Raw genomic sequence first — 144,179 nt, 5'->3', positions numbered from 1 at the left:
CACCAACATAGGTTGGGTTTTTATAACTCAAGATTGCCTAATTACTCTTTCCAAGCCAAGAATGCTCAAAATCTACTCTAACATCCAACCAAGCATTTTATCAAACACTTGGAAGGCATAAAAGGAAAGCATAATAAATTGCAAAGGAGAATAAAATCTAATAACTACCAATTGCAAGAAAAGTAAATTCACAACTCAAATCATCAATAAAGGAAACATCAAACATCAAATCTCAATAAATGTAAACTAAATCCAACATGAGCATTCATGAACATAAAAGAGACATAAAAATAAAATTAACAAGAGAACTAAGAAGAATGAAGTAGTAGAAACAAGAAATCATAAAGGAAACAAGATGAAAACATGAAATTGGACCTAGATCTAAGAGAAATTAACCTAACCCTAACCTAATTCTAGAGAAGAGGGAACTTCTCTCTCTAGAAAACTAACTAAAGGCTCATCATGACTAACTAAGTGCTCCCCCTTTGCTCAATCTTCAATTCTGCATTAAATAACCTCAGAAATGAGCTGGATTTGGGCCTGGGCAGCTCAGAAATTGCCCCCAGCGATTTCAGTTTAAGTTGGTCATGTGCTGAGCGTCACGCGTACGCGTGCTTGACGTGTGCGCATCGATGGCAAAATCCCTACTCACGCGTACGCGTGCTTGACGCGTGCGCGTGGCTTCAAAAATCTCCAATGCACGCGTACGCGTGCACGTGGCCCTCAGTTCTCCAGATTGCTCATTTCTTCATGAATTCTTCACTTTGCATGCTTTTCTCTTCACTTCTTCCATCCGATACTTGCCTTATAAACCTGGAATCACTCAACAAACACATCAAGGTAACGAATGGAATTAAAGTAAATTAAAATCACCAATTTAAGGGCCCAAAAAGCACGTTTTTACACTTAAGCACAAATTAAGAGAGAATTACAAAACCATGCTATTTCATTGCATAAATGTGGGAAAAAGGTGATAAAATCCCCCAAAATAAGCATAAGATAAACCACAAAATTGGGGTTTATCAAACCTCTCCACACTTAAACTAAGCATGTCCTCATGCTAAAATCAAGAAAGAAGCAAATGGTATCAACATTTATTCAATGTAAACTAACTATATGCAACCTATCTATATGCAATCTATCTACATGAATGCATCTACTTGGTCAAAATAAATCAATTTCCAAGAATACATATACAAGTACAAGGGCTAAAGCAATAGCAACCAAAGCAAACCCACAATTGAATTGAATCATTGAAAGATTTTACAAACTTGCAAGAAAAGATAATCATGGGTGGAAACATGTAATTTAGCACTCGAACCCTCACCGGATGTGTATCCGCTCTAGGCACTCAAGTGTATGGGGTTGATTCACTCAATTCTCCCCTAATCATGCTTTCCAAGATTTGTTTTTCATCTAACAATCAACAATTATTTCATGCATGCATACAAATATCACGAGGTCTTTCCCATAGGTTGTAATGGGGTTAGGGTCAAGGTAAGGATGCATATGGTCAAGTGGACTAGAATTTGAATCTTTGATTAACCTAAGTTTCCCACCTAACCTATATAACACCTATACAATTCAAAGCTAACCAAACTACCCATTCTTCACTTTTTCACAAACTCATGCATTCTATTTTTGGTTGCCACATATATGCATTGATTTTTATTGAACTTTGAATTTTGGGGCATTTTGTCCCCTCTTTATTGCTTTTCTTTTTGTTTCTTTTTCTATATTTTTTTCTTTATATATATATATATTTTTTTTTCTTTTTGTTTTTCTCATTTTTTTCTTTTTCCAAACTAAAATATATACAAGAACATTAATGCATATGGTTTACACATGATTAATACATGAGTATGTACCCAATTCCCAAGCTTTTCAACAATAACACAAAAACACCCCTTTATCTCTACCCAATGTTCCCAACTCTCCCAAAATCAAATGATAAACACTGTCACTAGCCTAAGCTAATCAAAGATCCAAACAAGAGACATTTATTATTTTTCGCTTTAGGCTTGTAATGTGCTAAAATTAAGAACACATGGGTTAAGCATAGGCTCAAAATTGGCTAACAATGGAAGATAAAAGGTAGGTATTTGGGTAAGTAAGCTATTTGAATTGATGGCCTCAATCATATAAGTGAATTCATACACAAAATAATGCACATAAAGAATCAAACAAATCAAAGATTACAATCATAGGGAGAGAATAATGCACACAAGAATAAAAATAAGTGGTTATAAGATGTAACCACACAATTAGGCTCAAGTCTCACATGCTTGTGTTCTTAGCTCAAAACATGATCCACAATATGTAGCTCAAGAAAGTTCTAAAATTTTTTTATTTTTTATTTATTTTTTCAATCAATTGGGGTGCCCTATAGATAAAATCCTTGAAAATTTTCATTATTTGACTAAGCTTATTGTGTATATGTATGCAAAACAAGAGAATGCAACTGAAAATCCTAAAAGACCTAAAAATGAAATGCAAAAGTGTTGGGATTAGAAACTTGTCACTCAATTGAGAGCTTAGGTTAATTAAAGATTCAATTTATAAAGCTCACTTAGCCATATATATACCTTTACCCTTACCTTAGCCCCATTACAACCTTGAAAAAGACCTCATGATGTTTGCATTGGTATATTAAAAATTGTTGATTGGTTAGATGAAGAACAAGGTTTAGAAAGCATGACTAGAGAAGAGTAGAGTGAATAACCCTATACACTTGAGAGATTAGAGTGATATACACTACCAGTGAGGGTTCAATGCTTGATTCTATGTTCCCTGCTTTCATGAGCTGTCTTCTTACAAGTTTACTTGCTTTTTATTGTACGATTTGAATTAGTGAAAATTGGTTTGTATTTGTCTTGGAGAACTTGTTTACTTTTAAACCAAGTAGGTAGAAACATTTTGCATGTAGTTGCATTCATATAGATAGGATTGCATTTCATACAACCTACCATTCCTCTTCATTTTTATAGCTTCTCTTGAGCTTAGCATGAGGACATGCTATTGTTTAAGTGTGGGGAGGTTGATAAACCACTATTTTATGGTTTATCTTGTACTCAATTGAGTGGTTTTTATCAACTCTTTACCCACTTATTCATACTATTTGCATGTTTTACATTTTCCTTCCTGGTTTTGTGCTACGATTGAAAACATGCTTCTTTGATCTTATATTTGCTTATTATTAATCCTCTCTTATTACCATTAGATGCCTTGATATGTGTGTTAAGTGTTTTCAGAGATTACAGGGCAGGAATGGCTCAGAGGATGGAAAGGAAGCATGCAAAAGTGGAAGGAATACAAGAAGTTGGAGAACCTGCTAAGCTGTCCAGCCTGACCTCTTTGCACTCAAACGGCTATAACTTTAGCTATAGAGGTCCAAATGACGCGGTTCCAATTGTGTTGGAAAGCTAATGTCCGGGGCTTCGATTTGATATATAATATGCCATAGTTGCCTTGACGCTAGGCGACGCGAATACGTGATCCACGCGGACGCGTCGCATCTGCGAACTTCAATCCGCGCGGCCGCGTGGACGACGCCTCCGCGTCACTTGTCCGCGACCTAAACGTACCAGAATACGCAGGGGGCAATTTCTGAGCTGTTTCTGACCCAGTTTTTGGCCCAGAAAGCACAGATTGGAGGCTATAAAGTGGGGGAATGCATCCATTCAGAGAGAGCTCGCCAATTTTCACTTTCCATGACATAGATTTAGTTTGAGAGAGGTTCTCTCCTCTCTCTCTTAGGATTAGGATTAGGATTTAGGACTTCTCTTAGTTTGTAAGAGTGACTCTCGATCCAGGTTTAATATTTACTTTAATGCTTTTATTCGTACTTATAAATGTTGCCAACTTGACTTATGAATCCTTCCCATGTTATGATTTGAATTAATGATTATTTGAGGTATTTCAGTTATTGATTGATTTCTCTTTAATTTGTGTTTCCATTGTTTCCAATCTGAAGATATTCTATTCCAGCAATTTACTTTTTCTCTTTTTGGTCTTGGTTAAGAAATCAGTAACTCAACAGTTATCAAACTCAACATAATTGATAATCGTTATCTTACTAATTGAACTGAACTTCAATAATCCCAACTTTTTCTTAGGAAATAAATAGGATTCGAAGGTCAACTAATTAGTCCCTTGACTTTCCTTTACTTTAGTAAAGGTTAACTAAGTGGAATTTAGATTCAACTTTCATTATTGTTGGGAGAGATAACTAAGTTGGACTTCCAATTCCTTTTACCTTGCCAGAAGTTTGCTTTACGGTATTTATTTATCTTAATTGCCATTTACTCTACTTGTCATTCAAATCACTTGCTCTCACCTTCTAAACCCCGATTACAACCTTTATAGCCAATAATAAGAACATACTTCCTTGCAGTTCCTTGAGAAGACGACCCGAGGTTTGAATACTCGGTTAACAATTTTTAAAGGGGTTTGTTACTTGTGACACCCAAAACGTTTGTATGAAAGGACTTTTGAAGGTTTAGAAACTATACTTGCAACGAGGATTTATCCGCAAATTTCTAGACCACGCAAAAGTTCTCTCATCAAAATGGCGCCGTTGCCGGGGAACTGCTAACGTGTGCCTTATTATTGGTTATTGTAAATATTTTTCTTTTGCTTGTTTCTTTATTTTTGTTTTTCCTTTTTATCTTTATTTGCTACCATGAACTCTCACCCCTCTCGCTTTGAGTTTGGTTCTAACTTTGTTGAAGGAAATAGAAGTTACAGCAGGAATATGCATCAAGGTCAGACCAATCAAGGATGGATGGAGTCAAGAGGATCTAATCAACCCTTTAGGCAGCAACACCCTTCGAGATATCCTGGACAAAGACCATTCTACCGTGCATACCCAGCTGAAAGATATGGTGGACAACCTTGTAACTACCAACAAGCCCCACCCCGTGCATATAAACCATCCTTTCAACATAACCTCGAACCACCACACTCACAAGCTTCTCTTCACCATTCGCCACCATATGATCCTTCCTTACCCCAGTACCAATCCAATCACTCCCAACCACCACCACTTCTCTATGTATCATGCCCAAGTCCGGCAACCTGAGAAGCAGAGGTTTGCCTAAAGGAAACAGTAAATAAATTTCAAACAACCATTCGACAACTGGAGCAAGTAGTAATTCAATGGGTTTCTAGGTGCTCAAATACACAAGGATTAGCCACAGCCCCATGTGAACAGTCTAACGAAGAGCGTAACATAAAGGAGATACCAGAAACTCCAGTGGACAAGACAGAGAATGAATTCGTACTAGAACAAATAGAAGAAGCTGTCATTGTTCAAGAAGAAGAGTTGGTTGAAGATCTAGGAGATGCTGAACCTCCATGGGAATCCAGAACTGAGGAGAACTCCGTCAAGGACGCTACAGTTGATGCTAAGGAGGATATTGTACAATCCCCAAGGCAAGTTGTTCATGAAGAATCAGACGGAATGATCCAGGACACAAATTCCCTTGATGATGATAGTCACAAGTCAAATTCTCTTAGTAATGAACTTGCATCCACAAGTGATTTCTTTGAGATCGAAGAATCTTCCCCAAGTGAATATGAAGACGATGCGGAGGTAGATTTTTCTCAACCTCCAATCTATGACTCAAGTGATGAGGAAGACATAGAAGACTTTGACCAGGACATAGATACAATTGTAGAACCCTTCAAGGAAGTGGAAGAATTTACAGAAGAGCACAAGGGAATGGAACTTACAGAACCACCGGAAACACCTACCCCAAGGCCATTGCCACCTAATACAAGCTTCAAGTGGGTACAATCCTTAACCTTTAACTTTGCTTATTCACTTGAATATGGTTTGCTTGAAACAGATGGCCAGCTTAGAGCTCTTTGCGGCTTTAAGAGTAAGAGGGAAATGGCTCGTACTCAAAGTTGGTGCACAAGGTTCAATAAGGTTCCACACTTCACCTCGAAGTACACGGATTGGTATCATGCTTCATTGCATGGATCACGGAGAACGTTTGGTCACCATGGTGAGATTCTACTTTTTAAACCGCCCGGATGGAAACATATAGATCAAGACGGAGTCAGATTTAAAAACAAGGCTTGGGATCCTGGAATCTATTCTGACATTCGTCATCCCGGGAGCCTAAAAATCTGTTTGAAGCTGCTCAGAAGCTTTACATGCCTAGTTTGGGACCCCAGAGGCTATTGGCATTCCAAGCACTGGTGGAGATTTCTGGATGAATTTAAACACAAGCCACCATAACAGGAAGCCCTTCCAATGTCCAACTTAAGGACTTTAACTAAAAGTGCTAGGTGGGAGACAACCCACCATGGTATGGTCGTTCCTTTTGCAATTTTAATTTTATTTAGTTTTGTTTGTTTTTGAATTTTATTTCATTTTATTGAACCTGGAATCATGCATAGCATTCATATTAAGCATTGCATTCTGCATACTGCATTCTACATTCATTAAAAAAAAACGCCACGCGACGCGACCGCATCAGCGACGCGTCCGCGTCGCAAGGAGAGGGAAGAAAAGAATATGAACAGAGAATTACGCAGGAGCAGGGCTGGAGGCGTGCTAATGGCACAAATCGTCCCACGCGACCGCGTCGCCGACGTGACCGCGTCGTATGGGAATAATGACCTCCCACGCGACCGCGTGCCCCACGCGGCCGCGTGACCAAGATTTCGACGTAATAATGATGCACAGCCGAAAGTTGTGCTAGGGTGGTGCTGGACTGGCGCTGGATGCGCAATCCATCTCACGCGACCGCGTGCCCCACGCGGCCGTGTCATATCCTTCTGAAAGCCCACGCACGCGATCGCATGCCCCATGCGATCGCGTCACTCAATATTTGGCAATTAATGATTTTTGAACAGAGAGTTGTGCGAGAGCGAGGCTGCCCTTGCGCCAGTAGCATAAAACGGGTCACGCGACTGCATGACCGACGCGACCGCGTCAATCAGTTTAAGCGTGCTTGCGACCGCATGCCTCACGCTACCGCGTCGCTTGCGCCGCACAGCTTATCCTAATTTGCCAAATATCTTATCTTTTCTCCCCCAATCCTAATTTTTCCTCCCTCTTTCTTACTTACCTCTTCTTCCCTTCTTTCCCTTCCCATTCTTCTTATCTTTTATTTTATTTTACTTATTTTATTTGCATATTTCATTCATTGCATTTTAATTTTGTGCATATTTTTTCTATTCTACATTTATTATTTTTCCTTTGGTGTTGATTTTCTTATTTAACTGTTGCAACTTTTCTGGTATTATTTGGTGCTTAGTGACTTGTTTACACTGTTGGGTAATATTATTTAAATCAATGCTATTCTTTTATGATATTTGTATTCTTTTTTGCATTGACATGAGCTTATACTGTCTTTCATTTCCCACACTCTCCTCCCCTATGTTTCAAATCTTGCACCATTGGTATGCCATGGCTTCTATTGTTTTCTCACGTACATGTTGAAGCTTCCATGTAAATGAGACCCTTATCATTTGGCATTAACCCACCCATACTTCTTTTATTTTCTTATCTCTATTTCTGGGTTACTCTTCTTCCCTTTTTCTTTCAGGATGGCCACCCGGAAGGGAAGCGAAAGACGTTTTACATGGGGAGACAGACAAGTCCATCTGCACAATCCTTAGAGAAAAGCAACAGTTGAAACAACCCGTCCACCTATAAATCTCAGCATGCACCGAGGACGGTGCAATCTTTAAGTATGGGGAGGTCGATACCGATCTCCATGGGTTAGTTATTCTCTTCTCAACACCAATGTCTTATTTTCTTCATTAGTTCATTGTTGCATTACATAATAGATTGCATGTGTAGTTAATTGTTTGCATTTGAATACTACTTGGTTGAAAAATAATAAATTTCTTCTAAAGACCCTATTTTTGAAAAATTTCACTAATTTAAATTAAAATTTTTTATGTTAAAACTTGTTTGAAGTTGTAATTGGAACATGGTTTTTGAGCCAAAGAACACACAACCTGTGAGATTTTGAGCTTATTTACATGGTTACATTATTTAACCATAAATATTTTATTCTTGTGTGTTTACTTCTCTATAATTGTGATCTTTGCTTTGTTTCAGTCTATATGTCCAATATTTAGTGTATTTACATGCTTGCATATGATTGAGGCCATTATTTGATTTTAGCTCACTTATCCCAAATAAGCCTACCCTTTAAATCACCCTTGTCAGCCACTTTGAGCCTTAAAATCCTCATTTGTTCTATATCTTACCACATCACTAGCCTTAAGCAGAAAACAAATCAATTATCCCAATTAAATCTTTGGTTAGCTTAAGATAGTGTGTTAATTAAGTGTGGGAAAACTGTGGAAACATGGGTTAATAAAGGAAAAGTATAATGTTTCTAATTTATTTGAATATCAAGAATTTGGGAACCTACTCATGAAAAACCAAAATAGAAAAATAATAGAAAATCCATGTGCATTGATAAGTTATGTTTGTTTCTCTACAAAAAAAAAGAAAAAAAAAGAGAAAAAAAGAGAAAAATCCAAAAATAATCAATAAATAAGTAAATAAGGGGACAAAATTACCCCAATATTAAGTTTAATAAAAGATCAATGCACATGTGATAAAAAAAATTAAAGAAAAAAATTTGGTACATGAGTATGGGAATTATACAAAAGTGAGAATTATGGGTAGCTAGGCATGAATTTAAAAGTATATAGAGAAGACCTCATGATGTTTGCATTGGTATATTAAACATTGTTGATTGGTTAGATGAAGAACAAGGTTTAGAAAGCATGACTAGAGAAGAATAGAGTGAATAACCCTATACACTTGAGAGATTAGAGTGATATACACTACCAGTGAGGGTTCAATGCTTGATTCTATGTTCCCTGCTTTCATGAGCTGTCTTCTTACAAGTTTACTTGCTTTTTATTGTACGATTTGAATTAGTAAAAATTGGTTTGTATTTGTCTTGGAGAACTTGTTTACTTTTAAACCAAGTAGGTAGAAACATTTTGCATGTAGTTGCATTCATATAGATAGGATTGCATTTCATACATCCTACCATTCCTCTTCATTTTTATAGCTTCTCTTGAGCTTAGCATGAGGACATGCTATTGTTTAAGTGTGGGGAGGTTGATAAACCACTATTTTATGGTTTATCTTGTACTCAATTGAGTGGTTTTTATCAACTCTTTACCCACTTATTCATGCTATTTGCATGTTTTACATTTTCCTTCCTGATTTTGTGCTATGATTGAAAACATGCTTCTTTGATCTTATATTTGCTTATTATTAATCCTCTCTTATTACCATTAGATGCCTTGATATGTGTGTTAAGTGTTTTCAGAGATTACAGGGCAGGAATGGCTCAGAGGATGGAAAGGAAGCATGCAAAAGTGGAAGGAATACAAGAAGTTGGAGAAACTGCTAAGCTATCCAGCCTGACCTCTTCGCACTCAAACGGCTATAACTTTAGCTACAAAGGTCCAAATGACGCGGTTTCAGTTGCGTTGGAAAGCTAACGTCCGGGGCTTCGATTTGATATATAATATGCTATAGTTGCCCTGACGCTAGGTGACGCGAATGCGTGATCCACGCGGACGCGTCGCATCTGCGAACTTCAATCCGCGCGGCCGCATGGACAACGCCTCCGCGTCACTTGTCCGCGACCTGAACGTACTAGAATATGCAGGGGGCGATTTCTGGGCTGTTTCTGACCCAGTTTTCGGCCCAGAAAGCACATATTGGAGGCTATAAAGTGGGGGAATGCATCCATTCAGAGAGAGCTCGCCAATTTTCACTTTCCATGACTTAGATTTAGTTTGAGAGAGGTTCTCTCCTCTCTCTCTTAGGATTAGGATTAGGATTTAGGACTTCTCTTAGTTTGTAAGAGTGACTCTCGATCCAGGTTTAATATTTACTTTAATGCTTTTATTCATACTTATAAATGTTGCCAACTTGAGTTATGAATACTTCCCATGTTATGATTTGAATTAATGATTATTTGAGGTATTTCAGTTATTGATTGATTTCTCTTTAATTTGTGTTTCCATTGTTTCCAATCTGAAGATATTCTATTCCAACAATTTACTTTTTCTCTTTTTGGTCTTGGTTAAGAAATCAGTAACTCAACAGTTATCAAACTCAACATAATTGATAATCGTTATCTTGCTAATTGAACTGAACTTCAATAATCCCAACTTTTTCTTAGGAAATAAATAGGATTCGAAGGTCAACTAATTAGTCCCTTGACTTTCCTTTACTTTAGTAAAGGTTAACTAAGTGGAATTTAGATTCAACTTTCATTATTGTTGGGAGAGATAACTAAGTTGGACTTCCAATTCCTTTTACCTTGCCAGAAGTTTGCTTGACAGTATTTATTTATCTTAATTGCCATTTACTCTACTTGTCATGCAAATCACTTGCTCTCACCTTCTAAACCCCGATTACAACCTTTATAGCCAATAATAAGAACATACTTACTTGCAGTTCCTTGAGAAGACGACCCGAGGTTTGAATACTCGGTTAACAATTTTTAAAGGGGTTTGTTACTTGTGACACCCAAAACGTTTGTATGAAAGGACTTTTGAAGGTTTAGAAACTATACTTGCAACGAGGATTTATCCGCAAATTTCTAGACCATGCAAAGTTCTCTCATCACACCCCCCTTTCCACGTGAAGTGCTTGGGATCCCGCCTACACCAGCCCGGTGGCCTACGACCAGACGAGACCCCCCACTAATCAGGATACCTACCCGAACCGTCCGGTACCCGACATACCGAACATTGGCGCCGTCTGTGGGGACTCGTCCATGGACTTCGTACTGGTCCAAGGTGGAACAGGCTGCGAGGCCGAGCCCGGAGAGGAGCACGCCGCGACTGCTTCGCGACAGCGCACAAGATCCCTTCCAAGACACACAACACAATCTCACGAGAGACGCCCCTTCGGGGGAACTGGCGACAAGCACGCCAGAATAATACAAGAACTACGCCATAGGATGCAAGACATGGAACGCTGGCTAGCAGACAGGGAGCACGACCAGTCCCCAGGCTGAATTTGAGAGCGCGGGAGAGAGAGGACACGCGAGAAGACGCCACGACCCCATCATCTATGCCAGGCATGAGAGGCAGCGTACTGTAGATCGCGAACACGAAGACGCTCGTCAGGACGACGATGAAGGAAGAACGACGAGAACGCGGGGACCCGTGATAATGGGAGCGACCCCATTTCATCGTTCCATACTCGAGGTCCGGCTGCCAAAACATTTTGACAAGCCAACGGACATGAGGTACGACGGGACGCAAGACCCGCTGGAACACCTCACGGCCTTTGAGGCCAGGATGAACATGGAGGGAGTGGGAGACGAGGTAAGGTGCCGCGCTTTCCCGGTTACCCTGGCGGGACCTGCAATACGGTGGTACAATAACCTCCCGCAGGGCTCAGTGACTGGTTTTGCGGACATCAGCCATGCCTTCTTAGCCCAATTCACAACCAGGATCGCAAAAGCGAAGCACCCAATCAACCTGTTTGGGGTGACTCAGCGACCCGACGAGCCGACCAGAAAATACTTAGACAGATTCAACGACGAGTGCCTGGAAATTGGCGGGCTAACAGACTCAGTTGCAAGCTTGTGCCTGACAAACGGACTCTTGAACGAGGACTTCAGAAAGTACCTCACCACGAAGCCGGTGTGGACCATGCAGGAGATCCAATGTGTAGCCAAGGAGTACATCAACGACGAATAAGTGAGCCAAGTCGTGGCCGCCAACAAACGGTAGCCCTCCTACAACCAAGACCAGCACCGCGAGAGCAGAGAAGGTCAAAAGGAACACGCCAGGGACGGCGGTCCGAGCAAGGCACCCAGACCGTTTCCTCGGGTCGGGAAGTTCACCAATTACACTCCCCTCACCGCACCAATCATAGAAGTTTATTAACAAATCGCCGAAAAGGGGATCTTGTCAAAATCCCGACCACTGAAGGAATGAACAGGGGGAAATCGAAGCCTTTACTGTGACTACCACAAAGGCTACGGGCACAAAACACAGGATTGCTTCGACCTGAAGGACGCATTGGAACAAGCGATCAGGGATGGGAAGCTAGCTGAATTCTCCCACCTCATTAGAGAGCCGAGACAACGGAACCGCGACCAGGACGGCGAGGATAGGACTCGGGCAGCCAAGCGATGCCAAGAACCAGCGGAAGACGACCAGGGCCTCACCATAGTGAATGTGGTAACAGCTAGGAACGCGGCACCTAGGTCAAGGTGGGCACAAAGGAAAGACGCCAAAGTCCTGGCAGTCTCCTCGTCCTTTGCGCGAGGCACGAGAAAGCTCCCACCCATTTCGTTCGGCCCGGAAGATTAGTGGTTTCACAAAGTCGGAGAAAGCCCTCCCATGGTCATAACGGCTAGAGTAGGAACCAGTCTCGTCAAACGAATCCTTGTAGATACAGGGGCAGACTCGAACATCATGTTCTGTAATGTGTTCGTTGCCTTAGGCCTAAGGGACGCCGACCTACAGACTCACCAGCACTGCGTTGTGGGGCTCGGCGACCATTTTATCAAGTCAGATGGCATAATCACCCTACCAACCTCATTGGGACAAGGCCAAGGGAGAAGAACGATAATGGCCGAGTTCGTGATCTTACGAGACTCCACCGCTTACAACATCATCCTGGGGAGAAAGACAATCAACGACCTAGGAGGAGTCATCAGCACAAGGATGTTGGTAATGAAGTTCATAACTGAAGAAGGGTCAGTAGGGTCTGTGAGGGGAGACCTGGAAACGGCAGTCGCTTGCGACAACGCCAGTCTCTCATTAAGAAAGAAGTCTAAAGAGGCATCGGGAGTATTCCTCGCCGACCTGGATGCCAGAGTCGACGACAAACCCAGACCCAAACCCGAAGGGGACCTGGAAAAGTTTAGGGTCGGAAACTCGGAGGAAAAATTCATGTTCGTGAATAGGAACCTCCCCCACGAGTTGAAAGAACCTCTGATGGAAATGATCAGAGCCAACGGTAATTTGTTTGCCTGGACACCTACCGACATGCCGGGTATAGACTCCGGTCTCATGTCACACCACCTAGCCATCAGACCAGAAGCCAAACCAGTGGCTCAAAGGAGGAGAAAAATGTCTCAGGAAAGGGCAGAGGAAGTGGCCAGACAGACGGCCAGCCTCCTCGAAGCGGGGTTCATCCTGGAGCTGGACTATTCGACCTGGCTATCAAACATGGAAGCTGGTAAAAAAGCACAATGGGAAATGGAGGATGTGTGTGGACTACTCCGATCTCAATAAAGCATGCCCTAAGGACTGCTACCCCCTCCCCAACATCGACGCTACAATCAGATACCGATGCACCGGCCAGACGAGGATAAAATGGCGTTCATAACGCCGGGGGGGACCTACTACTACAGGGTGATGCCCTTTGGCCTGAAGAATGCGGGGGCAACGTACCATAGGCTAATGAACAAAATATTCAGCGACCTCATCGGCAAGACGGTGGAAGTCTACGTGGATGATATCCTCGCAAAGACCACCCGGCCTGACGATCTCATAAGCGACCTAGAGGACGTGTTCGCATCCCTCCGACAACACGGCATGAGGCTCAACCCGCTTAAGTGCGCCTTCGCCATGGAGGCCGGAAAGTTCCTGGGATTCATGATAACCCAGAGGAGAGTGGAGGCCGACCCTGAAAAGTGCCGAGCAATACTCCAGATGAGGAGCCCGGGCTGCATCAAAGACGTTCAGCGGCTGACGGAAAGGCTCACCGCATTGTCCCATTTCCTCGGTGCATCGGCAGCGAGGGCCCTGCCCTTTTTCGGTCTGATGAAGAAGGGAATAGAATTTGAGTGGACCCCTGCGTGCGAAGAAGCTTTCAACCACTTCAAAGAGATTCTAGCAGCACCCCTGGTGCTCGAGAAGCCGAAAGCCGGAGAACCACTCTATCTGTACCTAGCCATAACAGAGGGGGCGCTTGCAGCGGTGTTGGTACGGGAAGAAGGGAAGGCCCAGCAACCAATCTACTTTTTGAGTAGAGCACTGTAAGGGGCAGAAATTAGATACAGCAAGCTGGAGAAGCTGGCACTGGCACTCCTGGTCTCCTCCCGCCGACTGCGACAGTACTTCTAGAGTCACCAGGTGGTCGTGAGAATGGATCAGGGGATTCGTCAGGTGCTCTAAAAACCTGATCTGGCGGGAAGGATGATGACCTGGGCCATCGAATTGTCCCAATATGACCTAAGCTACGAACCCTGACATGCGATCAAGGCGCAAGCAATGGCAGACTTCCTGGTGGAAGTAATCGGGAACCCAACCGAAGTCGCAGACACACGGTGGAAGCTCCATGTAGACGGAGCCTCCTACCAGACGTATGGGGGCGCCGGGATCATCTTAGAAAGCCCGGCCAGAGTCATCTACGAAAAATCAGTTAAGTTTGAGTTCCCCGTATTGAACAACCAAGCAGAATACGAAGCCCTCCTGGGAGGCCTGGTTCTAGCTCGGGAAGTCGGGGCAACGAGACTGGAAGTGTGCAGCGACTCGCAGGTCGTCACCGCGCAGGTAAATGGAAGCTACCAAGCCAGAGACTCGCTGCTGCAGAAATACTTAGAAAGGGTCAAGGAACTGAGCAAACAATTTGTGGAGGTCACGGTCCAACACGTCCCAAGGGAAAGGAACACACGGGCAGACCTCCTATCCAAGCTGGCAAGCACAAAACCTGGAACCGGCAACCGCTCCCTCATTCAAGGCATCACGAAAGAGCCGGCAGTTGCCCTCCACCTGACCAAAATAAGCCCTTCTTGGATGGACCCCATCACTAACTTCTTGGAAAACGGAAAACTCCCTGAGGACGAGAAGGAAGCCAAAGCAGTAAGAAGGGAGGCCGCCAAATACACGGTCATATAGGACCAGCTATTCAAAAAGGGACTCAGCCAACCCTTGCTGAAGTGCCTACACCCCGATCAGACGGACTACGTACTCAGAGAAGTCCACGAGGGGTGCTGCGGCCATCATATCAGGGGCAAAGCCCTAGCAAGGAAGCTCATCCAAGCTGGATACTACTGGCCGACAATGATGAATGACTCCAAGGGATTCGTAAAAAAATGCGCGAAGTGTCAACAAAACGCCAACTTCCACAGAGCGCCAGCTTCCGAGTTGAGCGTACTGACGTCTACTCGACCTTTTGCACAATGGGGAGTCGACCTTTTTGGGACCCTTCCCAGTTGGCCCGGGGCAGGTCAAGTACCTCATAGTTGCCATCGACTACTACACCAAATGGATAGAGGCTGAGCCGCTGGCCAGCATCTCCTCATCCAATTGTAGGAAGTTCATGTGGAGGCAGGTGATAACCCGTTTCGGCATCCCAGAGATCGTCATCTCGGATAATGGGACGTAATTCAGAGACAAGAAGTTTGCGGAGTTTCTCACCGGCTTGGGGATAAAACAAAAGTTCTCCTCGATTGAGCATCCCCAGACAAACAGACAAGTGGAGTCCGCAAATAAGATCGTCTTACTAGGTCTCAAGAAGTGTTTAGAAAGCAAAAAAGGCGCATGGGCCGACGAGCTCACCTCGATTCTCTGGTCCTACCGAACAACCGAGCAAAGCTCCACAGGGGAAACCCCCTTTCGCCTAACGTACGGGGTCGAGGCGGTGATACCCGTGGAGATCGGCGAGCTGAGCCCGCAGCTACTTCTCGTGGGGTAGAAGAAGCGGTGGACAAAGACCTGGTAGACGAGGTCAGAGAGATGGCCCATTTGGCAGAGGTAGCACTAAAACAAAGAATAGCCCTACGATACAATACCAAGGTCCTCAAAAGGGAATTTGAGGAGAGAGACCTCGTCCTGCGATGCAACGTTGTTGGGCTACCGACCCCAGAAGAAGGAAAGCTAGCAGCAAACTGGAAAGGCCCCTACAGAATCAAAGAAGTGCTTGGCAAAGGCGCCTACAAGCTGGAAAGACTCGATGACAAAGAAATCCTGAGAACATGGAATGCAGGTAACCTGAGGAGGTTCTATTCATAGCTTGGGCACACCGTCCAAGCGACCTGACGAGCTAGATAAATGTTTACTTTCATCAAATGTTAATTTCCAGTGATTTACTTTTGTCAAATGCTTACCGTGTTCATGAACTTGTTTAACTGACGATTAATGTTTACTTATCTGAATTCTCCCATCTACTATTCCCCAATGTGTACCCCCACACAATCGCGTTCTTCAAACGGAAATCCGAGACTGATCACCCCGGGAGCCAATCGAGTCATAGCCATAACAAACGGCCGCGACAATAAGACCAAAATGGTCTCGACCATGTTACCAACATAAACGGCAAAACGGACACAAGCAATAAGTCCACACCAGAAAAACGGTAACAAAACAAAATGCGACTAAACGAAGCAAGATAAAGGTGATAAATGCCAGTCGACCAAGCAACCCTTAAGATATAAAAAGTTTTAACAAGTGTTCACAACAAAATCACAAAATCCAGGCAAAAAACAAAAGGCGCAAGAACTCATTTCTTCGGCAAGTCGATGATCTTGCCATCCTTGATCGTCTTGAAAACCCCAATCGCTGATGTGTCGAAGTCGGGAGCCACAGTCTTCACCTGAGCCTTGAGAGCCTCCTCAGTTATGAAGATCGTGTTCTTCCCTTGCTCCTTGGTCGCCTTGTGCTTCCTCTTGAGATCTTCGAATTCGGCTTGGACAGCTTTGGTCGACAAAACGGCCTGGTCGTGCTCCTTCTCCATAGCGACCACCCGACCTTGCGCGGCGCTAAGCTGGCTCTCCAGAGTCATCTCCCGCTCGGTCAAACGGGATACGGTGGCGTCGGAGACCTTCATTTTTCCTCAAAGAACGCGGCTTTCTCCTCGGCATCCTTGCGCCCCTTCTCCACCGCGGACAGCTGTTCCTGAAGCTTCTCGACTTGGGCCTTGAAATTGTTGTTGGCCTGGGCAGCAGTATCGAGCTTTCTTCGCAACGCCTGCATGCCCGACAACTCGAACTCGGCCTTCCGAGCTATCACCGTCCCGCGGAGATGTGTGCGGTACCTCCACCTCGCCTGTCCCGTGAGCTCGGTACCAAGAAAGTGATCCTCCGTACCGGGAATCAACTGACTATCAATAAAGGCCCCAGCGTCGAAGTTCCTCTCCATCACGGTGAGAGTTCCTTCCGGACTGGAGGATGCCCTCTGCCTCTTGGGAATAGGGACAAGCTTCAGATCATCCTGCTCCCGATGGGTAGAAGACGACTGTCCGATGCCAGCCGTCTCCTCGAGAATAGGAGAAGCCTGCATCCCGGTGGAATTCTTGTCGGACATCTCGGTGTCCCGAGGCGAAGGCACAGCTTGATCCTCCTTCTCCTCGGTAGCCTTCTCCTCGTCAGCCTTCTCCTCGTCGCTATCCTCCAAGAAGGTCTTGACTAAACCTTCGAGCCGGGTTACTGAAGCAGGCATCTCCACTACAACAGAAAAACAAATACGTCAGTCGTGAAGATGGCAAGAGTAAATTAAATGATAAACAATACACAAGTACAACACAAAACAGCTCACAAATATAACTCCTGGCGGCCTCCTGTTCACCCATAAGGAGGTGGGGGTTCACATGGTTCTTTCCAAAAACCGCAAACAACACGTCGGCAATTCTCTTATTTACAGGGGACATCCCCTTGTAGGTCACCTTAATGAAGGTGTTAGACCCCGCCCCGAAGCTCCAATACGTCGGGATGAGGCGTTCCCCCTCTAGCGACAACCAAAAGGGATGGCGACCTTTGACGGGACGAACCTTGAAATATTTGTCCTTGAACCCATGATAGGAGTCCTCAAACAGGCCAAATATCCTCCGACCTTGGGCAGATCGGAAGGACAGGAACCCTTTCTTCGCTTTCCCCTGCTTGGAAGGGTTAGTAAGGTTGAAGAAGAAGAGAAAGACATCCACCGACACCGTCAGCTTGAGATATTCACAAACCATCTCGAAACAGCGGATAGAAGCCCAGCTGTTCAGATGAAGCTGCGATGACGACACGGATATCCGATTAAGAAGCGACATCTGGAAGTCGGAAAATGGTATGCGAACGCCCACCTGGGTGAACATGGCTTTGTAAAATCAAATCCAGTCGGCAACCCGGGGGGAGTGAAAATTAATCTCATACAACCGCTCATGGGGGGTAGGAACGAAGACGTCATAATTGGCCTCCTCGTCTGTCCCTCCGCACAGATACTCGGCTTGCCGAAATTCCGTCAACTCCTCCAGGTCTATCTGATTCGGCGAGTCCTTCACATCGGAGGTCACCCAAGCGTAGGGGTCGTAGTTCGCGGCGGAAGGAGAAGCCCGGGAAATGACGCGAGGCATACCTACAGTGGAGGTACCACTCCATTAGTCTATGAGGTCGGGAGTCCAGGAAAAACCCAAAAATTATGTCCATCCTATTCAACCGTTAAGATCAAGCGTGGCTAAAGCTATCTATCATGCAAGCTAACTAAAAGTTTACCCTGGAATGGTATCCCTCTCCTAACGCATCTACTTGGCACTAGAAAGCCATCTAGCAACAAAGATCAAACAAAAATAGCAAGAACATGGGGCAAATGCAAGCAGCAAACGTACGACAATGAAGTAAAAAAGAGAAAGGATCAAAGATTACCTGAATCGGTTGCGAAAACTGAGAAGGAAGAAGGAAAGATGCACGAGGATGCTAGAACGAAGCTCTGAGATTTTCTGGGTGAAGAAGATGGAGATAATAGGGAGATAGTAGGAGCAAGAGTGTAAAGGGAAAGATCAAAGCAAAAACTGTTTAAAACATGCCACCCAGGAAGCGCGAAAGACTTGGGGGCAAAATAGTCTTTGCACACAGGATTTTCCAGCCTATTATGAGCATTTAATGCTCCGTGCGAAGAACAAGGCAACAAGTGGTCGTTCCTGCAACGAACGGACACGCGCGTAAGAGGCACGTCTCCCCACGGACGGCGACCTGGTGACAACGCACGAAAGAAGAGATGACACGCCACCAACGATCCCCACGATCGTTGCTGGCACGTCGGGGGCACTGTTACGGCCTGGCCCAAACTGACTGTGGGCCGGTGAACTCGGGATTTTTGCCAGTAAAGAAGTTCATAAAAACAGTCGCGTTGTAGATATAGTTTCTAAACCGACAGAAATCCCTTCGTACAAATGTTTTGGGTGTCACAAGTAACAAACCCCTTTAAAAATTGTTAACCGAGTATTCAAACCTCGGGTCGTCTTCTCAAGGAACTGCAAGGAAGTATGTTCTTATTATTGGCTATAAAGGTTGTAATCGGGGTTTAGAAGGTGAGAGCAAGTGATTTGAATGACAAGTAGAGTAAATGGCAATTAAGATAAATAAATACCGTAAAGCAAACTTCTGGCAAGGTAAAAGGAATTGGAAGTCCAACTTAGTTATCTCTCCCAACAATAATGAAAGTTGAATCTAAATTCCACTTAGTTAACCTTTACTAAAGTAAAGGAAAGTCAAGGGACTAATTAGTTGACCTTCGAATCCTATTTATTTCCTAAGAAAAAGTTGGGATTATTGAAGTTCAGTTCAATTAGTAAGATAACGATTATCAATTATGTTGAGTTTGATAACTGTTGAGTTACTGATTTCTTAACCAAGACCAAAAAGAGAAAAAGTAAATTGCTGGAATAGAATATCTTCAGATTGGAAACAATGGAAACACAAATTAAAGAGAAATCAATCAATAACTGAAATACCTCAAATAATCATTAATTCAAATCATAACATGGGAAGGATTCATAAGTCAAGTTGGCAACATTTATAAGTACGAATAAAAGCATTAAAGTAAAAGTAGCATAGAAACACAAATTAAAGTAAATACTAAACCTGGATCGAGAGTCACTCTTAAAAACTAAGAGAAGTCCTAAATCCTAATCCTAATCCTAAGAGAGAGAGAGGAGAGAACCTCTCTCAAACTAAATCTAAATCATGGAAAGTAGTAAAAAATGCAAGCTCCCCCTGAATGGATGCGTTCTCCCGCTTTATAACCTCTGGTCTATGCCTTCTGGACTTGGATTTGGGCCAAAAAGAGCTTCAGAATTCACTATGAGCGTTTTCTGCAATTTTTGGTGCGTGGCCTCTGTCACGCGTCCGCGTGGGTCACACGGTTGCGTCATTCGGAGCTTTTCTTGCCACGCGGTCGCGTCAGTCATGCGGCCGCGTCGCTGCTGATTCGCGCTTGGCACGCGATCGCTTCGTCCATGCGATCGCGTGGATGCTAGTTTCTTCAGAAGCTCCGTTTGGTGCTTTCCTTCCATTTTTGTATGTTTCCTTTCCATCCTTTAAGTCATTCCTACCTTAGAAGATCTGAAACTACTCAACACACAAATCACGGCATCGAATGGAAATAAAGGTAATTAAAATAATTAATATTAAAGCATAGGAAACATGTTTTTCACATACATCACATAATAAGGAAGGGAAAGTAAAACCATGCAATAATATGAATAAGTGGGTGAAGGATTGAATAAATCACTCAAATTAAGCACAAAATATATCATAAAATATGGGTTTATCAACCTCCCCACACTTAAACAATAGCATGTCCTCATGCTAAATCCAAGGTAAAGAATAAGGTAAGATTAAAGTGGTAGAATGTTATGCAATGCGACCTATTCTAAATGCATCTACCTAAATGAGTCATGCAATTCCAATTTATCCACTCATATATAAAGCTTACATGTAGTCAAATTAATTCACATTCTCAAGGAGTCATATGTATATATATAGCCAACCCTTAAATAATAAAGCATTTTAGCAAATGAGATGGGAAATAAAAATATTGTACAAACTTGCAAAACAATTAGTAAATTAAGCACAGATATATGTTGATGAGCTATTGAACCCTTACTGGATTTTGTGTTTACCCTCTAGTCACTCAGTGTTTATTGGGTTTATTCACTCTACTTTTCTTTTTATTCTTACTTTCTATAACTTTGTTCTTCATCTAACCAATCAACAATTTTAGAGTACAGTCATACCAAAAGTCATGAGGTCTTTAATTAAGGTTGTAATGGGCCAAGGTAGAGGTAAAGATATATGTATAAGGCTAAGTGAGCTAATAAGTGAATCCTTAATTAGACTAAGATCTCACCTAACATACATGTTTAGTAGAACAAGCTTCTTTACCAATTTTCCCATATTATCCCACTTCTTGTTACATGCTCATGTTTTAATTTTATTTTTATCCCATGTGCATTGCTTTTATTTTGCATTGGGGAATTCTTTTGTGTTCCCTTTTATTAAATATTGAAAAATAACTCTTTTTTTTATTGCACATGGTAATTGAGTCACTTTGATTTTTCATGAGCATGCTTCCCAAATTTTTATTTTATTTCTTTTAACTTTTCTACCTTTTGTTTCTATCATCCATGTTCTCAATACGTTTCCCACATTTTAATCTATTCATAATTTTTCTATCTTAAGCTAACCAAGGATTCAACTTGTGATTTTATTTTGTTTTTCTGCTTAAGGCTAGTAGTGTGGCTAAAATAGAATAAAAGGGATTTTAAAGGCTCAAGGGGGCTAAGAAGGGTGATGTGAAAGGTAGGTTATTTTGGGGTAAGTGAGCTAAAATCAAATGATGGCCTCAATCATTCTTTTGGCATGTATCTATATTCTATAATTGGACATATAGATTAAAGCAAAGTAAAGAACATCAGAATAAAAAGAAGCGAAACACACAGAAATGAAATTATGGTTTGAGTGCAACCATACAATTAAGCTCAAGACTCACAGGCTGTGTGTTCTCTAACTCAAGCATCATATATCATTCATACATGTTATGCAGGTTTAGTTAAAAATTCCCATTATTCTCATAAAAAAAATTATTTAGGGTAGCCTTTAAAGTTTTAATGTTCCTCCTTGATGAAATGTTGTCAACTTAACTATATGATGTAATGCTATATATACAAGGTTTATGGATTTAAATCTGTTATGTTCAATTTCCTAGCTTACTTCCTTTTTATATTTTTCAATTTAAACTATGCTATCTTATGCTAAAAAGGGTAAACTATACTAATTAATCTACTAATAAGTCAGAATTACAAACTAAACTAAATAACTAAAAATATGAACTAAAAATGCAAAATGCAAAAATAGAGTAAAAATACATAAAAGCAGCAATGTATAAGTACTCAGAAAATAACAGTAAAAAGAAAAATACAGAAAAATATCCAAAATAAAAGAAAAAAGAGATGTAGTGGTTCACCAAAATAAAACGCCAGAGATGGCGACCTCCCCACACTTAAAATGAAGCATCGTCCCTGATGCTCAGTCAAGCCGGGTGTGAAGGGGTGTCATCATTGGTAGGAATGGTAGCTAGAGGCTCTGTGGTGGTGGTGGGCTGAGGGTCTGGCTGCTGTAGAGGCGGTGCTGACTGGATCGGGATCTCCGAATCTGCAGCCTCGATCTGATGTGTAACCTCCTGATGTGGTGCACCCTGCGCTGTGTCTGCCTGCTGATGGGTCTCCTCCTGGAAATGAGTCTTCTCCTCGTGCTCATCCTCCTCCTCCTCTGATGGCTCTAATGGTGTGTCAGGCTCAGAGGGGATGTCACCACCCTGTCGGATCATCAGCTTCAGATGCGAATAGCGTCGCTGGCTGCGACGCTCCAATCTCTCGTACCGGCGCCGGTTACAGCGCTCCATCTGATCAAGCTGTCAGAATAGGCGGTGCACGAGGCGATATACGGGCTCAGAGGTGGGTGGAGGTGCAGTGGTGGCAGCAGGGGCAGCCGTGGATGAAGAGGGTCCAGCAGACGGTGGGGATGTCTCATCAGTAGCAGTGAAGGGTGGTGGTCTGTAGCCCAAAGCTAGGAAGTTCCTACTGTGAGGAATGATCTTCCTGCAGTCCACCGCTGGTGGTCTCTCATCGGCATCCTCCCATGGCACGTCAGCTCGACGGCCTAGCTGTGTAACCAGGTACGGAAAAGGGAGGGTGCCTCGGACGTGGACCCTGGCCATATAATGCCGGATAAAGCGTGGTAGATAAAGGTCCTTACCCTCTAGCACACACCATAGGAGGGTGATCATAGCAGCTGGGATCTCCGTCTCATGAGTACTCGGCATCACATAATTGTTCAAGATCTGGTGTCATAACTGAGCCTCATCATTTAAGTACGCCCTCTTGATCCCTCTAGGCATGGTGGTGTCCTGTCCCATCTCCCAAGGAACAGTCGGGTTGAGAGCTATCCAGGCCTTTACAGCATCCCAATCAAACTGCATCAGGCGCATGTCCTCCTCAGCCTTTGAATAACCATCAGGCTGATCGGACTTGGCTGGGAGCTGGAGAATGTCCTCTATGGCCTCCTCAGTGACTAGAATTTGTTTTCCTCTCAGATTTACTGCATCGAGGGTGGTGATGTAGCAGTTGCATTAGAATTCCTGGACCTAAGATGCATTGATCTCTGTCAGTGTTCTCTCCAGAAAGAATCAGCCTCTTTGCTTGATTTGCTCAGTGGTGTATTGCTGGAGTGCTTCTGGAATCTTCAGAGTTCTCTCTAGGTATAGATTTCTGGAGTTTGCAAATGCCGGATACTTCAGCTCACAGTACCGGTTAGCAAATTTTATTGAATCATTTGCAGGGAACAGCTGGTCAGCTTTTTCCTGCTGTGTAAAGTTCTTCTCCTGCCATGAGGAATCATGCATGAGGGCAATGATGGACAGGGAGGAATCTCCTCTCTTGCGCTTGCCAGTAGCCTTGCCTTTTCCTTTCCTTTGTGAGGCAGACATCCTGAAAAATGGGAAACCAGGATATGGATAAAAATAGGGAAGCAAATAGGCAATTAAACAAAGAAAACTCAAAGCGGCAAAGGAGAATTAGAATGAGGTAAATGAGTCAAGTAAATGTGCATGAAGGATTGTTTAGTAGTTTAAAATTTGGAAAGGAAGAATTTACAATCCAAAATGTATCAGAATGCAAGTTAAATAGAAAAATTGTCATTATGCTATGGTTAGAAAGTTAGAGGAAAGTGAAAAAAAATCAGAAAAGAGATTTTAAAAAGGTTAGTATAGTTAGAAGTTGAAAGAGGGGTTAGTAAATTAAAATTAGTAAGGCAGTAAAATGTGGGTTAAGGTAAGTGGCATAAAGAAAATATTTCATGTAACAAGGATTCACAGGTAGGAACTATAGTGACTCATAACCAAACAAGGAAAACAGGGTGATGTTAATTCAAACAGATATAAAGAAAGCAAGAATTGGAATCAGAATATCACAGATGCAGTTTATAAACCAGGAAATCAAAGAGGATAAGAAAGTCTGCCATAGCATTCATGAAATGGTTTGGGTAAAGCAGAGGACAACAGAGTTCAGATTGCCAAACCAAAACATGAATGAAAATAATTCGAAAAAATTTGGGCAGCATTCCGGCTAAAGTTGGATTATCCCGAAAAATAAACAGCAAACAAGGCAGTTCATATGAATTAAAAAAACTTGTTGCAGTTACCTATAATTAATAGAAACAGGAAAATTCAGAGTAACAAGCAGCAAATGCAGGAAATCATAGCATATGGACAAGGTCACAGGAACAGCAGAATTACACTTTTGATAAAACAAAAGCATGAACAGTGCAAGTAAACAGACCTAGATCCACTAACTACAGCCTAAGCTACCTAACAACCTAAAAATCCACTACAGCATGCATATCTATCTATCCTAATTATGAACAGAAACAGAAAAAATTGTAAAATAACTGCGAAGGACAGAAAGGCGGCATTCATCGGAACCTGGTAGGCGTGAGGAGTAGAACGGGGTAAGAAAGCGGCTGGGTGGTGGCTGCGGCGGCGTCTGGCGCGGTGGAGGGGTACGGCGGCGTGGTCGCGGCTGAGGGGGGCAGTGGAGAAGGGGGTAATGGGGATAGGGTTTAGGGTAATTGGTGAAATAGGGGAGTGGGTTGGATAGGGGAGAGGGGGTGACGCGGCTGGATGGTCGGTGGTGGTGGGTGGTGGTTCGCGGAGGGGGGGGGGGCAGTAGCGGAGGAGGAGGGAGTAAGAAGAAAGAAGAAGAAAGAAGAGGGGGTTGAGGAGGGGCTGCGCGACTGATAGGGTTCACGTGGCTGGGGGGGTTATATTTTCGAATCCACGCGGCCGCGTGGGGCACGCGGTCGCGTGGTTAGGGTGAAAATGGGAGTGACGCGATCGCGTGGGGCGTGCGATCGCATGAAAGGGGTGGAAGAGGGGATGACGCGATCGCGTGGGTCACGCGATCGCGTCGCTGGAAATTGTGCTAAACGCACGACTCCAGCACCGTTTCAGCACAACTCTCTGTCTCCTTCTAGGGTGATGTGCAATCCATGCGACGCGATCGCGTCGCTCACGCGGTCGCGTGGGATTGGTATTGTGCAAGTGACGCGATCGCATGGGCATGCGATCGCGTGGGCCAAATTGTGCAAAACGCACAAGGGCCGCACGATTCCAGCCTAACTTTCTGGACGTTGGATGTTTACGCCGATCTCCAGGTCACGCGATCGCGTGGATGACGCGGTCGCGTGGGGAGTGTAGTTCGCCATGTGACGCGATCGCATGGGCTTGCGGTCGCGTCGTGCATCCCCTTTTTTTTTTTAACTGAATGCAGGATGCAATGCTTAATGTGAATGCTATGCATGATTCCAGGTTCAATAAAAAATAAAAATAAAATTCAAAAACAAAAAAAATGAAATAAAATCAAAATTGCAAAAGGAACGATCATACCATGGTGGGTTGTCTCCCACCTAGCACTTTTAGTTAAAGTCCATAAGTTGGACATTGTAGGAGCTTCCTGCTATGGCGGCTTATGTTTAAATTCGTCTAAAAATCTCCACCAGTGCTTGGAATGCCAATAGAATTCGGGGTCCCAAACTAGGCATGTAAAGCTTCTGAGCAGCTTCAAACAGATTTTCAGGTTCCCGGGGTGACGAATGTCAGAATAGATTCCAGGATCCCAAGCTTTGCTATTAAATCCACCTCCATCTTGATTTATATGTTTCCATCCGGGCGGTTTAAAAAGTAGAATCTCACCATGCTGACCAAACGTTCTCTGTGATCTATGCAATTGAGCATGATACCAATCCGTGTACTTCGAGGTGAAGCGTGGAACCTTATTGAACCTTGTGCACCAGCTCTGAGTACGAGCCATTTCCCTCTTACTCTTAAAGCCGCAAAGAGCTCTAAGCTGGCCATCTGTTTCAAGCAAACCATATTCAAGTGAATAAGTAAAGTTATAGGTTAAGGATTGTACCCACTTGAAGCTTGTATTAGGTGGTAATGGCCTTGGGATAGGTGTTTCTGGCGGTTTTGTAAGTTCTACTCCCTTGTGCTCCTCTGTGAATTGCTCCACTTCCTTGCAAGAGTCTTTAAATGTGGTATCACCCTGGTCAAAGTCTTCTATGTCTTCCTCATCACTCGAGTCATAGATTGGAGGTTGAGAGAAATCTACCTCTGCATCATCTTCGTATTCATCTGGGGAAGATTCTTCAATCTCAGAGAATTCACTTGCGGATGCAAGTTCATTACTAAGAGAGCTAGACTTGTGACTATCATCATCAAGGGAATTTGTGTCCTGGGTTATTCCGTCTGATTCTTCATAAACAACTTGCCTTGGAGATTGTACAATATCCTCCTTAGCATCAACTGTAGCGTCCTTGACGGAGTTCTCCTCAGTTCTGGATTCCCATGGAGGTTCAGCATCTCCTAGATCTTCAACCAACTCTTCTTCTTGAACGATGACAGCTTCTTCTACTTGTTCTAGTACAAATTCATTCTCTGTCTTGTCCACTGGAGTTTCTGGTATCTCCTTCATGCTACGCTCTTCGTTAGACTGTTCACATGGGGCTGTGGCTGATCCTTGTGTATTTGAGCGCCTAGAAACCCATTGAATTATTGTTTGCTCCAGTTGTCGAATGGTTGTTTAAAGTTTATTTACTGTTTCTTTTAGGCGAACCTCTGCTTCTCGGGTTGCCGGATTTGGACATGATACAAAGGAAAGTGGTGGTGATTGGTAGTGATTGGATCGGTATTGGGGTAAGGAAGGATCATATGATGGCGAATGGTGAAGAGAAGCTTGTGAGTGTGGAGGTTCGAGGTTATGTTGAAAGGATGATTTATATGCACGGGGTGGGGCTTGTTGGTAGTTACAAGGCTGTCCACCACATCTTTCAGCTGGGTATGCACGGTAGAATGGTCTTTGTCCAGGATATCTCGGAGGGTGTTGCTGCCTAAAGGGTTGATTAGATCCTCTTGGCTCTATCCATCCTTGATTGGTCTGACCTTGATGCATATTCCTGCTGTAACTTCTATTTCCTTCAACAAATTTAGAACCAAACTCAAAGCGAGAGGGGTGAGAATTCATGGTAGCAATCGAAAAATAAAAAGGAAAAACAGAATAAATAAACAAGTAAAAGAAAAATATTTATAATAACTAATAATAAGGCACACGTTAGCAGTTCCCCGGCAACGGCGCCATTTTGAAGTCGGGATTTTTGCCAGTAAAGAAGTTCATAAAAACAGTCGCGTTGTAGATATAGTTTCTAAATTAACAGAAATCCCTTCATACAAACGTTTTGGGTGTCACAAGTAACAAACCCCTTTAAAAATTGTTAACCAAGTATTCAAACCTCGGGTCGTCTTCTCAAGGAACTGCAAGGAAGTATGTTCTTATTATTGGCTATAAAGGTTGTAATCGGGGTTTAGAAGGTGAGAAGCAAGTGATTTGAATGACAAGTAGAGTAAATGGCAATTAAAATAAATAAATACTGTAAAGCAACTTTTGGCAAGGTAAGAGAAATTGGAAGTCCAACTTAATTATCTCTCTCAACAACAATGAAAGTTGAATCTAAATTCCACTTAGTTAACCTTCACTAAAGTAAAGGAAAGTCAAGGGACTAATTAGTTTGACCTTCGAATCCTATTTATTTCCTAAGAAAAAGTTGGGATTATTGAAGTTCAATTCAATTAGCAAGATAACGATTATCAATTATGATGAGTTTAATAATGTTGAGTTACTGATTTCTTAACCAAGACCAAAAGGGAGAAAGTAAAACTGTTGGAATAAAATATCCTTAGATGGAAAGCAATGGTAACACAAATTAAGGAGAAAGCAATCAATAACTGAAATACCTCAAATAATCATTAATTCAAATCATAACATGGAAAGGGTTCATAAGTCAAGTTGGCAACATTTATAGATACGAATAAAAGCATTAAAGTAAAAGTAGCATAGAAACACAAATTAAAGTAAATACTAAACTTGGATCGAGAGTCACTCTTAAAAACTAAGAGAAGTCCTAAATCCTAATCCTAATCCTAAGAGAGAGAGGAGAGAACCTCTCTCAAACTAAATCTAAATCATGGAAAGTAGTAAAAAATGCAAGCTCCCCCTGAATGGATGCGTTCCCCCTCTTTATAACCTCTGGTCTATGCCTTCTGGACTTGGATTTGGGCCAAAAAGGGCTTCAGAATTCGCTATGAGCGTTTTCTGCAATTTCTGGTGCGTGGCCTCTGTCACGCGGTCGCGTCGTTCGGAGCTTTTCTTGCCACGCGGTCACGTCAGTCATGCGACCGCGTCATGTGCGTTCTACTTAAGGCGCGCGGTCGCGTCAGTCATGCGGCCGCGTCGCTGCTGATTCGCGCTTGGCACGCGATCGCTTCGTCCATGCGATCGCGTGGATGCCAGTTTCTTCAGAAGCTCCGTTTGGTGCTTTTCTTCCATTTTTGTATGTTTTCTTTCCATCCTTTAAGTCATTCCTTCCTTAGAAGATCTGAAACTACTCAACACACTAATCATGGCATCGAATGGAAATAAAGGTAATTAAAATAATTAATATTAAAGCATAGGAAACATGTTTTTCACATACATCACATAATAAGGAAGGGAAAGTAAAACCATGCAATTAATATGAATAAGTGGGTGAAGGATTGAATAAATCACTCAAATTAAGCACAAAATATATCATAAAATATGGGTTTATCAGCCGGCCCGACCCGGGCACCACCCGACCCGAACGGTTAGGAGCAAGGCGCTCGATCGCCGACCTGGACACGCGTCCCTAATAGCTTCGCTACAACTGTGCAAGAAAGGTCTCGACGAAGGTGGGCCTGTCCTTGCAGGGCCCACCTCTGACACGGTATAAATGGGGAAGGACCTACCCTTCCCCCAAGGTACATCACACATCATTCTACCCCTTTCTTCGCCTGCACACTCACTGACTAGAGCGTCGGAGTGTCTTTGCAGGTGACACCCCCTTTCCACGTGAAGTGCTCGGGATCTCGCCTACACCAGTCCGGTGGCCTACGACCAGACGAGACCCCCCCACTAATCAGGATACCTACCCGAACCGTCTGGTACCTGACATACCGAACAGAAGGCAATGTCACATGTGCTTGGCGTTCACAAAATTAAGAATGAAAAGCTCAAAACCAAGTAATTATTATAACCTCAACAATAGAGTCCAACAATGAAGATTAACAACAATGATGTTAAACTAACATCGCATCAATAATCAGCAGCAAAAGATGGTAAAGAAGATGAACAATCCAATACTAATTATGAAAAATAGAAAATTAAACAAAAATTAAACTAACCAAACAACTAACTAACTAACCGACTAATGGTTGATGGTGTTTGGGAACGTTGGATCAGGAGTAGAAGAAGGGAAGAAGAAAGAAAAAGGAAAGAAATGGAAAGAAGATGAGAAAAGAAGTGTATGAAGTAAGGTAATCCACGCGTACGTGTACAGTCACGCGTGTAAGACCCAGAACATTTGAAAAGTCTCATTACGATCAAGTCTCAAATCATATAGTTATTTATAGTCTTAATTTCAGAAATTATTTTTAAAGATAATTAAGGCAAGTTGTGATTTATTGAATTTGAGATAAGTTATGATTATTATCCAATTTTATAATTATTGGATTATATTCTATATTTAAATTATAAAGTTGGCAGTTATGAAATAATAAGAATTTTATATGATTTGGACTAAGTAATTAATATTTTAAATATTAATACTCCTATTTTGGAAAATAAAGAAATTAAGTATATTATTTCTAATTATTTGGTTGGGATATTTTATTGAAAATAATTTGTAAAATTGATGAGTAAATAGTATTTTCTATATATAAGTAGTGTTGGATTGAATTATGGGTTTTAATTATTATATTATTCCAAAATTTATTTGAAATTACAAAACTACCCCTAACCCTAAAAACCCTAACCCGGTTACCCATTCCCTCTAACCCTACAGCCACCAAAACCCTCCCCCAACAACCAGCAGCAGCAACGGCTGCAAAGATGAAAGAAAGAAATGAACAAAACAAAAAGAAGGAGAGGCAGAATTAGGGAAGAGGGGAGAAGAGGGAGGCGGCGCGGTGGGTGCCACTGCTACCGTCGCCGCCGTCGCCAACAGAGGGAGAGGGAGATTGAGTCGCGGCGGAGGAGTGGAGGGAGCTCGCCATCGCGTCACCACGTCGCTACCAATTTGCCACCACCACGAAGCCGCTGTTCTAGCCTGAGTAAGAGAGAGATTGAGGCGACGCGAGGGAGAAAGGGAGCCATCGTGCTCTGCCGCTGCCAGCTCCATCGTATCCTGCGCCGCCGTCGTCCTTGCCACAGAGCTAGTCGCCGTCCTTTATGGCAGAGAGAGAGAGCGCGACAGGAGAGCCCTATTGAAGCCGGTCTGCTACCTCCATTTCCGCCGTTGTGCCATGGAGAAGAGAGAGCTGCGCCGCACCTCAGTCACTGCTAACCCACCGAAGCTGGCGCGCGATAAGAGGAGGAAGGGACGCTGCTTTGCGTCATCACCGGCGTGCCTGGGCGCTGTTGCTGCGAGCTCGCCGTCGCCGAAGCTGGGTGGTTGCTATCCTTGTCAGTAGCGAGAGAGGATAAGGCGCGATGATGGTGGGTGGTTCCGCCGCCCTTACTGTCGTGCCGTCAGAATCTACCGCCATGGCCGCCGGAGCTCTGGGCTGAGCTTCTGCCACATGAGACCTTGCTGCCGTCACCGGAAAAGTATGTCGGTAAAGGTTTCAAAGTTGGTTTCTATTTCTTGTGAGATTATGCGAGTCTTATTGTCGAGGCATGTTGGTTTCAGTCACCGTCGCCGGAGTCGGGTCACCGCAGCCGCTGGAGGTGGCTGCCGGGGCTACCGCCAAATCGGTTCAGAGGCCGTTACTATTTCATTTTTGTATTACAGTAAGTATTTTACGTTTCAAAAACCTCCGCGTTAATGTCTTGTTATGTATATTAAGGTCTTTGCGGTATTAATGTGTTAGGAGTTAGAATTCGGTTTGCTTATGCCGCTTGTAGCTACTTCTGCTTTTGAGAGAGCAAGCAAAGCCGAGGTTTTGATTGTCGGTGATGTCAGGTTGAGACGAAAAGAACCTTATGAGGCGTTTGGATTATGTTTTTGTATTTTGAAGTAGGGGTGCTTTCCGAAAACTATATTTTTATATATTGGAATTATTACATATGGATACTGATGTGAGAGAATGTGTATTTGGTGATTGTATTGGCCTTATGTATGGTTTGATTTTCCTCGGTTGATTATGAACATTTGTGGTTGAATTGTTGTGTGGTTTTGTGAAACGGAATGCTTTTCAAGTTGATTCTTTTAAAGCTTTGAAATCGAGTTTAATCTGTTGGGAATTGATTTGAATTGAGTTAATTTTCTTGATAATGTGAAAAGTCGAACGCACTTTTGGATTCAGCCTGGTTTACTTCAACTGACTTGGTTTTGATAAATGATTTGTTGCTGAACCGTTTCTTTAAAGCTTTAGAAATGAGTTTAATCGACTGATAAAGACTTGGTTTTGAAACGGTTTCCTTGAGGTATGAAAATGAGATGACTGTTGGATTTAGCTCGATTTTGAATTGATTTTTGGATTTTGGACTGTTGAAAAGGGTTGTGGAACGGTTTTGTTGGGACCCGAACCGGGTGGTAAAGTCCAAGTTTTAGGAGAGGTGTTGCCAAAATTTCGGTAGAATCTGGGACTTTACTGAAACGTTATTCGGAAACTTATGAGTTAACGGCTTCTACTATTTTATCTGAATTATTATGAAAGGGATGACTTATGCTTTTGGAATGAATTGTTAAAATAAAAATTGTGATTTAGTCTTGTTTCTTAAGAAAAGTATTATATTTCCCTTGTGAACAAGTTATTTAGATGAAACTTATGCTTTAAGGCTGTTTTAAACGTGAAAAGGGTTTATGCCTTCTAATTTGGCTTGAGGATTTCAATCAAAGAATTTTCAGTGACTTTGAAAGAACTTGAACGTCTATTGACAAGTTTCATTCTAAAATATTTTGGGAAAAAATCTTAAGTACTCTTGAGTTCTGAGTTTTTGCAAGACTAAAACAATTTTTGAGTCGTTGAAACGCTTTAGAATTTCCCATGGGGTTGAGGCTGGTTTTTGTTTAAGCAAAGGAAACAGCTTTGAAAAGAGTAATTGATTACGTGACTCGGTTTGGCTTAGATCTTATTTTGTTACTCAAATAAGGAAGTCAAGGTTTTAATGATTTTAAGTGAATTTGAGGAAATGAGTTATGTTAATCTCCCCTAAAGACTTGAGACTCTGCCAAGGAACTTTTGTTATAAAATTCCATTGTTAGATGGATGATTTTGAATATTTCAAAATAAATCTTTAACCTGCCATGGTTGTGGAAGTTTTGGAAAGAGGATGCCGAGAGTGGCATTGTTTTCAAAGGAGAATTTACCTTGAGTCAAAGTGGCTTATGAGTCTGAGATGATTTGAGAAATGAGATCTTTAAAGCCAATGCTGAAAAGAGTTAAAACTTGATTTCAAAGTGAAATGAATCTAGAAAAAGTGATTTATGGCTTAAATGCCGATTTTATGAATTTAATGATGTTGAATGGTGGAAGTGCTATTTTGTTATGGGCCAAAATGGGTATGTATGATTATGAATATTGGCTGGTTCTGGATTGAACCGTGAGCCAGATGGCTGAGTTATTGCCGGATGTCGGCGCAGCCATTATTGATTATGGCCGAGTATAAATGCATATATGCTATTGAATGAAATTGTGAATATTGCACTTCTACTATTTGAGATACGAGTTTCCCTGGGTAGTAGCAGTGGCTAGCCACCACGTGCTCCAGGTTAAGACTTGATACTCTGCTGACCCTATGTAGTAAGTGTGGCCGGGCACTGTGAAAGCCTCGGATGAGCTCGCTCCCGTGAATATACACCAGTGAGGGTGTTGGATATGGATCATGATTATGATCACGATTATGTTGAGTATAACTCGAGTTGGGGATGTGTGATAGAGGGACAGTCCAATGGTTAGCTACCAAGACTTGTTAGGCTGGCTTTATAACCGACAGATGATATCATCAGCCACTAGGACAGACATGCATCATATACATCTATATGACATTTGTTTGGGTGTGCATATTGTAATTGGTTTGCCTTCGTGATTACTTGCGATTAACTGCTACTTGTTCTACTTGCTGTAACTGTTTGTTTGTGCTTGAACTTCCTATATGTGTTTGCGACTAGGACTCTGTTGGACTGTGGTGATTGGTTGAATGTTGGATTGTTTGGGCCTAGGGTCGTGGTTGATATGAGATGGACTAATGGTTGGTTTCGGTTTTGTGTTTCTGACTTAGAAAAATATAAAAGGCTATTTTGATTCAGCATAGATAAACCTTTTAGAAAGGCTTTTGAGTTTTTGAGAATTGAACGGTTCCTCTTTCAGAAAAGATTTTTGACTTTACTTCTAATGTAAACCATTGTTTTTGAAAAGAGGCATAAGACGGTTATTAATCACTGGTACGGTTTATCTTCACGTATCCTATTACAGTAATTCCCAAAAACCCTCTACTGAGAACCCTTTCGAGGATGATGTTCTCACCCCCCTACATTTTTCCCCTTTCAAGATATGGGCGCAGAAGTCACGAGAAGTTTATTTAGTTGTTGTCGAGATGCTCTATATTGTTTAGTTATGGTTTATTGTACTCTCACCATTATCTTGATATATTCTGTAAGAGGGATAGGAATTGTATTGGTTAATGCTTGAAATATTATTTATATATATATATGTATAAATATGGATGTACTCTTCATGAATTTTTGTAAGTTGTATTGTATGTATGGATGTACGTTGCATAGCAAAAGTATTTTTGGATTGGTATTGCGGTTTAAAGTTTTAAACAGGCTCATATTTTAGTATTAAATAATATAAGAGTCATCGTAATGTCCGAGCTATCAGAGTCGTGCAGCCGGAAGCGTGAGCTTTGGTAGTTAGGGTGTTACAATGCGTGCGCATGGGTGAGGTGAAATGGACGCGACGCGTATGCATCCTTCACGCTTACGCGTGAGTTGGCTTGCACGTTTCGCACAGGTTTCGTGCGCTGCGTGCGCAACTCTTAGGAAAATGGCTTGATGGTGAAAATTTGCAATCCACGCGTACGCATGGGTGACGCGTGAGTGTGGATGGTCGAAAATGCTTGAGTCACACGTACGCGTGAAGCACGCGCACGCATGGATTGGTTCCCTATTCTTCAAAATTTTTCTATGTTTTTGCACCAATCCAAGCATTCCAAACCTCCAAACAGCCACCAAAACACCATAAAACCTTATTCAACATACTAAACTAGCAACTAAACTCAACAAACCAATAAAAACATGAAACTAAGCTAATTTTACCAATATTTACAAAAGAGAAAAATGAAAGATTTTACCATGGTGGGGTGTCTCCCACCTAGCACTTTTAGTTTAAGTCCTTAAGTTGGACATTTGGTGGGAATCCTTGCTATGGTGGTTTATGCTTGAATTCATCCTTGAATCCCACTAATGTTTGCATCTCCAATGTCCACTGGGATCCCAAATTAGGCGCATAAAGCCCTTGAGTAAGCTTAAGTAAATGGCAAGGCCCCAAGAGTTTTGATTGTTGAAATGAATTCCGGGGTCCCAAACCTTGTTCTTGCACCCATCTTCTCGTTGACTACCATAGTTAAATTTGGGTGACAAGGCTTGTGAATTCTCAATTAAGCATCCAAACATTCTCCTAGACCCCTGCAATTTGGTTCTACACCAACCATTGCTATTCAACTTTGAGCATGCAACCATCATGAACTTAGAGTGATATTTCCAACCACTACACAACTCTCTCTTACTCTTAACTCCATAAAGAGCTCTTAGTTGACCATCATTTTCAATCAAACCATATTCAAGTGAGAAAGTAAAGATTAAGGATATAAATTTTACCCACTTGAATGTTGTATAGGATGGTGACTTAGGAAGGGGTGGTCCCAATGATCTTGCAAGCTCCACTCCCTTGTGCTCTTCCTTGACTATCTCCACCTCTTTACAACTTTCTTCAACTTCAACCTCTTCCTCTTGGTGGCTCTCTTCTAATTCAATCTCTTCTTTATTGCTCACCAAGGGCATGAGAGATTGTGCATCTTCTTCTTTGACCTCAATTTCAAGCCCAATGGGAGAGGATTCAATTGTAGATAGGAACTCCTCAATAATTGAATCCATCTCTTGATCAACCTCTTCAAAGTCTTCAATCATGATATGCTTTGGAGGTTGTACACCCTCCTCAACATCAACATCAAGCATCTTGGAAGAGGGCTCTCTAATTCTACATTCCCATGGACTTCCAACATCTCCTAGATCTTCAACCACTCTTTCCATTTCAATCATCTCTACCTCCTCCTCTTGTTACACTCCTTGCTTCAACTCCTCTTCTTCACCTTTAAGCTCCAAACTCACTCCTTCACCAAGCTCCTTGGTTGCTTCTCCACATTCAAAAATGGGAGTGTTTTGTTCGCATAAGCTTAGGCAGGATGAGTATATGTTACTAATGGTTTCCGCCATGATAGCCATCTTAGCTTCTAGCTCCTTAAACTCCTTTTCCGTCCCCTCTTATTGCCTTTGGATATGAGAGTCAAGGTCTTTTAGTTCTAGCATGAGGGCTTCATCGGGGGGCGGTGGTGGAAGAGAGGGTTCATTGTTTGAGGGAAAGGCGTTGTAGTTGGAAGGTGGTTCATATTGGTAAGGGCATGGAGATGGTGTATATGGAGGTGGTTCTTGAGAATAGTCATTTCGGAATTGTTGTGGTTCTATGTATGGTTCATATGGCTCATAAGGTGGTTGGTATAGTGGATAAGGATTAGGGCCATATGAAAGTGTTTGGTGGTATGGGGCTTGTGAGTAAGGTGGTTCAAAACCATGTTGAGGGGGTGGTTCATAGGCATGTGGTGGTGGTTGTTGACAATCACAATAAGGGTCACCACATCCATTAGATTGATATGTATTAGGATTGGCGTTATACCTATAAGGAACCGGAGGTTGTTGCCAAGAAGGGTGATCAATCCTTTGAGGCTCCCTCCACCTGTGGTTGTTCCATCCTTGATGCATGTTAGCATTGTAGCTTCCATTTCCTACAACATAATTTGAGCCAAACTCATAGACAAAGGGGTGGGAATTCATAATAGCAAAGAGAAACAAAAACTAACAAAAATGAGAAGCAAAGTCCTAAACCTAACAAAAACCAACAAACAAGCAAAAGACAAACATATTCACATATTCACAATAGCCAATAATATAACAGCATTGCAATTCCCCGGCAACGGCGCTATTTTGATAGATGAGATTTGCTCAATCGGTTTAGAATTTCTCTTAATAGAAATAGAACTTTGTTGTAAGCATAGATCCCCAACAAACAATTCTCACATAAAAAATTTTGGTTGTCACACGTACAAACTCCAATAAGAATTAACTGAAGTATTTAAACTCCGGGTCATCTCACAAGGAATTACAATGAAGTGGTCAATTATTGGCTATGAAGGAACAAGAGGTTTGGTTGATAAAGGGAAAGAACATAAATGGACAAGAAAGTAGATAACAAGAAAAGTAAATCAAGTAAGCAATTTAAAGAAATCAATTAATAAAGAGAGACACTCATGGCAAGGATTGAGATCATAGGCTTTCCATCCTAGTCACTAATAACAATAATTAACAAGAATTTATCTTATTTCGTCATCTCTAATGTTGGAAGAAGGTGTAAGTTATCTTCCATGAGAGAAAGTCAAACAAGACTAGCTAATCTCAATCCAAACGTCCTAATCAACTCACTAATTAAATTAGCAAGAGATTAGAGTCAACGGAAATCAAACTAGCTAACAACTCTAGATCACCAACATAGGTTGGGTTTTCATGACTCAAGATTGCCTAATTACTCTTTCCAATCCAAGAATGCTCAAAATCTACTCTAACATGCAACCAAGCATTTTATCAAACACTTGGAAGGCATAAAAGGAAAGCATAATAAATTGCAAGGGAGAATAAAATCTACCAACTACCAATTGCAAGAAAAGTAAATTCACAACTCAAATCACCAATAAAGAAAACATCAAACATCAAATCTCATTAAATGTAAACCAAATCCAACATGAGCATTCATGAACATAAAAGAGATATAAAAGTAAAATTAACAAGAGAACTAAGAAGAATGAAGTAGTAGAAACAAGAAATCATAAAGGAAACAAGATGAAAACATGAAATTGGACCTAGATCTAAGAGAAATTAACCTAACCCTAACCTAATTCTAGAGAGAAGAGGGAGCTTCTCTCTCTAGAAAACTAACTAAAGGCTCATCATGACTAACCAAGTGCTCCCCCTTTGCTCAATCTTCAATTCTGCATCAAATACCCTCAGAAACAAGCTGGATTTGGGCCTGGGCAGCTCAGAAATCGCCCACAGCGATTTCACTTTAAGTGGGTCACGTGCCGAGCGTCACGCGTAATCGTGCTTAATGTGTGCGCGTCGATGGCAAAACCCCTACGCACGCGTACGCGTGCGCGTGGCTTCAAAAATCTCCAATGCACGCGTACGCATGCGTGACGCATGTGCGTGGCCCTCAGTTCTCCAATTGCTCATTTCTTCATGAATTCTCCACTTTGAATGCTTTTCTCTTCACTTCTTCCATCCGATACTTGCCTTATGAACCTGAAATCACTCAACAAACACATCAAGGCATCGAATGAAATTAAAGTCAATTAAAATCACCAATTTAAGGGCCTAAAAAGCATGTTTTTACACTTAAGCACAAATTAAGGGAGAATTACAAAACCATGCTATTTCATTGAATAAATGTGAGAAAATGTGATAAAATCCCCCAAAATAAGCACAAGATAACCACAAAATTGGGGTTTATCAATTCCACACAAATAAATAAATATAAAATGAACATGGGAAGAAAAACAAATAACACAAATAAGCATATGGAAGAGTAGTAACACACGAACATGACTCAAAGAAAAAAAGAAAAAACAAGTCACATGAGAGACTTACATTATCATCTATTAACACCATATGTATCATATTGCCATCTCTTGTTGGAACAGGATATGAAGCATACCATACCCTGTTAATCCTAACTCTTATTCTCCAGTCATCTCTCCATGGTGTTATCTTATCCAAGGAATGAAAACAAGTATTCATGATAGAATGCCTTCACACTAATGTATGGATCTATTTAGCAACTGTTTACAACAGAGTAGAAAGAAAGAGGAAAACAAAACTAATAGCTGAGAACAACATGTTAGTGACCCATTTATATAGAAATAATAATAAGAATGATAATAAATAAATAAAAAACAATAAGAAATATAGAACATATTACACCACACCCTAAAGTCTATTGCCTATTACATCTAATATAATAGATATTATCATAGGCAAGTAGATATAGTTGCAGATACTTTTACTTATACACTATGACAATAAAAAAGACTGACAATCAATTTTCACTTCAGATCATAGAGCCTAATCAATTTTGACTTCAAATCATAGAGCCTATTGCAATTTATCCTACATTGAACCTAACTTCAATGTTCTAAAAGAATTACCTAATAGACCATCTTCAACTACACTCTATATATCATAAATATGGAAGACAAAACTATTATAAACACAACCTATTTTGCCAAAAAATAACCAAAATAAAACTAAATTAACAAATTTCAAAGATCCAAAGATGTTCAATGTCAAACTATAGAACCATCCATAAATTAGGCAGAATTGAGATGTAAGAAGAAGTTGAGAAATCAAATTAGCCAGAGTATATAGAGAAATTCGTACCACCGATGGGGAAAGAAAAAACCACAACAGTTCCCTTGCCCAATGTCGAAGACGACCCATTGCCGGTGAAGGAGGGAACGGTACCATGGTAGTTCTGCTGGAACAAAAATAGGATGCACTGCTATGGATAACTTATACAATTGAGAATCCCACAGATGAACCCACTCCCTAGAGTGATGTATTTTGACACAAACAGCGTGATCGCTAGAGAGTAACAACACCAATGGGGAGGGAGCTTACTCTGGCATCTGAACACCGAAGATGAAGAGAACACGATAGCACTCTTCTAAGAAAAAGAAAGAAGAAACCTAAATGCATGAACCTAATTCCTAATTTGATAATACATCAGATTTTAATTTGTAATAAATGTAATTGTTGACCCATAAAACATTTTAACACATGATTCATTTCTATATTTAAACAACTCTTGATAAGATTTAAATAAAAAATGAAATAGTATAAACCACTATTTGTTAAGCTTAAAAAAAATAAAACATTATACAAATAAATAAAAAACATCATACTAATTAGATATATATTTTTCCACACAATAATTAGGCATAACTGAAATTAATATTTAAAAGACTAACCAAAAGATTTATAGTCTTCTGAATCCTAAACAAAAGAAGGAGCCATTCAAATTTTATCAAAAACCTCTGTGAAAACAGCATTCTCAGTGAAATTTGAAAATTCTGAATTTTCATCAAATAGAAAAATCTTTAGTCCACTTCTGCTCCTCACGCAAGATACAGCAACATAAAGTTGACCGTGGAAAAATACTGGACGCCGTAAAAATAATCCGACAACAGATAACGTTTGCCCTTGACTTTTATTAATCGTCATTGCAATGACAAGCTTATTAAAAACTGTCTACGCTGAAATTTAAAAGGTATCCTAGCATCACTTGGAATGAGATTCATTCGAGCAATATATACTTGATCACCAATGTTACTACCAGAAACAACCTCGGCTGCAATCACGTTTGATCCCAGGTCTTTTACAATGGGTCGAGTTCCATTGCACAAACCATTAGTTGGATCAATATTTCTCAACAAAATAATAGGTACCCCTTTCTTCAATTTGGGAGAATGATTGGGTAAGCCAGAACATCTAATTTGGTTTAAAAATTCAGTGGTTATCCAACTACAATCAATATCACCATAAGCATCACTACCACAAATAACATCGGCACTCAAATATTCCTTTTCTTCACCCGGTAACAAATTAACTATGTAGTTATTAATCTCTTCAACAATTTCAACAGTTGGAGCCAATATTTCCTTATCTTGAAAGAAAATTGGATTTTCAAAATTGACAACAATATTTGGATAAACCACATTTATAATATCTTCAACTAGATTATCAGAAGTATAGATAAGCAAATCAGTCGGTACTTCTACACAAAGTTTATCATTGATAACCGCACCAGATTTTCCCTCTCCTATCTGAAGTATCCACTCTAAAAAGGATCTTAACTCCTCCACAACAACATCTTCCAATGCACTATCCAATCTCATATTCTTTGTTAAGGTTAATACCTCAAAATGCTTCCAAAGCATTGAAGAATTAATAGTGGCCATCACAATCTCAGCTCTGGAAGCTCTTGGGATGACAGGTAATACTTGTCAAAAATCACCACCCAAAACAATTATTTTTCCACCAAACGGCAAATCTTTGTTAACAACAGACACAAACGACATTATATCACGAAGGGTTCAATCCAATGCCTCAAAAGCCAACTTATTAGTTATTGGTGCTTCGTCCCAAATAATCAAATCAGCACATCAAATCAATTCTGCCTTAGCACTATCTTTTGAGATCCTACAAACAGTATCCTCATTTAGCTCAATTAGAATGTTGAACATCAAATGAGCTGTCTTACCCCTTGGTAACAACAATGCTGCAATTCCACTCAATGCAACATTAATGACAATTTTCCTTTCAGATCGCAACCTAGCTGATAATGTCCTGTACAAGAAAGTTTTTCCAGTTTCGCCGAATCCATATATAAAAAACCACCCACCTTCTTTGTTACAAACACAATTGACAATTTTCTCATATATAACTCTTTGTTCTTCATTCAACTTCAATAAATTTGAATCATGTTCCTGGATTAATAAAGCAATATCATATTGCATTTCCCATAACAACATCGAGTTACTGAATTGAGAAACCAATTGCATGTCTGGACATGGCATACCAGCATAATCTCTTAACGACTTTCCATTATTCTGGAGCAACTTCTCAATCTCAATCAGACAGAAAGTCTGTAATTCACTTTCAGTCATTTGTAACCCTACAATTACAAGTTGCTTAGAAACCCAAAATAAAGATTTAGCATCTATATTTAAAACAAATGTGTGTCTATATACACGTGTGTGCACGCACAGACACGCATACATATTAATCTATAAATACACACGAACAATTCTTATTAGACAAGTTTCACAATGTAATAAAAAAAATCATACCTGGAAATCCAAGTTCTCGTCGTCTATAATAAAGGATACCATCAGATAATAACTTCCAAGTCTCCTTCTAAACAAACAATGGCCACATAATAGAACCAGACAACAACAATATCACAAAAAATTTCCTTAACTGCTCTCCCGATGACAACTCGGCAACTTCTTTAATAGCATAAACAAATTCATTATCATCAACCAAAAAACCCATAGCTGAACATGCATCTTGAAATGTATCATATACAATTGAATTAACTGTTCTTATACTTCGAAAACTGGTGCAACCTCTTTGAACATTCAACAATAATCGCATGTAAAACAATTCACCTATAGACGGATGAGCAAAACTTAATCTACCAATTGAAAACCCTTTTCGTCTTGGCATCCATTCCCTAGATTCTGGGTCATATACAAATTTACTTGGGTACTCAACATATGTCAAACATTGCCATTCAGCATATTATCTATTAGCTAACATCCAAGCAGTAAACATCATCATCAAATCTCTATTCCGAATAAATACTGAACTAACAATGTCACTGTCATCAAACACAACATACTGTTGACTTGGCAAATGAAAAGTCAACCACTGCACAGCAGACCATCTATGATGTATATCATACGCAAATATTCTCCACATGGACTCTGAAGGAGAAAGATAACGACAATCATAATACTGCTTAATCTAATCCAGAACCTGCAAATTTTGACAACCAATTGTTGATTGGTCCATTGTAGCAGTCAAAAGATCAGGGCCCTTGTTGACATACTTAAAAAGATATTTGATAACATTTGACTTGTTACAAAACTCTAAGTTTATGTGAGCCTGATATTTCATTAACAATAACGGATTATAAGGCACTACAAATCTGTTATCAATATTTGTACCGCACAACTTGACGGTAATACCCATGTCACGACGTTTATATACTGGATACCCATCATCATCAAATGTAGTCTCATTCACAAACTGCTTAGGGTAAAACTTTGAACATTTACCATCTTTCATATAGGGAGAAGTCGACCGTATCGGACCATGAAACATATATTTTGTGACCATCCTATACAAATTAGGAAATTTTGCAGGATTAGGTAATTCTACACAAATTAATTCATCAACAAGTTTAACATTCTGCAACATGTTTCTTCTATCAAGCCAAAGCAAAAAATGTGCATGGGATAAACCTCTTTTTTGAAACTCGATTGTATACATACCTTCATAAAATAACAACTAATAAATCAATAAATATAAAAATAAATTGTACAATAAAAACAAATTATTATAAGTTAGTCCTAAAAGAATATAAAATCAAAGAAATACAAAAAATATACCAGCATTGAGAGGACCGAAAAAAGTGCCACCTTTAAGGTCAGTTAGAAGACACTTCAGCTTGGCATGAAAAACTCAACAAGAAATATCCGATCTATCAGCAATTGGAATCCCTTCACGACAGGTATATCTTTGAAATTCAGGCCAATTTGGATTACAAGTAATAATGAGGAACAAATCAGGATAACCATAATGCTTGCAAATTGCCATAGCATCCTGGAAATTATTAAACATATAACGTTTACCACCTGTAAAAGAAAATGGTAGTATAACCCTTGTCCTAATTGAGGATGCTTCGACATCACCACGTTGCATAGCTTCCTCTATACCATGCAAAAACTCCCCTCTAATTGTACTTTATTTCTTCCTAATTTCAAAGAGTCTCTGTGATTCTATCGATGCAAAACAATCAACAACAAATTGTTGGAACAACCTCCTAGCTTTGTGAATGATGCTTCCCTCATATTCTCTCACTTGTAATCGAAAACTCACAAACTCACGCAAAGACATCCTCGTCCTTCTTCCACGCACGTAAGTATTTTGAACCCCTCGATACGGGATATTCAATTGATACCCATCCTCACCAAAAGGAAAAAGTAAAGGATACTATAATGACAAGTATAAAGCATGAGTTTCATAAATCTGTTGCAATTGACCACTGGTGGACTGAACAATAACATCACGACCATGGTCGGATGATTCGAAATCTCCAACTATCAAAGCAGCAATCTCATCACACGAAAGCTAATTGTAAATTCTTGGATCATGTACTCGCTGAGAAAACAATCTCAAACAAAATTCCTGCGAAGGATGATACTCATAAAATTGTCGAGCTCTCCGAAACAATTGGGCTATAACATTGTGTTCATCAATCATTTGCATTAGACCAACTATCAATTCCTTATCTATTTCAGTTGTTTGCCTACAGAAAGACATAATACAATAATTCATTTAAAATCTCTCTAGCCCATGGTATAAAACAAAAAACTAAAAATGATACACATATAATGGAAAATAATCATACTAATAATCAACCATAGAAGTTGAAAAGAACGTACCTGAAAATTCCATGGCGATTGACTACTTCGTGCTGCGTGTCATAGATATATAACTGTGCAAATTTTGGATTTTCACCAATAGTTGGTAGCAAACTCCCAATTCGATGATAAACTTGCCCATTTATGATAAATTGAGGTGGTCCACTACCATCGTTAATTAAGTCATGCACCTTACATCCAAAAGAAGTGAATGCAAACATACTATTGTACAATCTAATATTTTTTTGAAAATGCAAAGACTTATTATCACGACCATCTATAAGGTTACACAATAATTCTGGAGGCCTTTACAAATAGGGTAATTGAACTTTTCCTTTCGAGCAACAAAGTGTAAATACTGGTTGATTTATTGTTGAATATTTTTCAACACGCTCTAAGAACCAAAAGTTTGCCCCCACAAAATGAACAAGTGTAATCAGCATCACCAATATCAAGACACCATGTATAGATTTCAAACAAAAGGAAAAGATCACTGCAATCACCTTACACCACAAACACACTGAAGAAAATTAGTATGAATAAACTAAATAAATCAACACATACAAATTAAATCAAACGATAAAAAGAAATATTATCATAGAACGAAACAAAAAAAAACAAATACCTTGAAGCTCACTTTGCAAAAAACAAGATGATCAATCAGAGAACCAAATGGATTTTTGGAATTTATGGAAGGATCATATATATCTGATTCATCTATTTTTTGAAAAAAAAGATTATGGAGTAAGCATAATTAATCTTTGATATTTTAAATACATGTTACACACATATCATTTACAATACGAAATAAAAAAGGATTCCCCAAAAAATAAAAATAAAATTAAACATAGAATATGAAATAAAAAAATTTAAAGGAAACTAATTTCAAGATATATTAAATTAAACATTACTACAATCACCACGACTACCACTATTACTGTTATTATTATTATTATTATTATTATTATTATTATTATTATTATTATTATTATTATTATTATTATTATGAAACTAAGTTTTATAAAAACACATGAATACACGAAATATAAGATTATGTTATAAATAATTAAAATAGAACTTAAACATATGATAATACCTGAAGCTAATAAATTTTGTGTTAGACCGCTAGCATCTCGATCAACACCTACATCATCCAATATTTAAAATAAATCAAAAGAAAATTCAAATAAAGAATGAAAAAAGATAATAGTAAAAAAAATATAAAAAACAAGAAAAGTAAAAAAGAAAGCCAATATATAAAAAAATCCATAGTAACAATAACAAATATGATAGGTGAAAAAGAATGAAGATCTACAATATTTAACCATTATGAAAAAAGAAAAGTAACCTATAGTATTTGTGGATGTAGTGCTAGGTAATGAGCCAACAACATTTCCTACAAAATATCACAAACAACAATGAGCATGACACAATACATACCATATGTAACATTTAGTTGAGAAATACGTGAAAATTTTACCCAAACCATGTGAATGTTGAGATCTTTGACTTTGTTTTCTTTTTAAACATTCTTTTCTATATAACCTTGCAGAAGCACATAAGTGAGACATTTAAACTTGATTTCTCCCACAAAAACAATAGAAGATAAATACACCACTATAGAACAATGAATCTTCAAGATGACACTTGAGTAATTTTATTTTTGAAAGGATACCAAGAAATCACTTCAACAAACAAAACTATACACATATATATAAACACACACAAAAATATAGATATCTATAAATTAAAGCTACAATAGGAATGAGAGAAAAAATGTAAAACCTAAATATTTAATATTGATATGAGGCTAATCTAACAAAAATATGTAGAAAAGGTGACTTACCAACCATAGTATCTAAGCTATACCTAATAACACAATATACTTAATACATAGCTAGCTAAAAGAATAACACATAACTCATAATTCCTTGTTTGACACTGGCAGTAATCTTACATGGTTATCTTTTAATATTGACAAAATTATTATTATTATTATTATTATTATCTTCTAGCTGCGACAGTGTAAAAAGGAAAATATCTTGATAGAATACTCGAATAACTACAAAACAACAGTTAAAGAAATTAAAAGTACACAATATATTAATAAATAGAAAAGCTGCTGAATTTCATCAGGTCTTGTACTTTCACAAGAAAGTACATACATATATATAAATAAACATCATAGGTGCAAATTTCAAAATAACCTAGAATCCATAACCTGACCATATAACATCATTTATACAGGACATTGTGTACAATCCCTAGCAAAGCACAAACAAACAAAAGGAAAGTATGAAACCATGCTAGTCTTTGGACACAGCTTAAAAAATGGATGGGATAGAGGCAACATCTTCATATTTGATTAAAACATTGGATTCAGTGTATATAAGTTAACTACTACTTAGATTAGTAAACTATTTCATAGTAACACCAGTAGCTCCATTAAAACATCTCAAAGATCACAGTCCTTGAGAACCTTGGAAGTTGGGCCAAGCTCCTTATCAGCAACATCATCAAAAGCTTTTTTCAGATTTTTCTTAACCTTTCCACCCCTAGGAGGATTGTAAACAATCTCTTTCTTGATCACATGAACAGGGGACCCATCAAGAATAGCAGAAAGCACACCCTACAATGCAAACGAATGGAATAATTGAATAAATGTAAATAGTAGAGAACATGCAACCATATAGATTGACAAATCATCTTAATTTTCCAACCCAATTAAATTGATTATCCTCCATAATTCATGGAACACAATAGATAATTTAACCAAACCAACACATTCATAATTAAAATAACTTCCAATGAACAACTTACCGTAGTTTCCACCGGAGGAGAATTCAAGAGGACCTCAATTTTGAGGCTGCACTCCCTATCAGCAAGTACACTATCATCAACAGTTTTCCCTTTCTCTTTCACAATATCAACTTCACTACTTACACTACTAGAAAAATCACTTTTAGCGGCCATTTATTTTATTTTTAGCGGCAATAAAAATAGCCGCTATTACATTTACCGGCAATTAGACATTAGCCGTCTTATGCTCTGTCGCTAAAAGGGTTTAGCGGCAATTATAACATTTGTCGGTAAAGACCATTTTAATTACCGCAAAAAGTATATAACTTTTAGCGGCTATTTTCTTGGCAATTTATATGGCTACCAAAAGTAATTCTAAAATTAGAATGTTATTCACTTTTAGTGGCCATTACTATTGTCGCCAAAAATCATTTTACCGGCAATTTATATGGCTACTAAAAATAATCCTAGAATTATAATGTTATTCACTTTTAGTTGCCATTACTATTGCCGCTAAAATTTTAAGACCCTTTTAATTATACTCACTCTTTTAGAAATAACAACCTATCTTTTTTTGAAAATTTCAAATTATTTTTACCAAAAATTATTATTATTATACATAATATAAATATACTAAAATTAATTACTACAAAATGAAATATTTCATTAAATTCAAAATATTTATACACAAATTTCTCTTAAAAGATACTAAAGCATATACAAATTTATTAATTTTATGCAATCTCCAAATGATACAGCTTTGGTCCAAGAGATAAGTTAGCTGCAGATATGTCTTTTCCATTGACAAAAGGACCCTATATGAAAGTTGCAAGAATCATTCGTTAAATGAAAATATAGGAAGTTTCCTGCACAAGTTTTAATTTACAGACTTTAAATTATACCAAAGAGTAATTGCTAGTTAAGCATGGTGAATTAGTAGCACACAAGATGTCACATTAATGGCAAAGGGTGCTATATAAATATTATGAATCGAGTTCTCCACAATCACTCTCAGATAACCTAAATGACTTCTCTGGGAGTACAAGCCTACAAAGGGCCCTTAGATTAGTCAAACAACTTGTTTCTCTATGTTTGTCTAAGTAATGTGCTGGAAATGAAATTAGTGTTTACTTTGGAGGATGGGAAAGAATTGAGAGATTCTAGCTTGTGTCTCTACCTCCCAGGATTGATTCAAGCAACAGATTCCAAGTTTAGGAATAAGTTCTAGACTACTTGCTTTCAATTCAACAATCAACTCAATTCAAATCCCAGACGTCTTATGCAAAGGGAGTAAAAATATCAGTGGTACATTTTACAGCGAATATCTACAAGAATAAAGATAAAAATAGATTTTGGCATATCTTGAATGGTATGTGAGCTTTCATAATGACTCCATGATATATACACAAAAACGGCAAAAAGATCAAACATTGGTTCATCAAGGAGAACCATAGAAGATGGTAAATATGTTTATGACTTTATCAACAAATTACTGACCAATAAAGAATGCAAACAATAAAAGAAAGAGAAAAGCAAAAATAAGTCGTACATTTTCATTAAGGTAATCGTTGAAAGAGCTTAGTTCACTTAGCAATGCTTGCTCTATTCCATCATTGGGATCTTTGCTATTGAGAAATCCAATAAATGTAGAAAAGATCTTCAACCCACTACATAAAAAAATTCATGCATGTATTAGTCAATTGGAGGACATCTAATATATTCATCTTAACATTTAAGAATAAAAAGCTGACAGAGGAGAAAGCGAATGTTGCTAGGCTTGTCTAATTTGAAGCAACTATGCTTCATTTTTCTCTCTAAATATTCCAAACCAAGTACATCAAGCACAATAAAAACATAATAATAGCATAAAAATATCTAGTAATGATAAGGAAATCTAGAAGATAGATGCATACACTATAGCTTTTTCGGGTGGAGTTACCAATGGTGGGATAGGATACTTCTCTTCCAGAATTTGTGTGATGATATCCGAATCAGAAACCCACTTCTAATAAAGCTTTCTGATAGGAACTTTACCCTCAGTATTAATTTTAAGGAACCTAAACCAATAACACAAACAATAAGAAAAGGAACAAGAACAAGAACAACAACAACAAACTAATAACTCTTGTACAAAGGAAGAACTTAAAAAAAGAAATGAACCAGAAGATCACCATTCTGGCTTGTTGGTCAAATCTACCAACTTAGGGTCATAAAGAAGATGTTTCTCCTCAAGAATCAGCAACACCCTTTGGCAGAAGGGACCTGAAAGACAATTCAAACAACTGTCACTAATTGATTATAGGAACCTCAAGTTCAAAGGTCAAAACCAAACATAAATATTTTCCTCCCTCAATTGAAGTCAAATGAATAATTACTAATTCCAGACACAGAAACTGAAATGAAACACATGATAACATCATTGCCATTTTCTTCAAAGGCATCAAATTTCCACTCTAGTAAACACAGTTTTAGAACTGAACTCCTTTATTATTTCAGAATTAGGACTCAGATAATTTTATCAAAATTATACAATTCAGAACTAGGAAAAATTCTGTAGGTCTATCTGATCTATAAAGTCCAAATAAAAGAAAATCAATTGAGACCCCTAATAATAATCATTAATACTTTATAGTAAGTCAAACAGATTTCAGTATATGCGTGACAAAAAGTCAAGCTGAACTCTAATAAAGAGACCCAAGATTGAAATAATATACTGTGCTTTTCCATGAAAGCCAATAACTAGAACAAACACAGGGGAAATGTACATTGTTGGATCTTCCTTCTCTTCAAAGTTCAATTCAAAGCTTAATTACTTTTTAAGCCAACAACATTTATAACTGATAAGGCAACGAAGAAAAAGTGATTGAATGTGAATCAGCATCATATAGCAGATCAAGAAAGCAAGAAAGCAAGAAAGCAAGAAAGCAAGAAAGCATTTCAAACAAGTTAAGGGTTTGCTAACCTTGCCGCCAATCTTCTTCTCAAGCTCCCTAACAAGCTTAACATGAATCTTCCTGAAGCATATAATTGAGATCCTTACACTGCGGAATTGATATATAAATCCTTGAAGTCACTCTTAAGATCCTGGTTGGTGTTTCAAGATCAAATAATGCCTGCAACAACAAAGGTTGAATGCACCTGGAGGCTGTAATTAGTACTAATTAGCAATATTTCAATGGCAGTCTCAAAATCAAGATAATGTTGGCTATTATCTTTAACTCTGTAGAAAACATTTCAAACTCTTAAACCAAAATCCAAATATAAACGGAGCAAGCAAGCAAGAACGGTAGATCAAGCAAGTAAGAATGGAGAAGACAGAGAAAATAAAAAATTAGGATCTGAATCACTTAAACACTTCAATTTTAGCTTGATCTGTCAGATTTATTAGGATCAAGCAAGCAAACATAGCAAAAGTAATAACACGGAGAGGAAATCACATGCTTCTGAATATTCAAACCAAAATCGAAAAATAAACGGAGAAGACCTACCGGTGGTGACGATATTGTGCGTCTACGTGCAAGAACGGTGGTGGTGTAAGTGGCGGAGGTATGGTGTTGCGACAAAAGCAGCAACGGTGGCTGAAAGACCTTGGCAACATAGATCAGAGACGAACAAACGATGACAGAGATGTGGATCTAAGGCGGATCAGATGGAAACGAAGTCCAAGGAATAGGATGATGGACGGCGGCTATCGGCAATGGTTACGGTGGTGGTAGTGGTGATGGTGGCCGGCGATGGCAATGGTTACGCGAGTTCACTACAAAAAATTTGGGTAAAAATGGCGGTTTTTTTGGGTAATTACGGCGGTTTGAACCGCCATTATTACCAAGTACGGCGGTTTTGAAAAATGCCATAATTCAGAGCGCCATTTTGGTTATTACGGCGGTTTTTTAAAAACCGCCACAATTTCCTGAGGTTAAAATGGCGGTTTTCTGCTGGGTTAAAACGGCGGTTTTTTACTGGGTTAAAATGGCGGTTCAAACCGCCGTTATTTCCAGGTTAAAACGGCGGTTTAAGGGTTGGTTAAAATGGCAGTTTAAATCGCCATTATTACCCTCACAGAATGGCATTTTAGTCGGTTAAAATGGCATTTTTGAACCGCTATTTTTACCCTAATAGTGGCATTTCAGTTGGTTAAAACGGCATTTTTGAACCGCCGTTTTTACCCTTACAGAGTGGCTTTTGATTGGTTAAAATGTCATTTTTGAACCGCCGTTTTAACCCTAACAGTGACACTTTTTTATCGTTTAAAAATGCAATTTTTACCCTCGTTTTTATCGTGTTAAACAAATAATATTTATTATTAGAAATCATAATCCATAAACAAAATATTATATAACTCAGAAACAAAGTATTAAACATAATATATGATTTTTTAGTATTAGAAATCAAAAGTAATAACTTCTATACAAAGTATCAAACATAACATAATTTTTCAACTATAAATGTCATAACATGTAAATCTTAATACATAAAATCTCCATATTTCATGCTGCTCTATTGCTTGCTCCAGAAGACCTACTTTCTAACTATTTTGGCGATGAAATCTCACTCTCTTGATTCAATTCCTACAACAAAAATATAATTTGAAAACATAATAAACAAAATATTAAAGAGAAATAGTAAAGCCAATGGAAAAAGAAACACATAAACCAAGATAATAATATTATTATTTGTCAGGATTGTGCAGTAAAAAAGCATTACACAGCAGTTGATCTTTCCCTTCCACTTATGCATGCAATTTCAATTTTCATTCGTTTCTTAGCATTTTTAAAGTCAATATTCCATGTTTATAAAATGTAGCTAAACAGAGAAAAAGAAATAACCAAATATTACCAGATACAAGCCTTCTGGCTCCGGGAACAAGAAGACTCCAGTCTATAGCATAGCCTTCATATTTGTGTTTATGTTTATAAAGCGGGGCCTGATTAAAAACCACAGCAGCTCCTTGGACACCCTCTGTTTCTGACTCTGCTAGAGTATTCAGATGAGAGCTTAAGTCCCTAACCTACAAATCAACAAGTATATTATTGTCACAACAAAATGGTCAATGACTTCAGAAAATAACAACAAAATGGAAAGTTTATGAGGACTGGACGTGTCCTTGGAATTGCTATGATAAATGTTTTGTAGTGAAGGGAATATATCAGAAATGTTTCTCATTTTATGAACTGCTATATTCTTTAAAACTTATGGGGATTACTATTGAAGTAATACCTTATCATGTCACATCTCAATACTTCAACACAGATCATGTAAGGCACCTTCTCCCTAGAATTCAAGAGAACAGCTTCATCTTCAGGAATATAAAGCACACGGTACATGCCCTTTCCCAAAGAAAAACAAACTCCTAGGAATAAGGAAAGCAAGATTCATAGATAAATAAGAACCAAGTGAACCCATAAATAAAAGAATGCATACACAAATTACACACAAAAAATGTGAGTTTAAAAGCAAAGAACTAACAACAGACAACAATTCCTTGAGTGCACAAATGAAAAGTTGATTAACAATACCACTAAAAAAATGGCCCCCCAATAAACATCAGAATGGAAGTTTCTAAACACGCAAAGCAAGGCAACTAAAGAAGTATGGAAATTGTTGCCATTGCCACAAGGAGAATTTCTCAGACTAGATTTTGGGAATAAAATGCCATTTGATTCTGTTCGGACAAAACACATGACAAATAGTAAATCCTTTCAGCATCAAAGAACAATATTAACATCATATCATTCACAGTTAAGAAGTACCTCCAGTATTCTGTGCCTCTGTCAAATGTAAATTGATCTCTGCTAGAGACTTAAAAGTTAAAACATAGAAACAGCAACAAATAGATGTCAGAAGCCAATGATGGAACATGTTCAAATAAGTAAATATATACATACATATTATCATTAAAAATATAATAAATAAGTACAATCAAATTAGCAATGAACCTCTTAGGAAGATAATGATCTAGAATCACAATAACCAATAAACCTAGAATCTGCATTAAAAATAAATAAATAAATAAATAACCAAAGTTGAAGAAATGTATATATAGAAGTTAAAGAAAGAGATTAATTATTACCTAATAAGAGAGAAAGAAGAAGAGATTGACATGTGTTGAGGAACTGAAAACATTTTAAGTCTTCTTGTGATGTAATCAATGAAAGAGAGGCATGTTGGTGGATTCATCTTCCACTCAAAAGTTGAAAGTACCAAATTTAAAAATTATTTAGAAGATTCATTCATCTAATTTATAGTATAAACATACTTCAATATCTATTGTACTTAATACAACTTTTTCTGAAACCTGCTAAATTGATATAATTAAACTAACATTATAAACAAAAGATTACATTATAAAATGGAGTGTAAACTCTCATTTGTTATATAATCCACGTTTTATCTTATCTCTTATGATCATTTTATCACGAGTAGCATTAAGAAAAAGTAAAATTAATTAAAATGCATTATATAGATTTCTATATATAACTTCTCCTAATACAATAACTCATTTTTCCTTGGGAATAATAATAAGAACGATGAGTGGCACAAATTAAATCCATATATACGACCATAGCAAGAAGCTAAGAAAGTTTTCATTGGACTAATATAGGGTGGCTAAGAAGATTACATGGTAGAAGTAAATTGGCGAAATTAAAAGAACTCATATTCATATAACCCTAATGCTAATACTTAAACACAAAGTAGACAAGTAATAAGTAGATAATTAATTAAAGATATATATTTTATAATATAATAGTAGGAAAGTGATAGAAGAAACTCTAAACTCAAACACACAACGCCATAGATAGATCTAAATCCCCTCCATCGATCCTATATATAGTAGATGCTTAAAAGTCCTTTCCTTCAACACTTGTCTACCTTGCTAAATCTGCAAAAGAGACAAACACAAAAAAATAAAAAATAAAAAATGAAAAGTGTGAGTAATAAGTAATCAAGGTAAGTGATGAGAAATGGGAATGAAGGAAAATGAGGCGTGATTTGTTACTAATAAGGTGCGTGAGGGAGGGTATGTAGAAGCAGATAATAAGAAGTGCCATGGTGGAGAGAGTGGAGGGTAAGACCCCATTAGTTAGTTAGAAGAGGTTGACCAGTGATGGCGTTAATGAGGACTGCATCCTCCCCAAATGCCAACAACTCTTCAATGCTCTATCTCTCATAATTTTCTTTTTCTTTTTTCTTTCTCTCTCTCTTTCTCTATGAGCATCACACTAGTACAAGGTTGTATTCTTCAAACACATTAACAAAATGAGAACTAAGCAAAAGGATAATGACTGGTCAAAGTTTGATAAGTGTTTAGGTTAATTGTGTGATATGTCCAGTACTCAGAATCAGAACAAAATGTGTTGGTGTCTTGTACTTAAGATATATCTAACATGAAAACAGAGAAAGCATTATCATGTGTAAGAAATACAAAATGTGTTTGGGTCCACAGCATTCAGATCAGAGATACAACAAAGGAAATACCAAATTAAATCTGTATTCATTCATATATAAATATTACACAAATTCACTATGGACTAATACCACTGGCAGAAGAGGTAGTTCCATGTGACATATTACTATATTATATTATAATATTAAATAGAAGCTTAGAAATGAGACCAGGGAGAAAGAAATTAAAAGGGCTGGTTCCGTGAGATATAATAATCTCTTCATGCCCAAGTTTGATCTTCAAATTATTAGCTTCTTTGGATAGAGAGCAATCTTCACCTAAGAAGGTGCACCGTGAAAGTGACCCCCCAAGACTAAATTCTCTCGATTACATATAATTTGGTTATTTCTGTATTTTTCAAGTCCTATATTACAGAACAGTGGGGACAGATAAGGGAAATATACAGATCAATGAATATTACCTACTGTTGCTTCCTGAGCGATTTTTGTTTTCTTTTTCAACAGCTCACCTTTAGCATTATAGTCAGAGAGGCTGAAGTAAGCTTATCATTTAATCTTTTCAAGTCTTTCTCCAATTCTTCTTTATCAGATAGAAGAGCCTGTACCTAAAACACATAACAAGAAAAAAGGTAAAAGTAGAACAAACCAAAGGTACCCGTTATTTCATTTTACATCAGGTAATAAAGCAAACATTAAGTTTCACTTAGTTATGGGCACAAATCATTATTACCAAAACAATTCAGCTCAAGCTATAATTTCCAAACCGGCATTCTTTTCTTTTTCTTTTGGTGGTGAACAAAGTCTAGTAAGATTCAGCATCAGTCAGCACACCAAGGACAAGACATGCCCCTAGGCTCAAAAGAGCACTTACGCGTAATAAGAAAGTCTCTTTTTCCCAATTAAACATTTATATATCAATGAGATTAAAAAAGAAAAAAGGAGTAATAAAACAAGACAAGTATGTCACGAAGAATTTTGCTATAGACATTAGTCCAGAGTTACAAGTTTTGAAGGGCTTATCTTTTTTTTCATGGACTTATAAATTCATCACAGATTTTCCTAGGAACTTATTTGGTACCCGTTTTTTTAACTTTAGGATTTCTAAGTCTATTGTAAAACTCTTCAAACACCTACTTGTTTACTTTAAAGAAAGTAAAAAGGTATATACTATTCGATATAAGATTCCTAGTGTAGAATTCTCAAGAATGTCCTACATTCTACAACTGCACACTGCCTACAGATAAAGCTAATCAAGGGTATATACTATTTCCATGAACAAAAATTAAAACAGAAAAGAACATTTATATTAACTGGACATTACCAACACATTATTATTAATAGTTCATATCTAAACTTTCAATCTTTATAAGGAACGGCCAAAAGACTTTAAAAGTAAAGAAATCTAATGAGACCTTTTTATCTGAGATTTAAGTTCAAAAGCATGTCATTTGAGGAGTTCCAAGTATAGCCTATATGCTACACATTGGAGATTTCTACAAGGAAGAACCCTGCCAAAAAGAATAAAGATATCAACATCACATATGAAAACACTAATAAACTCTGAGTGAATGAGAACAACAGTAGAAATCAGATACAGGGTAAGCAATTTTCTTAATAAAATTAAATTTGATAGCTGAATTAAATTCAAAGCATCTGGAATTTTGAACACAAAAATCAATATTAAAGTGCCAATAAGAAACACGTTTGTGCCAATCCCTGCAACAAAAGGAAGAAAAAAGATTAAACCGCACCATGTAGAATCCACACACTTCCTTATCGTCCCATGTCACTTCTTTGTACCCTTTCCTCTCTTCCTCCGTCAAGTTCCGAGCTTCAAATACTACTTTGATCAAATGCATTTCATTCTAAAAGCACTAAAGTTCTCACCTACCACAGAATGCAGCCCAATGAAGAGCAGTCCATCCATTTACAATGCAGAAGTTCACATTTACACCAGAAATTATTGTGGGTTGTAAGGCCCAATCATAGCCAAGAGCAGCCGCAAGATGAAGTACTCCTTGGCCACCCTCATCCAATACATGGGATTTAAACAAGTACTTTTCATTCAATCCTTTTTACAAGATAATTAACAAAATAAACAACAAGAAGATTCTTTAAACAATTAGGTATTCAATTTACTAGGCAGAGTATATCTTTCTTTAAACAACTTAGCATATAAACAAGTCAACTGCAAACTAAAATGCAGTAAATGTAGTTTGATTTTCCCACCATAAAATGTGAGCATTCAAGTCATGACATTGATGAAAAAAGAAAACAAAGAAGGCATGTCCTTGTTGGATTTAAATTGGGAGCTAAGCTAGTTTTGAATTTAAAAAATGCACAATGATGAACATGCAGTAGTTATAATAATAAGCACCAAAAAATCATCTATCTATATCAGAAAACAAGTTCCACTCTTTTCCATCTCTCTCAGGAAATTCATCAACCACATGGCAAGCATAACAATACTACTAGAAAACAAGTAATTGAGAATGAACAGAAACACACTACAAGCAATGTTGAGTGGATCGAAGAAAAAGAGAATGCGGAAGTGAGAACGTACCGGCGCTACTGGCGGAGGAGACACATTAATGGAAGAGGTGCTTGGCTCAATCTCATAAGCTATGGCGTAGTGACCAGATTTGGAAACGCGTCGATAGAGGAGGCGCCTTCACTCGAGTGCAGAAGGTTGATGGAAGCGAGAGAAATGAGATGAATGCTGGTGACCATGGCGGCGACAAGCTTTAGGGTTTTAGATCAACTCACTCTCATTCCCCTTTCCCTCTCCCTCCGATGTGCGATCTCAGATTATACCTAAAAGGAAAAAGAAAATCAACCAAGAGAATTATACTTAGAGAGCTATAGAGACGAAAGCTTCACAAAACTCAGATTCAACCAAGCAGGACCATCATTGAAGGGGAAAAGAAAATAAAGGCTCTGTAAAAGCTTAACCAAATTAGAATTAAGAAAATTCAGGATCAACTAAGATGCACAACACCAGATAGCAGAAGCTCCATCGAAGACAGCAATGATGGCGTTGCTTGTGGTGACGAGGAGATGAGGGCGGCGCAACAAACCCTCAAATCGAAGCTAGAAAACCTAATCAAAGAAGAGCGCTCCTTCGAAGGCAGCAACAACCGTATTGTATACGGCGGCAAGAGATGAACGCCGGTAATGAGGGAGATCAAAAAATTAGGGTTCGTCACATTCAGATCCCTCTCGCTAACTCTCTCACATTCAATAAGACTGAATAGTGATTATTCTCATATGCAAATACACCACCTCAGCTTTAAATGTGTTTCCTTTTTTTTAATGATAATGGCGTTTTAACCTGCCACAATCAGTGAAAATCGCCGCGAAGAACATGATCATTATGGTAGACGATAAAACCGCCGAAATTAGCAACAATTGTGGCAGTTATATAAACTTGCCATAATATTAGTGCCATTTTAATCAGATTTTTTTGTAGTGGTTAACCCAGGCCAGTAGCGAAATCAATCTTTCATTGATGAAGAAAAGAGGGAGCGAGAAAGTGAAGAGAAACAAAGGATGGAGAGGGAAAGTGAAATTTTCTTTTCTATCTCTTTCTGTATTTTCAATTTGATTTATAGTAGATAAAAAAAAAGAGTGAGAATAAGAGTTTAGTGGCCATAATGGCAATAGCCACTATAAAAATTTAAAAAAAATTAAAATTAAAAGTAAAAAAGGTTAATAATTTTCTGACAATAATAATAATGGCCACTATAACATATAATAATAATGGCAAATATATAATTGTCGCAAAAACATAACTTAAATTAAGAAATTAGTAGCCATTGTGTTATTGCCACTAAAAATTTGTCGCTAAAACATAATTTTTTTGTAGTGTTATATCATCCAATCCAGGAACTTCAGCGCCCTTTTCACCAAGAAAATCAATCGAAGGCTTGCAGTTTGTCTTGATATTGGACCAATTCCCATCAGAAGTGATACCCTCATCCAGCACCTCACACGGATCCTTCTTGCCAACAATATATTCATGGTCACTTGAAGGGATCTTTCCCAAATAACCATCCTAAACACGATTTATTAAAAAACCTAAAAGAAAATCAATCGAAAAAAAACAATAAAGAAGGACAAAATAAAGTAAAACACCATTATGAGACAGGTACATATCAAATACACGAGTTTAAAGATGCAACCTTCAACGGAGTGCGCTCATCATCCACATCATAGTTAGGCAACTCAAACATGGAAATAATAGCAGCATCATCACAAACTCTATCACACGGAAAGTTCCAAAATATTTGTCTGTACCAACACTCTTGGTATCTATTTTAAGAAGCAATTTTTTCCCCAACAATTGTTGGAACATCACAGGATAACTATTTCCACAAACAACCTGAGAAATAATTTAAACACATGGTTCTTAGAAAAATCAAGGACCAAATACACACTCAAACACATTGAACAAACAATTATATATGGCACAAACAGATCTAATCCACTATTAAACTCAACGATAGAAAAAAAAGAGAATAAACCATACACTTGCATCCTTTTGAACTTCTCCAAACAGATCAGCACATGATTTTTTCAGTAAGTAAGCAGCCTCACAATCAAATAAGACAAATACACCATGTCCATTATCATGCTCGACCGCTATTTTGATCCTATATCTGACCATAGAAGAATTACCCAATAAAAAATTTAACACAAAAAAACAAAAAAACAACAAAACAACTATAATTAGAAAAATAGAACAAGGAGAATTAAACAACAACAGAAAAAGAAAGAAAAAAAAGAATATCACACATAAAGAAATAAACACAAGGTACCTAGGAGTCACATTGGTAACATAGTGCTGACAAAAACCACAATAATATGCACCACCTTGAGGCTGAATTGACTTCCCACAAACACAAGCTGAATACCACAAAGGTCCCTCATCCACAGTAGGTCTCACAATACCAAAAACCACAAAAGACCCTTCCTATTATAACATAAAAAATAAACATTGAGATATAAATAGAAAACATAATTTTGTATAAGATTTTCACCAAAGAACAACTAAGTCAAAATTGATTAAAGACATGAAAAATACTCAATAAACCTCATTGTTATCATGGAGTTCCTCAATAGTGCATCTCCTAGTAAGCCGCAGAAAATTATCTTCCAATGAAACACCCTTGCCCTCATTAGCAAATGGTTGTGTTCCATTGATACCTTGGTCAACCATACTAATCATCATAGAATAATTAAAAATAAAAAAGGGAAAGATCAGAAAAAAAACAGAAACAGTATCAACTAAACTTAAAACACAAATAAAGAGAATAAACTGAAATTATATCAACCAAGTTAAAACTATAAATACGAACATCAATGAACTAAACATGTCATTTATTAAGATACTATCCAATAACCTGTTTTTGAAATCAACAACTTCAGCCAAATTTGGATTAAAGAATAGGCGAGTAGCATGCATAACATTTTGGAGACCAACTTGTCCTACAAAACACCCAGCTGAATAGATAAATAAGGAAAATTAGGAAACTAAATATAAAATAGAGAAATTTCAGAAGAAATTGGGAAGCCTAAACATTATAATATTCACTATCCCTAAAGAATTTAACTTTGGCAAGCTGGATCACAACAACTGAATGCTCCATATAACCAGAACCTAAGAAACGATGCACTTCATCCACGTACTCCCCAAACAAAGCACAGCGTATTGTCAACCTGAAGAAAAATATTTTTTTAAAACTTAGATCCATTAACAGTTCAATCTAAAACGCCACTAAAAACTAACAGGCCAATGCTTAACATAAATAATAGGTAACAAATATAAAACACAATCAACATCGAGATAAGGCACATAAAAAAAACTCTTTTGAAGATAACTCAAGAACGATCATCTTCATCACTTTGCCATCTTTCACATACTCTTTCTCTTCACCAACAGAAGTTAGCAAACCAATAACATCTATCCAAAAAAACAAACATCAATAAAATTACAGTTCAAAAGTGCACACTTACATAAAAAATAACCAATAAAAAAGGCAACAAACTGAAACAAAAAAAGAAAATGAAGGGGACAAAGAAGATATAAAATCACCTACCAACTAAGTAAACATAATCTTCAGTCATTTTCAAGAGCTCATCAAATGGACAAAAACTGAAACATGTCTTGGGGATAGCATCATCAGAGATAGGAATAACAGTTGTACGGTTAAGGAAAACCAACTTAAACTCATGTTCTGCTACCCTATGATTGCCTTGGTTTGGAACAACACTAAAATATGACATTCGGTATGTTTGACCCTCAATAATATTCTCTTTAAACCTATTTATGAGCTGCTTCTTAACAGTTGCTTGGATTTTGTTAGACTGCGCAAGAAAATAACAATAAATAAAAAAAATAGTTACAAAGAATACAATTCAAGAGGAAAGAAAGTCATAAATAAAATCAGCCCAAGACCAACAATGAATAGCCACTCACATCTTCGTCAATAAGAACAATTTTCATTGAATTTGCAACATCATGATTTTCAAATGAAGGAACAATCCAAGTTCTTAGTACCCTAACTTTAAGTCTCCATGCCTCCCTTGGAGGGTGGATCTTAGAGATAGAATCAAATGGAGGAGGCATTGGCTCAACCACCAAACACAATAGAGAAAACTAAAAAAAATAGAAACCAGAAACAAAGGATTTCAAAGAAAGAAGGAGGTGCATTGGACCACACAACCAAAGAGTCCCTTTTATAGGCAAGCTAAGAAATCATCAAAAAATTTGAATTTGAATACCTCAAAGAAAAGGTGGAAAAATATGTATCACATAGCATACATCATCTAATATCTATCACATACATATCTATACATTCATACATATGTAGCTACCACAATCAAGAACACCTATGCTATCCTCCTTGGTCACTAATTGAATAAGAAAGGACGGATTCCAACAAATCTCATAGCATTATAATTACTAGCAGCTCAACAGGCACTGCCGTGCCTGTTCAGCCGCTTTTCTATTGAGTTAAAAAAATATTTTTATATTTTTATTTTTAAAATTATAAATTTATTATTAATAATTAAAAAATAAATTATAAAAAAATAAAATATTTTAAGTTATTTAATATATGTAGAAAGTATAAAATAAATAAATTTAATTTAAAAAATAAAAAAATTGTTGTTATTATCTGTAACGAAATCAAGATAAAGATTTAGTAATATTATTTACAAATTAGTTATTTATATATTAAATTTATTTATTTTGTCAATCCTATTTAATTTGAAGTAAAGTTAAAAATTTATATTCAAAACACTCTTTTTTTTATACATAATTCTAATAGATAAAAAATTATTTTTTTAATCTTATATTAAACATCTTTAATTATTTTTAATTTTATTATTATTTTAAAATGATTAATTTTTATTTTGATTATATCATCTCATCATATTAATTTTATTATACATCTTATCATTTCTCTTATAATTATGTTGCCTTGTTTCATTCTCCTTCCTTGTTTTCTTCTTTTATTAACCCCAACCACAATCAATTACCATCGTATCATTATCGCAGCTCTCATTTTTGTTTATCACTTTGATTCATACATATCCATTGTGTTAACTTTTGAGTTGCTAAAGATTTATTAAAAGAATTATTTTCTTATTTGATTTATTAAAGTCATATTTTATCATTTTAAGAAAAAATTTAAGATATCAAGCATTCAAAAATTTTGTATAGAATAATTAAATTTAAATTAATAAAATTAATTTAGGTATCTATATCATCTATAACAATATATAATGCCAAAACATGGAGGTTTGGTGTCCAATTTTTCTTTCCATTTTTATCCTTTTTAGTAACCTACCTCCAGTTACAGCTACTACTTTATTTCCATCCACGTTCACCTCAATATAACTTCTCCACGTTAATTTCTCTCACATCACCCATCAGTTACAGAATTCTACTACTTAATTCCCCACTACTGCATCAGTTACTTCCTCTCACATCAATTACTGCGTCAATTGTATTATTCCCAATTTTTTCTCTTAATGTCTCTCACTTCACTGGTTACTCCATATCTCTCCATAATAGAAAAAATTTCCTTTATTTCTCCTCTGTCTTCTCCTGCATTCTTCTTACTTCGCCTAAATATAATGTAAAATCTACTGTAATTTATTTTTCGTCATTAAATAAAAGTGTATGGCTGTTTTTATATGTTTCTTTGATTAATTATAGTTGAGAACATACCAATGGAAGATTCACGTGGAAGTGGTCGACGAACTTGGCAAGATTATGCCAGACAACGAAGACAAAATATGAGTGAAGAACAGAGGCAGCAACACCTTGCCAGAAGGCGTGCCAGTTACCGAGAAAGTATTAGACGAGGAAAACAAATCGATACATCAAGTGGACCAACTAACATGGCAACACCATTACAAGATATCACAAATATACCTCCTCAACAATACTCTATATCAGGTACTCTAAATTATACTTCTCATTAATAAATTTATATTGTTAGTTTATTATTTAATATGAATTATTTTTTACGATATATCTATGTTACTGGACTCTTAGTACGTACCAATTATGTATAATTTATTTCTTGAGTGTACCGTTAAATTATCAAATTATATTATTTCTTAATACTGAATTTTTTACATATACAGATACTCACAATAACACTGGAGCTGGTTCAAGTAATATACCAAACGATTCAAATATGGGTAGGAATTCTATATTTATATTTATTTAATTAATAATATTTTTTTTTCTTAAATTTTGATTCAATAAATTTTTTATTATTGGCCTAAATAATGTTATTATATTATCTTAAATGTACTTTACATCATCATAATCTCAATTATTAAATAGTTTAATAATTTTTAAATATAATATCATACAAATATAAAATTTTTATAACTGTATTATTATAAGAAAAAAAAAATATATATATATATATATTCACTGTTTAATAATATATATATTTGTTATTAATCTGTAACAAAAAAAACTTAATAGATAATTCTGCTATATTTTTTTAATTTTTTTTCTACAATTTAGTTCGCCATTTAATTTGAATAATTACTACAATATCTCTATGTTACTGTACTCTTCCGAATGTACTCTTAAATTCTCAGCCTACATTATTTTCATGTTAAGAATAAATTTTTTAAATATTTAAATACTCATAATAAAAGCGAAACTGAATCAAATAATAGACCGAATGGTAATAAATTATTTTAATTATAATGAACACATAAATTATTTTAATAATAGACCGAATGGTAATAAATTATTTTTATGATTTTAAAGTTAATTATTTTAATGAATTTTAAAATTTTAAATTCGAATAACATAAAAATAATAATATAGAATAATTAATGATAATATAAAAATGTTCAAATTAAAATAATCATATATTACCTATCTATAAACAATAACAATATGAAAATGATTTAATTATAATGAACACATACATCACCTATCTACAAATCTACAAATAACATAATTCATAAAATAATTATTACAATATATTATTTTAACTTCTTCTATCTAACTCAAAGTCATAAAAATAAATAGAAAAATACGATTGTTTACAAAAAATGAGTCATATTTAAAAGTCACTTTTTTTCTTTGTTTAGGGACCTTTTTTTTAAGTGGTAAGCCAAAGTACGGATCTGTATTTGAAGAATCTTTCTTGTGCCTACAAAAAGTGTAAAGAAGAAAAATAATTATGTCTTTTTTTTTTGTGATTATATATCAAACTATAAGTAAATATATTAAGATAAATCTAAAGTAATTTCTGAATTTGTACCGAGAAAAAATCTTTAGCAATTCCTCATACATCTCCTTATCAATAAATTCTTGAGCCTTGAAGAACTACAAAATTTAGAAATCAATAAAATATACCATATGCCAATACAAATTTCATTATATTTGATCGAAAAGTTAACAATAAAAAATATAAAACCTGCAAAATTGAAATTTCTTGTTTGAGGTTGGATTTCCTACACATGCACAACAAAAGAAGCCATTAAACCCTCTGTAGAGCATTCAAATTTATAAGTATCCGATATTACCTCTATTTTGTGCGGTTTCTTAATCTAATGATAGGTACCTACAATGTTGTTCTTTACTAACATCAGTTGGTTCCGCTCCTATGAGTTTGTTGCTGGAAAAAGAAAAATGTTTAATTTATTATCAGTAGTTTAAAATTATTTTTTGTAACTTTATTCAACATGAAAAACATAATCTCCGTTACAATCTCAGAGTAACCTTTTAGTATTTTAGCCATATACTTTTTTCCTTCATTTTTTATTAGTAAAAGAAGAACATAGAAGGGGATAGATAATAGGCATATCAATAACATTCTGATTACGATGATTGTGTTACCTTGTATGTTGTTGGAGCAGTATTTTCTTTTTTATCATCTTCCAGAATTGGGTCTTGTCTGTTTTAACCGTTCCTCCCCAACCAATAAAATAAATTTGAAGGGAATGAACCTATTAGATAACATATGATTATGATTACTAACATAGAAATAGAAGTATGTATATTGAATGTAATTTTGACCGTGATTAATTTAAAAAATTACTTTATTGTCTATTGATTTGATTGATGCAATTGCTTGCTCATCTTTCCATGCACTCCAGAGATTTTGAAATCCTTCTTCCTGTAATTGGTTCTATTTTATTTATTCTATTACTTCTAATAATTTTTATTTTGTATGTTTTCACCTAGAGTTATCATTTTAATTTTTACTATTTATTTTATTTCTTAAAATATATTTTATTTAATCATTTTATGTTATCATATATGTGTGAATTATAATAAAATAATTCAACAAAATATAAAATTTTTTAAATTAATTTTTTTTCGTTTTCACTTAAGTTTCCATATTTTTCATTATGATTGGCAAATAAATATTTTAAGTATTATATTGATTTTTATAAAATTTTTTGTGTATAGATTTTAATTTTTTTTTGTTAGGCACGGGCACTCTTTTTTTATAATTGGTTCTTGTAATGATTTTAAATAAATAAATTTTTTAATATTTTATTTAATTATTTTATTTTGTCATATTTGTGTGAATTATAACAGAATGATTCAACAAAATATAAATTTTTTCAAATTATCTATTTTATTATTTTTGCTAAAGTTTACATATTTTTTATTTTAATTGGCAAATAAATATTTTAAGTATTTTATTGGTTTTTATAAATTTTTTTTGTGTATAGATTTTAATTTTTTTTTGTTAGGCACTGGCACTCTTTTTTTATAATTGGTTCTTGTAATGATCTTAAATAAATAATTTTTTTAACACCAATTATGTTTACACTTAATATTTACTATGAATACATTAATATGCTAACATATAAGAATAAAATAATATTTTTTTATAACTTTATTTACCTATTAAAATTATGTCACAATACTAAATATATAAAGAGAAAAAAGTACAATACTAACCAGTTACATTTTTTTCACGTCTACTGTTTTGATCAGATCTATTTCCATGAATTTCTGATAGTATGTAAAAAGAACACATCAACAAATTATAAAATTGTTCATTAAATTAAGTCGGTACAGTATCAGTGGTAATTGAGAGGTTACTTTTAAAGAAACAAATCATATAAAATTAAATTGATTGGAAGTAATAGAATACGTAGAATACCCATTAATATCATAATTATCCAAACTCTGAATAACGAAAAAGAATAGATAGTGTCCATAAAATACAAATACATGATAGACAGTTTGAGTTCTGAAAAAGGTTACCATTTGAAAAATAATTCAAGTGTAACCGTATAATAGATTTATTAAGTGAAGAAATTTTCATTTATTTTTTACAATGATATATATATTTATTAAAAATATTTTAATCCTTTTTGTGTATTAAATAAAACGTTTAAAAGAATTGTAGAATATTAAAAAATATATGAAACGTAAAATTCTATTAGATATTAATTGGACTACTATTATTATGAGCATCTGAATAATAGCAATCATATTATTGGAACGACAATAATGTATTTTAAATGATTATATTTTACAGTGTTTAATTTTTCTTTAGAGATAAATAATTCGTGAATATAAAAATTATATTAAACTGGTAGCATAATAATTATGTTAAAAATAGTAAATTTATCAATTTAAATTTATGTAGTGAAGTAATTAATACTTCTGATATATCTATTTTTGATAAAGAAAAGTATAAAAAATATCGAAATACTAATTATTTTTGTTATACAGTGAAAAAATTTAAGTTACAATTATATTATTAAACACATGTATCTAATATAATTTTTTTTATAATGATGCGGCGCGAGAACATTTTATTGATTCTTATAATAATATTATATAGGTCAATAATGGAAGGTTTATTGAATCAAAATTTATGAAAAAAGAAATTACTATTAATTAAATAAATATACAGGAGTTCTATCCATATTTATTACCATTTGGTCTATTACTTGAATCAATTTTGCTTTTATTATGAGTATCTAAAATATTTAAAAAATTTATTATTAACATGAAAAGAATGTATGTTGACAATTTAAGAGTATATTCGGTAGATAAATTACAGATAAATAGTACTAAGAGTACATTAACATAGAGATATTGTAGAAATAATTCAAATTAAATGACAAATTAAATTGTAGAAAAAAATTAAAAAAAATATACCAGAATTATCTACTAAAATTTAAGAATAAATATATTATTAAACATTGAACATATATATTTTTCTTATAATAATACAGTTATAAAAATTGTTTGGCAGTATAATATTATATTAAAAAATTATTAAACTATTTAATAATCGAGATTATTAATTATATAAAGTACATTAAGACAATATAATAATATCTATAATAATATTATTTAGGCCAATAATAAAAGATTTATGGAATCAAAATTTAAGAAAAAAATAAATTATTATTAATTAAATAAATATAATAAATATAAATATAAATATATAGGATTCCTTCCCATATTTGGACTGTTTGGGAACGACAATAATATATTTTAAATGATTATATTTTACAGTATATAATTTTTCTTTAGAAATAAATAATTCGTGAATATAAAAATTATATTAAACTGGTAGTATAATAATAATTATATTGAAATAGTAAATTTATCAATTTAAATTTATGTAGTAAAAAAATAATCACTTCTGATATATTTATTTTTTAGAAGGAAAAGTATAAAAAAAATATCAAAATTATCAACTAATTTTTTTTGTTATAAAGTGAAAAAATTTAAGCTATAATTATATTATTAAACATATATCTAATATAATTTTTTTTATAATGATACGGCGCGAGAACATTTTAGAACAATAATGGAAGATCTATTGAATCAAAATTTATGAAAAAATAAATTACTATTAATTAAATAAATATACAGGAGTCCTACCCATGTTTATTACCATTCGGTCTATTACTTGATTCAGTTTCACTTTTATTATGAGTACCTAAATATTTAAAAAATTTATTCTTAACATGAAAATAATGTAAGCTGAGAATTTAAGAGTACATTCGGTAGAGTACAGTGATATAGAGATATTGTAGAAATTATTCAAATTAAATGGCGAACTAAATTATAGAAAAAAAATTAAAAAAATATACCAGAATTATCTATTAAGTTTTTTTTGTTACAGATTAATAACAAATATATATTATTAAACAGTGAATATATATATATATATATATATATATATATATATTTTTTTTTTTTATAATAATACAGTTATAAAAATTTTATATTTGTATGATATTATATTAAAAAATTATTAAACTATTTAATAATTGAGATTATAATGATATAATGATGTAAAGTACATTTAAGATAATATAATAACATTATTTAGGTCAATAATAAAAAATTTATTGAATCAAAATTTAAGAAAAAATAAATTATTATTAATTAAATATATATAAATATAGGATTTCTACCCATATTTGGATCGTTTGGTATATTACTTAAACCAGCTCCAGTGTTATTGTGAGTATCTGTATATGTAAAAAAAATTTAGTATTAAGATGAAAATAATGTAATTTGATAATTTAACGGTACACTCAAGAAATAAATTATACATAATTGGTATGTACTAAGAGTCCAGTAACATAGATATATAGTAAAAAATAATTCATATTAAATAATAAACTAACAATATAAATTTATTAATGAGAAGTATAATTTAGAGTACCTGATATAGAGTATTGTTGAGGAGGTATATTTGTGATATCTTGTAATGGTGTTGCCATGTTAGTTGGTCCACTTGATGTATCGATTTGTTTTCCTCGTCTAATACTCTATCGGTAACTGGCACGCCTTCTGGCAAGATATTGCTGCCTCTGTTCTTCACTCATATTTTGTCTTCGTTGTCTGGCATAGTCTTGCCAAGTTCGTCGACCACTCCCACGTGAATCTTCTATTGGTATGTTGTCAACTATAATTAATCAAAGAAACATATAAAAACAGCCATATACTTTTATTTAATGACGAAAAATAAATTACAGTAGATTTTACATTATATTTAGGCGAAGTGAGAAGAATGCAGAGAAGACAGAGGAGAAATGAAGGAAATTTTTTCTATTATGGAGAGATATGGAGTAACCAGTGAAGTGAGAGAGATTAAGAGAAAAAATTGGGAATAATACAATTGACGCAGTAATTGATGTGAGAGGAAGTAACTGATGCAGTAGTGGGGAATTAAGTAGTAGAATTCTGTAACTGATGGGTGATGTGAGAGAAATTAACGTGGAGAAGTTATATAGAGGTGAACGTGGATAGAAATGAAGTAGTAGAGGTGAACGTGGATGGAAATGAAGTAGTAGCTGTAACTGGAGGTAGGTTACTAAAAAGGATAAAAATGGAAAGAAAAATTGGACACCAAAAATGGGTTTTCCCATTATATATTGTTATAGATTATTATTATTATTATTATTATTATTATTATTATTATTATTATTATTATTATTATTATTATTATTATTATTATTATTATTATTGTCCAAAATAATTTTTTATCAACTATTCATTTTTCAAATAACTGGGTTCAACTATAAAATAAAATCAGCATGTCCATGTCTAATGATAACAAAAACCAATAAAAAAATTATCTTTATTATACTATTAACAAATACTTCCAACAAAATTCCTGTACCACTGTGCTACTCTGCGTTTGTGTCTGCTCCTGCAACAACAACACTAACAGTTGGATGAGGCCTCGAAGATAGTGAAGGTGGAGTTCTTTTATGATCCTGCTGAACTCCTTGGTGGACTCCTGAAAGGTCCTGCCATTGATGCAAGTGGTGAAGATGCTATTTCAAGCTGTCCTGTACTTAGGAACACTGGCTAAGGAATAGATATAGCACAAGCTGCACAACCCTAACCTTAAGACTTAGATTGTAATAAAGGGTTACAGGCAAATAAAGGTTCTTGTGCTATTGTAGTGCCTATTTATTATGTTTTTCCCTATGATATCTCTCAAATCCAGTAGTTGAATGACTAATTCGGTATGATCAAAACTCCATTTAAGAGTTTATTGTTAGTTAATAAGTTACTGCATACACAAAGCGAAATTCAAACTTTTGAGACTTACTTTAAGTAGACGAGCGAATTAACTACTTGACCAATCCAACAATAATAATAATAATAAGTACCTACATATATGATATATATTTTCAACCTAAGAATAATATATGTGAAATTTTTTCTTTTTCTAATTCTACAATTAACAAATTAGAGAGAAATTAAAGGGCTAATTCTTTTTGGGTTTGCATAGATTTGTTTGAAGATACAAAACACTTTAAAGGCTATACATATTACTTGAGTAAGCCAAAATTATGAATAAGCTTTTGATAATAGAGTTGCAAGATATTCATCTTATACAAAAATGGTAAGATTTTATACAAAAATACTAAACAGCAGACGAAGACTTCTTTTGAACCGACACGGTGGGCAGATGCGATGGCTAGACAGAACATAGAACAGTGGACGAGATGTGGGATGCAGCAATAAAGAGGAGAATGAACACGATGGCAGAGTTGCAAAGAGGAGAACAGACGCACTTCAGAAAGGAGAAAGAACGCCGCAAACAGAGAGAACGGCGTGAGGAGGGTTGACGGTGCGATGAGAAAAGAATGTGACGAGAGGTTGGCTGCAAAGAGGTTGGATGAAGTATGAACGACACTAAGATCTCTAAATTGAAGAAGAGTTATGTAAACTAGCGGCTCAACAGGCACTTACGTGCCTGTTCAGCCGCTTTTCTATTGTTTTTAAGAAATTAATTTTATTTTTCTGTTAATATATTATTTACTTCTCAAATTTATTAGATAAATATTTTTTTATTTTAATATTGACGTGATCTTATTTAAAGAGGTAATATAAAATCGTCATAGTTTAAAGTTTTAGGTAATATATGAGGTGAAATATTCGATAGAGTAAATTTTTATTCTCAACTATTCTAAAATATACAAAAAGTATTTTCAGAATGATAATGCTTCTATTTTATTTCTTTAAAAATTTTGACTGTCGTCTATTAATTTATAATATTTTTAATTTAATTTTTTAAATTTATTATGACAAAATAACGATATGATGAAGTTTTTGTCCGCTAAAATTGCGAAAATATTTTTAAAAATTAGTTTATTCATTGTACTTTATTTTGTTTTTTTTTTGTGTTTATGTTATATTCTCATACATTATTAAATTTTAATTTGATAATTTTTTTATCATCAAGGACTTATTATTTAGTTACTGTAATTTAATTAAGATTTATTTTTCATCACTAAATGATGTTATGTGTATTACAGTTATTGCCATTAAATAATATTAAATAATATTTGTAGTAGCATTTTTTTAGTTTGTACTTAGATTAGGTATTCAATAAAAATTTGTCCGGTAACTCATAAAAATATATACAATGTTATCTATATTTTTAATTTGAGGATTTTTAGTTTAGTTACCTATTGACTTATAATATTTAATATAGTATTTTGATATTTTTTAAAAAATTAGAACACATTGTGCCATGACCAAATTTTACTATCTATTAAATTTTTAATTGGTAAAGATTCTATAATAAAAAGGATCCATATAATTTATACAATACATTAATAAATACATGAGATAAAATAAGACATATTTTTGTACTATTTTACAATAATTGTTATTTTGTGTTTAAGGTAGATCTTTTCTAATTTTACTATTTAATTTTAAAAGATATATGTTGTTACCAAATTTGTTTACAAAGTTATTGTTATTATTAGTCTTATGAATGTATTGCCTATTTAAAATTTATAGTATTTGTTAATTATTTGTTTTATTTTTGTTATTATAGAATTCATCATTTTGTTTAACATTAGGCATTTTATATAGTAGTGCACAATATCAAACCTCTTAATTTATTCAATACAAAAAATATTTTAAATGAATATTATGCGATGAAGATAAAATATTAAAAATATAAGTAGAGTAAATGAGTACTAACTTCATATTTGCATGGCTTTTAGTATTGTTTGTAACTGGTTCATTATAAGAGATTGATTGAGGCATTGAATTAGTAGCAGTGGTGTATGTCTCGACCTACACTAATACAAAAAAAAAATACAAACTTAATATGTTTTAGATTATCTTAAAAGAATTAAAAATTAGTTCTCAGAAACCAAATCAAATCGCGTAAATTAAGTTAATTAATTTTGTTAATCTTCTATATTAAGATTTAATGTGTAGGCAAAATGACTTAAAACGACGTTATTACATGTTTTGAGTATATAGGGTACTAACCAGTTAGGACATCACCACATCTTTTACTTGAACAACTTCATTATAATGTGATTCCAGACCTATATTTTTAAAGAGCAATATAGATAATAAGCATAATTTGAATTCATAAGATTAAAATTAGTTATCATGATTAAAGTTAACTTTTATGTCGCGTATAAAGGTGATTTTAATTATTTTAAATTTGTTTAATTTTATTCCGAAACAGAGAATATTTTAAAAATAATATTCTTCTATTATATTTTTTTCATTGATTTTTTTCAAAGTTTGAATATCGTCCATTAATTTGTGACATTTTTAAATTTATTTTTTTAATTTATTATGATAAATTAACAATATGATGAGTATTTTGTCCGTTAAGATTGCAGAAATATTTTTTAAAAAATAGTTTATTTGTTATACTCTAATTTATCTTTATTTTTTGTGTTTATATTTTAACATTTCACATTAGGAATTTATTACATATTTAATATTATTAAATTAATATATTTTTTAATAATAAATAATATTACGTGTCTCATGATTATTATTACTATTGGCTGATATAGTAGCATTTTTTGATAATTGATATTTAAGATAGTTATTCAATAAAAATTGATTCAGTAACTCATATAAATATGTAAAGCGTTATCTATGTTTTTAATTTTAGAATTTGAAAATTATTTATCCAATCATTGTTTGTAATATTTAATATAGTATTTAGATTTTTTATAAAGTTATGACCCATTTTACTGTGATCAAATTTTGGCATTTGTTAAATTTTTAAATGGAAAATAATTTTATAATAAGAAGGATTAATTTTTATTTATGCCATGTATTTAAATACATGAGATGAAATATCAATATTCTTGTATTCTTCTTCTATCATTATGTTTGTATTAAAGTCAGAATTCTCCTGGTTTTATTTTAAAATTATAAAATATATATATTATTACCAAAATTTTAAAATATGAAAATATATAAATTAAAATAAAAACTAAAAAAATTAAATTAAAGTATATTAAAAATCATTATGTTACATTAATTTAACACAATATATAAATATTATTTTGATAATAAAATTATTATGTTTGACAACTTTTTATAATTATCTTATAACGTAATATTTTTGTGTTTAAAATGACTTCATTTATTTTTTTAATATGAGAATGCAAATGCATATTTTTTTATTTTTAATATTTTATCCCAAGCATCTATATTAATTTGAAACATAAATATATTTTTTTTTGTAATAAATTTATAATAAAAGTTTTAGTTAAAGAGTACTCAATACTTCTTTTAATAATTTAGAGCAATAAATTTATTTTCATTTTATAGTTATTACTTTGTAAAATATATTTAATCACTCAAATTAAAAAATACACATGACAAAAAATAAGCGATATGTTAATATTTTTTCTCTTTATTCTATTTGTTATTATTAGTTTTATGAATACATTGTTTATTTTAATTTTTTAATTATTTATATACTATATGATAAAGATGAAATATTAAAAAATTATTATTTTGTCTACTAAATTTATTTTATGAAATAAATTATGTAAGGATATACGAAGTCTAAAAAAAATTGGACACCAAATTTTAGTAACTTTTTGTATTTTTTATTAAGGAGTGCTCTGTTATATATGTAAATTTTTTTAAGTTAAATAATAAGCATCAGAAATATATAAATAGTGTATATTAATTTAATCAATTTTGTTATAGAATACTAACCAATTATGTTACTATGACGTCTGTTATTTGGACCAACTCCATTATCATGCGTTTTCAATTCTAGATTTTTCAAAGAGTAGAATACAGATATTAAGCAAAAATTGAATTTATAGCCGAAAAAATTAAATTATCATAATACATGCCTGAAACAAAATGATGATGATGATGATGGGTGGCTCTTACCATTTGTCTAATTGTAGTTAATTCTGTACTTGACAATGGATTTGGAATAGGAATTATATTAGTTGATATAATATGATTGCTGATTCGTTGAATTTTTCAATTATATTTGTCAGAACATAAGGTAGCAAGACACAAAGAAAAAGAATGATTGCAAGAGCATGATTGAAAGTGAAACAGATATTTAACTCTCTTGAGTAAAGTACGATTGAAGGCGCATAAGTTTTTGTTATTGAAAGTAAATCGGTATTTAAATTGAGTACGTATTAATAGTTTTTTTTATTGAAAGTGAATCAACTTTAAATTCTGTGGTGGGTTGAAAGTGAATAAGTTTTAGATCTGTCGTGGGTTAAAGCCAGTTTTTAAAAAAATAAAATAAAATAAAAAGAATTGAGTACGTAGTAGCAGTTTTTTTTTATTGAAATCTGTTTTTAAGTCCTGTCATAGGATAAAGCCAATTTTTAATAAAAAGAAAATAGGGATAAAATAAGAAGAAAAGAAAAAATTGGATACCACAATTCCATATCCCATCATATATTGGTATAGATAATATTTTTTTTAGTAATTATTCATTAATAAATGTTGCATTAACGATTCTGTTTATTGTATTTCAATGTGTTTATTTCAATTAGACTCAATAAATTACCAAAATTCAAACTTATTATCTTGAACTTCTTCCTTGATCATATGGTTAGAATCGTTTAACAGAAGATCTTCAGACCATAAAATTTTTAAAGTAAAAGAAAAATACAATAAAACATATTAGAAAACCTAAAAAAATAAAATAATTTAAAAAAAAAAAATATATATATATATATATATATATATAAAAGAAAAATAATAAATTAAAACTTATTTGGCTTATGACATAAAAAAATAAAGAGAACGAAATAAACATGAAAGTTGAAATAACGAAAAATATATAACACAGTTCTTATCTTAACACATTTAAATATTATATGTAAAATAGATTAAAAATAAGAAAGAGATTAACAAAATCAATTAACAAAGTTCTTATCTTAAGTTATCAGATTATTTAAAAAATTAATTAACAAAGTTCGTATCTTACTATATTTATTATATTTATTGTGTTATATGTCAATCTAATAATTAATAAAAAATAATATTTTTTAATATAGAGCATATTAAAAATAAAGAAAAAAATTAACAAAATATACGTAGAGATTTTTCATTTTACCATTGGTAAGTATAAATTTTTTTACATCTTTTATATGCCAATCGTATGACAGATGAATAATATTAAATTAATTAATCTTTTTGCAATAATTTAAAAAATTAGTAAATGTCAATTTTAGTACTTTTTATAAATAAATGTCAAATTTAATATTCTACATAATTAATAGTTTAGATAGTTTAGAAAATTATAAACATAGACTTTAATAATACATATCAATTAATAAACATAGACTTTGATAATACGTATCAAACAATACAAAAAAAATATTGATAAATTTTAATAAATATAGAATATATTTATAGATAAATTTTAGTACTATAGAATATATTTTAGTAGTAGTGCTCGATCTATAATTATACAAAAAAATACAAATTTTAGATGTAAAAATGGAATAAGATAAAGAGTACTTGTCCTTTAAATTTTTTTAAAAAAATAAAAAATTAGTACTCAAAAATAAAATAAACCGTAAATATAAAATACCAATCACTTGTATTATCATAACGTCTATTATTATTTTTCAAAAGGTACCTGTATTTGGCATTGGAATTGGCATAGAAATTGTATCAACTTCCTTGTCAAATCCTCTCACGATGATTTGTAGGTGTCCCTTTCTTAGTAAATTCATGTCAGAATCAAAAGATAGCAAGATGCAGATCCTCTCACGATGATTTGTAGGTGTCCCTTTCTTAGTAAATTCATGTCAGAATCAAAAGATAGCAAGATGCAGAAAAAAGGATCGACAACAACAGTGAGGAATATTTGTAAGTAGAGCAGTTATTTAATTTCCTCACGATTGCAGCAGTTATTTAATGGGTTAATGCCTTTTTTTTAATTATAAACAAAAATGTATTATTACTATTTTGTCCATAAATTTGATTTGTAAAATGAATTATTTGAGGACAAATGGTGTCTATAAAAATTGGACACCAAACTCTGGTATTGGCTTTATATATTGACTAGCGGCTTAACAGGCATTACCGTGCCTGTTCAGCCGCTTTTTTTATGGGATTTAAAGTTAATTATTTTAATAAATTTTTAAATTTTAAATTCGAATAACATAAAAATAATAATATAGAATAATCAATGATAATATAAAAATGTTCAAATTAAAATAATCATATATTACCTATTTATAAACAATAACAATATGAAAATGATTTAATTATAATAAACACATACATCACCTATCTACAAATCTACAAATAACATAATTCATAAAATAATTATTACAATATTATTTTATCTTCTTCTATCTAACTCAAAGTCATAAAAATAAATAGAAAAATACAGTTGTTTACAAAAAATGAGCCATATTTAAAAGTCACTTTTTTTTCTTTGTTTAGGGACCTTTTTTTTTTAAGTGGTAAGCCAAAGTACGGATCTGTATTTGAAGAATCTTTCTTGTGCCTACAAAAAGTATAAAGAAGATAAATAATTATGTCTTTTTTTTGGTGATTATATATAAAACTATAAGTAAAAACGTTAAGATAAATCTAAAGTAATTTCTGAATTTGTACCGAGAAAAAATCTTTAGCAATTCCTCATACATCTCCTTATCAATAAATTCTTGAGCCTTGAAGAACTACAAAATTTAGAAATCAATAAAATATACCATATGCCAATACAAATTTCTTCATATTTGAACGAAAAGTTAACAATAAAAAATATAAAACCTGCAAAATTGAAATTTCTTGTTTGAGGTTGGATTTCCTACACATGCACAACAAAAGAAGCCATTAAACCCTCTGTAGAGCATTCAAATCTATAAGTATCCGATATTACATCTGTTTTGTGCGATTTCTTAATCTAATGATAGGTACCTGCAATATTGTTCTTTACTAACATCAGTTGGTTCCGCTCCTATGAGTTTGTTGCTGGAAAAAGAAAAATATTTAATTTATTATCAGTAGTTTAAAATTATTTTTTAAGTAGTTTAAAATTATTTTTTATAACTTTATTCAACATGAGAAACATAATCTTCGTTACAATCTCAGAGTAACTTTTTAATATTTTAGGCATATACTTTTTTCCTTCATTTTTTATTAGTAAAAGAAGAACATAGAAGGGGATAGATAATAGGCATATCAATAACATTCTGATTACGATGATTGTATTACCTTGTATGTTGTTGGAGCAGTATTTCCTTTTTTATCATCTTCCAGAATTGGGTCTTGTCTGTTTTAACCGTTCCTCCCCAACCAATAGAATAAATTTGAAGGGAATGAACCTATTAGATAACATATGATTATGATTACTAACATAGAAATAGAAGTATGTATATTGAATGCAATTTTGACAGTAATTAATTTAAAAAATTACTTTATTGTCTATTGGTTTGATTGATGTAATTGCTTGCTCATCTTTCCATGCATTCCAGAGATTTTGGAATCCTTCTTCCTGTAATTGATATTTGTTAATATATTTCTAGTATATATATAGTATGTCTTAGTTAATGATAATTAGTACGTACCTGTTGCATAAAACAAATGTTCAAGTTCGTTGTCTTTATCTCCTGGCATATATCGATGAGCTCCTTTGAAATCAAATTGTCTATTAAAAAATATAAGTCGTTAGTCCTCAATAAATTGAAGTTTGTATACAAAGATATATATATATCAATGAAAAAGATTTAAAGATTAAAATTATATGTAGACTGAATTGTACCAAGAAGTAACTACACACATACTTACTAAGAACATAAATTACCTGTGGGCAAGGTAACAATATTTCTTTGAAAACTACATTTCTGGTAAATTCTCCACTTGTTCCATCTATTTTTCCTTCTCTGACTAAAATTTTTGTAGTCGACTGAGAAATACTTCGAGACAGAGCAACATATAATTGGCCATGGCTAAATACATGTTTAGGGAGATAGATCCCTACTTTAGGAATGGTCTGTCCTTGTGATTTGTTTATTGTTATTGCGAAACTCAACCTTACAGGAAATTGCTTCCGGATAAGTATAAATGGCAGTCCTGAATTTTCTGTTGTTTTATGTTTTATCCGAGGCAAGAAAGCTCTTCTTCCACAGTGATGACCGGTTAAAATTTCTACATCCAACATGTTTTGAAAGGTTCCACGACATAGTAACCTTGTACCATTGCATAAGCCGGCCTTAGGGTCTATGTTTCTCAATAACATCAAAGGTGCACCTCTTTTTACCTTCAACACATGAGGTGGCAACCCACCTGTAGAAACTGAGTTAAGGTATTCCTGTTGATATAAATTATTAGCATCTCCTTCTACCTCATCAAATGAGACTAAATTTCGTTCTTCTCCTGGAAACTGGTTGATAATTATATCATTAAGCTGTTGCACATCATGATTTTTTGGCGTCAATATTGCCCTTTCTACCATGTAAGAAGCGTCCCACCCATGAGATTGTAAGTTTGGAAATATTTCTTCTATTAACTTGTGTAACGATGTTTCACCCTCCCACGGAATTGCCATATTTGCTTGTATCCGTACAAAGTCTTCATGTATGGTGGGCTCAATTCCATCACCAATGCGCATAAGATACTCAGCAAAAACATGATCATTATAAGATCGCATATTTTGTCGCAAATGGAGAATTTTAGTGGAAGCTCATAAATGAGACTTAACTATAGAAGCTGAAATCATTTGTGACTTACTACCTTTCGGTACCACAGGCAGTACTTGGCGAAAATCTCCTCCCATCACCATCACTTTTCCTCCAAATGGCATATCGTTTGCTAATATATCTCTCAGAGTACGGTCTAATGATTGCACCGATTCTTTATTTGCCATAGGTGCTTCATCCTAGATGATTGCCGTTGTTTGTCTAATCAGCTTTGCAAGATCTGATTGTTTGCTTATGTTGCAAATGGATGATGGTTCTGCATTAATTGGGATCTTAAACCTAGAATGAGCTGTTCGACCCCCAGGCAATAATGTTGCAGCTATTCCTGATGATGCAGTTACCAAGACAATATGACCCTTATTTCTCAATTCTGCAATTATAGCTCTGTAAAGAAATGTTTTGCCTGATCCTCCTGGCCCGTCAACAAAGAACACTCCACTTTCTCTTCGATCAATTGTATTCATAATGCACTTGAAAGCTTTAGACTGGTCATTGTTCAATCTTGTTACGGAACACAGGTCTTCCCGGGGTACTTCGACAGACAGTTCTTCTTGGATAACTCTGGGTATCGAGTTGTCATTGTCATTTTCATGAGTTAGAGCTGGCAAATCGTATTGCGTAATCTGTTTTCTGTGCTGAAGGAGTATATCATTTATATCCCTGAGTAGCCGATTTGTGAACACTAAGGCTGTTGTGGTGCTGGTTGACGGATAATCATCCACCATATATGAAAAAAATTCATCCCATAAGCTTCTTACATCTGTAGGCTCACAAAATATTAAGATGGTTGCAAACAACCTTCGTAAAGCACATGGCAATCGTAAAACAGAAGCCTCAACCAAACACTCACGGATGCTACTGTCACTCTCTAACAATCCTCGGTGTTGAGCAGAATGCTTGAAGGATGAATATTGGACCCCATTCACTGTTAGCAAGTCATCCCAACTGATTGGTCCTCTGACATTAGATAACAGAATACGCAAATAGAATTTTTCTCCTTCTGAAGGTGATACAGTATAAATTCGACCGATGGATCTCCTCTGTGTCTTGCGCCGACGCCATTCCTTTTCCTTGTTGTGCCAAGTGTAATACTCTGGAATTTCCCTGTACAAAAGATGCCTAGATTGTTGGTCCTCCTCACGATTTAGGGCAAAGAACTCAGTGAGCATTGTTCTAGAGAAATAATCATCATTAAGTATTTCAGGAATGGTTTGGTGATCATAGAAGCTCACTTGATGTTGATTTGGCAAATGAATTTGTAACCTTTCCACTGATGGATACATTCGGTAAAGGTTAAATTTAAATATTCTCCAACATGCCTCTGGAGCAGCAATCCATCTTGCATCAACAAACTGTTGGACCTCGTCAACATTAGAACCGTTGTGAACTTCCATTGCAACCCGGTCTGGACCCTTGTAACAATATTTGTAGAGATACTTTATACTCTTGATGCTACTACATATCTCAACATTAATATGGCAATCATACTTTAGTAGTAGCCAAGGGTTGTACGGAACTACCCATCTATTATCAACCGTGACATTTTGGTTAATTTGTACTGGAGTGTCGAATTGTCGCCTATATTGCGGATATGAGTCGTCACCTCTTCGTGTTTCTGCTGTGAACTCTTTTGGGTAGTTGCGTTTACATTGGCCATTTTTCATGCAAGGTGAAGATTGATCAAGTGTACCGCAAGGACCATGAATCATATGTTTTAGCACTGCATCATGTAGATGTGGTTCTACTTCTTTAGATGGTATCTCTGCACGTACCAAACTATCATAATGCTCCGGGTCAATTAACTTGTCATTGTTTTCTAAGATTAGCAACATATGTACATGTGGCAACCCTCTTTTTTGAAACTCAGTGACATAAATATAGCTCTTCACCTTTCCCAAGACACCCTTAGATATTACATCCTCTTTCAGCTGTTCAAATTTGGCTCGAAAAATTCTTGTTGTTAGATCTGGACGATCTTGTGGAGTTTGAACTGGGTTGAGTTCTGAAGTTATTTCAGTCCAAGATGGATTGCATGTCATTGTGAGAAAAATATCTGGCTTGCCCTCTTTAAGAACAATCGCCATTCCATCTTCATATCGTTGGGTCATGTCGCGACGGCTACCAATGAACGACGATGGTAATATTGTTCTTTTTCTTCCAACATTTTCTGAAGACAAATATATAGAGAAATATTATTAGTTTTAATAATTATTTTGGGTAATTCTTAATGATTTTTGAAGTAGCAATTAGATACAACAATATTTACCTGCATTGGTTTCTCCTGTGTGCAAAGCATCTTGTAAACCTTGGTATAATTCAGCTCGTAATTTCTTCTGTCTATTTCGAACCCATCTTAACTTTCCGGTTTCAATTTTCACATAGTTATCAACAACATATTGTTGTAGTAGTCGCCCTGCTTGCAATACGGTGGAATGATCATCGGGGCGGATCTACAAATTTTTTAGAATTTGCAAAAAAGATTAGATACATTGATCAATTTTTTGGAAAAATTTTATTGAAGTCTATACTGCGTAGGAAATGGGGATTTGTACCTGGAGCATATAACTATTATATGTTCGGCATGATACTTTGCCGCCACTTTGACTTCGGGTATTGATATCCCATCCATGAGTTCCAAATGGAAAAAGAAGAGGATATTGTAGTGGATCGTAATAGCCAACGAATTCCTGAATCCTTCGTAGGCTACCAGCATGAGTTTGCACCTTAATATCTCGCCCACGAATCATTGTTTCAACGTCATCACCAACAATTATAGTTGCTACCTGCGACGCAGTTGGAAGACTATATTGTGGCTGATTAGCAGGTCGCTCTCTAATGACCAAACTACACTCATGTACATCTGACCGTTGTGCAAGCTGGCGAAACACATGGAGAAAAGGATTATACCGGTGTAGCAATTGTTGTAACTTGAAAACTAATGTTTCATGTAGTTGTGTGTTCTCCAGCATCCTATTCTGCAACTCGTGATCAGTATCATATATGTACAGTTGCAAAAACCGTGGCCGCGTGCCCTGATCCGGATGAAATCCCCCTATACTGTGATATATTGAGCCTTGAGCACGAAATGTATATATACCACGACCTGTTATAGCTAGTTGTTCGTCTATGTGCACACCACACGAAGTGAAGGAAAATACATGATTGTATCCACGAATATGTTTTCTAAAATGGTTTCCTTCTGCAGAGGGGTCCAAGAAGATTTCAAGCAATTCCTGAGGAGCATTTACTCGGGGAAGAGAGACTTTTCCCCCATTACAGCACATCTCGAACGTCTCATGGTGAAATAGACGTGCGCTACAGTAATGGCATGTCCTTGGGACTGGTAGCGGAGTTCGAATTATTGTTGCATCCTCTTGAAAATTTCGAGCACAATTATGGGATGCTCGAACATTTTGTCTAATTTCTGTACTCGTATTAAATTAACATATATTTGGTTACATTCATAATGAAAATCATAAAATGATGAATTTTGTAACAACTAAAAAAATAGTTCTTTGTTGATTATAAATACAAAGAATTACTTCCATTATAGTGGTCATCATAAAAAAGAGATAAGTAGCTATTAAATATTTAAGTGATGTTTCAATCTTTTTTTTTAACTTTGTTACATTGTATAATATTATGATGTTGTTTGACTTTATTTTTTTTAAATTTTGTCATTCAGATGTATTTAACAACTGTAATTATAAAATATTTTATTTTATTCTTTCTAAAGATGTTTTTTATTCGTTAAATAAATGTTTTTATTCTTTTAATTATAAAGAAATATTATTTATTCTGTAGCAATATAGTTTTATTCTTTTTTTAATAAAATTATTTTGTTTAAAACCTTTTATTCGAAACTGTTGTAACAAAGTTAAAATCACTTACGATCTATAACAACATTATATTATTCTAAATGTTTATTATTTTCTTGTTCCATTATATATTTTTGTTTATATGGTAACACTATGTTTATCATGGATTATTTTTTTTTTAGATTAAATAGTCAATACAATATAGCTTGAGTCTGAAATAAATAATTTTTTTTTAAAATGCTTTATTTATATATCATAATTTTTTTTGTATAAAATTTTCCGTTCATCAATTGTCTTATAGAATTTTTTAGTTAATTATCTTATATAGGGTATGACAATTTTTGCCTTTGGCCAAATTTTTTAGCTTGTATGTTTTGTTTTATGTTTTTTAAATGTTTAGATATTACTGTTTGAAATAATACAATACATGACGATAATATTGGTTCATATTTTATTTATTCTATTACTTCTAATAATTTTTATTTTGTATGCTTTCGCCTAGAGTTATCATTTTAATTTTTACTATTTATTTTATTTCTTAAAATGTATTTTATTTAATCATTTTATGTTATCATATTTGTGTGAATTATAATAAAATAATTCAACAAAATATAAAATTTTTTAAATTAATTTTTTTTCGTTTTCACTTAAGTTTCCATATTTTTCATTATGATTGGCAAATAAATATTTTAAGTATTATATTGGTTTTTATAAAATTTTTTGTGTATAGATTTTAATTTTTTTTTAGGCACGGGCAATCTTTTTTTATAATTGTTTCTTGTAATGATCTTAAATAAATAAATTTTTTAACATTTTATTTAATTATTTTATTTTGTCATGTTTGTGTGAATTATAACAGAGTGATTCAACAAAATATAAAATTTTTTAAATTACCTATTTTATTATTTTTGCTAAAGTTTACATATTTTTCATTTTAATTGGCAAATAAATATTTTAAGTATTTTATTGGTTTTTTTAATTTTTTTTTGTGTATAGATTTTAATTTTTTTTTTGTTAGGCACTGGCACTCTTTTTTTTATAATTGGTTCTTGTAATGATCTTAAATAAATAATTTTTTTAACACCAATTATGTTCACGCTTAATGTTTACTATGAATACATTAATATGCTAACATATAAGAATAAAATAATATTTTTTATAACTTTATTTACCTATTAAAATTATGTCACAATACTAAATATATAAAGAAAAAAAAGTACAATACTAACCAGTTACATTTTCTTCACATCTACTGTTTTGATCAGATCTATTTCCATGAATTTCTGATAGTATGTAAAAAGAACACATGAATAAATTATAAAATTGTTCATTAAATTAAGTCGGTACAGTATCAGTGGTAATTGAGAGATTTCTTTTAAAGAAACAAATCATACAAAATTAAATTGATTGAAAGTAATAGAATACGTAGAATACCCATTAATATCATAATTTTCCAAACTCTGAATAACTAAAAAGAATAGATAGTGTCCATAAAATACAAATACATAATAGGCAGTTTGAGTTCTGAAAAAAGTTACCATTTGAAAAATAATTCAAGTGTAACCATATAATAGATTGATTAAGTGAAGAAATTTTCATTTATTTTTTACAATGATATATATATTTATTAAAAATATTTTAACCTTTTTTGTGTATTAAATAAAACGTTTAAAAGAGTTGTAGAATATTAAAAAATATATGAAACGTAAAATTCTATTAGATATTAATTGGACCACTATTATTATGAGCATCTGAAAAATAGCAATCATATTATTGGAACGACAATAATGTATTTTAAATGATTATATTTGACGGTATTTAATTTTTCTTTAGAGATAAATAATTCGTGAATATAAAAATTATATTAAACTGGTAGCATAATAATTATATTAAAAATAGTAAATTTATCAATTTAAATTTATGTAGTGAAGTAATTAATACTTCTGATATATCTATTTTTTTATAAGGAAAAGTATAAAAAAATATCGAAATATTAATTATTTTTGTTATACAGTGAACAAATTTAAATTACAATTATATTATTAAACACATATATCTAATATAATTTTTTTTATAATGATGCGGCGCGAGAACATTTTATTTATTCTTATAATAATATTATATAGGTCAATAATAGAAGGTTTATTGAATCAAAATTTATGAAAAAAGAAATTACTATTAATTAAATAAATATACAGGAGTTCTATCCATATTTATTACCATTTGGTCTATTACTTGAATAAATTTTGCTTTTATTATGAGTATCTAAAATATTTAAAAAATTTATTATTAACATGAAAAGAATGTGTGTTGACAATTTAAGAGTACATTCGGTGGATAAATTACAGATAAATAGTACTAAGAGTACATTAACATAGAGATATTGTAGAAATAATTCAAATTAAGTGACAAATTAAATTATAGAAAAAAATAAAAAAAAATATACCAGAATTATCTACTAAAATTTAATAATAAATATATTATTAAACATTGAACATATATATTTTTCTTATAATAATACAGTTATAAAAATTGTTTGGCAGTATAATATTATATTAAAAAATTATTAAACTATTTAATAATCGAGATTATTAATTATATAAAGTACATTAAGACAATATAATAATATAAAGTACATTAAGACAATATAATAATATCTATAATAATATTATTTAGGCCAATAATAAAAGATTTATGGAATCAAAATTTAAGGAAAAAATTAAATTATTATTAATTAAGTAAATATAAATATAAATATATAGGATTCCCTCCCATATTTGGACTGTTTGGGAACGACAATAATATATTTTAAATGATTATATTTTACAGTGTATAATTTTTCTTTAGAGATAAATAATTCGTGAATATAAAAATTATATTAAACTGGTAGCATAATAATAATTATATTGAAATAGTAAATTTATCAATTTAAATTTATGTAGTGAAAAAAATAATCACTTCTGATATATTTATTTTTTAGAAGGAAAAGTATTAAAAAAATATCGAAATTATTAACTAATTTTTTTTGTTATACAGTGAAAAAATTTAAGTTACAATAATGGAAGATCTATTGAATCAAAATTTATGAAAAAATAAATTACTATTAATTAAATAAATATACAGGAGTCCTACCCATATTTATTACCATTCGGTCTATTATTTGATTCAGTTTCGCTTTTATTATGAGTATTTAAATATTTAAAAAATTTATTCTTAACATGAAAATAATGTAGGCTGAGAATTTAAGAGTACATTCGAAAGAGTACAGTAACATAGAGATATTGTAGTAATTATTCAAATTAAATGGCGAACTAAATTGTAGAAAAAAAATTAAAAAAATATAGCAGAATTATCTATTAAGTTTTTTTTGTTACAGATTAATAACAAATATATATATTATTAAACAGTGAATATATATATATATATATTTTTTTTTCTTATAATAATACAGTTATAAAAATTTTATATTTGTATGATATTATATTTAAAAATTATTAAACTATTTAATAATTGAGATTATGATGATGTAAAGTACATTTAAGATAATATAATAACATTATTTAGGCCAATAATAAAAAATTTATTGAATCAAAATTTAAGAAAAAAAATATTATTAATTAAATAAATATAAATATAGAATTCCTACCCATATTTGAATCGTTTGGTATATTACTTGAACCAGCTCCAGTGTTATTGTGAGTATCTGTATATGTAAAAAATTCAGTATTAAGAAATAATATAATTTGATAATTTAACGGTACACTCAAGAAATAAATTATACATAATTGGTACGTACTAAGAGTCCAGTAACATAGATATATCGTAAAAAATAATTCATATTAAATAATAAACTAACAATATAAATTTATTAATGAGAAGTATAATTTAGAGTACCTGATATAGAGTATTGTTGAGGAGGTATATTTGTGATATCTTGTAATGGTGTTGCCATGTTAGTTGGTCCACTTGATGTATCGATTTGTTTTCCTCGTCTAATACTTTCTCGGTAACTGGCACGCCTTCTGGCAAGGTGTTGCTGCCTCTGTTCTTCACTCATATTTTGTCTTCGTTGTCTGGCATAATCTTGCCAAGTTCGTCGACCACTTCCACGTGAATCTTCCATTGGTATGTTCTCAACTATAATTAATCAAAGAAACATATAAAAACAGCCATACACTTTTATTTAATGACGAAAAATAAATTACAGTAGATTTTACATTATATTTAGGCGAAGTAAGGAGAATGCAGGAGAAGACAGAGGAGAAATAAAGGAAATTTTTTCTATTATGGAGAGATATGGAGTAACCAGTGAAGTGAGAGACATTAAGAGAAAAAATTGGGAATAATACAATTGACGCAGTAATTGATGTGAGAGGAAGTAACTGATGCAGTAGTGGGGAATTAAGTAGTAGAATTCTGTAACTGATGGGTGATGTGAGAGAAATTAACGTGGAGAAGTTATATTGAGGTGAACGTGGATGGAAATAAAGTAGTAGCTGTAACTGGAGGTAGGTTACTAAAAAGGATAAAAATGGAAAGAAAAATTGGACACCAAACCTCCATGTTTTGGCATTATATATTGTTATAGATATCCAAAATATAAAAAATCCACATGAATAATTTACATCCAATAGAAAACTCTTAATAAAGTTGCTGGAAAAAATATGTGAAAGCTATTTTATTCAGACCGATGTACGGAAAAAAATTTTTAATAATAAACTTCTCTCACTAAGGGTAATATTGGAACTTAAATTTAGACTCCAATTGACATTATATATTGTGTAGGTACCTAGAATATATTAAAAGAATATGATAACAATTTGAAGAGAAAAATTATTTTGTGTAAATTTATTTTAAAAAAATAGACCTATTGAACTATTTTATTTTTATTCTTTAAAAATATATCCAAATAAAAAAAATCTGCAACAATAATTTATATCCAATAAAAAAATCTTAATGAGATTTCTGTGAAAAGATAGGTAGAAATTTTTTTATTTAACGTGACTGATTGAAGAATTTTTTAATAATAAATCTTTCTTAAGAAATAATATTAGAACTTAAATTTAGACATCAATTGTCATTGTATATTGTGTAAATCGGTAAATACCAAGAGTACATTAAAATAATATGATAATAATAATAATCTAAAGAAAAAAATTATTCTTTGTATATTTATTTAAAAAAATTGTCCTATTTAAATTATTTTACTTTTATTCTTTAAAAATCTGCAACAATGATTTATATCCAATAAAAATTTTTAATGAAGTTGCTGTTTAAAATAGATGGAAATTTTTTTATTTAGAGTAACTTGACGATTATACAGGAAAATTCTTTTTAATAATAAATCCCTCTCTTTAATAATAACATTGAAACTTAAGTTTAGACTTCAAAATTTTCGGTATTGCCATTATATATTATTATAAATTTAAAGTACGTTAACATAATATAATAATTATAGCAATATTATTTAGGACAATAATTAAAGATTTATTGAATAAAAAATTAAGAAAAAATATATTATTAAATTAAATAAATATACAAAATTTCTACCCATATTATCATTATTTGGTCTGTTATTTGGACACAGTTTCACTATTATTATGAATATTTGACTACGGAAATATAAATTATATTAGTTTTACGTTATATTTAAGTGAAATGAGAAGGATGTAAAAGAAGATGGATAAGAAAAGAAAAAAGTTTTTCTATTATGCAGTAACAGTAATCTGATATGAGAGATAGCAAAGGAAGAAAGAGATAATTATAGAAGTTCTGTGAATGTGAATGAATGAGATAAGAGAGAATATAAATGTATGTGATAAAAGAGGAGGTGAGGTAGTGAAAGTTTTTTAACGTGAAATAACTGACATATAAGGAATAAATGATTAGAAAGGGCAAAATTGGAAAAGAATGTTGGACACCAAAATATGTTTTGCCATTATATATTGTTATAGATAAAGTAATAGAATAGAATACCCTAAAACCCACTTACATCTAATCTACTTGAACATGTGTGCATATACATATGAGGCACAACCAAAAACACCTATAATGTAGTTGTTCATACCCTGGGTCGAGATGTCCGACTCGGGATGATCGACGACAAGCCGATTGACCTCTTCAGGTCAAGACTATCCGACCTCTTCTCCTAAAACTCGGCCAAATCACCAGGAAAGCCCAAAAAGGGCCCAAAAAGAGGAACACGACCCAAATTCAAGGGCAGCCCAAGCTTAGAAGGATAAGGGCAGTTCCCTTAAAAGTAAAGATGACTTCACTCAAAGATAAGATAAGATAACTATCTTATCCCCAGAAAGATCACTCTACAAATATTATAAATACACTGGTGCACCCATGTATAACTCATACTCTGATTCTACTTAAAACTTGCTCAATACCCTTGCTAACTTAAGCATCGGAGTCCCTTGCAGGTACCACCACCCTCCGGTGACGAAGGATCAGCACCATCCCCAGTCCAACAAATTGGACACGGCGGGTGATAAACCACTATTTTATGGTTTATATTGTGTTTAATTGTGTGGTTTTGTCATGATCCTTGCCCACTTATTCATCAATTTAGCATGCATTTAGATTTCCTTCCTAAATTCAGTACATGTTTGAAAATTGCTTCCTAGAGACTTTAATTATTTACTTTTAATTCTCCTTTATTCCATTCGATGCCGTGATCTGTGTGTCAAGTGTTTCAGGCCTTATAGGGTATGAATGAGATGGAGATTGGAGAGGAAGCTAGCAAAAATGGAAGGAAAACAAGAATTTGAGGAGATAACCAGCGAGAAGTGACGCGGTCGCATGGCTCACGCGACCGCGTGAAGGAGCGCAAATCGCAGCGACGCGGCCGCATGGCTTGCGCGGCCGCGCGGATTGGAAAGCGCAAGCGACGCGGTAGCGTGGACGACGCGAACGCGTGGAGAGGAAAAAGCACAAGCGACGCGCTCGCATGGACGACGCGATTGCGTGACATGTGCGATCTGCATAATCTGCAGAATTTGATGGGGGCGATTTTGGACCTTATTTCGGCCCAGTTTTTGGCCCATAACAGCAAACTAGAGTCAGAGAATATGCAGAAACAACACACACATTCATTCAGTAGTTTTAGATCTAGTTTTTTCACTCTCTTAGGTTTTTCTCTCTAGTTTTTTAGGATTTTAATTTTCAATCGATCTTAGCATTGGAACATTGAGAAGAGTTATTTCCTCATCAAGACTTCATCATTCTAGTTTGTTCTCTTAACTTGGTTTTATTCTTCCATGTTCTTTGTTATGTTCAATTTTGTCATTCAGATACTTTTATGATTAATTAATGCAAGGATTATTTCTCTTTAATTCAATTTCAATTCCAATAATTATGTCTTCTTTTAATTCCCTTTTATGTGCCATGGATTCTTTATTTACAATGCGTGAGTAATTTCATTACTTGATAGGGAGTTGATTAAAAAGAACTCTTGAGTTGGAAGGATTGAAGGAGAAATTTATAGTTGGGTTAAATGTTGGATTGCTATCCTGTCACCAACGCCAATCCCTTTGAACTAAGTGGGTTGTAACTCGTGAATAGATCTGGCAGTCCAACTTGTTTGACTTTCCCTTATCTAGTAAAGGATAACCAAACAGAGTAACCTTTAATTATAAATCAATCTTAAAAATCACTCCATCAATGATAGAGATTCTAACTAATCAATTCCCAGTCAAGGCTTTTATTTATATTATTTAAAATTCCTCAATTTAAATTCCAATTTACTTAGCTCAACTTCTTGGAACATCTGATTAATAAAACAGCACACTTTTCTGTAACTCGTTGGGAGACGACCTGGGACTTAAAACTCCCAGTAATTTTAATTTAAACTCTCTGTGACATATTTCTAAATTGATAGGCAGATTTTCGGTGAGTTAAGAACTATACTCGCAACATAACCATTTTAATAAATTTTTAATTCACCAGCTTCTACTTCCCATCAATTTTTGGCACCGTTGCCGGGGAGTTGCAATAGAGTGCTAATTTTATTAATTAGAATTTATTTATTTGCATTTTATTTAATTTTGCTATTATGAGCTGCATGTTTCTTCCGTCAAATGACACGTTCACTTCCTAATCCGCGCTTGCTAATATTCGATCCTGAAATTGAAAGGACTATTTCACGAATAAGGCGAGAACAGCGTAGGTTAGCCCACTCTGAGGGCGGATCTGAAAGTGAATTTGAGGAAGAAACCAGCCCCCGTTCTACTGATTCAGTTGTTTTACGCGCAGAAAATATGGCAGCTAGAAGAGTTACCATTCAGGAGGAAGGAGCTCCTGATTTTACAATGCAACAGTTTCAAGCGCATCATCCAGCGGTAGCTACCAATTTTGAAATAAAGACCGCACTGCTAAATTTGATGCCCAAGTTTCATGGCCTACTTGCTCAAGAGCCAATCAAGCACTTGAGAGATTTTCAGGCAGCCTGTTCTACTATTAGGCGTGATGGCACTGATGAAACTTCAATTCTGCTGAAAGCTTTTCCGTTCTCTCTTGAGGGAAAAGCAAGAGAGTGGTACTACACTCAACCTCTAGCAAATGTATCCAACTGGGATACACTCAGAAAGGAGTTTCTGGAGAAATTCTTTCCATCTGAAGTTACTGATAAACTGAGGAAGGATATCTCTACAATTGTTCAGGACGACAATGAGACTCTCTTTGAATACTGGGAGCGTTTCAATAATCTTCTGGAAGCATGCCCCCACCACATAATTGACAAGATCGTGCTACTCAGCTATATCACACAAGGTATGAGACCCCAAGATAAGACCACATTGGAAAGTGCCAGCAATGGGTCTATGAAAAAGTACAAGACCACTGATGAAGCATGGCAATTGATCAGTGATTTAGCTGAATCTACTCAGAACCACAGACAGAAGCAAGGTCGTTCAAAAGCTGTTGCAGAAGTATCTTCTGGCATAGAGATTGCTGCTCTAAATTGAAGCATCTGTGAGATGACCAACCTGCTGAAGCAAATGCAGTTGAATTAACAAGCTCAGCAAACTCAACCGCAGCAAAACCAACAACTAGTTCCATAAAGAATTTGCGGAATTTGTGCTGATTACAGCCACTACACTGATGAATACCCGTAGCTCCAACAAGAAGACAACATGGTGGCATCCACTCACAACTTCTATGACCGTCCCAACCAAGGGTACAATCAAAGTGGAAATAATAACCATGGATGGCAGGACAATTCAAACCAGAATTGGAGGGACAACAATAATAGGGGAGGCAGAGATAATCAGGGAAATCAGAGGTGGAATAATAATAACAATAGGCAGTAAAATCAACCTTACCGAGCACCTCACCTAAGGCAAAACCAAGGACCACCGAACAATCAGCAGCAAACCTCTTAGTTTACTCATTCTTCTGTATCTTCTAATGAAGATTTATTACAAGCTTTTGAGAAAAGACAACTGGCCATGGAAAATACCATCGTGAACAATATTAACGCCAGTCTGAATGGTTTCACCTCTACTCTACAAGCTTTATTGACACAACTTGCTTCAGCACAAAATTCCAGTAACCAACCTTCAAGCACCACTGGAATCCCCTCTCAACCATTACCCAATCCGAAGGGAGGCATTAATGCCATCATCCTGAGGTCCGGAACCACACTGCAGGAGAGAAATCAGGAGGAACCAAGCTCACCAGAATACGCCTCAGCTGAAGAGGTGGTAGAAATCGAAGATGTTGAAGAGGAAGAGGACATACAAGACATAACTGAAGAAGAGATAGCTCAACCACAGGAAGAAGCACCAAAAGGCGCAGGCACCACAGAAAACACTACCCCTATTCCATTTCCACAACTTGCAAGGAAGCCCAGGAAGCAGCTGCAACCTGATCCTAAAATGGTAGAAATATTCAAAAAGGTTGAGGTAACTGTTCTCCTTTTTGATGTTATTCAGCAAGTACCTAAATATGCAAAGTTTCTAAAAGACTTATGTATCCATAAAGACAAAATTAATGAATTAGAAACTATTCCTTTAGGTAGTTCTATATCTGCTTTAATGGGAGGATTACCTGAAAAATGTAGTGATCCAGGTCCTTGCATAGTTAGTTGTACTATTGGTGGTGTAGTAATTTATGATTGCATGTGTGATTTAGGAGCATGTGTCAGTATAATGCCTTTGTCTATATATGATGTTTTGAGGCTCCCTCCCTTAAAAAGGTCGGCAGCTCGTTTTGTGTTAGCAGATAAAAGCATTATTACAGTGGCTGGAGTTGCTGAAGATATTTTAGTGAACATTAAAGGGCTCATATTTCCTACTGATTTTTATATCTTGGAGATGCCCCATAATGATTCAGATAAGCCATCATCAATCCTACTTGGAAGACCATTCCTGAAGACATCAAAATTCAAATTGGATGCTTTTTCAGGAACATACTCCTTTGAAATAGATGGCCGCATAGTGATCTTCAATCTGAATGGAGTCATTGACAACCCCCCAGAAGATCGTTCTATCTTCTAGTGTGATGTCATAGACGAGAGTGTAGCTGAAGTTCAAAAAGAAGAGTTTGAAGAGAGGCACACTGGACAAGGTCCAAGTGTGGGGACCCTCTTGACTGACAATGAGGACACTTCGTCATTTTCACAAACCCCAGATAATCCAGAGCCTGCCCATGATCAAAAATTAGAATTGAAACCTCTCCCTCCACATCTCAAATATGCTTACCTTGAGGATGAGCAGAAGCTTCTGGTTATTATTGCAAGAGAACTGACTTCTCAACAAGAAGAGCAGTTACTTGATGTGCTGAGGAAGCATAAGAAAGCAATTGGGTGGAGTTTGGCAGACATATTGGGAATCGACCCTCAAGTATGCGAGCACAGAATATTTTTAGAAGAGGGAGCAAGACTTGTCCGTCAACCCCAGAGAAGATTGAATCCCACCATCTTGGAAGTTGTCAAAAAGGAAGTGACCATATTATTGGAAGCCGGTATCATATATCCCATTTCAGACAGTGAATGGGTAAGCCCAGTACAAGTGGTGCCCAAGAAGTCCGGAGTCACTACCGTGAAGAATGAGCATGGAGAGCTCATAGCAACTAGAGTTCAGAATGCTTGGAGAGTCTGCATTGATTACAGGCGTCTCAACCAAGCTACCCGTAAGGATCACTACCCACTTCCATTCATTGATCAAATGCTGGATCGCCTGTCAGGTAAATCACATTATTGCTTTTTAGATGGTTACACATGTTATTTCCAAATTCATATAGCTCCTGAGGATCAGGAAAAGACTACTTTTATATGTCCTTTTGGGACCTATGCTTATAAGAGAATGCCCTTTGGCTTGTGCAATGCACCAGCTACTTTCCAAATGTGCATGATGAGCCTTTTCTCTGATCTTATTGAGGACTGTATGGAAGTTTTTATGGACGATTTTAGCGTTTATGGTGATTCTTTTAACCTTTGCTTAGATGGATTATCTAGAGTATTAGATAAATGTATTAATACAAACCTTGTATTGAATTTCGAAAAATGCCACTTTATGGTAAAGCAAGGGATTGTATTGGGACATGTGGTATCTAATAATGGCATTTCTGTAGACCCAGCAAAGGTGAATGTTATTTCTAGTTTACCTTATCCCTCTTCTGTGAGGGACGTCCGTTCGTTCCTTGGCCATGCAGGTTTCTACAGGAGATTTATTAAGGACTTTAATAAGGTGGCACTTCCCTTATCCAGATTACTGCAGAAGGACATTGAGTTCGAGTTCAGTGAAGATTGCAAACAAGCATTTGATAAGCTGAAGACTGCTCTAACTCAAGCCCCAATTGTGAGAGGACCCGACTGGAGCCAGCCGTTTGAAATCATGTGCGACGCTTCCAACCATGCAGTAGGAGCAGCGCTGGCTCAGTGTGAAGGTAAGGATCCTTTTGTTATTGCCTATGCGTCTAAGACTTTAGACACTGCCCAGTCCAATTATACTACTAATAAGAAAGAGCTACTTGCTATTGTTTTCGCTCTGGATAAATTCCGAGCTTATTTACTTGGTACTAGAGTGGTAGTGTATTCGGACCATGCAGCTCTAAAGTATTTATTAGCTAAAAAGGAATCCAAACCAAGACTTATACGTTGGATACTGCTGTTACAAGAATTTGATTTAGAAATAAAGGATAGGAGTGGTAATCAAAATTTAGTAGTGGACCACTTGAGTCGCCTTGAACATATTAAGGATGATTCTACTCCTATAGATGATAATTTTCCTTTTGACAACCTGCAAGCAATATCTGAGGTAGTCCCTTGGTACGCACCGGTTGCTAATTATTTAGTTAGCCACACATTTCCTCCACATTTTTCTAAACATCAAAAAGACAAGTTGAAAAGCGAGTCTAAATATTATATATGGGATGACCCATATTTATGGAGATGTGGCGCTGACCAGATAATTAGACGTTGTGTACCTCAATCAGAATTCCAGTCCATTTTAGAGGCCTGTCACTCATCTGAGAGTGGAGGACACTTTGGCCCTCAAAGAACAGCTAGAAAGATCTTAGACTGCGGATTCTGGTGGCCTACTCTTTTTAGAGATGCCGCTGAGTTTTGTAAATCTTGTCACCCATGCCAGAAATTTGGTAACATATCCAAGAGGGATGAGATGCCTCAACAATATATGCTTTTCTGTAAAATTTTTGATGTCTGGGGGATTGACTTCATGGGTCCATTTCCAAATTCTAGTGGATATTTTTATATATTGTTAGCTGTGGATTATGTTTCGAAATGGGTGGAAGCAATTCCTACCCGCACTGTTGATGCTAACACTGTTGTTTCTTTGTGAGAAACCATATTATATGCCGCTTTGGATCACCACGAGCGATCGTGAGCGATCAAGGCACCCATTTTTGTAATAGGAGACTAACAGGATTGATGAAGAAGCATGGGATAATCCATAAAGTTGCAACAGCTTACCATCCCCAAACTAATGGGCAAGCCGAGGTGTCAAACAGAGAAATTAAGCGTATCCTGCAGAAGATAGTAAAGCCTCATAGAAAAGACTGGAGCACCAGACTACAAGATGCACTGTGGGCATACAGAACAGCATACAAGACACCCATTGGGATGAGTCCCTTTCGCATAGTTTATGGAAAAGCTTGCCATCTTCCAGTTGAAATCGAACACAGAGCCTTCTAGGCAGTTAAGGAGTGTAACATGGAAATTGAGAAAGCCAGAACTGAAAGAAAGTTGCAACTACAGGAACTGGAGAACCTTCGCCTAGAAGCTTATGAGAACTCCAGAATATACAAGGAAAAGATGAAAGCTGTGCATGATCAAAACATCAAGAAGAGAGAGTTCCAACCTGGATATTTTGTTATCCTTTACAAATCTCGACTGAGGCTCATGCCCAGTAAGTTGAGATCAAAATGGGAAGGTCCATACAAAATAGAGAAGACTGAACCGTATGGAGTCTATCACCTAAGCCATCCTTCAAGTTCTGAACTTATTAAGGTTAATGGACACCGCCTGAAGCTGTACCATGGTGAGAAGGTGCAGAAAAATAAGGAGCTTGAGATCTTCCACTTGGAAGATCCCCACATAGCAGCAGATTGAGCTAGTGGAGCGTCCAACTTACGGACGCAAAAGCAAAGTGCTTGGTGGGAGACAACCCACCGCGGTATGATCATTCCTTTCTTCACTTTTAGTTTTTTCTTCTTTAATAACTCTTCTCTTTATTAGCGCTTCCGTGCTCTTTCAATTACATGTCTTTATCTTTCTAAAAAAAAAAAAAATTTCGTCGCGCGACGCGATCGCATCAGCGACGCGTCCGCGTGGTAGGAGGAGTAAAGAAAAATAAAAATGAACAGAAAGTTACGCAGGAGGAGCGCTGGAGTCGTGCCAATGGCACAAATTACTCCACGCGACCGCGTTGCTGACGCGACCGCGTCACTTGGACATCATGGCCTCCCACACGACCGCGTGCCTCACGCGACCGCGTGCCTTGCATTTTCGACGTAAAGGGGTGCACAGTGCTATATTGTGCGAGAATGGTGCTGGATTGGTGCTGGAAGCACAATCCTTGTCACGCGACCGCGTCACTGACGCAGCCGTGTCCCCCATCTTATGACGCACACTCACGCGATCGCATGACCCACGCGATCGCGTCGCCCAATTTTGGCAATTAAAATGAATCGAACAGAGAGTTGTGCTGGAGCGAGGCTGCACTCGCGCCAGCAGCGCAACATAGGTCACGCGACCGCGGGACCGACGCGATCGCGTCCCCTTCCCTGACGTGCCCCCATGCGAATGCATACCCCAGGCGGCCGTGTCACATGCGCCGCACAGCTAAACCCCAATTGCCAAATTATCTTATCTTTCTTTCCTCCAAATCTTAATTTTTCTTTTCCCTCCTTCTTTCTTCTTTCCCCCTTCTCCTTTCTATCTCACTCTCTCTCTCTCTCCTCCATTAACAAGGTTTTACCTTCTTCTTCCTTCTTCTCTTTTCTATCATTCTTATTATATTATGTATATATTATTATTTTCTTTTTCTTTTCTTTTTCTTTTCAAACTTTTATTTTCTCTATTCTTCTTTTCCCTTTTTACATGGTGTTAGAAATTTTTTTGAGTCATTATCCCTCACCATATGCTTGTGACTTGTTACAATTTATTTGACAATTATTATTATTATTTTTTCTTAGGGGATTGCTTGCACGTTCAATTTCACACTTTTTACATCTTGTTTAACATGCATGCTATGTGTTTGTGAAAAAGCCTATATGGCATTATGCACTTCTCTATGTTCCTATACTATTCAATGCTTGCTTTTCACAACTTTCCCCTATTATTTTATTAATTGAATTCAATTGTCAATACAAACGTGATGGTTTGTTACAAAGTAATGCTTGGTCTATGCTACTCATGCCCTTTGCCAGCATGCCAATAAACACCTTGCATTCACTTGTCTTTTTATGCACTAGCTATTTCCCATTGATGGCTTTTCATATGTACTCGAGAGCATGTGTTAATGTCATCTACATTTTACTGTGCATCATTCACCCTCTTTTCCGTTTCCTTCCTTGCTGTATCTCTCTTTGCATTTAATTTTCTTTCTCTTCCCTTCTTTCAGGATGGCCCCCAAGAAAGGAAAGGAGAAAGCAACTTCCAGACCACCAGCAAGAAGAGGAACTAAAAGAGCATTAGTGGCAGAGCCTTCTTCAACCGCAGGCAAGCCCTCAACAAAACGAGTCAAGAGGATAATAAAGGTTGACGAAAAGGAGAAAGCCTTTCCAGCAAAGGACGCTGCGCGATTTTCCAATCGCTACTGTGAGCAGATGTTCCCCATCCTGGTAGAAAGGAACTATAACAATGAATACCTTCTTATCCTCCCGTTGATGAGCGGATAATTTATACGCTTTTTGGCATTATTTTTAGTAGAATCTAGTTACTTTTAGGGATGTTTTCATTAGTTTTTATGTTAAATTCACATTTCTGGACTTTACTATGAGTTTGTGTGTTTTTCTGTGATTTCAGGTATTTTCTGGCTGAAATTGAGGGACTTGAGCAAAAATCATATTCAAAGGTTGAAGAAGGACTGCTGATGCTGTTGGATTCTGACCTCCCTGCACTCAAAATGGATTTTCTGGAGCTACAGAACTCAAAATGGCGCGCTTCCAATTGCATTAGAAAGTGGACATTCAGGGCTTCCCAGCAATATATAATAGTCCATACTTTGCCCAAGTTTAGACGATGCAAACTGGCATTCAACGCCAGCTCTTTGCCCAATTCTGGCATCCAGCGCCAGAAACAAGTTGCAAAGTGGAGTTCAACGCCCAAACTGGCACAAAAGCTGGCGTTCGACTCCAAGAATGACCTCTCCACATGTAGACTTCAAGCTCAGCCCAAGCACACACCAAGTGGGCCCCGGAAGTGGATTTATGCATCAATTACTTACTTCTGTAAACCCTAGTAGCTAGTTTATTATAAATAGGACCTTTTACTATTGTATTAGACATCTTTGGAATCATCTTTGGATGCCTGGTTCATAGATCAGAGGGGCTGGCCTCTCGGCCATGCCTAAACCTTTCACTTATGTATTTTTAACGGTAGAGTTTCTACACTCCATAGATTAAGGTGTGGAGCTCTGCTGTTCCTCAAAGATTAATGCAAAGTACTACTATTTTTCTATTCAATTCATCTTATTTCGCTTTTAAGATATTCATTCGCACTTCAACCTGAATGTGATGAACGTGACAATCATCATCATTCCCTATGAACGCGTGCCTGACAACCACTTCCATTCTACGTTCGACTGAATGAGTATCTCTTAGATCTCTTAATCAGAATCTTCGTGGTATAAGCTAGATTGATGGCGGCATTCATGAGAGTCTGGAAAGTCTAAACCTTGTCTGTGGTATTCCGAGTAGGACTCTGGGATTGAATGACTGTGACGAACTTCAAACTCGCGAGTGCTGAGCGTAGTGACAGACGCAAAAGGATAGTAAATCCTATTCCAGTATGAGCGAGAACCTCCAGATGATTAGCCATGCAGTGACAGCGCATCGGACCATTTTCACAGAGAGGAATAGGATGCAGCCATCGACAAGGGTGATGCCTCCAGACGATTAGCCGTGCAGTGACAGAGCATTTGGACCATTTTCCTGAGAGGATTGAAAGTAGCCATTGGCACCGGTGACATCCTTACAAAAAGCCAGCCATGGAAAGGAGTAGGATTGATTGGATGAAGACAGTAGGAAAGCAGAGGTTCAGAGGAACGAAAGCATCTCTATGCGCTTATCTGAAATTCTCACCAATGATTTACATAAGTATTTCTATCCTTATTTTATTATTTTATTTTCGAAAACTCCATAACTGTTTTATATCCGCCTGACTGAGATTTACAAGGTGACCATAGCTTGCTTTTTACCAACAATCTCCGTGGGATCGACCCTTACTCACGTAAGGTTTATTACTTGGACGACCCAGTGCACTTGCTGGTTAGTTGTATCGTAGTTGTGACAAATTATGAATTGAGATTAGAGCACCAAGTTTTTGGAGCCATTACCAGAGATCACAATTTCGTGCACCAAATTTTTGGCGCCGTTGCCGGGGATTGTTCGAGTTTTCGGCAAGCTTTTGGTCCGGTAACATCAGTGCCAAGTTTGATCCGGCAACAACACCAAGTTTTTGGCGCCGTTTCTGGGGATTGTTCGTGTTTGAACAACTGACGGTTCATCTTGTTGCTCAGATTAGGTAATTTTCTTTTTGTTTTATTTTCAAAAAAATTTTTCAAAAATCTTTCAAAAATGTCTCCTTTGTTTTCGAAAAAAAAATTTTAAAATAAAAATGTTTTCAAAAATATAATTTTTCTTCAGAATTTTTAAGAATGAATTCTAGTGTTTCATGAAGCATGCTAAAGCCTGGCTGGCTGTAAAGCCATGTCTAAATTCTTTTGGACTGAGGTCTTGGCTTAAAATTGAATGAATTACACTCATATTTTTACTAAAGCTTGGCTGGCTATTAAGCCATGCCTGACCCTCAGATTGGAGCTTTAGACTAAGAATGCTAGAGTCCTGGAATTCATATTAAAAATTTTGGAATTCTTATTTTTGTTTTTCAAATAATTTTCGAAAAAAATACAAAAAAAATTATAAAATCGTAAAAATAAAAAATATTTATTGTGTTTCTTGTTTGAGTCTTGAGTCATGTTATAAGTTTGGTGTAAATTGCATATTCATCTTGCATTTTTCGAAAAATTCATGCATCATAGTGTTCTTCATGATCTTCAAGTTGTTCTTGGTAAGTCTTCTTGTTTGATCTTTGCATTTGCATGTTTTGTGTCTTTTCTTGTTTTTCATATGCATTCCTGAATTCTTTATGTCTAAGCATTAAAGAATTCTAAGTTTGGTGTCTTGCATGTTTTCTTTGCATTAAAAATTTTTCAAAAATGTGTTCTTGATGTTCATCATAATCTTCATAGTGTTCTTGGTGTTCATCTTGACATTCATAGTATTCTTGCATGCATTCATTGTTTTGATCCATAACTTTCATGCATTGCATCATTTTTCTTGTTTTTCTCTCTCATCATAAAAATTCAAAAATAAAAAAATATCTTTCCCTTTTTCTCTCTTAAAATTTCGAAAATTAGATTTGACTTTTTTAAAAATTTTTAAAATCTAGTTGTTTTCATGAGTCAAATCAAATTTTCAATTTAAAAAAAAATCTTATCTTTTTCAAAATCTTTTTCAAAAATCAAATCCTTTTTCAATTTTTTTTAGTTATTTTCGAAAATTTCAAAAATATTTTTCAAAAATCTTTTTCTTAATTTTACATCATATTTTCGAAAATAACATCATCAATTAATGTTTTGATTCAAAAATTTCAAGTTTGTTACTTACTTGTTAAGAAAGATTCAAACTTTAAGTTCTAGAATCATATCTTGTGATTTCTTGTGAATCAAGTCATTAATTGAGATTTTAAAAATCAAATCTTTTTCAAAAACTAATTTCTATCATATCTTTTCAAAAATATCTTCTTATCTTACCTTTTTCAAAAAAAAAAAAGTGATTGCAAAATATCTTTTCTAACTTCCTAACTTCTTATCTTTTCAAAATTTGTTTCAACTAACTAACTAACTTTTTGTTTGTTTCTTACTTTTTTCAAAACTACCTAACTAACTCTCTCTCTCTAATTTTCGAAAAAATCTTCCCTCTTTTTCAAAATTTCTTTTTAATTAGACTATTTATTTTATTTTTTATTTGAATTTTCGAAAAACTACTAACCTTTTTCAAAAACTATTTTTGAAAATCACTAACTCTTTTTCAAAAATTATTTTCGAAAATTCTCTCCTCCTCTCATCCCCTTCTATTTATTTATTCATCTACTAACACTTCTCTTCATCTCACATCTCTGCTCCTATCATCACCTTTGTGTTTGGATTCTTCATTCTTCTTCACCCCTATTCCTTTTCTTCTTCTACTAACAATAAGGAACCTCTTTACTGTGACATAGAGGATTCCTCTTTTTTTTTCTTTTTCTCTTCTCTTTCTTATGAGCAGGGACAAAGAAAAAGGCATTCTTGTTGAAGCTGATCCAGAACCTGAAAGGACTCTGAAGAGGAAACTAAAAGAAGCTAAATTACAACAATCCAGAGACAACCTTATTGAAAATTTCGAACAAGTAAAGGAGATGGCAGCCGAACCCAACAACAATAATGCAAGGAGAATTCTCGGTGACTTTACTGCACCTAATTCCAATTTACATGGAAGAAGCATCTCCATTCCTGCCATTGGAGCAAATAACTTTGAGCTAAAACCTTAGCTAGTTTCTCTGATGCAGCAGAACTGCAAGTTTCATAGACTTCCATCTGAAGATCCTTTTCAGTTCTTAACTGAATTCTTGCAGATCTGTGATACTGTTAAGACTAATGGAGTAGATCCTGAAGTCTACAGGCTTATGCTTTTCCCTTTTGCTGTAAGAGACAGAGCTAGAGTGTGGTTGGACTCTCAACCCAGAGATAGCCTGAACTCTTGGGATAAGCTGGTCACGGCTTTCTTAGCCAAGTTCTTTCCTCCTCAAAAGCTGAGCAAGCTTAGAGTGGATGTTCAGACCTTCAGACAGAAGGAAGGTAAATCCCTCTATGAAGCTTGGGAAAGATACAAGCAGCTGACCAAAAAGTGTCCTTCTGACATGCTTTCAGAATGGACCATCCTGGATATATTCTATGATGGTTTATCTGAGCTATCAAAGATGTCATTGGATACTTCTGCAGTTGGATCCATTCACCTAAAAAAACGCCTGCAGAAGCTCAAGAACTCATTGACATGGTTGCTAATAACCAGTTCATGTACACTTCTGAGAGGAATCCTGTGAGTAATGGGACGCCTATGAAGAAGGGAGTTCTTGAAATTGATACTCTGAATGCCATATTGGCTCAGAATAAAATATTGACTCAGCAAGTCAATATGATTTCTCAGAGTCTGAATGGAGTGCAAGCTGCATCCAACAGTACTCAAGAGGCTTCTTATGAAGAAGAAGCTTATGATCCTGAAAACCCTGCAATAGCAGAAGTGAATTACTTAGGTGAACCTTATGGAAACACCTATAATCCATCATGGAGAAATCATCCAAATCTCTCATGGATGGATCAAAGGCCTCAACAAGGCTTTAATAATGGTAGAAGATACAGGTTTAATAATAATAAACCTTTTCCATCATCCACTCAGCAACAGAGAGAGAATTCTGAGCAGAATCCATCTAGCTTAGCAAATTTAGTCTCTGATCTATCTAAGGCCACTGTAAGTTTCATGAATGAAACAAGGTCTTCCATTAGAAATTTGGAAGCACAAGTGGGCCAGCTGAGTAAAAGGATCACTGAAATCCCTCCTAGTACTCTCCCAAGCAATACAGAAGAGAATCCAAAAGGAGAGTGCAAGGCCATTGAATTGATCACCATGGCCGAACCTGTAAGGGAAGGAGAGGACGTGAATCCCAAGGAGGAAGACCTCCTGGGACATCCAGTGATTAATAAGGAGCTTCCCTCTGAGGAACCAAAGGAATCAGAGACTCATCTAGAGACCATAGAGATTCCATTGAACCTCCTTATGCCATTCATGAGCGCTGATGAGTATTCCTCTTCTGAAGAGAATGAGGATATTACTGAAGAGCAAGCTGCCAAGTTCCTTGGTGCAATCATGAAGCTGAATGCCAAATTATTTGGTATTGAGACTTGGGAAGATGAACCTCCCTTGTTCACCAATGAACTAAGTGATCTGGATCAACTGACATTGCCTCAGAAGAAACAGGATCCTGGAAAGTTCATAATACCTTGTACCATAGGCACCATGATCTTTAAGGCTCTGTGTGACCTTGGTTCAGGGATAAACCTCATGCCCCTCTCTGTAATAGAGAAACTGGGAATCTATGGGGTGCAAGCTGCTAAAATCTCATTAGAGATGGCAGACAATTCAAGAAAACAGGCTTATGGACAAGTAGAGGACGTGTTAGTAAAGGTTGAAGGCCTTTACATCCCTGCTGATTTCATAGTCCTGGATACTGGAAAGGAAGAGGATGAGTCCATCATCCTAGGAAGACCTTTCCTAGCCACAGCAAGAGCTGTGATTGATGTGGACAGAGGAGAATTGATCCTTCAATTAAATAGGGACAACCTTGTGTTTACAACTCAAGGATCTCTCTCTGCATCCATGGAGAGGAAGCAGAAAAAGCTTCTCTCAAAGCAGAGTCAACCAAAGCCCCCACTGTCAAACTCTAAGTTTGGTGTTGGGAGGCCACAACTAAACTCTAAGTTTGGTGTCAAACCCCCATATCCAAACTCTAAGCTTGGTGTTGGGAGGTCTCAACAAAGCTCTGCACATCTGTGAGGCTCCATGAGAGCCCACTGTCAAGCTATTGACATTAAAGAAGCGCTTGTTGGGAGGCAACCCAATGTTTATTTATCTAATTTTATTTTTGTTTTTCATGTTTTCTTAGGTTCATGATCATGTGGAGTCACAAAATAAACGAAAAATTTAGAAACAGAATCAAAAACAGCGGAAGAAAAATCACACCCTGGAGGAAGCACCTGCCTGGCGTTCAACGCCAGAACAGAGCATGGTTCTGGCGCTGAACGCCTAAAATGGGCATCATCTGGGCGCTGAACGCCAGAATTGCACCCTGGAAAGGAGCTGGCGCTGAACGCCCAGAACAAGCATGGTTCTGGCGTTCAACGCCAGAAATGGGCAACAAATGGGCGTTGAACGCCCAAAATGGGCACCAACCTGGCGCTGAACGCCCAGAGTTGTGTGCAAGGGCATTTTACATGCCTCATTTGGTGCAAGGTTGTAAATCCTTGAACACCTCAGGATCTGTGGACCCCACAGGATCCCCACCTACCTCCACTCACTTCTTCTCACCCCTCTTTCACACAATCCCATAAACACTCTTCCCCAAAACCCTTCACCTATCACCTCCATCTCTCTTCCCTATTAACCCTTCACCACTCACATCCACCCACTCTTCCCCATAAACCTACCCAATAAACTCCACCTACCTTCAAAATTCAAAATTCAATTTCCCACCCAAACCCACCCATATGGCCGAAACTTAACCACCCCTCCCTTCCCTATATAAAGCCTTCCATTCTTCCTCATTTTCACACAACACAACCCTCTCTTCTCTTCTTGGCCAAAACACACCTCCCCCCTCTTCTCCATCTTTTCTTCTTCTTCTTCATCTAATTATTTATTTTCTTGCTCGAGGGCGAGCAATATTCTAAGTTTGGTGTGGTAAAAGCATAAGCTTTTTGTTTTTCCATTACCATTGATGGCACCTAAGACCGGAGAATCCTCTAGAAAAGGGAAAGGGAAGACAAAAACTTCCACCTCCGAGTCATGGGAGATGGAAAGATTCATCTCCAAAGCTCATCAAGACCACTTCTATGATGTTGTGGCCAAGAAGAAGGTGATCCCCGAGGTCCCTTTCAAACTCAAAAGAAATGAGTATCCGGAGATCCGACATGAAATTCAAAGAAGAGGTTGGGAAGTTCTAACAAATCCCATCCAACAAGTCGGCATCCTAATGGTTCAAGAGTTCTATGCCAATGCATGGATCACCAAGAACCATGATCAAAGTAAGAACCCGGATCTAAAGAACTATGTTACAATGGTTCGGGGGAAATACTTGGATTTTAGTCCGAAAAATGTGAGGTTGGCGTTTAACTTGCCTATGATGCAAGGAGATGAACGCCCCTACACTAGAAGGGTCAACTTTAATCAAAGGTTGGACCAAGTCCTCATGGACATATGTCTGGAAGGAGCTCAATGGAAGATTGACTCCAAAGGCAAGCCGGTTCAACTAAGAAGATTGGACCTCAAGCCTGTGGCTAGAGGATGGTTGGAGTTCATCCAACGCTCCATCATCCCCACTAGCAACCGATCTGAAGTTACTGTGGATTGGGCCATCATGATCCATAGCATCATGATTGGAGAAGAAGTAGAAGTTCATGAAGTCATCTCCCTTGAACTCTACAAAATAGCCGAAAAGCCCTCTCCTGGGGCAAGGCTAGCTTTTCCTCATCTTATCTGCCATCTATGTTACTCAGTTGGAGCTTCCATAGAAGGAGACATTCACATTGAGGAAGAGAAGCCCATCACTAAGAAAAAGATGGAGCAAGCAAGAGAGCCCATTCATGGAGCTCAAGAGGCGTAGGAAGCTCATCACCATGAGATCCCGGAGATGCCTCATATGCATTTTCCTCCACAAAACTATTGGGAGCAAATCAACACCTCCCTAGGAGAATTAAGTTCCAACATGGGACAATTAAGGGTGGAACATCAAGAGCATTCCATCATCCTTCATGAAATTAGAGAAGATCAAAAAGCAATGAGGGAGGAGCAACAAAGACAAGGAAGAGACATAGAAGAGCTCAAGGACATCATTGGTTCCTCAAGAAGGAAACGCCACCATCACTAAGGTGGATTCATTCCTTGTTCTTATTTCTTCTGTTTTTTTGTTTTCTATGTTATGTGCTTATCTATGTTTGTGTCTTCATTACATGATCATTAGTAGTTAGTAACTATGTCTTAAAGTTATGAATGTCCTATGAATCCATCACCTCTCTTAAATGAAAAATGTTTTAATTCAAAAGAACAAGAAGTACATGAGTTTTGAATTTATCCTTGAACTTAGCTTAATTATATTGATGTGGTGACAATGCTTCTTGTTTTCTGAATGAATGCTTGAACAGTGCATATGTATTTTGAAGTTGTTGTTTAAGAATGTTAAATATGTTGGCTCTTGAAAGAATGATGACAAGGAGACAGGTTATTTGATAATCTGAAAAATCACAAAAATGATTCTTGAAGCAAGAAAAAGCAGCAAAGAACAAAGCTTGCAAAAAAGAAAAAAAAAATAGGCGAAAAAAAAAAGAGAGCAAAAGCAAGCAGAAAAAGCCAAAAGCTCTTAAAACCAAGAGGCAAGAGCAAAAAGCCAGTAACCCTTAAAACCAAAAGGCAAGGGCAAACAAAAAGGATCCCAAGGCTTTGAGCATCAGTGGATAAGAGGGCCTAAAGGAATAAAATCCCGGCCTAAGCGGCTAAACCAAGCTGTCCCTTACCATGTGTTTGTGGCGTGTAGGTGTCAAGTGAAAACTTGAGACTGAGCGGTTAAAGTCAAGGTCCAAAGCAAAAAAAGAGTGTGCTTAAGAACCCTGGACACCTCTAATTGGGGACTTTAGCAAAGCTGAGTCACAATCTGAAAAGGTTCACCCAATTATGTTTCTGTGGCATTTATGTATCCGGTGGTAATACTGGAAAACAAAGTGCTTAGGGCCACGGCCAAGACTCATAAAATAGCTGTGTTCAAGAATCATCATACTGAACTAGGAGAATCAATAACACTATCTGAACTCTAAGTTCCTATAGATGCCAATCATTCTGAACCTCAATGGATAAAGTGAGATACCAAAACTATTCAAGAGGAAAAAAGCTACAAGTCCCGCTCATCTGATTGGAGCTATGTTTCATTGATAGTTTGGAATTTATAGTATATTCTCTTCTTTTTATCCTATTTGATTTTCAGTTGCTTAGGGACAAGCAACAATTTAAGTTTGGTGTTGTGATGAGCGGATAATTTATACACTTTTTGGCATTATTTTTAGTATGTTTTTAGTAGAATCTAGTTACTTTTAGGGATATTTTCATTAGTTTTTATGTTAAATTCACATTTCTAGACTTTACTATGAGTTTGTGTGTTTTTCTGTGATTTCAGGTATTTTCTGGCTGAAATTGAGGGACTTGAGCAATAATCAGATTCAGAGGTTGAAGAAGGACTGCTGATGCTGTTGGATTCTGACCTCCCTGCACTCAAAATGGATTTTCTGGAGCTACAGAACTCAAAATGACGCGCTTCCAATTGCATTGAAAAGTGGACATCCAGGGCTTTCCAGCAATATATAATAGTCCATACTTTGCCCAAGTTTAGACGACGCAAACTGGCATTTAACGCCAGCTCTCTGCCCAATTCTGGCGTCCAGCGCCAGAAACAAGTTGCAAAGTGGAGTTCAACGCCCAAACTGGCACAAAAGCCAGCGTTCAACTCCAAGAATGACCTCTCCACGTGTAGACTTTAAGCTCAGCACAAGCACACACCAAGTGGGCCCCGGAAGTGGATTTATGCATCAATTACTTACTTCTGTAAACCCTAGTAGCTAGTTTATTATAAATAGAACCTTTTACTATTGTATTAGACATCTTTGGAATCATCTTTGGACACCTGGTTCTTAGATCAGAGGGGCTGGCCTCTCGGCCATGCCTAAACCTTTCACTTATGTATTTTTAACGGTAGAGTTTCTACACATCATAGATTAAGGTGTGGAGCTCTGCTGTTCCTCAAAGATTAATGCAAAGTACTACTATTTTTCTATTCAATTCATCTTATTTCACTTCTAAGATATTCATTCGCACTTCAACTTGAATGTGATGAACGTGACAATCATCATCATTCCCTATGAACGCGTGCCTGACAACCACTTCCGTTCTACCTTCGACTGAATGAGTATCTCTTAGATCTCTTAATCAGAATCTTCGTGGTATAAGCTAGATTGATGGCGGCATTCATAAGAGTCCGGAAAGTCTAAACCTTGTCTGTGGTATTCCGAGTAGGACTCTGGGATTGAATGACTGTGACGAACTTCAAACTCGCGAGTGCTGGGCGTAGTGACAGACGCAAAAGGATAGTAAATCCTATTCCAGTATGAGCGAGAACCTCCAGATGATTAGCCATGCAGTGACAGCGCATCGGACCATTTTCACAGAGAGGAATAGGATGCATCCATCAACAAGGGTGATGCCTCCAGACGATTAGCCGTGCTATGACAGAGCATTTGGACCATTTTCCCGAGAGGATTGAAAGTAGCCATTGGCACCGGTGACATCCTTACAAAAAGCCAGCCATGGAAAGGAGTAGGATTGATTGGATGAAGACAGTAGGAAAGCAGAGGTTCAGAGGAACGAAAGCATCTCTATGCGCTTATTTGAAATTCTCACCAATGATTTACATAAGTATTTCTATCCTTATTTTATTATTTTATTTTCGAAAACTCCATAACTGTTTTATATCCGCCTGACTGAGATTTACAAGGTGACCATAGCTTGCTTCTTACCAACAATCTCCGTGGGATCGACCCTTACTCACGTAAGGTTTATTACTTGGACGACCCAGTGCACTTGCTGGTTAGTTGTATCGAAGTTGTGACAAATTATGAATTGAGATTAGAGCACCAAGTTTTTGGAGCCATTACCAGAGATCACAATTTCGTGCACCACCCGTCCAATATTGTCACCTTTGTTGAGCCGCATATTGAGCGAAGACAATGGGGTTTCCTACGGAAACAGCCAAGGCAGGTCAATCTTTCTTGGGTAGTTGAGTTCTACTCCAACTTCTACATGCCGACCCTGCAGTTTGTTTATGTCCGGCAAAAGTAAGTCCCCATCACAGAAGAAGCCATTCAGCAAGTTCTGAGTCTTCCCCCTATTCCTGCAGGAATGGACGCTTTTCAAGAAGCCACCCTTCAGCGCCAGAGATACCAATTTGACTGGGACTCCGTTCTCGGAGTCATCACTTTACCTGGCAGCCGTTGGATCTACGGATACCACCGTTCCTGCCCTAAGGGAATCTTGGCTTCCGCACTTACCTTGGAGGCTCGCGTATGGGCACAGATCGTGTCCCATTACGTCTTTCCGAGCACTCATGAGTCCTCCTTCACTGCAGACATGGCTGTTCTACTATGGTGCATCCTTACAGACCAACCTCTGAATCTTTCAAGACACATCCGGAATGCTATGGAGCATGTACAAATCGCAGGCAACCTACCTTTTCCCGCCTTGGTCTCAGATCTTGTCTCAGCAGCCGGAGTCTCCTACAGAGCTGGGGACACCAAAGCCATGCTTCCACGGGATGATCAATATATCCCTCACGGGAAATACCTCAGACTTTCAGCAGCCACTACAAGCCAGCCTACTGAGCCAGTTGAAGATATTCCTTCTTCAACACCACAAGCATCTACAACCGAGAAATTGCTCCAGCAGATACTTGAAAAATTGGATCGGCATAAACTGAAAGCTAAGATGAGAGAGCGCCGTAACGAGCGCCGATTCAAACACCTCAAGGAGCTACTCAAGGTACGCTTCAGAGACTCAGACACCCCAGACACCACTTCTTTTACCAGCACCGGGAGCCATGATGATCCCGACTGTGGAGATATTGCCACCAGCCCACCCCTGTTCCTGACAGATGGCACCGAGGACGGTGCAAAGCCTTAAGTGTGGGGAGGTCGGTCAGTACCTGACTTCCAGAGGTAAATTCTCTTCTCTAGCACCAATAATTAGGATATTTTAGTTAGATTTTCTTTCTTTTATAGAATAGAATAAACTGCATAGGTTAGAATAGTTTCATGCATGTTCTACTTGATTGAAAAGACAATAAGTTTCTTTTAAAAATCTATCTTTGGAACAAAATTTCACTAATTTTTCAAAATTTTTATGATAAATCTGCTTGAGTTGTATTTGGAACATGATGTTTGAGCTAAAGAACACACAACCTGTGAATGATTTGAGCCTTTATGTATGGTTACATTATTTAACCATAATCATTTTATTCTTGTGTGTTTACTTCTCTATGATTGTAATCTATATTTTGTTTTATCTTATATGTCCATTATTTATTATATTTACACGCTTGCACATGATTGAGGCCATTATTTGTTTAAACTCACTTATCCAAATCAAGCCTACCCTTTTCAATTACTCTTGTTAACCACTTTGAGCCTTTGAAACCCCATTTGTTCTATATTTTACCACATTACTAACCTTAAGCTGAAAAACAATTATATATCCCAAATTGAATCTTTGGTTAGCTTAAGATAGAATTGTGTGTGCTAGTTAAGTATGGGAAATTGTGGAAAAAAAAGTTGTTGAGGGAATGTGTCATGAAAATTTAAAGGGAATTCGGATACCTACTCATGTGAAGATATGAGAATGAAAAATCTATGTGCATTGATAAGCTTTATTTATTTAAAAAAAATCAATAAATAAGGGGACAAAATTACCCCAATGTTAAATTCAGAATTCAAAGATCAATGCACATATGATAGAATTAAAATACAAAGTTGAAACATGAGTATGGGTTGAAAAAGGGAATTATGGGTAGCTAAGCATGAATTTAAAAGTATATAGAATATATGTATATTAGGTGAGAGCTTAGGTTAATTAAAGATTCAATTTATAAAGCTCACTTAGCCATATGTATATCCTTACCTGCACCTTGGCCCCATTACAACCCTGAAAAGACCTCATGATGTTTGCATTGGTATATTAACTGTTGTTGATTAGTTAAGAGAAAAACAAAAGTTAGAAAACATGACTAGAAAAGAATTGAGTGATTACCCTATACACTAGAGATTAGAGCGTACATACATTATCAGTGAGGGTTCAATGCTTGAATTTTCATGTTTCCTACCTTCATAAGCTATCTTCTTGCACTTTTATCAGTTTTATTGTATAATGATAGAATTAGTGGAATTTGATGTGTAACTGTTTTGAAGGGCTTATTTACTTTTAATCAAGTGGACAATAATCATATAGTTGCATTTATTTATATACGTAGGATTGTATTACATTTCATGAGTTTCTGCATGTTCATACTTATTTCCTTGTATCCTTCAATTTAGCATGAGGACATGCTAATGTTTAAGTGAGGGGAGGTTGATAAACTACTATTTTATGGTTTATATTGTGTTTAATTGTGTGGTTTTGTCATGATCCTTGCCCACTTATTCATCAATTTAGCATGCATTTAGATTTCCTTCCTAAATTCAGTACATGTTTGAAAATTGCTTCCTAGAGACTTTAATTATTTACTTTTAATTCTCTTTTATTCCATTCGATACCGTGATCTGTGTGTCAAGTGTTTCAGGCCTTATAGGGCATGAATGAGATGGAGATTGGAGAGGAAGCTAGCAAAAATGGAAGGAAAATAAGAATTTGAGGAGATAACCAGCAAGAAGTGACGCGGTCGCATGGTTCACGCGACCGCGTGAAGGAGCGCAAATCGCAGCGACGTGGCTGCATGGCTTGCGCGGCCGCGCGGATTGGAAAGCGCAAGCGACGCGGTAGCGTGGACGACGCGAACGCGTGGTGAGGAAAAAGCGCAAGCGACGCGCTCGCATGAACGACACGATCGCGTGACATGTGCGATCTGCATAATCTGTAGAATTCGATGGGGGCAATTTTGGACCTTATTTCGGCCCAGTTTTCGGCCCGGAACAGCAGACTAGAGTCAGAGAATATGCAGAAACAACACACACATTCATTCAGTAGTTTTAGATCTAGTTTTTTCACTCTCTTAGGTCTCTCTAGTTTTTTTAGGATTTTAATTTTCAATTGATCTTAGGATTGGAACATTGAGAAGAGTTATTTCCTCATCAAGACTTCATCATTCTAGTTTGTTCTCTTAACTTGGTTTTATTCTTCCATGTTCTTTGTTATGTTCAATTTTGTCATTCAGATACTTTTATGATTAATTAATGCAAGGATTATTTCTCTTTAATTCAATTTCAATTCCAATAATCATGTCTTCTTTTAATTCCCTTTTATGTGCCATGGATTCTTTATTTACAATGCGTGAGTAATTTCATTACTTGATAGGGAGTTGATTAAAAAGAACTCTTGAGTTGGAAGGATTGAAGGAGAAATTTATAGTTGGGTTAAATGTTGGATTGCTATCCTGTCACCAACGCCAATCCCTTTGAACTAAGTGGGTTGTAACTCGTGAATAGATCTGGCAGTCCAACTTGTTTGACTTTCCCTTACCTAGTAAAGGATAACCAAACAGAGTAACCTTTAATTATAAATCAATCTTAAAAATCACTCCATCAATGATAGAGATTCTAACTAATCAATTCCCAGTCAAAGATTTTATTTATATTATTTAAAATTCCTCAATTTAAATTCCAATTTACTTAGCTCAACTTCTTGGAACATCTGATTAATAAAACAGCACACTTTTTTGCAACTCGTTGGGAGACGACCTGGGACTTAAAACTCCCAGTAATTTTAATTTAAACTCTCTGTGACATATTTCTAAATTGATAGGCAGATTTTCGGTAAGTTAAGAACTATACTCGCAATGTAACCATTTTAATAAATTTTTAATTCACCAGCTTCTGCTTCCCATCAGCGGGTCCGGCCGCCACCATCAAATCGGATTCTACAACTACAATCAGCACAGAAGATCTCGTCCGAGATCGACCTACAGTTTCAGGTAACCCTCAGAACATTGGCGCCATTGCCGGAAGACCTGGAATTTATCCCATCATCATGGCGGACAACCTTGACAATGACCACAACTCTGATTTGGAGAACAGAATGCCACATAAGAACGCAGAGGTCACACTAGACGATACTTCTCAACCTAATAAAGACAAGAATTCACCAAACACGGGAGCCATGGATGGACTTCAGGATCACCTAAAACAACTCGAAAAAGAGGTCGAGTATCAACGGGAAGCCGAGAGAGACCTACGAAGGGAAGCTAAGCGACGTCGCGAATTAAAAGACAAGCTCCTAAAGCTCGAAACCGATCTCAAAACCAAAACTACTCGATCCAGCCACGAAGATAGCTCCCGTAAGGACCAAGACCCATTCACTAAAGAGATCATGAAGACCAAAATCCCAAAAGACTTCAAACCTCCCGACATGACTCTGTACGATGGCACATCAGATCCCAGCCATCACCTCAGTAATTTTAGAAGTAGAATGTATCTCACTGACGCCTCAGATGCAGTCCACTGCAAAGCCTTCCCGACTAACCTTGACAAAGACAGCAATTAAATGGTTCGACAATCTGCCCCCTAGGTCCATCTCAAGCTTTGATGACTTAGCCAAGAAGTTTCTAGCCAGATTCTCTATCCAGAAAGACAAAATTAAGCATGCCCCAAGTCTATTAGGGATCAAGCAAGGAGATCGGGAAAGTCTCTACAGCTACATGGAAAGATTCAACAAAGCATTTCTGGACATACAAAGTTTGCCAACAGAAGCAGCCATTATGGGTCTCATCAATGGCTTACGAGAGGGACCTTTTAGTCACTCAATATCGAAAAAACATCCCACATCCCTGAATGAAGTGCAAGAACAAACAGAGAAATACATCAACATGGAGGAAAACTCTCGACTAAGAGAGACCTCAAAGTCCGGATTCTCCTACTCCTCCTGAGATAAGGATAAAGAGTCCAAGAAAAAAGAAGATCAGCATGGAGAAAAGATCAAGAAATACCATAATTACACTCCTCTTCAGGTGTCTCTTGTAGATGTCTACCGAGAAGTATACCATACTGAAAGGATTTCCCCACCTCGCCCACTCAAAAGCAAGAAAGGAGGAGGAAATCGAACAGAATACTGTGAATACCATCGAATCTATGGACATTCCACCAACGAATGTTTCAAATTGAAGAATTTCATTGAAACACTGGTGAGAGAGGGAAAACTAGATCGGTACTTAGCCAGCAAAGCAGATGAGCCAAGAAATAGAAGAAGGGACAAAGACGGCGGACAAATTGAACGACCACCTCGTACCCGGGAGAGACATGTCCACATGATACACGGAGGATTTGCGGGAGGAGAAATCTCCAAATCATCTCGCAAAAGACAGCTTAAAGAAGTATATCATGTCGAGGGAGGAGAAGAAGTACCCGACATCCCCACTATCACTTTTACTAAAGAGGACGTAGCTGGCATCATCTCGGGACATGACGATCCCATGGTCATCACTATCATATTGGCCAATGCTAATCTCCACCGTACACTGGTAGACCAGGGAAGCTTGGGTGACATCTTATTCAAAATCGCCTTCGACAAACTTGGCCTAGAGGAAAAAGAACTCAGAGCATACCCGAACAGCTTATTCGGGCTAGGAGACACTCCAATCCAGCCGCTTGGATACATCTCGCTGCACACAACCTTTGGAAAAGGAAACCGGTCAAAAATACTCAACATAGACTACATCGTGGTCAACGTGAGTTCAGCCTACAATGCCCTGATAGGTTGGACAACGTTAAATCATCTCGGCGCAGTAGTCTCGACTCCGCATCTGTACATGAAGTTCCCAACCATAGAAGGGATAGCTACGATAAAAGCAGACCAGAAGACGGCACGCCGCTGTTACAATGAAAGTCTGAACCTTAGAGGAAGAGGAGAAAAAATCCACACCATCGAACTCAGGGGAGTTTGAGGACGGGAAGAACTTCGTCCACAACCCGAAAGCGAAATAGAAAAAGTCCAGATCGGAGATTTCCCAGATAAAACAACCAATATTGGCACAATCTTAAAAGGAGACGTAAATGAGTCCCTCATACAGTTCTTAAGAGATAATGTCGACCTCTTCGCATGGAAGGCCACAGACATGCCAGGCATAAACCCCAAGCTAATGTGCCACAAGCTGGTAGTATACCCAGGATCTTAGCCAGTATAGCAGAGACGTAGAAAGCTCGGGCCAGAACGATCCCAAGCTATGGAAGAGCAGGTACAAGCTCTAATGGAGGCAGGATTCATAAGGGAAGTCAAGTACCCATTATGGCTAGCTAACATCGTCTTGGTGAAAAAATCAAATGGGAAGTGGCGGATGTGCACCCACTACACCAATCTCAACAAAGCTTGCCCAAAAGATCCTTATCCACTCCTAAGTATCGACGCTCTGGTAGATGCCTCCTCCGGATACAAATACCTCTCATTTATGGACGCTTATTCGGGATATAATCAAATCCCAATGTACCCATCTGATCAAGAGAAAACCTCATTCTTAACCCAAAAGCAAACTACTGCTATGTCGTCATGCCATTCGGACTCAAAAATGTAGGAGCCACTTATCAAAGATTAATGAATAAAGTCTTCGCAGACCACATCAGGAAAGTCATGGAAGTCTACGTGGACGACATGTTAGTAAAGACACAAAGTGAGGAGTCATTACTGTCCGACCTCACCCAAGTATTCGACACTATAAGAAGGCATGGTATGCGACTTAACCCTACAAAATGCACCTTTGCAGTAGAAGATGGCAAATTCTTAGGTTTCATGCTCACGCAAAGAAGAATCGAGGCAAATTCGGATAAATGCCAGGCTATACTCGACATGAAGAGTCCGACCTGTGTCAAAGAAGTGCAACAACTCAATGGAAGACTAGCGGCCTTGTCCAGATTTCTAGCCGGATCAGCAATAAGATCTCTCCCCTTCTACGCCACTCTAAGGAAAGGAAAGAAGTTTGGATGGACAACAGAGTGCGAACAGGCCTTCCAGAATTTCAAAAGGTTCCTTGGACAACCATCTATTCTAACTTGGCCACGGGAAGGAGAACCACTTGTATTGTACCTTGCAGTAGGAAATCGGGCAGTAGCCTCAGCACTGGTTAGAGAGGACGAAAGCGGACAACAACCTATATACCTCATCAACAAAGCACTACAAGGGTCCGAACTGAACTACCAAAGAATAGAAAAATTCGCCTATGCTCTCATACTAACGTCTCGATGACTTCGCCCATATTTTCAATCCCACATCATCAAGGTTCGGACCAACCAACCCATAAAGGGCATTTTGCAGAAAACAGATTTGGCAGGAAGAATATTACAGTGGGCAGTCGAGTTGTCTGAATTCGACATTCAATATGAAGCGCGGACAGCCATCAAATCACAGTACCTGGCCGACTTCATTGCAGAGTTTACTGACACCCCGGAAATCTCCACAGAATGGAATCTCTACGTAGACGACTCTTCGAACAAGACCGGGAACGGGTCAGGCGTAATAATAGAAAGCAATCAGGGAACCCAAATCGAACTCTCCCTTAAGTTTGAGTTCCTTGCCTCAAACAATCAGGCTAAATATGAGGCATTACTAGCTGGTTTGAAGCTGGCTAAGAAGGTCAGAGCTCAAAAGCTTATCATCTTCAGCGACTCACAAGTAGTCACCTCGCAAATAGTAGGGAGCTACCAAGCCAAGGATCCCACCATGAAAAAGTACTTGGACAAAACCAGGGAACAGCTCGGACAACTCGGGGAATACGAGGTCCACCACATACCTCGGGAACAGAATGCTCGAGCTAATGCGCTCTCAAAACTAGCCAACACCAAACCAGGGGGCAACAATAGAAGCCTCATCCAGGAAATACTGCAGAACCCCTCAATCTCGGAAGAAGAAAAAGTCCTAGCCATAACAGGTCTGGATCAAGGATGAATGACTCCCATAATTAACTACCTCAAAACAGAAACATTCCCCACAAATAAGAAGGAGGCAACGAGGTTAAAGCGGGAGGCACAATACTATACCATCATAAACCATACTCTATACAAGAGAAGGATTTCAACACCACTGTTAAAATGTGTGCCGACTTCCAACACTAAGGAAGTTTTAGAAGAAATACACAATGGCATCTGTGGCAACCATCTCGGAGCTCAAGCTCTCACCAAAAAAGTACTCCGAGCCGGATTCTATTGGCCAACTTTACAAAAAGAAGCAACAGAGTTCGTAAAGACATGTCCACCATGTCAGAAACACGCTAATTTCCATATCGCCCCACCAGAGGAACTCATCAGTGTAACCTTACCGTAGCCATTCGCAAAATGGGGATTCGACCTACTTGGGCCCTTCCCCCAAGGATCAGGACAAGTGTTCCTCATCGTTGGGGTAGATTACTTCACAAAGTGGATTGAGGCAGAGCCCCTAGCTAACTCCACTGCTCAAAGAAGTAGAAAATTCCTATTAGAAACATTGTCACAAGGTTTGGGGTTTCATACTCCATCACCACAGACAATGGCACTCAGTTTACAGACGCAGGCTTCAGAAAATTGGTGGCCGACTTAAAAGTAAAGCACCAATTCACATCCGTAGAACACCCTCAGGCTAATGGACAAGCAGAAGCTGCCAACAAAGTCATACTGGCTGGGTTAAAACGGAGATTACAGAAAGCGAAGGGAGCCTGGGCTGAAGAGCTCCGACAAGTCCTATGGGCATATCGGACAACTCTACACTCTACCACAAAGGAATCACCTTTCCGATTAGCTTACGGAATGGAGGCAATGATCCCAGTGGAGGTTGAAGAAGGATCGCTCAGAGTGATCCACTACAGTGAAGAGGCTAACTCCCAACTTCAAAGGGAAGAACTCGACCTACTTCCAGAAATCCGAGAAAGAGCTCGGATCAAGGAAGATGCGTTAAAACGTCGAATGGCCTCAAGATACAATCAAAAGGTAGTACAGCGAAGCTTTGCCAACAACGACTTCATCTTAATCCGAAATGATATCGAAACAAGTCGACCGGGAGAAGGGAAGCTAGCAGCTAACTGGAAAGGACCCTACCGAGTCACAGAAGTACTGGGAAAAGGCTACTACAGGGTGTCCGAACTAGAAGGGCGAAAGCTACCAAGGTCGTGGCATGCCTGCAACCTAAGAAGGTATTATAGTTAGAGGTAATAAAGATCTTAGGTCAAGGTGCACTCTTTTTCCTGAAAAGGGTTTTTAACGAGGCGCCAAGCCAATATTTATGAACTACCTAACTTAGAAGGGTAAAGCGCCCACATGTATATATTTGCATATTTTCTATTTTGAATAAAGTTTTTTCAGATTTTCTACAAATCCTTTTATCAAGACGCATTAATCTGAAACGCAAAAATTCAAGCCCGATTATAAAGCTATAGATCGGCATAAAGTGAAAATCAAATTCACTGCTCGATCACGGTAAAGACCAACAAAGATGAAAACCGAATTCATCAAAGGTCGACCAAGCAAGAATATAAAAATTTCTACAAAATTGGCAAGATGAAAAGCGGAAAAAACAGAGTAATGCAAGAAGTTATCAAAAAGTAATCCATAGGAAGAGACCTGACGAGGCCTCAATAAAAATGGATTGCTAGAAATAACTTAAAGATGGACCGACATAAAGAAGTCGGATCAGTCAACTACAATAACAAAAGTTATAAAAAGTTATCCCTGGAAAGAGGCCTGGCCAGCCCTAAAAAAGAGGATTACTAGAAATAACTTAGAAGGGACCGACATGAAGAAGTCGGCCCAACAAAATTACAAAAGTTATAAAAAGTAATCCATAAAAGAGACCTGACGAAGGTCCAAATAAAATGGATTACTAGAAATAACTTAGAAGGGACCAACTTGATGAAGTCGGCCCAACAAAATCACAAAGTTATAAAAAGTAATCCATAAAAAGAGACCTAACAAGGTCCGAACAAAATGGATTACTAAAAAATAACTTAGAAGGGACCGACATGACGAAGTCGGCCAGGCAAACTACAAAAAGTTATAGAAAGTAATCAGAGAGACCTGACAAAGGTCCAAATAAATTACTAGAAATAACGTAGAACGAACTAAGATGAAGAAGTCGGCCGATAGAAGGCATGAGCTATAAGGGACTCAAGTCGGACCCAGAAAGCCATGACTTCAATAAAATCAAATTACAGGTACCATATCAAAGAATGCAAAGAAGACTAGTTGCACGAAGCTAGCTTCAACTAAAAAGGCAATCAAAAGAAATTGGACAATAGGATTTCAACACTCTCAAGATTTCAGAAATTGTCAAAAAGATGCAGACAAGCATATCACAATGGAAACAAGGTTGTTATAATAGCAGACTTAAGAAGCCGCTTGAAGTCGATCCCAAGAGGCTGGACAAAACTACTTTGTTTTTTCAAAATAAAGTTGGCTAAAGGAAAAGCAACTAAAGTATCCGAAGTCAGGCAAACCACCAATTACAGAAATAAAAGTTTAAAAGCCCACAGACCGGGCTGTACATCATACATCAAAGAAAAAATTACAGAGGATCCAAAGACTACCCAGTAGCAGTATCGCGGGGTGAAGGAGGATGAGTTTAAAGGGGTACCACATCTACTGTCCCATCATCCCGATTCAAGATCTGGACATCAGGATCGGACTCGGGCTGACTAACTTCAGCTGCTGGAGTTGAGGAAGGCGGGGCAACAGAGGCTTTGGCAGATGGTACAGAAGGAGAGTCAACATCATCATCATCAGGGAAAATTTTACCATCTCTTACAATATTGTCCAAGCTAAAAAGGGTGAGGTCGAGCTCGGGCGTAAGGACTCGAACCTGATCCTTCAAATTTTCATAACTATCATTCGAACAGATTCTAAACTCTCCCTAAGATCCATCATTTCCCCATAGGTTAAGACATAGCTCTCCTTATGCTTCAATGCCATATCCTCAGCCAACTTGGCAGAAGCCACAGCAGCAGTAGCCCGAGTCTTCTCACCCTCCAACTCTTTTTCTAGCTTTGCCACCTTCACCTCAAGCTCATCCTTCAAACCCTTGATACGGTCGAACTCCGATTTGGCCTCCTCCATAAAAGCCTTTGTTGCATGAATAGGAAGATCCTGGGCAGTTCAGTATAAAGCCGCCCACATATGTGCCATCTTAATGCTACTCCAGGTAATGAAGTCCAAGTGACGAAGGAGGGAAACATCATTAGTTGGAATGACACCATAAAGAGCAATTTGTTGATCAATAAATCCGACGGCATCAAAGTCAGGGGCGTCCAAATTGAAAGGCTCAACAGTCCTCTGCCTTTTGGGAGGAGGGCCAACAATAGGAGAAGAAGTAGCAACAGAGGTCTGGGGAGGATCAATCAAATGAACCTGAGGAGTTGGGATCATCCTCTTCGGTCCAGAAGAGCTCAAAACTGGCTTCTTAGGAGGAACTTGAGAAGATCCCTCCCCTGCAGCTTTGGCCGAGATTTTCTGGGCGGCGGTGGCCTTCCTCACCTTTTTAAAAGCTTTCATGGAATCATTAGTCTTTGCCATCTCTGAAAAAAATAAATCAACCAAAAAGCAAGTTATAAATCGAAAGGAAAAGAAGCAAAAGCAAATAAAACAAGAATAAAAGAAGTCGAGGCACTACCCAGCGCAGTTCGGACAAGAGAGGGGTCCACCAAAAATTTCTTTGTATCGAGATGGGGAGGTTCTCCCCAAATATCTTCCAACACATTCACAAAAGCTTGCTCGACTTCGTCAAGCATCTTCCACGAGTATTGAGACACCACAACATTCTTTTTCCAACACAAGGGGAAGGCAGGTTCATTATTCGACTCTAAGAAAAAGGGTCGAGCTCCCTCAACAGCTCGAACCTTAAAAAAGTAATTCTTAAAGTCCCTAAAGGACTCATCATACATAGCAAACACTTTATGTCCTTGAGCAGATCGAAAGGAAATCCAAGAAGCTTTCTTTTTTGAAGAAATCCCGGGCTTAGTCAAAACAAAAAGATAAAGAAAGAGAGTTTGAGAAGGTTTGACATCCAACTCTTGGCAAAGTAACTGAAAAATCTTGATAAAACCCCAGGAGTTTGGATAGAGCTGGGATGGAGCTACGTTGCACGACCACAACAAGTCGGTCTCAAAGGAGGTAAAAGGAAGGGTGATGTTCATTTGGCTGAAAAAGTAGTCGTAAGCATAAAAGAAGGGGCGTTCCCCCTGGGTCAGAGCAGGGAAGCAAACCCTTTCATCAGAATCAGGCGCTACCAATTCATAGTTTTTCTCTTGGTCCGTACTACTACAGATTCGATGATATTTTCTAAGCTCCGCACAGAATTCAGAATTAACTATAGAAACACACATCAGGACGAGGGAGTCCAGCCAGTCGGACATACCCTCGGGAACCTTGGAAGATGTCTCAACAATATTTTTGCTAGAAGACATGGTCAACTAGTCCTACAGCAAGAAAAAGAAAATGGATTACCAACCAAAACATCTTGGGCAAAATCAAAGAAATCAGCTCGGACAAAACATGGCTCAAATATACAAACAGTGAAAGGAAAACCCCAAGACACACACCAAGGTCCAGAGGCATCCTTTGGAGGCAGTGACACAGAGTAAGGACTCAGAAAAATCTACAAGGCTAACATCCCAACAAATCTCTCATCCTGCAAGCAAACGCTCTGAGAAGAAAAATGCAAATCAAAGCAAGTCATCAGAGAATTGTTATCTTTTACAAATATATCAGCAAAGAAAACTATCAACAGGGCGAAAGTCATCAAAGGAGCAATCTTTTTCAGAGCCCAAAATAGTAGTTCATAAATGACAAACATCAAAGTACGATCAGAAGCAGCAACAGTAGGCGAAACCCTAAAAGTGTCAAACTACCAGGGAATCCACCTAGGAGCATACATAAAATCAAAAGAATACCAGAAAACATGCATCACAGTGACAACCAGGCACGATAATACGAAAAGGTTCAAGCTTTCCAATGTAAACTCAAGCAAAACCAAAACTTTACCAAAAATAGAACAAAGTAAGCATAAGGAAAGAACGACGAAAGAAGTAAAAGAAAGAAATAGAAAGAAGAACCAACTTGCAAAAGGAGGAAGGCGAATGAACAGGGAACGAGACCAAGAATCACCTTTCGAAAAAAAAAAAGCGAAGCTCCAGTAAACCACCAATGGCGCCACAGAGAGAAACGTGAAAACGTGAAAACAAAATTCCCAGGCAAGCTAGAAAAACTGAAGAGAAAGGATGGAGTTACAGCGAGCAAGAGAAAGAGAAACAGAAAAGAGAAAGTTTTGGTGTAATTCAAAAAAATGAAACAAGGAAGCGGGAGACAAAGGAAACGGAACTTTAAGGAGCTAATGGGGCATTAAAAACCCTCGCACGTTCCCAAGGAAAGAAACGCCTATTTTCAAAATTGAAGAAAAGAAAAAACGCTCCATATTCAAAGGAAAACTCTACAAAAAGAAATCGACAATGCTCGAGCTCGGCTTCTCCAGAGAAGGATTGAAGTCCTAAAACTAAGGACTCGACCTCAAAGGGAAGACCACACTCGAGCAGGGGCACTGTTCATACCATGGGTCGAGATGTCCGACCCGGGAAGATCAACGACAAGCCGACCGACCTCTTCAGGTCAGGACTATCCGACCTCTTCTCCCAGAGCTCGGCAAAATCACCAAGAAAGCCCAAAAGGGCCCAGAAAGAGGAACACGACCCAAATCCAAAGGCAACCCAAGCCTAGAAGGATAAGGGCAGTTCTCTTAAAAGTAAAGTTGACTTCACTCAAAGATAAGATAAGATAACTATCTTATCCCTAGAAAGATCACTCTTCAAACATTATAAATACACTGGAGCACCCAGGTATAACTCATACTCTGATTCTACTTAAAACCTGCTCAATACCCTTGCTAACTTAAGCATCAGAGTTCCTTGCAGGTACCACCACCCTCCGGTGACGAAGGATCAGCACCATCCCCAGTCCAACAAATTGGACACGACGGGTCCGGCCGCCACCATCAAATCGGATTCTACAACTCCGATCAGCACAGAAGATCTCGTCCGAGATCGACCTACAGTTTCAGGTAACCGTCGAAACAGTAGTCATTGGGAACAAACTGAATAGGAAAAGAAATTTATTAGCATATCTCAACTGACTATTATACTATTATAGGATAATAAGAAAATTGGTTAAAAGGGACTAATAAATCTAATATTTTACACTATCATAAGAGATATAAAATATTTTATAACCAACCAATATCTAACTGAACCTACTAAATCAATGTAAACCATTAACAACTAAATCCCAGAACTTCAAATGCAGGGAAAGAAAAATTAAAAAAAAATCAACAAAAGATAAATATATCAATCAACAAATCAATTAGAATAATCAATCACAAAGAAAATGAAAATAAAAAGAACAGCAATATCAAAACAACATTAATATTTTCAAAAAATCAATTAAGCATTCAACCTAAATATATAGCACTCAATAGAAAATGGTTAGAATATCAATGTTAACTTATAAATCAAATCCAATATAATTTCTTGGATAATGTATTTCTAGTATAGGTGGTAACAGTATATCTATATATATAGATATATATTATATATTAATATTAATATATCAAGTAAATTATAGTTCATTGGCTTAGTGATTAGATAGATGCAATCTATAGCTAGAATCTAAAACACCCCAAAAAAAGGGAAAGTCACAAGCTGTCCAAACTTCCTACACCAAAAAAATTGATTTGACACATATAGCACCTAGTAATAATATATAAAAAGCAAATTATACTTGAAAATAACAACTACCCCTCTCAATCACATCAGTCATCACATCAATCATCACAACAAACAACAAAGACCTATAAAAAGAAGTCAACATATCATCCATGATGTAGGGTGAGAAAAAAATAAAATAAATAAGTTACCCCACTTTTTAACTAATATTTTATCTAACAGAAAGTATTTTTTAAAATTAAATAACAAGAGAGATGTATTTTAAAATTTCAAAGAGAGTAAATTTAAAAATTTTAATATCTCTATTAAATAAACCACAAAGTTCTCATTTTGATATTATTGTGACATTTTCCAGCTATTTTCATCTCATGAATTAATGAAGAGAAAAGAGTTACATGGACTCCAACTCATTTTTTTCCTTTTTTTTATTTTCTCCCCTAAACCAAACAACAAGAAATTTTATTTTCCACCCATTCTCTCTTGTTACACTTTCTTTTACCTCATATTCCTGCAAAGCAAACAAACTATTGAAACAATGAGTAGAATAAACTAAAAAAGAATAAAAGTATTAAATTAAATTTATATTGAAAGAGAAAACACATTGAGTCACCGGTTAGTCCTACATCAATTGAAAAAGGAGATGATTCAACAAATCTAATACTATTACAGAGTGATAAATTACCCTACAACCCACCCACACCAAAGTGAATCTTTTTACCTCATAATAGACCTCTCACACATAGACTATTGACTTCTACCAAATCCATATAACAAAAGTACACAAGTCAATATAGGTATATAGAGTTATTGTATAGGAAACAGCACACTAAACTGAACCTAAGAAATAGATTCTACACTTATTTAAAAAGTAATTTTACATATATAAGAGTTAGAAAAAAAAAAAGAAATGAGATCTTATTGAGAATACCAAATATCTTTCTCAATCACATAAATCATGATATCTAAGATGAGAGACCTATAAAAAATAAACAAACACATCACTCAGCATGAAAAAAAAAAGACAAAATAAAAAAGTATAAACTGCTATACTTTGGGAAAACCATTTTGTTGAAAAATTGGAACACATTATAAACAAATTAAATCTCATAAAGCAGTAAACCATAATCACATGAGCATATTAAAAAGAAGAGAATAAAAAGTTATACAAAATACGCAAAAAAGACAAGAAAAATCCTTTGGCCTTGTAGTATCGGAATAAACTTTTCATTCATGTATTAGACCAAAGAGTAATATTAGACCCACTTACCACAAGAAAAAAAAAATACACTATTAGTAATGGCAAGCAACAATTCAAACCATTAGAAAAAAAAATTAAAATCAACATACAATTAATCACACTGACTATGAAAATAAAAAATAACATGCACCTTCAAACTTGTATAACACTCAAATCAAGAACATATCTAGAATTAGCACTAAAAGAAAACCCAGTTCTTCACATATTCAGTTAAATCAAGAGCATATATAAAATTAGCATAATTACACAGTAGCAGATTTAAAGTAAAATTCAACCAAGATGACACATAGACAATTTTTTTCAACCACGGGAAATAGTCGAGAGAAGAAAAAAAACCAATCACAAGAAAAGCAAGACAAAAACCACAATCACAAAAAAATCCTAAAATCGAAAAAAGACATGAACTTCATACTAATAATAACACTAAAAAACCCAAATAAGAAAATCAATTGAAATTAAAATACAAATAAAATGTGGAAACTCCAACAATCATCAAGACACAATGTGTTTGAATAGTGAGTAAGAATAACACAAGATTCTTTCATTGTATCAAAGTTTGAACAATTTTCCTAAAAATAGATATGAAAAAAAACTATTTAACTTAACTTGGTGCTAGAAGGAATTTTTCTCGGAACACAGCAGCTAATCAGTGTCTACCCAATACTTAGCCACCAATAGAGATGTTGAGGACCCATTGGAGATGAAGTTGCTCAGTAAGCTACGTATGCAATACACAACTTCTGTAACCAACAACTGTAAATATCAGTTTTCTACCCAAAAATATCAGTAATCTACCCAAAATTATCAAAGAACACATGAAAAACACGTCACCTTCACCATTGGAGACAGCACTACCACCACAACGATTTCAACCAAAGCAGATAACAGAGACATGAGAGAAAGTACAACAGCCAAAAATCTAAAGATCTAAAAAGACATAAGCTTGATGCTTAAAGTAACACCAAAAACCACAAATAACAACATAATCACATGCAACTTCCGATAGTTTACTAATACTATTATCAGTATTAGTATCACCCACCAGCCGAATAAAATATATACAGATATCTGAATTAAAAAATAAATACTACAAAACACAGAAAGAACCCTCACAAATACATAGAGAATCACGGGAAAGAAGATTTCAATTTATCTTTTCACAAATAAAAGATTTGCAATTTTTTGCTAACACATTACAGTTACAAAAAGGTAAATTAATATTTATTTGAAACAAAATCAGAGAACACATGGAAAACACATCACCTTCATCATTGGAGACAGCACTACAACCACGACAATTTGGACCAAAGTAGATGACAGAGACATGAGAGAAAGTAACACAGCCAGAAGGGGGATTCTCTGAGAAGATGAGCAAAGTTATAGGTAGTGCAGCAAATTTCTTCGTCCACGAGACAGCTCAGTCACAACCAAAAACAAAGACACCAAAATATATACATTAGCATAACAGCACTATACGTGATAACAGTGGCAAGCTAACAACATTGACCTTCATATGCTTTTTCTTATCCTATCCCTGTTCAACCTCCCAATCCACTAATCAAAATAATAAAGGATACAAAATATTTAACTGATATAAAATAATAAATAATAAAAAATAGACTGACAAAAATTCAAAGAAGATAAAGTAAACACAATTACATAGTAATAAATTCAAAATAAAATTCAAATAATTCCTTGCAAAACTCATTTTTCCAGCTACCCAAAATTATCCACGCAGAAAGAACCATATAACCATAAAGCCACAATTGTAAAAAATCAAAACCACCGGAGTAACACTTAATGGTCATCTTCATAATCAACGTCATACCCGATATAAACATCGAAAATCAGCCAAAGCAAAACAAGAACTTATAAACCTCTAAACAAGTGGATGCAACACAATTTTTTTACAACGGCCCTAACTAACACACACACAAATAAACAGATGCCCAGATAAAAATCAAGACAAAACCGCCGACTGTAAAAGAAATCCAAAGATTGAAAAAGACATAAGCTTGGTGCATACAGTAACACCATAAACCAGACATAATAAACCCTTTCAAATTAAGATACATACAAAAAATGGAAGATCAAACAACCACTAAGGAAAAAAGATAAAGTATAAATTTAAAAATAAAATGATTTAATATTAATCTAAAAGGAACAAACAGCCAATAAACCAACCACATTTACAACCAACACATAAATTTTTACACACAATGAAAAATATGGCACATCTTTTCAATTCTTCTCATAAATAAAAAAAAGATCCAGAACCTCCAAACTTGCGGCAATTTAAAGATAAACAAAATTAAAAGCAACTAACTTGAAAATAACACAAAGTACTGACTACTGAGAGAAGATCTTCACAACACCTCATCCACACTTGACCACTTACCAATGATGTCATGATAATGCAAGAGATTAGCTGATCCCAAATGTTTTGAATCAGTTTTGACTAACCAATCACAGGTAGCTGATACCAAAATCAAGCCTTTGAAATTGGCATCAAGACGCGATCCCCCAGAGAAACCTGGGATTCGACAAATTCCAAGTTTGAAGAACTAAAACACCTGAAAATTCGACTTGGCCAATGAAACTACATGAATTCTAGTTTGTATGGATGGATGGATAACTCACTAATCATATCCTAAGATACAATAAATAATCATCATAAAGCATAAGTTATACTTGAAGAAGCATACATTACTATAAGAGAATAATATGAGACACATATTATACTCTGAAAATCTTTTTCTTTTCAATATATAATATATAACTTAGTAGTAGTGTACGATGGTTATCTACTTTTTCCAACAAAGCCCTCTTGCATTCATAATTAAGATCATAAACCACCTCAAAATCAAAATAAGAAATAGTAGTATTGACATATACAATATCAAATTGGTAGCAAATATTCCAAACCATTTAGTTGAACAATAATTCAAAAAGGATTGCACAATTTAACTACAAAGAAAATTTAGTCACGAATACCTCAATCTCAAATTTTCCATTGAGTATCTGCACAACTTCTTTCAATATTTGGTAGAGCTAAAATCATATGTAACACTCTTCTTTAACTTCTTTAACATTATATGGGTCAAAGAGGCGTTCGTTTGGAAAACTAATGTAACACTTCTTTGACTTGCTCAAGAGTTCTGCACTCTGGTCTCAACCTGGTAAAAATGAAACAAAATATTAAAAAATTACGCAAGAAATTATAAAACTGAAAATTAACCAAAATAAAGAACTCGTGAATTTTCCAAACAGAAAAAATACAATAGAATTTATTATAAAACATAGCGATTCAAAATAGTGATTATAAAAAATAGTGATTTACAATAAACCAAGCACATTTACAACCAACACATAAATTTTCACACAAAATAAAAAATATGGCACATCTATTCAATTCTTCTCATAATTAAAAAAAAGATCTAGAACTTTCAAACTTGCGGCAATTTAAAGATAAACAAAATTAAAAGCAACTAACTTGAAATTAACACAAAGTACTGAGTACTGAGAGAAGATCATCACAACACCTCATCCACACCTGACCACTTACCAATGATGTCACGATAATGCAATAGATTAGCTGATCCCTAATGTTTTGAATGAGTTTCGACTAACCAATCACAGGTCGCTGATACCAAAATCAAGTCTTTGAAATTGGCATCAACACGCGATCCCCCAGAGAAACCTAGGATTCGACAAATTCCAATTTTGAAGAAAACTCTAAAACACCTGAAAATTTGACATTGCCGATGAAACTACATGAATTCTAGTTTGTATGAATGGATGGATAACTCACAAATCATAACCTAAGATACAATAAATAATCATCATAAAGCATAAGTTATAGTTGAAGAAGCATACATTACTATAAGAGAATAATGTGAGACACATATTATACTCTGTAAATCTTTTTCTTTTCAATATATAATATATAACTTAGTAGTAGTGTACGATGGTTATCTACTTTTTCCAACAAAGCCCTCTTGCATTCATAATTAAGATGATAAACCACCTCAAAATTAAAATAAGAAATAGTAGTATTGACATATACAATATCAAATCGGTAGCAAATATTCCAAACCATTTAGTTGCACAATAATTCAAAAAGGATTGCACAATTGAACTAAAAAGAAAATTTAGTCACGAATTTTTCAATCTCAAATTTTCCATTGAGTATCTGCACAACTTCTTTCAGCATTTGGTAGAGCTAAAACCATATGTAACACTCTTCTTTAACTTCTTTAACATTATATGGGTCAAAGAGGCGTTCGTTTGGAAAAATAATGTAATACTTCTTTGACTTCCTCAAGAGTTCTGCACTCTGGTCTCAACCTGGTAAAAATGAAACAAACTATTAAAAAATTACGCAAGAAATTATAAAACTGAAAATTAACCAAAATAAAGAACTTGTGAATTTTCCAAAGAGAAAAAATACAATAGAATTTATTATAAAACATAGCAATTCAAAATAGTGATTATAAAAAATAGTGATTTACAATAAACCAACCACATTTACAACCAACACATAAATTTTCACACACAATAAAAAATATGGCACATTTATTCAATTCTTCTCATAAATAAAAAAAAAAGGTCCATAACCTCCAAACTTGCGACAATTTAAAGATAAACAAAATTAAAAGAAACTAACTTGAAATTAACACAAAGTACTGACAACTGAGAGAAGATCATCACAACACCTCATCCACACCTGACCACTTATCAATGATGTCACGATAATGCAGGAGATTAGCTGATCCCAAATGTTTTGAATGAGTTCCGACTTCCGACTAACCAATCGCAGGTCGCTGATACCAGAATCAAGCCTTTGAAATTGGCATCAACATGCGATTCCTCAGAGAAACCTGGGATTCGGCAAATTCCAATTTTGAAGAAAACTCTTAAACACCTGAAAATTCGACATCGCCGATGAAACTACATGAATTCTAGTTTGTATGAATGGATGGATAACTCACAAATCATATCCTAAGATACAATAAATAATCATCATAAAGCATAAGTTATAATTGAAGAAGCATACATTACTATAAGAGAATAATGTGACACACATATTATCCTCTGGAAATCTTTTTCTTTTCAATATATAATATATAACTTAATAGTAATGTACGATGGTTATCTACATTTTCCAGCAAAGCCCTCTTGCATTCATCATTAAGATCATAAACCACCTCAAAATCAAAATAAAAAATAGTAGTATTGACATATACAATATCAAATCAGTAGCAAATATTCCAAACCATTTAGTTGCACAATAATTCAAAAAGAATGGCACAATTGAACTAAAAAGAAAATTTAGTCACAAATACCTCAATCTCAAAATTTCCATTGAGTATCTGCACAACTTCTTTCAGCATTTGGTAGAGCTAAAACCATATGTAATACTCTTCTTTAACCTTTTTAACATTATCTAGGTCAAAGAGACGTTCTTTTGGAAAAATAATGTAAGACTTCTTTGACTTCCTCAAGAGTTCTGCACTCTGGTCTCAACCTGGTAAAAATGAAACAAACTATTAAAAAATTACGCAAGAAATTATAAAACTGAAAATTAACCAAAATAAAAAACTCGTGAATTTTCCAAACAGAATAAATACAATAGAATTTATTATAAAACATAGCGATTCAAAATAATGATTATAAAAAATAGTGATTTAAAATAAAGTTCCTCTTCCAAATAAACTTTTAATTGAATAAACTCAACACTATCACACTAATCATAGCCAATATCAAATATCCAATCAAACTACACCAAGAAGAAATGATAACACACCAAGGGCAAAAATAACACAACAAAACCCCTCCACAAACTAAAAAATCAAACAAACTATAAAACAAATCAAAATCACAGAAAGTCACAAACATTGGGAAAAAATAGAAACGACCTCTTGTGCGACTGATGATTGGACTTTTGTGTGGTTTAGAATTTCACAATTGAAGTCTCGTTGCAAGTATAGTTTCTAAACCAACAATAATTCTTTCATACAAAAATTTGTTTGTCACAAGTACAAACCCCTAAAATCTATAAACCGAAGTATTTAAACCTCGGGTCGTTCTCCCTAGGAATTACAATGAAGTATCTTGTTATTGGTTGAGGTATTTTGGGGTTTTTGGGTAAGAAACATGAAAAGTAAATGGAAATGAAATTCAAATAACAAAAAGGCCTTGGCAAGGTTTGGTGGTCAAGGATCTCTATCCTAATCACTAACCACAACATGAGAATTGGCAAGGATCAACCCCATTAAGTTATCCTCTAACTAATAAAGGAAAGTCAAATGAGCTATGTCAATCCAAGTCCATAAGTCCTAGTTCTCCACCAAATCAATTAGTGAGATCTAGAGTTAATGGCTCCCAATCGTCAATCACTTGGACATTAGTAACTCAAGAGTTCCTAAGTTACCTTCCCAAGCCAAGAGCACTAAAATTCTACTCTAAAATCCAACCAAGCATTTTATCAAACACTTGGAAGGAATAAAAGAAAAGCCTAGTAAATTGATAACAAGAATAGCATCTAGCAACAATTGAATGTAAGAAATTGACAACAACAATCAAAGAAAACAAGATCTACATGAATTACCTCAAATTGCATTAAAAGAAAATAGAATGAACAAGAGTAGATCTACAAACCAAATAGAAGAAAGTAATAACAACAATGGAAGAATAATGAATGTAACAACAAGGAATTAAGAAGAAGAGGTAGAAGAGAGCATGAATTAAAACCTAGATCTAAGAATTAATCCTAATCCTAATCCTAATTCTAGAGAGAAGTGAGAGCTTCTCTCTCTAAAACTAAAACTAAAACTGTTATGATCCAAGACGATTCTCCCCCTTCAATTCCTAGTCCTTTTGAGTGTTTTGGCGCCAAAGTTGGCTTGAATTGGGCCCCATAGGCCTTGAGAATTCGCTGGCCACGTTTTCATTAAAAAAAAAAAAATCATAAATCAGCACCAACGCGTACGCGCATAGCACGCGTACGCGTCCATGGGCAACTTTGCAAGGTGTGCATAAGCGCCTGGTGCACGCGCGCGTCCATGGCCGAGTTCAACTCTTTGGCTTTTCATGATCTTTTCTACTTGCATGCTTCCTTCCTTGCTCCATTGATTTATTTCTAGCCTCTTTTCAACCTGAGATTACTAACAAACACATCAAGCCATCTTATGGAATCAAGAAGTTAAAGTTATCTAATCAAAGACCAAAAAGCACGCTTTTTAGACTTAGGCACAAATAAGGGAGAGATCACAAAATCATGCTAATTCATTGGCTAAATGTGAGAAACGGTTAGCAAAATACTCTAAATCCAACACAAGATAAACCCTAAGAATGGGGTTTATCAGCGACCTGTAGTTCTTGTGCGACCTGAAAAAAGACCAGAACGACCTCGCTGATCGGCTCCCGTTCACAGCCGTTGAATCTCTCGCGCTGTCAAGATCCGAATCAACGCCAGAGAATGTCCATCTTGAGCGGAGAAACAGAATCGCCAAGGAGCACGAGCGGCCGAGTGAGGGCTCATGTTCTATGAGGTTGTGGACACCACCGACAGTAGTGGCGTCACCGGTGATGGAGAAACCATGGAAGGATGAGAAGGTGGAAGAATACAAAAAAAAAACGAAACAAAGAGAAGAAGAAACAGAGCAGGTGAACGGTGAGACGGGTGGGAAGAATGATCCGAAAGAAGAGAGAAAGAAAAGAAGCTGAATTTGGGGAAAGTGGAGGAGGTGAATAGGGTTTCAATGAGAGAGAGAAAAGAAGAGAAGAAGAGACAAGAGACAGGATAATGGAAGAGAGAGAACACAACTAATTATGAGCTGTAAGTGAGACCCTTGAAGTGATATTTTTCAATTAAAAAAATTCAAAAAAGCCAGAAAATGCCACTTCGGATAACTTTCTTCCACTATACCATTGTTATATAGATAGATATACATTGTTTGTGTTTATTTGTGTTGTTTTTTACACTGATTAGTTATTTTATAAAAAACAGATTTATTGGTTGTCTAGCTAATTTGGTAACAATAATGGATTTAATAAGTAGTTAACATGCTTAATTAATTCCATAGCATAATGTTAGTAATATAATAATTCAAAAATATTTTATTTAGCTTAATATTTACGATTCTATACATATAATTATTTAAGTACACATTTATTATATTCAATTATTTTACAGTAATTAAAAAAATAAAACACGATCACTTTAAACAATTTTATATCTTATTTCTGGATCGCGCTCAGATTGATTTTCAAATTATTCACATTTGTTTTTGCACTCATAATAATTTATTTTTCTGTATATGTAAAGTTTTTAATTTATTAGTAAGTAGTTTTTAGTAGAGCTGTGAAATGGGCTGGTTCGGCCCATTTAGACTCAGTCCATTTAAGCCGTGAGTTAAATGGGTTGACCCGTTTAATTCACTTCATTCGCGAGTCATAATTTTTCAATTCAGATCATCTTATGGTCAGCCTGATGGGTTAAACAGACTAATTTATTTATCCTTTTATTTTATTTTTTGAAAAATATTTTGATAAAAAAATTATTTTTAGGTCAATAATTTTAAATAAATTTTTTAGTAGATGGGTCAAATTTTCGAATTGAATGAGGAGAAATATCGACTCAAAGTGCTACTTTTTTTTTTTGAAAAAATGCAAACGAAAAAATAAATGGGCCGTCCATTTTGTCCGCAGACTGTTTATCCCTCATTCTTTTTGTGTTAATTGGGTTCAACCCGTTTATCTCAAAATTTAAACGGACTTAATTTCACAATTAAAGTCCACCTATTTAAATGAATAAACGAGTTGACTCGATGAATTTAAGCCATTTTGACGTCTCTAATTTATAAGAATATATAAATAGAAGTAGTTTAAATAAAATACTTAAATCAAATATGTTTTTTAAACATTAAATACATTGGAAGAATCAAAATCTTTAACTTATTTTAATAAATATATTTATAATATTTTTTAAATAAATTTTATATTTAATATAAAAAAATTGATATGAATATAAATTTTAATAATATAATAATATATATATTTTATAACATATGGTGATGTGTAGATATTTCAACTAGAGAAATTCTTATTTTTTATTTGTTCGGAGTAAATAATTTTTTTTCTACATCATTTATTTACTTTTATTTTTAACTTTTTCTTTTATTCTTTTAATTTTAGAATAAAATGACAATTAAATCATTAAAATTTTGGACTTTTTAGTGAATAAGCACAAGAGAAATATAGTCAAGAGATTACTTTGGACTTATTATTATTATTATTATTATTATTATTATTATTATTATTATTATTATTATTATTATTATTCATCATATAGGTTATTTAGTGAATATTTTAGAAGACTTTTAGTTCTGCTGCAATATTTATCATTTGTTATCCCCTACAAGCTTTTGATATCATTTAGTATTTAAGAGTATAGAAATGTCACATATCAAAAACTAATCCATGAAGCATGAGATTTGAGGATGAATCATCTTCAAGAAAGAGAGTATGATATGAGCATAAGCGGCACATACATAATTAGTTGAATGAGATTAATTAAAATTTTTATTTTTTATGTTAGTCTTTAGTGTTTAAGTGTATGAAGTCAATAAGTCTTTATTAGTTTCGATGTCAATTTTAATTGTAATAAATATTGAAATGTCTAGAAAATTATCACCCACTCAAGAGTGTCTTAAGTGTTTTGACAGTTATCAGTGGCTAAGAGAATGGGGAGGTTGAATCTTGGCCTCCTTTTACTTTGCTTATAATTATACTTTCTGTTGAGAAAAATTACAGGAGATATTTTGGTTTTGTCTCCTGACGTGGTACGAGCCAGAACAGAGAAGAGAGTAGAGAATAACACCCAGATATATCCTAGTTCGGCTACTTAGTATAATGTAGCCTACATCTAATCTTCATCACAATAGTGACAGAATTTCACTATCTTTTTCAACAGATTACAGTCATTAATTCTCCCTAGAATCTACCCAATCCTATATGGGACAAGTCCAGATTCTAACCCAATCTGAGCTTGACTAGAACTCAACCTAGCTTTTAACATCAAAGTGCTAACCCAACTTGTTAGGAAATCCTCTCAGGAACATGACACAAAACAGAAAAACTTACGAAGAATTTTTTAGATAACTTTGGCTTTTTCTCCAAGTCCAGCTCACTGCCTTTTTCTACTCATTAACTTTTTCTTACAAAACTCACCATGTTTGCCTTTTTCTAATGAACTCAGATAGACTAAACTAAGAAAAAAAATTACAAAATAAAAATCATGAAGGAGAAGAACAAGAACAAGTCAGGGAGCTATGGAAACCGAAACAAATGCTCTTTCTCTCTTGCTCAATCCTTGGCCGTTCATCCCTATTATAGAGGAGTGAAACTTCCAAGGTTTAAACCAAGTTCAACACTTGAGTTGTCTTCTTCTCCAGCATCAGAACTTGTAGCGGTGTGGTCAGAGGTGAGAGAGAAGGTCAAAGCAATAACATGCAACCTTACCATTCTCTTTCATTCTTTTTCTTCGAGCTTCTTAAATCTAGGCCATTGAGTTTTGCTTTGACCCCAAGTTTGATTTTTAGTCATTGATGAGGTACTGAGCATATTTAACTTTTTTGTCACCATGGTTGCTTGATTTGTGTTTGAAGCTCTGCAGATTTCTTCACAGTTTCTTGATAAAGCACAATTTTGAGATACTCTGTCCGGATGAGATTTATCCCTTTGTTGTAGCCCTTCATCTATTTATTCTTGCTTGGATTCGGAAACCACCTTTTTGTTCTTGACCGTGTCCTAGCTTCGGGTCTTTCCTTTTCTTTTTTTTTTACTTCAGACTGATTTGACATGAGGAGAACGGAAGAGAGAGAAGAGAGAGTTTGTATTCGGTGAAAGTGAAAGAAGCTTTAAATGGAATTTAATTTGCTTGCCCGGTTTGTGAGAAGAGAAATAGGATTAAGTGTGGTCACCAAATTTGGGTTTGGATTGGGCTAACCTTATCTTTGTTTCTTTTTCTTGGTTCACCCGTCCAGCCTTCTCGGATCAAGTTTGGAGTGATTAGAGTAGAGCATCTGAAATTGGTATAAGGCCAGAGTGTGTGTGTGTGTGTGTGTATATGAGCTTTGATTATTTGCTTCTTAAGCCTATTTTATTTTCTGCACACTAAAACAATCAAATCACACAACCAATTGATGATTAACCTAGTGATGTTTGGTCATCACTTCAATCATGTTTTAGTTTTTCAAACTCAACAATCTCTCCCTTGATGACAAATATTATTAAAATGAATTGAAAAGAAATGAGAAGAGTAAAGAGACTTCCCTTTGATGTTTTATTCGACATGAGGCTCCCCCTTTCCTTTTATTTTTGTACTCCCCCTGAATGTTTACTTTCCATAAATTGATACTAACATATTTTTTCACAAAACTAAAGCCAAACATCAATAATATTAGAGCTTTCTTGGAAACCTGTCTTTTGGAGCTTATTAGTAAAAAAAAATGTAGAGCTAAAAACAGAACTCCGATTTGTTCAAAGTTCATCATACCCAGATAAGTTAATCATGACTCACTTCAAAAGTTTTAAATACCTATATTTTGAATAAGTTTAAGTTCAAAACAGATGCAAACAGAGGTGGCTATCACTACCATTATCAAATGATTATCAATTCATTTTTCCTTTTATTCAAAATAGAGGCATACAGAGGCAGCCATTACTGTCATTATCAAATAATTATCAATTTATTTTTTCCCTTTTTTCTCCCCCTTTTGTTATCAAGGAGGGAACCTGTAGAAAAATTGTCAACAAATAAACTAAAATAGCGAATTAAGTAAGGATATTAATAGCAGAGTTAATGATCTAATTCTATTACAATCATCTTAAAAATATCTAAAGTAGTATCTAGAGTACTAAAAACAGTGCCATCAACGTAGAGTCCTCTTCCTTAGTATCCAAAGCATCTTCCTCTTTCTCAAATAGCACTTGATCCTTATCAAGTGAATCAATGTACTTTAGAAGTACCTCAATTCTGTCTTGAGATTTGATCAATGATTTCTTAGTTTGGAGTGCCAATTTCTGAGTTTGTTTGCTGGAATGAACCATCTGCTTGGTCATATTCACAAACTCTTAAAGTACATCTTTGACTACCCCATTTATTAAGTACTTGTGAGAGCTAGATGTACTAGTAACCGAGGGTCAGGGAAGGCTTTCATCTTCACTTTCTTCCATAACCTAATCCTTACTCCTTAGTGGCCTTTGATCCTTTTCCTTTGGTCAGTTTCACTGCACCACCCCTTTTTAGTGAAGAAATTTTGTTTTTCACAGGCTCATTATTCAGATCAACCGAAAATTTCTCAAAGATGCATGTTAGAAACTTTCCAAAGGGAAGTGAAACATTTTTGGTACTTTTAACACAGTCCCACAAGTGACGTATAATAAGATATGCAAATGAGATTGGAGCAAGATTCAGAATAGCATAGAGAACCAAGATGTCATAGATGGTAACTCGTTGATATGAGCTAATTTAGGGCAACATGATGTGAGTGATAATGCAATGAAGTTGAATTTTAATAGGACCTAGGGCTTTATGAATCGGAATCATGCCATCCTTGAGTGAGAAATTTTTGCTAGGAACGGCATCTTGATGTGAGATGCGAAGATGGTCATCCTATTTTTTAGAAACACATGTATTAACCCCGATATCATCATAATCAAGGGCAACAGTGATGGATTCTTTGTTTACAGTAATTTGATTCCCCTTAACATATGAGTGTAAGTCTCGCTCATGAAACAACATGTTGGCATAAAATTCTCAGACCAAATTTGGATATACTGAATTTTGAATTTTGAAAATATTTTTGCATTTCAAAGCATGAAAATCATTTCGAAAGTCCATACCCTTATTGGCCAGAGCATCAATGTCAACAACAAATGTGGAGCACAATGTTCGGTTTGAAATGACATTTTTGTGAAACTCATAATCCATGCAAGAAAAAAATGGAAAGGGTCAAAATGTGAGTGAGAGAGTTTATCAAATAGAGACTTAAAATTAAGAGAATCAAGATTAGAAGGTTCTCGAATAGATTATAGAACAGGTCTTCTAGTACCTTTGGAAGGACGACTAGAAGGAGCTGAGCGACCAGATGGTCGAGGGGCTGAGTGAGGAGGAGGAGAGGACGGATGTTCTTCATCGATCATTGTTATATTTCTCTTTTCCGATTTGGCCTTAGAAGAACCAGCCTTTTGTTGCACAAAGGAAGCTTTGGGATGAACGTTCTTCATTCTTGCCATGGATTTCAGCGGTTGAGTTGATTGAGAGGAGGATGAGTGAGAGTGAATGTGTATGTAAGTGTGAGTTTGTGGTTTAGAGTGAGAGGGGTTTCGAGGAGGAATATAGGAACCGGTACCTCTTCTAGTAGCAACTTTCTTTTTCATAATAAAGAAAGGAAGAATACGAAGAGGGGAGAGAAAGTGACGGAGTAGAGTAGTGGAGAAAGAGAGAGATTTTCTCGATCAAAACTGTCTTTAATGCAAAGTAAAACCTTCTTGAAAAACTTAAACTAATTTAATAAAATGAGATTCAAGGGATTTAACTTTTTTTTAAATCTAGTTTTTGAAGTGACATATCAAGATGAATTTGAAAGGTAACTGACTGATTTAACTAATGGAGAGAGAAATCCATTATTTCTATTTTAATGTATAAGATCAAAAGAAACACGAGGCCCATTTCGTTGAACTAAGTTTAACTCACTCAGGCCCAGCAATGATGACCAGGAAAAGCACTAGGCCACTATGAATTAGTTCAAGTTCAGTATTCAAGAATTTTCCAAGGTTTGGCCTGAACTTTGACAAGCCAAGAGGGAGTCATCATTTGCCGAATTTTGTCTCACTGCTACTTGAGAGATAAAAATAATCAAAAATTCATTAGGCATAATTAATCTACTGAATTGACATTAACCATTCCTAACGCAGTTCTCAGTTTACAGAACCTATCTTCACACAAAGATTTTGTGAAGATATCAGCCAATTGATCTTCCAATTTTTCAAATTGAATATCAATTATTCTCTTTTGCACATGTTCTATTATAGAATGAAACCTAACTTTTATGTACTTGGTTCTTGAGTGTAAGACAGAATTTTTAGAAATATTTGTAGCACTCAAGTTGTCACAGAACAAAGGGATATTATTGATTTTCAATTTGTAATTGGCAAGCTGAGTTTGAGCCAAATCAATTGTGAACAACAAGAGGAGGCTGATATGTATTTGATCTCATCCGTGGATAAAGCAACAGTGGCTTGCTTTTTGCTTGACCAAACGTTCAAAACTTTTCCAAGACAGCAATACATCCCCGAAGTGCTTCTCCTACCCACACGATCACCCGCAGAATCTGCATCATAATACCTAACTACACAAAATTCATCAGTTTTAGGATACCATAGACCAAGGTCAGATGTGCCTGATGAGTCCATATTTGACGATAATTTTTTGCTTGAATTGGACAGATTTCGTCACCTAAACTCACACTTAACCACCAAAATAGCATACTTTTGTGATTTCTCTCTAGATTTGACCTAAATGTGAAAAGATGCATTTTTGTGCTTAAATTGAGCAATTTAATTCCACTTTTATTCCATTCGATGCCGTGATTTGTTTTGTGAGAGATTTCAGGTCCTAGAGGCAAGAATGGCTAGGCAAAAGTGGAAGGAAGCATGCAAAAAGGGAGATTTCATGAAGAAACCAAAGGAGAAACACACAGTCAAGTGTGCGTACGCACAAGTGGAAAAATCAGCAAGTGTACGTACAAGTCCAAGCGTGTGACTTCATTAAACTATCATGTGGCTTGGGAATTTGGGGCTTTCTTGGCCCAATTTTGAGTGTGCTGAAGCTAGTTTGAGGTGCTATATGAAGGAGACATCACCACAAATCAAAAGGAGCATACTTAGCACATAATTTAGGAGTAGGAGTAGTGTAGATTAGGAAATGCTCTCTTAGGGTTTTAATTAGGTTTCATTGTAGCATTTCATAGTTCAGTTTTGTTCTTAGATTGTGCTTCTCTTATTGTAAGTACTCTTTAATTTTCTCTTTAATTTCACTACTCTTGCTACTTTGTCTAATGGTTCAAGTATTTTGTTAATATATGCAATTTTGATTTCTTGAATCTTTTGCTTATGAATTTGGTCTTTTATGATTTATATATGCTTGATTGAATGTTTATGGTTGATTTTGTGAATAGTTTGGTTATAGTTTTCATTTTCCATTGCAAATTCCCATGTTTTGTTTTTATGCCCACAAGGTGTTTGCAAAAGTGCCAACTATAGATTTGAGTAGATTTTCACACCTTGACTTGGAAAATGAGTTCATAGGATACTAGAGTCATAATGTTCGACATTTAGTGGTAATTCTTGGGTAGTTAGTTGGCTCTTGTTTCCATTGACGTTAGCTTTTTACTAAGTAATTAGTAAGTTAGTTAGGACTTATGGATTAAGGTCAATTATGCTTGCTTGACTTACTCCTCGATATTAGGGGTTGACGAAGCGAGAATGACTCAGCATAGTTGCCATAGTTGTGGTTATGACGATGATAGGATTCCTTGATTCTCATTCCCAAGTCAAGGCTCTTTTATGCATTTATAGCATTTTCACTAAGTTTTTATCTTATTTCCTTTTCACTTGCATAAATTTCCTTTTTGATCATTTCTTAGTTCTTTTATATCTTTGTTTTTTAATCTTTTGTTCCTTGATTGAAGAAACCCCTTTCTTCACAACCAAGAGTGTGACATCTTAATTGCATTGTCTGAGGGAGACGACCCGGGACTTAAAACTCTCGGTTTTTATTGGTTTGTATTGTGACAAACGAAATTAAACTTTAATTTGGAGTTAATTGTTGGTTTAGACTATGCTTGCAATGAGATTCTATTTGTGAAATTCTAGATCAACATTAATTCTCACATAAGTGCCTTTAATATATCTAATGATTCGTTTAACAGCCGAAAGATGTGATTCTTTTAGGTGAGTTTAAAATCTAGAGGATACACCCATACTTTGAACAATGTCTGGTCTAGAGGAGGTTATATACATGAGTGATCCAATCATTTCTCCATACCGAGTCTTATCAACATCTTTCCCATTTTCATCCTTGTCAAGTTTAGTATTTGGATGCATAGGAGTACTCATTGGTTTGGAATTTTCTAGACCAAATTTTTTTACTAACTCCTTGGCATATTTACCTTGGTGTAAAAAGATTCTACTAGAAGTTTGTTTGATTTGGAGTCCAAGGAAGAAAGTAAGTTCTCCCATCATACTCATATCAAACTCACTAGTTATTAGTTTTCCAAATTCTTCACACAAGGTTTCATTTCCCGATCCAAACACAATGTCATCCACATACACTTGAACAAGTATGAAGTGATCATTAGAGTCTTTAATGAAGAGAGTAGTATCTATAGTGCCCCTTTGAAAATCATTTTGTAACAAGAAGGAGCTGAGTCTCTCATACCAAGCTCTTGGAGCTTGTCTCAAACCGTAAAGAGCTTTAGAGAGTTTAAAAACATGTTTTGGAAATTCATTATTTTCAAAGCCAGGGAGTTGAGCTACGTGCACTTCACTATCAATGAAGCCATTTAAAAACCCACATTTGACATCCATTTGAAAGAGTTTAAAATGTTTGTGGGCAGCATATGCAAGCAATAATCTTATTGCTTCCATTCTTGCCACCGGAGCAAATGACTCATCAAAGTCAATGCCTTCTTCTTGATCGTACCCTTGGGCCACTAATCTAGCCTTATTTCAAACCATACTACTATCCTCAACCAATTTGTTCCTAAAGATCCATTTGGTGCCAGTTACCTTCTTACCATTTGGGTAAGGCATAAGAGTCCAAACCTCATTCTTTTCGAATTGAACTAACTCTTTTTCTATTGCCTTAACCTAAGATGGATCTTCAAGTGCTTCCTTCACAGTTTGGGGCTCCAATTGGGATAGGAAAGCAAGGTTGTTGATTTTGACTTTCTTCTTGGTTTAGGATCTAGTGGTGCCTCCATGGGACGGATCTCCAATGATGAATTCATGAGGATAGTTCTTCAAAAACTTCCACTTTCTAGGCTTTTGTTATGTGACTTCAGTTTGGCTTTGATTTGGTTCTGCCACACTCACAATTTTGGAATCTCCTGCTTCATCAGGAGACAAGACCGAATTGTCTCCTGCATTATGAACTACAGGGTCAGAGCTAGCATCTTCCACAGAGGGGACCGGTTTATCTTTTTCTTGATTCTCTTTTGGATTTAACTCATCTTTAGTTCTTGTATCATCCTCTATAATAGAACTTGGAACGATGTTATTATCACAAAAAAAATGTATAGATTCTTCTATGGTTCTATGTTCTTTGGGATAAACCCTATATGCTTTACTAGTGGTTAAGTATCTTACAAACATACCCTCATATGAATTTGGATCAAATTTTCCAAGATTGTCTTTTTTATTTAACACAAGACATTTACATCCAAATATATGAAAGTACTTAAGGTTTGGTGGTGATCCTTTCCATAGCTCATAAGGCGTTTTCTTTAACCATTTTCTAATGATGATTCTATTTAAAATATAGCAAGCTGTGCTTACAACCTCTGCCCAAAGAGATTTTGGAACTTCATTTTCATAAAGCATTGTCATAGTCATTTCTTAGAGACTTCTATTTCTCCTTTTAACAACCCTATTTTGTTGAGGAGTTCTAAGACATGAAAAATTATGAGAAATCCCGAATATAAAGACCCAACTCCCGGTATGCCATGGTCGTACATGAAGCTCAGTGTCACTAACTTATTCTTCCTATTTATTAACTATTATTTAATGTATGAGCCTGTTCCTTGTTAGAATGTTGCCAATTTTACGAGTAACTTTTTTGTTATATCATTGCGAGCGACAAAGAGAATATAAATAAGCACACATAGATAGAAATATAAAGGAAGCATAAAGAAACATAAAACACAACTGATAATATACATCATGTACACTATAACAAAACATGTAGCGTTTACAAAAGGCCATGTCAGTTTACATCCTCGTCAAACCTACATAGCTAATATATACACGACACTCACAGGGCCTGGCCCATACAAAAAGTCGCTAAGGTTGCGCCCAGGATAACCTAACCACTCTATAGCTCCTAGCTCTCGGGTGTACTAACACAAGTGAGAGACTAACTAAAAGTCAATGTCAGACTGGAGTGTCATCAAAAGAATGCCCCTACCGCTGTCAGTCTATATCTACACGTGGCCGTTTGGTAGATCGTCATGTGGATCATCTATCTCCTCATCCTGCTCTATCTCCATATCTGGATTCTCCTCCTCTTCTTCATCAGCAAGTATAGCTATACCCTCGAAACCACTACTAGTACTATTGTCCCTATATACAAAACCATTCACGAGCACAGGTCCATTCGTGTATATAGGAGCTATCCCGTCGTCCGGTAGTCCCGGCTCATCATTCTGTAGGAAGTCAGGAATTGGCTTTGGTGGAAATCCTACTCTGGTGGAATCGCAGGTACATACTTACCTGCCAACTTGGGCTCCTCGGGAATGATAGGCTCAGGTGCCACCACATTCAAGGGTTGAGCTGGTATAGGGTGTCTGTGATTATTGGGAAAAGGATGTCCAGGTGCGTCAGGGTGTAACCAGGATAAGGGAAAGTTGTAAGGAGCGTCGAGGTCAAACAACGGGCTAGACAGAAGATGTTGAAAAGCTCAACCTTGTAGCGTATATCGTCTGATACGAGACTCCACTCCCATAATAAAGTAACTGTGGTTTACTGGATCCTCGTAGATGTAAGGGTCTTCAAACTCATAGAATATCACTCCCGTCTCCATCTAGAGGGGAGGAAGGGAGAGAAGGGGATAAGAACTTGGGAGTTCTTAGTAGAGTCAGGCTAATTAGTCACGTTAATTGGCTCTGTCGTGCTTATTAGATAACCAAGTACTTTACAGAATATAGAGGAAAGATAGGAAAGCAGATAACAAAATAGCAGAGCAAAAAGAAGACAGAGAAAATAAAAGAAAACACAGATATATCATGCAAGCAGACAAACATAAAAAAATAAAACACACACATAAAAGGAATGCAACAGAGAATGATACGCATACAAGAATGATGCATGTCTAGTCCTAGTGCAGGTAATGAGCTCGTCTGTCAGTTTCTACCCGCTCCCGACGTAACCCAGCATTACTAGCTGGATATGGCTTTCTTGTTGGCTATACCCATGTGTACAGGAAATAACCCCTTTGCCACCACAAGGTCCACTGCATACAGGAAATAACTCCTCTACCACTGCAGGGTTGTATGCTGACACACCTTTCTGTATACAGGAAATAACCCCTCTGCCACTATAGAAATGGAACAGGTTGTCACGGTACTTCTGTAGCAGGAAATAACCCCTTTGCCTTATAGAAATGGAATATGATTCTATACCACAGGAAAGCGCTCTCAGTGGTCACACCACCATCTATCTGACTGC

General features: G+C 35.8%; 3 protein-coding genes, 1 non-coding gene and 2 pseudogenes across 4 annotated transcripts; 1 reads left to right on the top strand and 5 right to left on the bottom strand.

The window, feature by feature from the left end:
• The first annotated feature begins 12,366 nt into the window (after window positions 1-12,366).
• LOC148545846 (uncharacterized) lies at window positions 12,367-14,016 on the top strand. Its single transcript, XM_088499098.1, has 2 exons — window positions 12,367-13,210; window positions 13,280-14,016. Exons 1-2 carry the CDS (start codon window positions 12,367-12,369, stop codon window positions 14,014-14,016), a joined length of 1,581 nt encoding a protein of 526 aa, XP_088355224.1.
• A 25,888-nt stretch (window positions 14,017-39,904) lies between these two features.
• Window positions 39,905-40,645, bottom strand: LOC107615709 (uncharacterized). The gene has a single exon (XM_021111935.2). The coding sequence runs from the start codon at window positions 40,643-40,645 to the stop codon at window positions 39,905-39,907; it is 741 nt and encodes a 246-aa protein (XP_020967594.1).
• A 13,531-nt stretch (window positions 40,646-54,176) lies between these two features.
• LOC107615712 (uncharacterized) lies at window positions 54,177-60,728 on the bottom strand. Its single transcript, XM_088499097.1, has 13 exons — window positions 60,579-60,728; window positions 60,199-60,466; window positions 59,966-60,062; window positions 59,713-59,818; window positions 59,503-59,587; window positions 59,173-59,319; window positions 58,918-59,068; window positions 58,629-58,758; window positions 58,007-58,154; window positions 55,992-56,171; window positions 55,852-55,940; window positions 54,610-54,705; window positions 54,177-54,182 (listed from the first exon to the last, which is right to left on the bottom strand). The coding sequence occupies exons 1-13, from the start codon at window positions 60,726-60,728 to the stop codon at window positions 54,177-54,179; spliced, it is 1,653 nt and encodes a 550-aa protein (XP_088355223.1).
• A 15,428-nt stretch (window positions 60,729-76,156) lies between these two features.
• On the bottom strand, window positions 76,157-119,756 carry LOC107633182 (uncharacterized; annotated as a pseudogene).
• Window positions 91,029-91,135, bottom strand: LOC148545845 (small nucleolar RNA R71). Its single transcript, XR_015901080.1, has one exon. It is a non-coding gene; the product is annotated as a small nucleolar RNA R71 (small nucleolar RNA).
• A 23,180-nt stretch (window positions 119,757-142,936) lies between the features above and the next one.
• On the bottom strand, window positions 142,937-143,513 carry LOC148545844 (uncharacterized; annotated as a pseudogene).
• Window positions 143,514-144,179: the final 666 nt, after the last annotated feature.

This window comes from Arachis ipaensis, chromosome B9 (genome assembly GCF_059453495.1).
Source record: "Arachis ipaensis isolate K30076 ecotype BB chromosome B9, ASM5945349v1, whole genome shotgun sequence".
Lineage (NCBI taxonomy): Eukaryota > Viridiplantae > Streptophyta > Magnoliopsida > Fabales > Fabaceae > Arachis > Arachis ipaensis.
The sequence above is the reverse complement of the archived record's forward strand: the minus strand, read 5'-3'. Positions and strand labels throughout refer to the sequence as shown.

Coding starts and splice junctions, on each gene's coding strand:
- LOC148545846 (XM_088499098.1), top strand. CDS start 12,367: ATGGTCATAACGGCTAGAGTAGGAACCAGTCTCGTCAAACGAATCCTT. Junction 13,211..13,279: donor GCTATCAAACATGGAAGCTG/GTAAAAAAGCAC, acceptor GCATGCCCTAAG/GACTGCTACCCCCTCCCCAA.
- LOC107615709 (XM_021111935.2), bottom strand. CDS start 40,645: ATGGCCACTATTAATTCTTCAATGCTTTGGAAGCATTTTGAGGTATTA.
- LOC107615712 (XM_088499097.1), bottom strand. CDS start 60,728: ATGCCTCCTCCATTTGATTCTATCTCTAAGATCCACCCTCCAAGGGAG. Junction 60,063..60,198: donor AGATTATGTTTACTTAGTTG/GTAGGTGATTTT, acceptor TTTTTTGGATAG/ATGTTATTGGTTTGCTAACT. Junction 58,759..58,917: donor GTTACCAATGTGACTCCTAG/GTACCTTGTGTT, acceptor TTCTATGGTCAG/ATATAGGATCAAAATAGCGG.